This window comes from Lipotes vexillifer, unplaced genomic scaffold (genome assembly GCF_000442215.2).
Source record: "Lipotes vexillifer unplaced genomic scaffold, Lipotes_vexillifer_v1.1 scaffold281, whole genome shotgun sequence".
NCBI classification, from domain to species: Eukaryota; Metazoa; Chordata; class Mammalia; order Artiodactyla; family Lipotidae; genus Lipotes; species Lipotes vexillifer.
In genome coordinates this window covers 53,524-197,702 of record NW_006779624.1, presented here as the reverse complement: position 1 = coordinate 197,702, position 144,179 = coordinate 53,524, and positions in this window count along the sequence as shown.

Sequence of the window (144,179 nt, the reverse complement as noted above, 5' to 3'; positions counted from 1 at the left end):
TTGATTTTCACTCATGCTTTTAGCTTCTGACGTTCTACTTCTATATCATTGAACACTCGCTAACTTTCTTGATCTACATATCTTTTATTGCTTAGGGATTCATATGTTGCCTTCTGATATCTCTTCCTTCTTCAAACTTACTTTGGACTTTAGATTTAATACATTTGCCTTTTCTTTTCTTAGCTGAACGCTAAACTCTTTAAGTTAATCCTCCTTTTATCCATGGAAAGCTTAATAGAGGTAGTACCATAAAAAAATGCTTATTTTAATTGGTGTAAGACCTTACCAAAGCTTATATGGGTGTAAAGTGAAAAATCATGAGTTCACTTTATATATTTGTGCCTTATTTCAACTCTATGTTGAAAGAACTCTATGTTCTTTAAAATCTGGAGACAGTTACTAAAAAAGAGGAAAAGATATAGAAAGCTGTTTAAAAAAGAATCATTAATTTTTTTTTATTCTGCTCTTAAGCAGTATTGCTGCTTCTCAAATAGAACTTCAGTGAACATATATTTTGGATATTGCACATACAATATGTTAAAATCCACATTGTAAGAATTGGGCAAACATGCTAAAATTAATGTAATGTACATTTTAATTCAAATATCTTGATATTTGTAATATTTCCCTTACATGTTATTTTAAAAGACAGTCAATAAATGATTAAACTAGATGGGATGATCCTCTAGAAAATTCACTTTTTAACTATAATCATTTGGAATTCTCCTAGTGATTCAGGAAGCACATTATACACTCAGAGCTGATATTACACTGGTAGAATTCGTACTGTCATGCCATTTCTTAAAATATTAAACTGTTTCTATACTGGCTGGTAAATAGCTTTTACCATGATCTACCTACCTACCCATTCTGACCCTGCCACCTGGCTATTGAGATTAGGAGCCCATCAATGCTCTTAAAACCTCTGAATCACTGGTGCTTGTATGTACTAAAAATTAATTTTGGTGTGTTGTTGACAATTCAGTCTATTACATAAGCTATTTTTAAAAGCATTTATTATTCCCCTTTAATAGTCAATTCAACTTCTCCAATTTTGTAACCTTAAAAAAAATCCTCAGGTTAAAGCATCTATTGCCTCATTAAACACTAAACCTTGCTCTTACATGACACTTTCTTTGGTATGAGGAAGCATGCAAATAAAAAGAGATGGCCTTACATTGTCTCTGTCAGAAAAGTAGCTTCACGTCTAGTGGTGCAAACAGTCTATAAATAATTCAGGAGAGAAGGAAAGGAAAGAAGTGGCATGGTGGGTGGTGTGAGATATGGACACTATAAGGATTACTGTAATTGCAATACTTTTTGGTGATATGGCAGATACCAAAAGATCAAGGTGGTAGATAGGAAAATGCAAATTCTGTTGCAGAGTTGTAACTAAGGGGAGAGATTTTTTTTCTTTGCTGATCTTTCATTATGTTGTACTATATATTTTCCTTCAAATGAACATTTCCTGTAACATTTTACTAAATATTAAAAGATGTATCTAATATTTATTTGCCTTGTATTTACAAATATTGAAATCTTCTTTTAAATACTTGTATACCACTATAGCTCATTATTATACTGTGAATTTCCTCCCAAAATATAATTTTTTTCATTTTTCTTTAACATTTTTATTGGAGCATAATTGCTTTACAATGTTGTGTTAGTTTCTGCTGTATAACAAAGTGAATCGGCTATATTTATACATACATCCCCATATCCCTTCCCTCTTGCATCTCCCTCCCATCCTCCCTATCTTTAACTTTAATTCAGACAAAAATTTTGAGATAATACTTGGGTTAACGTGTGTGTGTGTGTGTGTGGTGTGTGTGTGTGTGTGTGTGTGTGTGTGTGTGTGTGTAATATGCAAGCAAAAATGCAAATAAACTTTTCATTCAGAATTTTAATTTTTATATGACAATAAACTGCTTTTCAGGTTTTGTAGGATTTACATATATATGGTATAATAATTAAAATAGAGTCAGATATCAAATTTTAATAAAAACTAGGCTAGTCACTTAGAATTACTTTGGTTGTAATTTTGCAGTATAATTTAAAAGATGGTAAAACTCACTATAAATTACTGTAATTTAGATTTTTGCAAATGCATATGTTGGACAGTAACTACTCCTATAATTATTGATTTGTTTAAAAACCAAACACTTAGAATCTGGCATATAAGTAGTTGACTCTCAGCTCAACCTTCCAAGTTACACAAAGTTTTTAATTTCTCTGAGCCTTATTTCCCCTATCTGTAAAATCAAGAAAATATAATATCTCCGTCCTAGGGTTTCAGTGATGATTGAATAGGATGATGCGTGTAAAATGCTTCAAACTGCCCCTGACACATAAATGTTACGTACTATTATCATCACTGTAATAAATTAAAAGATTATTTCTCTTGTAGTCCTAATTACCAAAAAGAATTCCACAGACTACGCTTTAATGTTCCTAATGTCATTTAATCCCCAGTAAAATTACTTAACCAAGACAAAGAAAATAAAATTTTGTCTTAGTCAATGTTTATAAAGTATGACTTAATTTTGGAGCTGTGCATGTGTTGTTCCCCCATTCTATATGCTTTATTTTGACTTAAGTAGGAAGCATGTGTAGTCATAGCTTGTTTATTTTGCAAGATAATTTGTAAGAAGTGGTAACTGACTTTAATCTCTGGAATACTAATCTAACTAGGGTCTCCTTTCAAGTATGTGTAGAAATGGTCGTTGATGAAACGACATCTAAAATAAGGAATAAAGAAAGGAAGAATCATCTCCCGTGTATATGCAGGCAGAGCCTGGTTGCTACCGAAAGTGGGTGTCTCGCTGCTCAGTGCAAGGCTAGTGGAAAGGAATATTTGTTTTACTTAAGATGCCAGCAATCTGGGAGGGGGAGGGCAGACTTCCCCCACTGACAACCAGTGGGCAAGAAATTTTACAAGTGGAGGGAGTGGGCTACATGTAGAAAAACAGCACAGTCAGCTCTGACAGTCATCTTGAAATTGGTCATGCAGTGGTCTGATCAGTGTCATCTTGATTGTTTTAAGTACAGTTAGTCTTTAGTTCCAGGGTTGGTTTGTTCGCATTTCTTTGAGGCCAGTTCTTGAAATTGTGGCAGGTTATGTCATGGCTACCATCTGGTCACCATGTAGTTAACTTCTTCCACCTGGTGGGGGTTTCAGTATCTATAAGACAGATCACAGGATATGGCTCAGAATATTATCTGTAGCCCTTGAAGAGGAACTAAAAGTCCTTGAATATGCTTAATGACTAAATTGTTATTATTTAGTATTGTTGGACAGTTTTTCTTTGTTTCTGCATTTCCTTACTTCTCTAATTAAAATTATTATTTGGCTAAAGGTTTTCCACAGACAAAAGGCAGACTGAGGACATGGGGGCAAAGACCATAGGGTCCTATCCATTTCATGGTGGAGGTGGTTAAGTTTTTGTAATATTATGTTACTCCCTAAACATACTTCGGTGGTTCTATATTTATGCTACCTACTTTTTAACACAATCCCCTCCACCCTGGCCCTTTCCCTTTAGTCATTCACTAAGTTATTGTACAATGGAGAATAGGGAAAATAATGGCATCTTTTTGGTACCCAATACTGCTTAAGTTCTGAAAGAAATGATCTGTTGAAATATTGATGGACTTTTATTTGCATTCTGATTCTTGAGGAAAAAAAGGAAGATATATTCAGAATATTAAAAAGTAAAAGGATGAGAAGGAATGAAAAAGAGGAGGAAAAAGAAGAGGAGGAGGTGGGGAAGGGGGAAACAGAGGGGAAGAGGGAAAAGGAGAGGGAGGGGGAAAAATTGTTGCCATTTCTAAGAACTGTTTTGCAGAAAAGAAGAAAGAGATTAACGCTCACCAATCTGGAAGTGGGGACTAAGTTTCTCTTACATCCAAACTTATACAAGACCTCCTCCAAAATTTGCCCTGTGCTCATTGGATGTAGAAGGACCTAGTCGTATTCAAGTAGGAAATATTAGATATTGTGATAAACAGCAGGAGAGAGGAATCAGATATTGTAATTATAATTCAACCTACTTCAAGAGATTATTTGAAAGGAATACAAATAACATACATTTGAAAGAACTCATAGTATTTTTCCAGGGAAATAGTTGTGACTTATTAAGGGGTCATGGGTTTTGCCAGGGAAAGAAAGCATTACAGACCTCTTTGTTAGTTGGAATATTTAACTCTTAGAATGTGACATAAATTTCCACTAATTATGGAGGGACTGATTAACTTATCACAATATAAAATATGAAAATATGCGTGCCTTCAGTTGTTGAAAGCCTTAAAATTTCAAAAATATGGATCAAGAGTCTTTCTTATTCCAACCAAAACAAAACGGTATAATTTCTCAAATTAATTGTTATTGACACAAATTCAAAACAATATTATCTGTTTGCATTATCAGTTAAAGAGCTCATCACATTTCAAACAAGATATATCCTAGCTAGCTTTCCAAACATCCATTGGGAATGATGTGCTAGACTCAGTGTTTAAAATGTGTTTCCAATAATGGAATTCCTGCTATCTACCTTTACAAACATCTTTGTTGTGGCTGTTTTATATTTTTCAGAATGGTCCACATATATTATCTCAGTTAACCCTCAAATGGGAAAAATCCTAAATGAGTTAAATATGTTGTATTACTCCATAGATGAGAAAAATTATCTAAAACCAAAATAAGAAGAGGCTACATGGCTGCCTCACTGTCATACAACTAATTAGTAACAACGAAATGTTTTTCCCCTTTTTCTTTCTTTTCGATTTTTTCTTTTTCTGTCATCTTTTAAGGACTTGAATTGTTATTATTTTTATTATTATTATTTATTATTATTATTATTTATTATTATTTTTTGCAGTACGCAGGCCTCTAACTGTTGTGGCCTCTCCCGTTGTGGAGCACAGGCTCCGGACGTGAAGGCTCAGCAGCCATGGTTCACGGGCCCAGCCACTCTGCAGCATGAGGGATCTTCCCGGACTGGGGCACAAACCTGTGTCCCCTGCATCGGCAGGTGGACTCTCAACCACTGCGTCACCAGGGAAGCCCTGTTTTTATTATTTTTATTCTAGACTCTTTTCAAGCAATGATGTGCATTTGTGAGATAGGCCACTTGTATTAGAATTTATGGCATTAGTAATTGCACGGGTTATCTAATGTTGTATAACCACTCTCAAATTCAGAGGATTAAACAAGAAAGATATATTTTTTATTGACTTTGTGGGTTGGAGGAAAGTTTCTTTTGCTGATTTCACTTGGGTTTACCCATGCAGCTACATTTAGCTGGAAGTTTGGTAAAAGGCTGGACTTAATTGGGATGGCTGGGAAACTTGGGGATCTCTCTCCATGCGATGTTTAGTGTAAAAAGTGTGATCTTTTTTTCACATAGTGACAGCTGGAAAGCTCAGCAATGTAATCATTTATCATGTCTTTTCTTGTGTCATGTGTGTTGATATTCCTTTGGCCATGATATTTCAGAAGGGGAAGCCCTGAGTAATATAAAACAATTTATCCTGTTCTGCTCTCTGAGTCCAATGATTAATGCCCCAGTCCATCTGTAAAAATATATTCACACTTTGCCAAAACTCCAATGTCTTATTCAATCAAAGTATTAGTCTTAAAGTCCATGTTCCTTATCTGTATCAGTTCTGGATATTGATAATACTTTTTATTTTCAGTACCTTTATGTGTTCCTGTTATTCCAGGAATCCATAAACTAAAAAGATAAATTACACATCTTTATACTGCCAACATACAGTGATGAAACAAGTACAGGAAAACTGTGATAAACACTCCTGTTCAAAAAGTTAAGAAATTAGAGGCAGTCACTAGTCCACAACAATTCCGAAAATAGCTGGGTGTATCTGTTCTCAGGATTCCCCACTCCAAAGACAGGGAATGCTCCTTGATTAGAGTCTGTTTCTGAACATTGGGAGTCTGATTCTCAAATTCTTTGTCCTTGGTGACTCCTGGCTCTACCCCGTGAGATACTCCTCTGTAAGAAATGACCAGTGTTTGAGGCTGAGTATCTTCTCAGGTTGTTTTTTGATCAAAGAAATATCTATGTGGGCCTAGAGATATCTTTTCATTTCGAACTACTTCTGACCCTTTTAGTTCAAAATGATACTACTCCCTTAAAAATGTGAGCTTCATATGCATGTAACTGTTCACATCATGTTTCACAAACTGTATCTACAATTATTTCTGAAACACACCTCTCTATTTTGCATAGAGTGTTGAGGCAGAGCCTTTAAGATTATAAGAAAACATTTTATGAAGCTGATGGGGTCTATTTGGTAATTCTATGTTTCTAAATTATTAACAGAGGATCTTAAAATTATAAGACTTAATCCTTACTGCGAGGCCATTTCTTTTCTTTTATTTTCTTTTTTAACATCTTTATTGAGGTATAATTGCTTTACAAAGGTGTGTTAGTTTCTGCTTTATAACAAAGTGAATCAGTTATACATATACATATGTTCCCATACCTCTTCCCTCTTGCGTCTCCCTCCCTCCCATCCTCCCTTATCGCACCCCTCCAGGCAGTCACAAAGCACCGAGCTGATATCCCTGTGTTATGCGGCTGCTTCCCACTAGCTATCTACCTTACGTTTGGTAGTGTATATATGTCCATGCCTCTCTCCTGCTTTGTCACAGCTCACCATTCCCCCTCCCCATATCCTCAAGTCCATTCTCTAGTAGGTCTGTGACTTTATTCCTATCTTACTCGTAGGTTCTTCGTGACATTTTATTTTCCTTAAATTCCACATATATGTGTTAGCATACGGTATTTGTCTTTCTCTTTCTTACTTACTTCACTCTGTATGACAGACTCTAGGTCTATCCACCTCATTACAAATAGCTCAATTTCATTTCTTTTTATGGCTGAGTAATATTCCATTGTATATATGTGCCACATCTTCTTTATCCATTCATCCAATGATGGACACTTAGGTTGTTTCCATCTCTGGGCAATTGTAAATAGAGCTGCAATGAACATTTGGTACATGGCTCTTTTTGAATTATGGTTTTCTCAGGGTATGTGCCCAGTAGTGGGATTGCTGGGTCATATGGTAGTTCTATTTGTAGTTTTTTAAGGAAACTCCATACAGTTCTCCATAGTGGCTGTACCAATTCACATTCCCACCAACAGTGCAACAGTGTTCCCTTTTGTTCACACCCTCTCCAGCATTTATTGTTTCTAGATTTTTTGATGATGGCCATTCTGCCTGGTGTGAGATGATATCTCATTGCAGTTTTGCTTTGCATTTCTCTAATGATTAAAGATGTTGAGCATTACTTCATGTGTTTGTTGACAATCTGTATATCTTCTTTGGAGAAATGTCTATTTAGGTCTTCTGCGCATTTTTGGATTGGGTTGTTTGTTTTTTTGTTATTGATCTGCATGAGCTACTTGTAAATTTTAGAGATTAATCCTTTGTCAGTTGCCTCATTTGTAAATAGTTTCCCCCATTCTGAGGGTTGTCTTTTGGTCTTGTTTATGGTTTCCTTTGCTGTGCAAAAGCTTTGAAGTTTCATTAGGTCCCATTTGTTAATTTTTGTTCTTATTTACATTTCTTTAGGAGGTGGGTCAAAAAGGATCTTGCTGTGATGTATGCCATAGAGTGTTCTGCCTATGTTTTCCTCTAAGAGTTTGATAGTTTCTGGCCTTACATTTAGGTCTTTAATCTATTTTGAGCTTATTTTTGTGTATGGTGTTAGTTCGTGATCTAATCTCATACTTTTACATGTACCTGTCCAGTTTTCCCAGCACCACTTATTGAAGAGGCTGTCCTTTCTCCACTGTACATTCCTGCCTCCTTTATCAAAGATAAGGTGACCATATGTGCGTGGGTTTATCTCTGGGCTTTCTATCCTGTTCCATTGATCTATATTTCTGTTTTTGTGCCAGTACCATACTGTCTTGATTACTGTAGTTTTGTAGTACAGTCTGAAGTCAGAGAGCCTGATTCCTCCAGCTCTGTTTTTTGTCTCAAGATTGCTTTGGCTATTCGGGGTCTTTTGTGTTTCCATACAAATTGTGAATTTTTTTTTCTGGTTCTGTGAAAAATGCCAGTGGTAGTTTGATAGGGATTGCATTGAATCTATAGATTGCTTTGGGTAGTATAGTCATTTTCACAATGTTGATTTTTCCAATCTAAGAATATGGTATATCTCTCCATCTATTTGTATCATCTTTAATTTCTTTCATCACTGTCGTATAATTTTCTGCATACAGGTCTCCTTAGGTAGGTTTATTCCTAGATATTTTATTCTTTTTGTTGCAATGGTAAATGGGATTGTTTTCTTGATTTCACTTTCAGATTTTTCATCATTGGTGTATAGTGTATAGGAATGCCAGAGATTTCTGTGCATTAATTTTGTATCCTGCTACTTTACCAAATTCATTGATTAGCTCTAGTAGTTTTCTGGTAGCATCTTTAGGATTCTCTATGTATAGTATCATGTCATCTGCAAACAGTGACAGCTTTACTTCTTCTTTTCCGATTTGGATTCCTTTTATTTCCTTTTCTTCTCTGATTGCTGTGGCTAAAACTTCCAAAACTATGTTGAATAAGAATGGTGAGAGTGGACAACCTTGTCTTGTTCCTGATCTTAGTGGAAATGCTTTCAGTTTTTCACCATTGAGGACGATGTTGGCTGTGGGTTTGTCATATATAGCCTTTATTATGTTGAGGAAAGTTCCCTCTATGCCTACTTTCTGTAGGGTTTTTATCATAAATGGGTGTTGAATTTTGTCGAAAGCTTTCTCTGCATCTATCGAGACAATCATATGGTTTTTCTCCTTCAATTTGTTAATATGGTTTATCACATTGATTGATTTGTGTATATTGATATTGAAGAATCCTTGCATTCCTGGAATAAACCCCACTTGATCATGGTGTATGATCCTTTTAATGTGCTGTTGGATTCCGTTTGCCAGTATTTTGTTGAGGATTTTTGCATCTATGTTCATCAGTGATATTAGCCTGCACTTTTCTTTGTGTCATCCTTTTCTGGTTTTGGTAGCATGGTGATGGTGGCCTCGTAGAATGAGTTTGGGAGTGTTCCTCCCTCTGCTATATTTTGGAAGAGTTTGAGAAGGAGAGTTGTTAGCTCTTCTCTAAATATTTGATAGAATTTGCCTGTGAAGCCATCTGGTCCTGGGCTCTTGTTTGTTCAAAGATTTTTAATCACAGTTTCAATTTCAGTGCTTGTGATTTGTCTGTTCATATTTTCTATTTCTTTCTGATTCAGTCTTTGTAGGTTGTGCATTTCTAAGAATTTGTCCATTTCTCCCAGGTTGTCCATCTTATTGGCATAGAGTTGCTTGTAGTAATCTCTCATGATCTTTTGTATTTCTGCAGTGTCAGTTGTTACTTCTCCTTTTTCATTTCTAATTCTATTGATTTGAGTCTTCTCCCTTTTTTTTCTTGATGAGTCTGGCTAATGGTTTATCTATTTTGTTTATCTTCTCAAAGTACCAGCTTTTAGTTTTATTGATCTTTGCTATCATTTCCTTCATTTCTTTTTCATTTATTTCTGACTTGATTTTTATGATTTCTTTCCTTCTGCTAACTTTGGGGTTTTTTGTTCTTCTTTCTCTAATTGCTTTAGGAGCAAGGTTAGATTGTTTATTCGAAATGTTTCCTGTTTCTTAAGGTGAGCTTGTATTGCTATAAACTTCCCTCTTAGAACTGCTTTTGCTGCATTCCATAGGTTTTGGGTCGTCGTGTCTCCATTGTCATTTGTTTCTAGGTACTTTTTTATTTCCTCTTTGATTTCTTCAGTGATCACTTCGTTATTAAGTAGTGTATTGTGTAGCCTCCATGTGTTTGTATTTTTTACAGATCTTTTCCTGTAATTGATATCTAATCTCATAGCATTGTGGTTGGAAAAGATATTTCATGCAATTTCAATTGTCTTAAATTTAGCAAGGCTTGAGTTGTGACCCAAGATATGATCTATCCTGGAGAATGTTCCATGAGCAATTGAGAAAAATGTGCATTCTGTTGTTTTGGGATGGAATGTCCTATAAATATCACTTAAGTCCATCTTGTTTAATGTATCATGTAATGCTTGTGTTTCCTTTTCTATTTTAATTTTTGTTGATCTGTCTATTGGTGAAAGTGGGGTGTTCAAGTCCCCTGCTATGATTGTGTTCCTGTCAATTTCCCCTTTTATTGCTGCTAGTATTTGCCTTATGTATTGAGGTGCTCCTACGTTGGGTGAATAAATATTTACAATTGTTATACCTTCTTCTTGGATCGATCCCTTGATCATTATGTAGTGTCCTTCTTTGTCTCTTCTAATAGTCTTTATTTTAAAGTCTATTTTGTCTGATATGAGAATTGCTACTCCAGCTTTCTTTTGGTTTCCATTCACATGGAATATCTTTTTCCATCCCCTTACTTTCAGTCTGTATGTGTCTCTAGGTCTGAAGTTTGTCTCTTGTAGACAGCATATATATGGGTCTTGTTTTTGTATCCATTCAGCCAATCTGTGTCTTTTGATGGGAGCATTTAGTCCATTTACATTTAAGGTAATTATCGATATGTATGTTCCTATTCCAACTTTCTAAATTGTTTTGGGTTCATTATTGTAGGTCTTTTCCTTCTCTTGTGTTTCTTGCCTAGAAAAGTTCCTTTAGTATTTGTTGTAAAGCTGGTTTGGTGGTGCTGAACTCTCTCAGTTTTTGCTTGTCTGTAAAGGTTTTAATTTCTCCATCAAATCTGATTGAGATCCTTGTTGGGTAGAGTAATCTTGGTTGCAGGATTTTCTTCATCACCTTAAATATGTCCTGCCACTCCCTTCTGGCTTGCAGAGTTTCTGCTGAAAGATCAGCTGTTAACCTTATGAAGATTCCCTTGTGTGTTATTTGTTGTTTTTCCCTTGCTGCTTTTAATATGGTTTCTTTGTATTTAATTTTTGACAGTTTGATTAATGTGGGTCTTGGCATATTTCTCCTTGGATTTATCCTGTATGGGACTCTCTGTGTTTCCTGGACTTGATTAACTATTTCCTTTCCAATATTAGGGAAGTTTTCAACTATAATCTCTTCAAATATTTTCTCGGTCCCTATCTTTTTCTCTTCTTCTTCTGGAACCCTTATAATTTGAATGTTGGTGTGTTTAATCCTATCTCAGAAGTCTCTGAGACTGTCCTCAGTTCTTTTCATTCTTTTTTCTTTATTCTGCTCAGCACTAGTTATTTCCACTATTTTATCTTCCAGGTCAGTTATTCGTTCTTCTGCCTCAGTTATTCTACTACTGCTCCCTTCTAGAGTATTTTTAATTTAATTTACTGTGTTGTTCATCATTGCTTGTTTCATCTTTAGTTCTTCTAGTTCCTTGTTAAATGTTTCTTGCATTTTCTCTATTCTATTTCCAAGATTTTGGATCATCTTTATTATCATTATTCTGGATTCTTTTTCAGGTAGACTGCCTATTTCCTTTTCATTTGTTGGGTCTGGTGGGTTTTTATCTTGCTCTTTCACCTGTGGTGTGCTTTTCTGTCTTCTCATTTTGCTTATCTTACTGTGTTTGGGGTCTCCTTTTTGCAGGCTGCAGGTTCATAGTTCCCATTGTTTTTGGTGTCTGTCCCCAGTGGCTAAGGTTGGTTCAGTGGTTTATGTAGGCTTCCTGGTTGAGGGGACTAGTACCTGTGTTCTGGTGTATGAGGCTGCATCTTGTCTTTCTTGTGGGCAGGTCCATGTCTGGTGGTGTGTTTTGAGGTGTCTGTGGCCTTATTATGATTTTAGGCAGCCTCTCTGCTAAATGGGTAGGGTTGTGTTCCTGTCTTGCTAGTTGTTTGGCATAGGATGTCCAGCACTGTAACTTGCTGGTCGTTGAGTGAAGCTGGGTGCTGGCGTTGAGATGGAGATCTCCGGGAGATTTTCACCATTTGATATTATGTGGAGCTGGGAGGTCTCTTGTTGACCAGTGTCTTGAAGTTGGCTCTCCCCCCTCAGAGGCACTGCACTAACTCCTGACTGCAGCATCAAGAGCCTTTCATCCACACGGCTCAGAATAAAAGGGAGAAAAAGTAGAGAGAAAACATTAGTAGAAATAGGAAGTAAGAAAGAAAGAAAAAAAGAAAGGAAGGATGGAAGAAAGAAAGAAAGAAAGAAAGAAAGAACAAATGAAGAAAAGAAGGAAAAAAGGATAGAAAGAAAGAAAGGAGCCAGGGAGGGAGGGATGGAGGGAGGAAGGAAGGAAGGAGGAAAGGAAGGAAAAAAGAGAAAGAAAGAAGATAAAGTAAAATAAAATATAATAAAATTCTTAAATTAAAAAAATAATTTTTAAGAAAAAAAATTAAAAAAAAAAAGGACGGATAGAACCTTAGCACAAATGGTGGAATCAAAGCTATACAGACAAAATCTCATACAGAAGCATACACACTAACAAAAAGAGGAAGAGGGGAAAAAATCATAAGTGTTGCTCTCAAAGTCCACCTCCTTAATTTGGGATGATTCATTGTCTAAAGAAGGGAAGGAAGGAAAGAAAGAAAGAATGAAAGAAGATAAAGTAAAGTGAAATAAAATTATTACAATAAAAAATAATTATTAAGAAAAATAACAAAAAACAAAAAACAAAACCCGACAGGTACAGCCCTAGGACAAATGGTGGAAGCAAAGCTATACAGACAAAATCTCACACAGAAGCATATACATACACACTCACAAAAAGGGGAAAAGGGAAAAAACAAAATCATAAATCTTGCTCTCAAAGTCCACCTCCTCAATTTGGGATGATTCGTTGTTTATTCATGTATTTCACAGATGCAGGGTACATCAAGTTGATTGTGTAGCTTTAATCTGCTGCTTCTGAGGCTGCTGGGGGAGATTTCCCTTTCTATTCTTTGTTCTCACAGCTCCTGGGGTTCAGCTTTAGATTTGGCCCCGCCTCTGCATGTAGGTTGCTGGAGGGCCTCTGTTTTTCACTCAGACAGGACGGGGTTAAAGGAGCCGCTGACTCGGGGGCTCTGGCTCACTCAGGCCGGGGGGAGCGAAGGGCATGGAGTGCGGGGGGAGCCTGCGGCAGCAGAGCTGACATGACATTGCACCAGCCTGAGGCTCGCCATGCGTTCTCCCTGGGAAGTTGTCCCTGGATCCCGGGAACCTGGCAGTGCTGGGCTGCACAGGCTCCCTGGAAGGGAGGTGTGGATAGTGACCTGTGCTCGCACACAGGCTTCTTGGTGGCGGCAGCAGCAGCCTTAGCGTCTCCTGCCTGTCTCTGGAGTCCACACTTTTAGCCATGGTTTGTGCCCGTCTCTGTAGCTCCTTTAAGCAGCGCTCTTAATCCCCTCTCCTCACGCACCAGGAAACAAAAGAGGGAAGAAAAAGTCTCTTGCCTCTTCAGCAGCTCCAGACCTTTTCCCAGACTTCCTCCCGGCTAGCCGTGGTGCACTAACCCCGCCACCAACCCCAGTCCTCTCCCTGCGCTCCGACCAAAGCCCGAACCTCAGCTCACAGCCTCGCCCGCCCCAGCGGGTGAGCAGACAAGCCTCTCGGGCTGGTGAGTGCCGGTCGGCACCGATCCTCTATGCGGGAATCTCTCTGCTTTGCCCTCTGCACCCCTGTTGCTGCACTCTCCTCCGTGGCTCCAAAGCTCCCCGCCTCCATCCCCTGCAGTCTCCGCCCATGAAGGGGCTTCCTAGTGTGTGGAAACCTTTCCTCCTTCACAGCTCCCTCCCACTGGTGCAGGTCCCGTCCTTATTCTTTTGTCTCTGTTTTTTCTTTTTTTCTTTTGCCCTACCTAGATATGTGGGGAGTTTCTTGCCTTTTGGGAGGTCTGAGGTCTTCTGCCAGTGTTCAGTAGGTGTTCTGTAGGAGTTGTTCCATGTGTAGATGTATTTCTGGTGTATCTGTGGGGAGGAAGGTGATCTCTGCATCTTACACTTCCTCCATCTTCCCCTCGTCCCCCTATATCACAGATCGCCATTTCTTATTTTGAGAACATTTTACTAATGGGAAGGACTGGAGATAATACAATTTTCAAACAAAGCAAGTCTTACACTCTCTATATTTACTATTAACATCACTGGTGAACTGAAAATTTCTCTTTCAGTTGAGCTTTTTAAAAAAATTTTCTGGTCAGTTATCTATTACTGCATAATGAGTACTATTAAAGTAATAATCTATAAATGTAAGCAAGTTTTTCTCTCTTAAAATTGGTTTGCATGTTTTATAAATAAGAATTGGCTTTATCTGCAAGTGATTTAATTTTTATCCCTGAGTTAGCAGCATGAATATAAATAAATGCTAAGCCTTTTAAGCAGTTACTGTCTGCCAATCATTGTGCAAAGGATTTAAATTCATTTTCTCCTTATATCTTCACAACAGTTCCTTCAAATGAGATTCATAGTAACATTTCACTGATATGGGTAACTGAGGCTTAGAAAAGGCTTGTAACCTTCTCAAGGTCACATAGAAAGTTACAAATTTTGGATTTAAACCTTAATATTCTGACTGCAGAAATGATACCCTTAAACACTGTATAATATTGCCCATAATGTTGCATATTTTACATTAAGGTCTTTGGGGTCTTAATAATGACAAGGGATATCAATAATCAGGGTCAATGCACTATGTTGTCTTTATTTGCAAAACAGGGACAAGCTTAGCATCCAGTTGTATGTTCTTGAATAAATCTTATTTAGTAAAACTCAATACCATTATTTGTTAGTGGAGTTATATTCTGTCTCTCTGTAACAAGTCTAAAATTTGAGTATCCATATTTAATTCAAGAAGTTTTTCACATAGCACTCTGAAATGAACAGCAGATTGGGGCCTTCCAAGGCGTGAGATTCAAGATTGAAGCTGCAAATTCACTACATTTCTGTGACAAGGTATTCCCTCTTTTTACTTTAGAGACTGAGATTGGGGGTGGGGAGGAATGGAGCACTACATGAGAGAGAATTAAATTTCAGAATAAAAAATATTTAAAGAAAGCATGTTTTACCACATTTAAACAAAAAACAGTGTTAAAATTAGACTGAAATATTGCTACTCCTTATAAATCCTTAATTTGCTTTTTTGGAAGGAAAAATAATTACAATTATCATACCAATTGTTTATATGCAAATTATACTTTTCACACTGCATCAGAAGACTTAAACCTTTAAAAAGGCTTTAATCTTTGTCCTAAATTTTTTTGTTTTTTTTTCCCTATTTGGTTTAAAATCTTTCTGAGTTAATGTAAACCTTCAGCCTAACTTCTGAACTAGTAGCAATTCAGAATTTAACTTCAAAAAAGAAAAATGTATGTATTTCTTCTTAAAATAAAAATATAATGATTCTAGAAATTGGCCTGGGTGTTGTTGTTATGATAAGGAATGGAAGATGCTGGTTTCTGCCTTCTGCTCAGAAAAAATGCTGTAGGATATCTGAATCAATAATCATCCTGAGTTAATCCATACACAGCAGTCTAGTGCAAAAGGTTATCCAGACACAGATACGATATGGCAGCTACATTATTTGTTCTCAGAAAGGATGTAAATGAGAAAATTCCAGCCATCAACAAATAAAAGAGCCCTTAGGAATACTTCAGGTATCAAAGAGGGCTTTACACCCCTCCTGTTTTTTTGTCATCTGCTCACAATCAGAAAAAGAGCAAAAACAAAAAACAAAAACAATTGAGAACTCAGAACTCTATGGCTAAGTGAAATGAATTTTTTTTTTTTTTTCGGTATGCGGGCCTCTCACTGTTGTGGCCTCTCCCGTTGTGGAGCACAGGCTCCGGATGTGCAGGCTCAGCGGCCATGGCTCACGGGCTCAGCCGCTCCACGGCATGTGGTTCTTCCCGGACTGGGGCACAAACCTGTGTCCCCTGCATCGGCAGGCGGACTCTCAACCGCTGCACCACCAGGGAAGCCCGAAATGCATTTTTGAACAAAGAAAACAAAAGCATTTTTCTTTAGGGGAGCTATTTTTCATCACATAACAGAAATGAAATGTTTTAAGTGGAAACTAGATTTCAAAACCATCAAAATGCAAAATAGTTCTTTCAATTGTTTATTACACTAAACAATCTGTATATCACATCTATAAATAAGTCAAGTACATATTGATTTAACATACATGCAGATGAGCCAGATATTTAGACTTACATTAATTATATACAAAACATATTTACATATCAACATTTCATTATGATTATTTGTTCATATCTTTGTTGAGCCAACACTTCCTATTTTAAATAAAGATATTTCTTAATATATAGTCTTTTGATTATTATCCAACTTGCTAAATACAAGTGGATGGGATTCTCCTATTCTGTAAACCTATAAAAAGCCAAATTAATGAGATTAGAAGATTTCACACAATCACACCCCAAATTTTCTTTTATACCCACTATTTATTTTTCTATTCAGATATTTTGGTGATTAATATGGGTCATGGGAAGAGGGACAGGAAAAGAGGGCTTATTTACATAGATAATGTATTTGGTATATGTAGTCCAGGACCATGTCATAGGTCTAATCAAACATCCTTACTCATAGGAAATTGCTTCTCTGTAGATGCTACAAAAGCACATGAGAGCTCTGACCACTACTTTCATTTAGCTTCAATAAATGGTCTCTTTACCTGTATTTATCAAATCCTAGAATGTACAGTTAATGGAGTAGGTATGTTAGGAAAAAAATATTCTTTTATATCTTTCTCAAAATTAAAAGAGAAAATAAATGGAAAAGGGTGTAAGGCCAATAAGGATGGTGTTTGTTCTACAAAAGGAGTTTATATCAAATGATTATTTTTAGTAGATAGTTCACAATTATGTTTACTAAAACGGGATTTATTTCAAATATGACTTTTATAGAGTATGTGAGTAACTTTCAATGGCAGCATGACAAAGCAAAAAGAGAGCAGGCCTTAGTTAAAATCCTGTTTCTGCCTTGGATATGACATTTAATTTCTGCAGCACCAGTGCCCTCATCTATGACACCTGTCTTGGAGAATTCTTTTTGATATCATTTAAGGGATATCTAACAAAGGACAAAGTTCCTACTGCCTAGTGTTGTTCTCTGCCCTTATGCCTTTAAAATAAATAACACCCAATATTTTTAGCTGAGTGTAATTGAGAAGGAAGCATGGAGTATTCATGATTTGCTACTATGAAATAGAGGAAACAAGATATGACCCTAACTACAATTAAATAAAGAATGCTACTACACATTTCTCTGCTGGCTATGTCTTCCGTATTAAAAAAAAAAAAAATTCAATACAGTATCATTTCAAATCCCCAAATGGCCTTACTTCCTAATCAGTTTCTGCAGCCAGAGGCAGCAAATGTTGAACAAGGCAATAGGTGAGAATGTGAAGTTCCCAGAAATAGAAAGTGTAATTCTAATATGTAATTCACTAGAGGAAATGTTTCAAGGCCTCCGTTTATCATTTGTGGGCACCTCTGTAAGGGTAAGTTTATTTGCATTTTCAGGGGCAAGATATTTTATGTTCTTTCATCAGAAATAGGAACATAGCATGAGAGGAGAGGCAATCCATGTGGTCCAGTTGCAAATAATGTGGAAACCTTTCCATTTGAGTTAGTACATCAGCATGACCACAATACTTACAGGCTTCATGGTGCCAGGAGGAAAATCCTGGTTACCCTGAAACTCTAAGTTTGAAAAACTAATTTATGTTCATCAATTAGGAGTTGTTTCCTTTTCCTCTTCTTTCTCACTGTTCCCTCCTCATCCACAAAACAAGACTCGTTAGCACGTTAGCAATCACCTTGGCATTTCCTTTTCTTTGACGTTTCAGATCTAGTACTTAGTCTTGAGAGATTTCAAATTTCCAGGTTTTTTTTTTTTTTTTTTTTCCTTATGCATTTCATGCATTCACTAGGCTGATGAGCTTTTCTTGGTCATTTATTTCCTACTTCAAATTATGTTCCATGGTGATATTATTTATGAAAAGCAAAATTTCCTCCCTGTACCAGTGCAATACAAAAAGACAAGTAGAACCAGTAGGAGATATATATTAAGAGATATTGCAAAGAATTGGCTTACACAATTGAAATAGTAGGGGCTGATTAAGCAAGTCTGAAATTTCTATTGTAGGGCAGACTGTCAGGAAGGGCAGAGTGGAGTTCTGGGTAGAGGCAAAGCTACTGTCCACAGGGTGATGCCTCACCTTTATTTTAAAGACCTTTTAACTGATTAAATCAGTGCCGTCCTGTTTATCCAGGATATTCTCCTTGACTGTCAACTGATTATGGACTTTAATCACATCTACAAAGTATCTTCACAGCAGCATCTAGGTTAACCTGTAGTGAATAACTGGAAATAGTAGCCTCGCCAGTTGACAAATCACAAAACCATCCCGGTCCCTATATAATGAAGTTCTTTGGAAGAAAGAAAAGTCAATCATAGTATAACTATCTTTTGGGATATTGTATAGTCATTAAAAGTAATGTTTATAAAAAGTTTTATTAGATGGCATAAATTCTTGTTCTGTAATGCTATTGAGAAAAAGGGTAGTCAATCATATAAACAGTTTTTATTAACTACGTAAAAATTCTTACATGGAAAAAGGACAGAAAATTCTTCATATTATAGGATGGGATTGCTTTGTTTGTGTTCTACAAATTTGAAATGTTTCAGTTGGAAGATATTCTTTTTATAATAAATTAATATTTAATTTATAAGTAGAATATATATACGCACATAGTCCTGCATTCTAAGCATACTTGTGCTTACAGTTTGCCTATACCTTGACTTTTGTCTAGTTCTTTTTGTTTCTTCCAAATTTGGCCTTCTCCATGTTATTTGCCTTCATACACTTCTCTCTATTCATTCTCTCCATCAAGTTCTCCAAATCCATAGGATATAGGAGGAACAAACAAACAAAATGATCAAGTTCGTACTCACCATGCAAACTTGATCATATTCATCATATTTCCTCATCATACTCATGGCACAGTGTTGAGAATTTACTCACTTTGATTCCTACATGGCGGGATGAAAAAAAAAAGTAAGTTTACTAACCTAAGTAACCTAAACTAAACTTAATCTTACCTTCAAAATCCCTTCAAATTGGGTACAACGATCCCCATTTTACCCATAGAATACTGAAGCACTAAGAAGTAACCCACCCAGTTGAAGGCAACAGACACTTCCAGCTTATAACAGTCTCTTTATAGTTATCATGATCTCATTGGGGTAAATATGTAACTATTTCAAAATTCAAATTCCTTACTTGAGTTATTCCTCCCATCCCACAGAGTTTTACTACCTCTTCCTTGGTCCAAGAGAGTATGTGAATGTGTTGGGAAGATTGTTATCACCACTGGCTTTGGGTGGCATTGACCTCTGCCCTTGTTGTCACCACTGACTAGAAGCCAGAGGCTATAGTAACTCACATTCAGTCCTCTCAGCACTGGTTGTTGAGGCAATTGTTTTGGAAGGGCTGGTCTGTGTCATCACTGATGTTCATATTCTTTCTCACCTCAATTTCTAATAGTGCAGATCGTCTTAGGCTTGGCTTTGATTTCCATTGGACTTTTAGTTTGCCTGCAATGTTCCTTACAAGGCCACTTTTCCCTCAGAGTGGTGAACTCACAGGCAATCTTAATCAAACAGGAAGACCCTCTCTCTACTTCCTGGGAGCTGAAGGAGAATGGCAGGTACGTTCCTCAGACTCTGTCTTTGCCGAAACATGTCACAAGAGCACATCCGCTCTATGCAGCCAACTCATAGGAGCACAAAAAACAAACTAGAATCAAATTGCACACCTTCTCCTGCTCCCTGCTTCCATCTCAAGTGCTCTGAATAGTTCCACCACTTCCACTGAGATTCAACCCAAAGTTGGGTAAGTGAAAACCTTTCTGTAATGACCTCTCTCAGTGGGAAAGCTGAGAGAAAAAAGAAGGTAAAAAGAAAAGAAAATGAGAATAATGGAAAGTGGGGAGAAGGTTATCTAACCTTAATCATTTTTATAAAATCTATTTGTTGTGATTAAAATATACCTCTTGAACATTTATCTTTTCCCTGGGGGCATGTGCCTTAAGATTACTAGTCACAATGTACTGCACTCATTATATAGGTAAGTCTTTAACAGTGTTGTGGATAATACTTACAAATAGGTATTATGTATGTGTGGTGAGATAGACTTAACCAGGAAAGTAATCCTCGTTTGACTGAATATCCTTATTTGCTTTTCTCATTTTATTTCTGTTATAGTATATTAGATCTCTGGAAAACACAGTCCTAGTTTTTGCTGAATTGCTGCATAATCAGATTTAAGGTTACGCACTTCATGTTTCTGGGTCTCAGTTCCTTATCTGGAAATTCAATCTGATATTTTGAAAAACTACTTCTAGTCTGAAAGCCTGTGATATTTTTACTTTAAAAAATGCATTAGAACTTTGACTTCAAGTGCAGTTAGCACTCATCAAATCCTGCCTGGGCTTTATAGGTGAATCTTTATATTCTCCAGGATCTCTGCAGTTAAATGATTTTGTGTCTGTGTCCATAGTTTTGGATTAAGAGAAAAGAAGCAGTAGAGGATGGGAGAGATATACCAACACAAACTCTGTAACTGTTCATTTCTCAGTGTAAAAACTGTTTCTGCTCTACAGGAGTTTTCATTAGGACATCTCTTTCAAACCCCTTTGTTGTAATGTCATTGAGGTGATATTTCCAAAGAATAATTTCAATTTTAATAGGACTTGGAAACACTTGAGTAAGCTTCCCTACCTGCCTGTGGTGCATTTATACTGTTATGAATTTAAGCTGGAACTTCATTTCCCAGAATTCATTCCCTGTATGTCATAGGGTTTACACTGGCCACAAAAGACATTTTACATGAGATTTGGAAGGCAGAAGTAAAGCTATAGCCATATTTATATGCTTTAAAGTTTGATGCAATGCTTCAAACACTGTGGCAGCTGGCACGTGTTGTAGCTGATTTGTTATCTCACCTTGTAGGTGTGAGGCAGCATCTGAACCTTCAGATTTCCCACCTCCCACCAGCTTGCTTCCTTCAGCAGCTCTGAGTTTTGGACCACATGAGTATGTAGGTCCATCTGTGGCATCTAGGTTGGAGGTGGTAAGAAACATAGGTGTGTTGCACTTTTTCCCCTTGTGTTCCACTCTTTCTTCATTCTTGTCCACAAAAAACTTTCTTGTCCACAAAAAAACTTTCTTCTCCAGTTGTCAATCAGGCTGATCTTTAGAAACATCAGGCTCAATGTTAAACACAGAGGTTAAACCTTGCATAGATTCCTCCATTAGTTCTCATAATTATGTAGTGTCTAACCCCAATAATAAGTCCCTATCCTAGCTCTGTTCTGTCCCATATGATAGCCACTAGTACTTATGACTATGGAGCACTTAAAAGTAACTAGTCTAAATTGAGATCTGCTATGAGTATTAAATACACACTGGATTTTGAAGGCTTAGTGTAAAAAAAATGGAAGTAAATTCATCGATAATTTTTTTATGTGATTATATGTTGTAATCACATCTTGAAAATTTTGTATTAGATAAAATATATTAAAATTAATTGTGTCATTTCTGTCTTAGTTCTGGCTTCTATAGCAAAACAACATAGACTAAATGGCTTAAACAACAATAATTTATTTATCACAGTTCTGGAGGCTGAGAAACACAAGATCAAGGTGTTTACAGATTTGCTGTCTGGTAAGGGCCTTCTGTCTGGCTTGCAGATGCACCACCTTCTTGCTGTGTCCTCACATGGAGGACAGAAAGCTCTAGTCTCTGCCTCTTCTTAAAAGGATGCGAATACCATCTGGGAGCTTCACCCTCATGACCACTTCAAAACCTAATTATCTCCCAAAGACCCCTCCTCCCAATACCTCGCAATACCTCCCAATACCAGGGAGCACAATCTTTCAGTCCACACCTTTCTTTTCATTTCTTAGTGTGGCTATGAAAACATTTTGAATTACATGGGCAGCTCACATTGTATTCATATTAGATAGTACTATTCTAGATTACTCATACACTTCCAATGTTCTCAGAAAACTGACTAATCCAGTAATTTTAATATCTTCAGTCCCCTATGTGGATGAGTAATATCAGAAGAAAGCCCTCAAATGTTATTTGATGTCCAGCTGATCAATTATTTTTGAATGTTGCTTTTACATGGTGAGAATGGTAAAGTAATATTCTCTTCCAGGACCCCAAAACAGAATCAATCTCAGCTTAGAAAATTACCTGTGGAATAGGACATTAGTTGACTAACCTTACTGTGAACATAGATTTATTCATTTATTTGTTTATTTATGTATTCATTCATTCAAGAGATGTTCTCTGTTACCACCTAAATATCAGCTACTCTTCTAGGGCCTAGGGGGAGGGGATACAACTTTGAACATGTAAAAGAAAGGGCCTTGTCCTGAGGGAACATAGAGTTTAATGAGGGAAGACAGATGATAAGATAAGCAAAAGAGTGATTAGAGAGCTTGAGACATATCCTGGGCAAAATAAAAGAATAATATGATAGAAAGTAACTGGAAGTGGTTTTCTTTAAATGGTTTGAACAATGATCATTTCTTTCTCAAATTATTAGGAGATGGAAGCTTACATTGTGTTAAAGGAAATAAACATTGATAAAAGATGTGTACAACATATAAGAAATAATTTCAATTTTATTTTTTTAAAGTAAACAAAGTGGGAAATTATAGAAGCCATGAATATGGAAGTGGAGTTGATTTTCATTAATTCATAAAATGGGGCTTCTGGGATATTAGAGCTGGTGTGTTCAAGTTTAATATTAAAAATGTAAGGCTTACCATCATTTCAGTTTTATTTTTCATTGTAGACATAAAGTAGAGGCTCAGTTACAGTTTTATCAGTGACCATGAAGGAATCGTACCTCTTGGTGCTTTTAAGTGTGTTTAATATTTAATGTGGCTGTAGGATGCTTTGAATGATGTAGTTTATACAGTTAGAACATTTAAGAGGGATGAGTCATAGTACATGAATCATGTTTGTTATCTCTTTTGAAATTCAAAATCAATAGCAGGCTTCCAAAATGCATATTCAAGTTGTAAAGGAAATATGAAAGGACAAACCTCTCATGATAAAGAAAATAATACCACAGAACACATTTCAGAGGAAAACAGTATTTCTTATAGACTTCAATGTTGAAGTACTACAGTAATTGAAAGGAAAGAAATTCACTGGAGCTGATATCTTTTCTTTGGGTTGGCCCATGAGCTGTGTATGAATGGTGTCAGCTTTCCACTTGTGCTGGAAACATTCAGTGGTTTCAGTGCCAAAGCAGTTTTGACAAACTTTTTTATTGGTGCCAGTTCTCATGATGGTATGCTCTCAACATTTGCCTTTGATTTTCAAATGGTTGTAAACCTCCAGGGGTTCACACTCTGTGAACGAAATGAGACAAGAAGATGTCAGCAAAACTGTTTAGCTGCATTTCATCATGTTTTTTCCTTCTTGGCTCCAGTGTGGCTTGAGAGCTGGCATACTGTATAACACAGAGAAGTGTTAAGATATTGTGCTAACCCAGTCAGAAACAGTGGATTCTACAAGGAGAAAGCAATAAGCTACCAGAAAGGCATTGCCAACACCTTGCCATGCCTTCAGGCCTAGAAAACAATTATAAAAATGGTACATTTGGAAATCCCTATGTCCCAGGCAGAAACAATAAATTGACTGAGCTGATGTACATGATTTGACTACTGATATAAGCCTGAGCTACATGGCAAACATGCCTCTGCAAGAAGGACAAGAGTTTAGTCTTGTACTCAGATGTTATTCATATATATAGCTGTTAGGCACTGTATTGCCAACATTTAGTGAATTTAATCACCTCAGCCCCTATCTTGTTTGTCTTATGGTGACAACAGTGGCAACCTTATTTAAAAAGTTGAACTGATATCACATCAGTGGTGAGGTCAAACTTCCCACAGTTACGCTAGCTTCTGAGTGAAGATACATTATTGTGAACACATTGAAGAATCTGACACATATATTCTATGATACTTCTGCGATTCTGCTTTCAGGAATGATTGAGTTTAAGAAAAAAATGTAATACAGATTACATTTGATTATAAGGTAAAATAATATTAGAGGTTTTATGTATCAATTTTCACTTAGGGTGCTGGGATAAACATAAATGTGGGTACCACCAATTCAAGTAGCTTTTTTTTTGTCATTTTATAAAGAATGCCATTTGTAAGGAATGCCATCCAGGATGACTTTAATTTACATTATAACATCAAACCACATTTGAGGTTTTTATTTATTCTCTTTTTTCATTGTCTTCTCTATCAATGCATCTGGTCAAATATAATAAGTGATTGGTTAAACAACAAGATTCTACAATTATTGCTGTGGTTTACATTTTTCTTCTCTATTTCAATTTGGTGCAATGGAGATTAATACCTTATATAATATATCTGAGGCACAGTAAAAGTGTGTATTTTCAGTGAATGGCTCAATTCATCGAAGGAACAGTAAAACTATATGAGCTGTCTTGGATGTAGAGCAAAATCACTTAACCTCTGCCATGTCTTTTCTAGGATATGTAGGTTATGGAGCTGCACACATGGAGTTGCACACAGCAGCTCATTCCCAGAAGAGTCATTAGGAAAAGAGCCAATTTTCTATTCATGGAACTCTCTCTAAAGAAGAACAAAAGATGTGCAACCTTTCTTTTCCACTGACCCATTGCAAGAACACTGTAAATACCTTCCTTTAGTCTGTCCCCTTAAGAGAGACCTGAATGGTGAGAGTTAGTTGTAAAAATATTCACTAATATGCCAGCCAGAGGTACAAGTTATGAACACATTTATGTTGCCACTTTATTAAACAGGGGAAGGACTGTGACAGACCAATGCTTTCTCAAAGCCTGGAACCAATTTTTCCTTGGCCCTCCTATGGATGGAAATGCCTATCTCTATTTATAGACTTTCATTGCTTTCCAAATATGTTCTTTCACATGGGAATATAATTTAATCATATAACAAATATACCTCAACAGATTTTACATGCATGACTGCCATCTTCATATTGATCTTTTCAAATTGCTTCAATATTTTGCACTGTGTCTAAAGGCTCCCAATGTTTATTTTAATATAATACACAAGGGAGTCTTGATGTTTACCTCCTCTTTTTACTCACATCTCCTCTGTGAATTCTTAGTTCTCTTAGATAACAGAATTGTGAATGTGCATATGCTATATCCTGTATGAGCAAAAAAATCCTTTCTCTTTATTTTTTATAAGAAAAAGCTCTAATTCTCTTGAGTTTCTATTTTTCTCTCAAGGTTTCCCAAGTTAAAACTGGGCCTTTCAGTTTAACTCAGACTCTTGTTAATAAAATGTCATTGGAATTAAAAACAATCATCTTGGGTTATTCTTCTCTCTATAGAGCCTACACTTTGCCCTCCTTGAATCTGGGCATAAGAGGATGTTTGTATGAATGTGTTTGGCTAGAGACATATTTGGTCCAACTGCTGTCCCTGGGACCTCTATCAATCTTCCCAATGTCTAGGTTTGCTCTGGTCTCTTCTCTTTGTGTCAGGGTCTGGTATCCACCGAAGGTTGCCTGGCCTTGCCTGCTTTTTGTGGGTGGCTTGTTGTCACATGCCAGAGACGTCTGTCAAGAGGTCCATGTTTGCAGCCACTATATTCCAATCCCAGACCTTTCTAATCCACCAGTTCTCTTCAAGTATTCCACAGCTCCAAAGTCCAGGATATCTCGGCTTATTTTTCTGCAACATGTTGGTACCTGCAAACTATAAGGGGTTGCTCTCCAGCCCAACAACATAGACACCTCCTGTAGCCCTTAACCTCTCTGTACCTCAGAATGCCATGTAGATATAGACTTTGCTAAGGACAATAGACCTCTATCCCAGTGTTAAGATTTTCATCTCTTTCCTCTCCTCCCATCCACTAAAATTAAATTTTGTGGAGGCTTTACTTTTGGAGGGGGACAACATTCAGTAATAATCCTCAAATATATTTTACTATTGTCTGCTGAACATATCTTTGATATCTGATCTGAGTAAAAATGGATTTTGAGAATTTAGAAAAAAATCTTTTTCTCAACTTGGCTTAGATTTAAAATTATTGTCATTACTAGGATTCCAAAAATGTTAGATTCTTGATTGAAAAATTATCAGTAACCGGGCTTCCCTGGTGGCACACTGGTTGAGAGTTCGCCTGCCGATGTAGGGGACACGGGTTCATGCCCTGGTCCAGGAAGATCCCACATGCTGCGGAGCGGCTGGGCCTGTGAGCCATGGCCCCTGAGCCTGCATGTCTGGAGCCTGTGCTCTGTAACGGGAGAGGTCACAACAGTGAGAGGCCTGCGTACTGCAAAAAATAAAAAAAAAACAAAAAAAAACAGTAACCATTTTATTCTAGGCCATATTTTTCTATCCCTGAAGAAATGGAGGCCCTTTGTTTAAGAGTTAGAAATTCTCAGAAGCGCATGATTGAAAAGAAATGAATATATGAGAAAATATTTTAAATATACACCACTTTGGGGTTTTGACCTATTTATTCATTTGAGAAGTTGGACTCTGGAGATAGACTACCTAAATTTGGGTTTAAATTCTGGTTCTTCTATTTACTACCTGTGTGATCAGGAGCATTACTTATCTTCTTTGTGCTTCCTTTTCTCTCTGTGTGTGATAAGGATAATAATTATCTGTGTGATTACAGAAGGATATTAGTAAATGAGCTAATGTTTGTAAATTTCTTAGAATAATTCCTAAAATAATATAAGCTCTATGTAGGTGTTTAATAATAATGATAATGCCAACAAGCAAATAAAATAAACTGGAATCTGTAATTATCATGAATAGAAAATTTAGTTATTAAAAAAATGCACGGAGAACATTTCATTGACAGGAAGAAAATAACCGAAATAACACATAAAAAGCTGAAGTTTCAGCCTAAGGGAGTTTAAGAGAAATTTGATATGTTCTCTTTGCAAAAGTAAAGACTTGAACATTAAAAAAAAAAAAAAAAAAACTTAAAATAACAATTCAACTGACTAACAACTATACGTCACTTCTGTTCTAGGCATTGCATTACCACTGTAGACAAGTTTTAGCTCTATACAGCACAAATTCTTAATAAGACTGTGATTAAACAAGTAAAAGTTAAAATAATAAATTAAAATGATACATACTTAAGAAAATAAATTACAGTGGCTGAAGGGAGAGGTAAGAATTTAGATTCAGTCTTCTAGGGGCCACCTCTGATGAGAGGCCTCTTAAGTAGAGACCTGAATAGTGGGAAGAAATCAGTTTAAAGAGGATGTGAGAACAAGGATGACAAGAGTGCATCAAGGGCAGAGAAAAAATGAGCTCTTTGTTTCCAGGAAACACAAAGGGTACTGTGGTGTGAAGCCTTGGGGGTTTAAGCAGAAGAGTGACACATTCTGTTGTATGTTTTTAAGAAGAATAATCTGATTGCTATGAAATGAATAGATTGCAGGGGCCTAGTATGAGAGCAGGGATGCCACTTAGAAGGCAATAGTTATAGTTCAGATGAGTGATGGTTTCAGATGGGACAAAATCCACAGTGGTAGTTATGGGGAAAAAAATGCCCACACACTAGGAATTCTGAAATATGGCTTGTAATATTTGGTGAGGATCTGAACACAGGAAAAAATGAGTCTTGCCAGCCAGGAATTGGGCATCTACTACACATCTCTCAATAATGCATCATTTTTACAGCTTCCTTTCATACATGGGCAGAACCCCAACTTTCAGTCTTTCCCAGGGTTGCTCTGGGGTTCACAGAAAATAGACTTTAAAAGCTTATTTGAGGGCTTCCCTGGTGGCGCAGTGGTTGGTAGTCTGCCTGCCGATGCAGGAGACGCGGGTTCCTTCCTCGGTCCGGGAGGATGTCGCATGTCGTGGAGCAGCTGGGCCGGTGAGATGTGGCCACTGGGCCTGCGCGTCCGGAGCCTGTGCTCCGCGGCGGGAGAGGCCACAGCAGTAAGGGGCCCGAGTGTTGCAGGAAAAAAAAAAAAAAAAAAGCTTATTTGAAAAGCAAACTAAGATATGTATTTGAAAAGATGTCAAATATACATTTGAAAATAAGGAAAATCACAATATTACCTCAAAATAACACAGTAATACTGAAGATCTGCAAAAGCATAGTGATCAATTCTAAGGGGGTAAAATATTAAGCATGTGTTTTATACACTGGGTGGAAGAAAATCAATCAATTATCATTAACATAAACCTTTATTTGAAAATACCAAACATGAGAAGGCTCCAAAGGAACATTCTAACTTGGGGCAGGAGGGTTTAATGGTATCAGGAGGGTTAGCAGGCAGGGTGAGTGGCAGTTTGGCTGGTTTCAGGAATAGTTGGTCAAGGGTGATTCTTGAGAAGGAATTATATGTGTAGGTCACCAACCATTGTTTATGCAGTATGAATTTTGTCAAGAGGAGTAGGAGGTAGCAGTTAAGAGCTAAAAGAGGTGGTGGGAGAAACAGTTGCCAGGACAAAGGCACATGAAGCACTGTGGAAAATTTTCAATCCTTCAGTGTCTCTCAAATTGAGTCTTAATTTTTCATGGCATCTATTGTACAGGAGGGGCTGATTTTTAAGACAGTGGAGATGGAGAGAAGTGGCTATGAGGGTAAAGGAAAGAGAGAGTTCAGGGATGATGCCATGTTTTCTGGCTATTCATTGATTCTAATCTTTCATTTTGTTCTCGAAGAAGTATTAATGATAATTGATTCTATCATGCAGAGAAAGGGAATGTTTGATCCACAGCGATACTCCCCACCCACTGACCCCCCCATTACTTACACACACTTGGTTTAGGAATGTTGTACTGCATTCTGATAAGGTTGTCTTATTGAGGCAACACATTCATGGGAGTAAGGACCCTGGTTCTCCAGTTACACTAATCATTTTGGATCCCCTGACAATTATTCAAGGGAAAAGTGTGATCCAAAAATGGAAAAATATTGAAATTCATAGGGTAATCTGAAGACAGGATGGTAAAGAACTGTCTTCTATCTCTAACCTCAAGTCTTTGGATGTAAATTTCAAGGAGGGCAGGTATAGGCTTCTCTGAAGCTGCTGCTAAGGTGACACCTGCCACAGCCCAGCTGGTCAGTACTTTGATTGGTCTGGGCTTATAGCCTCTGAGAGCAAGGGAGGATAGCATTTATTAGTTATCTTGAATATACTATGCATATATTATTTTTGTTAACCCTTGGGCTAAGGAAGAGTATTTTGTTTCTGTGGCTTAATTTTTGTTGTTGTTGTTTAAATGTCTTTAAACTGTTCCCTTCTGAGGTTATGAGGAAGTAGATGACCTCTCTTAGAACAAAGTATTAAAAAAGGGGATAGTGACTGCATTCTCAAGGACAAAGGGATTCCAGGGAATTAGAGTCAGGGGGTTCCCATGTAAAACTTCCCTCCACTGCCACCATGGAGGGGCACAGGTTAACTTGAGGAATAAAAGAAATGGAAGTTTCCTGAGACAGAGAACAGAGCCCAAATAATGGCTTGGAAAAAAATGAGAAGATGAAAAAATGGCCATAGTAATCTGTTATTCTATTACTCTTAAAATCTGCAAGTTTCCAGGACAACTCAAGATATGCACCTCTCTTTTGCTCTGTGTCCCACAAAATACACAATTATGGGACAGTAAAGTGATGCCTCCCATCTCCTTTCATTTAGAGCAATCCAATACTGCAACTTTGTGGTCTGCTGTCCCTGAGGACAATTAACAATATTGAGTTATATGTTGCTTCAGTGATCCTTCACCCCTTATATGTCATAGATACCACCACCAAGATCGAGAGCACAGCCATGCTCGACCCTCCTACCAGCAGGTCTGCAAACCAAACCTGTCACATTCTCTCCCAAGCTATCAGTTATTATAGCTCTTGGAATTTGAAACGTCAGCATCCTGTGATGGAAAAGACCATAAAATTACTAACACTTTACTTCTCCCAGAAATCCTTTAAAGCTAAGAAGACAGACTGTATGCTGAGTCCAAAGGACTCTCTTGTGCCTCAGCTGCCCCGCAGGCTCATTCACAGTTTGATTTAGGGTCATGCTTTCCATCTATGGACAGTCTCCATCTCAGGTACTGTCTGAGACTTTTGTCAACTCATCAAGTTAAATGAGGCTCAGAATCCAAAAAAAAAAAAAAAAAAATCACACAGCCTATATTTTTCAGTCTACCTTCAGTTATGTGTAAAGAATGATCTACTGTACAGTTTTCTGGCCAAAAGAAGCTATTATCATCTTCCATTTAGTTTTTTCCACAGTATATAGAACTGTCACACTGCCTTTATACACTTTTAAACTGTAACAACTTAATTTTAAGGTATAATAGAAACCATCTGAAAATGGCATTTTGAAGCAGTTTTATAAAAGTTTGAAATCTATATTATATAATTGTTCAAAATACTTTCTATTTGAGATCCTGAGACAAATGAAGAATGGATAGAGCTACGGGAACTCTAAATGGTGTGTTGTGAAAGACAAAATTAAATTCATTATAAGCTGGTGGAGAAAATTCACTGTACCAGATATATGCAAATTATTTGTACTGTATTAACAGCTTAAGTAATTCAAGTTTTAAAGTGGAGGAAAATAGAGAAACTTCAAATGCCCTTATGTTGCTCTCATGATCCAAAACAGGGTAGTTCTGTTTTAGCCCAGATAGGCTAAAAACATGCTGCTTTTATAAAATTGAGAGAAACTTCATGTATCTCACATTATTATTTGCAGACTCCTCACCAGTTATTTTGTTTCATTTTGTGTTTTCTTTCTTGGAGTTAAGCACTTTTTATGGTCCTAAGATTGACCCCCAGAGCGCCTTAAGTCACAGTCATCATTACAGTGTACCAGTGCTCAAGTACATCTTGAGATTTTATCGAGATATTTTCTGAAACTGTTCACTTGAGAATTGTATCTACTCGCAGGATAAGAAATGAAAAGAAACACATGTTAGAGCAAGTGTTACAGTTCTTATACTGTTAAGTAATATTCTTTATGATTGTGATTTAATTACATTGATTTATTGATTCTGCTGCAGTTCTGTTTGAAAGTGTTTTGGATGAGTCATAAACACAAAGGAACTATACTTCAGGACTGACTAAAAGAAATTTTAAATTATGCCTAATGTTAAGAAGAAAGGGGAAAAAGAAGAAAAAACTAAGGAAAGTGTAATGGAGAATAGCACCAATGACTCTTGTTTCACACTGGTTCTTTCTCCAAAGGGATGGCTCATTAGATCAGTGGTTGCCAGACTTCAATTTGTACAAAAATCACCTGGGGTTACTTTTTGGTCATGTGGATTCAACTCTCAGCCTGGAAATTAAAACTTCATGGTTTTGTTTTTATTGCTGTTGTTGTTCTTGTTGTTGTTTTGTGTGTGGTGGCAAGGGAAGTCATGGAACTGTATGTTTAATCAGCACTCAAGTTGATTCTGATACAGCTAGCAGAGGGACCACACATCAATATTAACCCCATGCATAGATGCCCTGGGAAGACACTGTATGCCAGCTTACGTATGCAGGTCCCTCAATTCTCCAGTGGGACTGATGATATAACCCTTTAAATATACGTAGGAAATAGTAAGGAATAAACAGAAGGATCTGCATAAGATGTTGGGGGCACGGTGTGTGGAATGTAGTATATACTTCACAAAATGTTAGTTCCACTTCTTCTAGCTATGTTACCAACCACGTATCCTTAAATGCAACTTCATGGGTTTTCCTTCATAAAACAGGAATTGTATAAATTAATAGAGTGAGTTAGGAAGTGGGAGCAGTGTAATCTGGATGAAGACTGGTTTGAGCTCTGCTGGATCACATGACATAGCACCTCAATTTGGTAACATCGTTCTAGGGTCCCAAAACTTATTTTATCAGTGTTCATGCGCGATGAGGGCTGAGCCAGAGGACTGAGTCATGCTAAGTAAAATATTGAAAACACTAAAGTAAACAAGAGACGGCTAAATCGCCAAACTTACAGTGAAAAATAAAACATTTGCAATGACATGTACTCCGACATATTTACATATTTACAAAAACAAGCTCTGTCACTATTTTCAAACTGCATGGGAATCAAAAAAAAAAGTCAGGAACTGAGAATGAGAGTACTAATTCACTTCTAGAAATCACAGTCAGACAGATCATAAATACTTAAAGTCCATTTGATTGAGCTTCATAAGTTGATGATTGCTTGGGGAGCATGGGATCAGAATGAGGGAAATTAGGTTAATTAAAATTTTACTGGTTTTGGAATAAGACATTAAGAGAAATCCATCAGAAAAGTCTGGTTCTGAATAAATACACAAAATAACCCAACAATACCTTATCCTATGGTACTGGCTCCTTCTCCCTTGACCAGGACCAACATTTCCCCTTTGGACTGTACATTTACCAGACTTGATATGTGCTCTTGATTGCTTTCTGGATATATTAAAATATTGACAAGTTCCTGCAAAGCACCTACAAGAGTGAGTCTGTAAAAAAAAGATTGTTTTACGTGTGACTCTTAGGTCAATAACTCACTTATGCAAAAAAAAATATTTTTTTTCTATAAATACACTTAGTTTTATTTTTACATTTCATCTCAGCAGATTTTCAGGAAAGTTTGTCAATCATTAACATCATTGTACCTTTTCTCCTAAAGAATATTACCAGAGGTTTATTCTCCTCAAACCTCAACCCCACTTATTAGTACTTATAAGTTTTACACTTTGCTGAGTTTTACACTTCTCTTTCAGGCAAGAGATCATTTGTATTAGGATTGTGCTTAGGAATTAATACAGGTTTATAGTCATCCTTGTTTTTCCTCTATTAATTTTTAGTGATATATGTTATTAAGCAAAACTTTATTATCATTAAGAGTTGGCTTCTCCCCACAGTTCTTCAAAGAAGTAACTTCATATTTTTTTACTCTGAAATATTCTTCCTCTGTTTTGGTAAGCTGCAAAAAGGACATTTTATAGGACAGTAGGCAAAGTTATAGAAGCTGGTACAGCTTTCATTAGCAGGACACTAGGAATCTCATGATTACTGTTATTTCTTTTTTTAATTTTAATTTTATTAATTTTAAAATTTCATCTTTATTGACATATAACTGACAAATATAAGTATAAAATATTTAAAGTGGTGATTTCATTTATGTATACATTGTAAAAGGGTTCCCACTATCTACTTACTTAACACATCTGTCATCTGACATATCTATCTATCTATCTATCTATCTATCTATCTATCTATCTATATATATATATATTTTTTTGTCTGATTGTGTGGGGGATAAGATAGAATTCTTATACTGAGAAAAGCTCAGCTCTTGAGCTGCATTCTGTTGAGAACAATGAGGAATGCATTGAAGGGCATATAATATGCAATTGATCAGAAGACATTAAGTCAACTTCTAGTAAAGTAGCAATGTTCACATATGATCTCTCTCACATACTCTCACCTAATTGTGAAATTCGCATGCCCAAGCATATGGCTTTTTCTCTACCTCACACTTCCTTAAGACTATTTATAGTGAACTAAATATGATCTGAGTTTGGCAGCATATTGTTAGTTATATAACTCATTAGTCAGTTCAATTTCATATGAGAATAGTTCAAAACTACATGTATACAATACAATCTATATACTATTAATGGAGCTTTGTATGGTGATGCCAGTCAAGATGGCTCTTCTCTTGCTCTCTGTATATCCCCTTCTCCACCAGGGCCTGCTTCACCTATACCCTATGCATGTGACACACGGTGACCTTCCTGTGTACTTGCCCCAGGCTCCAGCTAGTGATTGCTCTTATCAAAGAGACAGTGAGGGGCATGCCACTCTTCTTGTTTCCCTGGTAACTAATAAGCCCACCTGATGTCAATTCCCCTATAACTGGAATTGACTGGTTAAAAATTCCAGTTATAGGAATTATGTAATTTCCCCTCCCTCCACACCCCTGGGAGTGAGGACTGACACCGTGTCCTTCCACCATGCACTGCACACAGTGGGGTGTCTCTCCAGTACCTTGCTTCAGATGTGTAAACTCCCCCATGCATTAAACCACTGATGTGTCTGTTGCTGAGTCTGGGCTCTTTCTTCAATCTTGAAGCTGGGCAAGTGCAGGGCTTGTACGCCTGGGGGGTGCAGCCCAACAGAGTTCTTCTTGGAAATGAAAACAAAGTACAATAATCTTACAAATGAGCATAATTATAGCCTAGAAGATAAATAAGATTAATGGTTTCTAGTGCCTTCCTTTCAGTCCCATAGCATTTTTTTCTCTTTATGGAGCTAGGAAACTATGGTTCTGCCAAGAAATGTCCCATCTTCTTCTTAGGTCTGCTGCACCACAGTTCCTCCAAGTTCTTTTAGTACTCCCCAAATCTTTATAGAAATTTCTACACCAGCACCAGTTACCAGTCTCCATGTTCAAATACAGCCCAAACCTTAGAACATAGCAAGCATTTCCTTATTTTTTTCCTTTATAGGACTCAGAATTCTCTCACAATAACCCTCACAGGTTTTAGCCTTGACAGCTGGTACTGTCCTTCTCCAGCTAGTGACTATCTAAGAATATTTATTTGACACTTCATGATTTTTCCTCAGCTAAGGGTATAGGCTGAAGTTCCTCCACACTTAAGACCCTAGCCAGCACATATTAAGCCCTAAATAGATATGTACTGAATAAGTGAATGAATCTTACTCAATGTCTTTGTTTTATTGAGGTATAGTTAATGTACAACATTTTATAAGCTTCAGCTGTTTAAGACAGCGATTCACAATTTTAAAGGTTATATTCCACTTATTAAATTTTGGCTATATTCCCTGTGTTGTACAGTATATCTTTATAGTTTATTTATTTAATACATAGTAGTTTGTACCTCTTAATCTCTTATCCTTCTCTTGTGCCTCCTCTAACTGGTAACCACTAGTCTGTTATCTGTATCTATGAGTCTGTTTCTTTTTTGTTGTATTCACTAGTTTGTTTTATTTTTCAGATTCCACATATAAGTGATATCATACAGTACTTATCTTTCTGTCTGACTTATTCCCCTAAGTATAATACCCTCCAAATACATTCATATTTTTGCAAATGGCAATTTTTTCTTTCTTTTTTGTGGTTGAGTAGTATTCTATTGATATATGTATATATATCACATCTTGTTTATTCATCTCTTGATGGACATTTAGATTGCTTCCATATCTTGGCAATTATAAATGATGCTGCTGTGAACATTGGGGTGAAAGTATCTGTTTGAATTATTGTTTTCTTTTTTCTGTATATATACCCAAGAGTAGAATTGCTGGGTCATACAGGAGTTCTATTTTTATTTTTTTTAAGGAACCTACTGTTTTCCATAGTGGCTTCACAAATTTACATTCCCACCGACAGTGAGCAAAGGTTCCCTTTTCTCCACATCCTCTCCAACATTTGTTGTTTGTGGTCATATGATGATAGCCATTCTGACAGGTGTGAGGTGATAGTTCAATGTGGTTTTAATTGGCATTTTTCTGATGATTAATGATGGTGAGCATCTTTCCATGTGTCTGTTGGCCATCTGTATGTCTTCTTTGGAAAATGGCTATTTAGGTCTTCTATCTATTTTTAATTGGGCTTTTTTTTTTTTTTTTGAAGTTGAGTTGTATGAGCTGCTTTTATATTTTTCATATTAACCCCTTATCAGTCAAATTATTTGCAAATACTTTCTCCCATTTGGTAAGCTCTCCTTTTGTTTTGTCAAAAGTTTCCTTTACTGTGCAAAAGCTTTTAATTAGGTCCCATTTGTTTATTTTTGCTTTTATTTCATTTGCCTAAGGAAACAGATCCAAACAACTATTGCTATGATTTAAGTCAAAGAGTGTTCTGCCTATGTTTTCTCCTAGGAGTTTTATGGTTTCCAGTGTTACATTTAGGTCTTTAATCCATTTTATGTTTATTTTTGTATATGGTGTTAGAGAATATTCTAATCACATTCCTTTATATGTAGTTGTCCAGTTATCTCAGCACCACTTATTGAAGAGACTGTCTTTTCTCCATTGTATATTCTTGCCCCTTTATCATAGATTAATTTACCGTAAGTGCCTGGGTTTATTTCTGGGCTCTCTATTCTGTTTCATTGTTCTGTCTGTTTTGATGCCAGTACCATACTACTTTGATTACTGTATCTTTGTAGGATAATCTGAAGTCAGGAAAGGTGATTTCTCCAGCTCTGTTTGTCTTTCTCAAGTTTGTTTTGTCTTTTCTGGGTCTTTTGTGTTTCTGTACAAATTTTAAAATTATTTGTTTTAGTTCTGTGAAAATACCCTTGGTACTTTGATAGGGATTGTATTGAATCTGTAGACTGCCTTGAGTAGTATAGTCATTTTACCACTGTCTTTTTATACACACTAAACTATCAAAATCTAAGGTTACTTACAACATCTGTCTTCCTCCTGAACTAGACAGTGGCCTCTTTACACTTTACTCTCTAGGTTTCCTCATCCACATTCTGTTACTGTTCTTTATATATATATATATATATATATATATATATATATATGTTATTTTTTTATTGTTGTAAGTCTCTTTTTTTTCTAATATCATAGTCCTCCTTCTGGGTTTAAATGAGCATTTGTTTATGAAAATGATTTTAGTATTTACAATCTGATGTTTTGCTTTAAAGCACACTTTTAAGTGATATTTAAGTGTTGATAGTTGAGTGTAGAATTAAAAATTGGTGTGATTTTCTCTCAGACCTTTGAAAATAATACTCCGTGGTCTTTTGGCAGTTTTGGTTACTATTGAAAGAATTGTATCAGTAATTTTGGTTCCTGTGTAAACATTCTGGTTTTTCTTTCTAATAGTTTATAAGAATTATTTTTAATCCTTTTTGTTTGGTAATTTCACAATGTGTTTAAGTGTGTGATTATTTTTATTTATTCTGATCAATATTCTTTGGCTGTATATCTGATGATTCATCTCTTTCATTGATTCAGAAAATGACTCTGTTATTATTTCTTTAAACATTACCTTACCATTTTCTCTTTTTTCATCTTTTGAAACTTCTCTTACTTATATGTTGACAAATCTAGAACTACATTCCATTTTTCTTAATTTTTTTCTACATTCCACTTTGGCCATTTTCTCACTATTGTGTTACAGTCTGATAATTATTTCTACTGTAATTGTAATTATTTCCCATCCAAAATGTATTACATCTATTTCCTTTATTGATAATATTTTTAATTTCTAGGATTTCTATTTGATATTTCTAAATCTCAATTCATTCCTGATTCATATCCACCTATTTATTTTCATAATTTTCTATGATGACTTCTGAATGCTATTCCTTCCTTTATCCCTCCAAATAGATTAAGGAAATTCATTTTATAGTCCTTTTCCAAAGATTGCTACATTATCTGCATGCTCTCACAAGTTAATTCTCCCATTTGTTGAGCTATCTGGCTATTTTTAAAGTTTTTAGTTTTTTTGTGTGTTTTAGACCTTGGTATGTCAACTCATCTTGAATAAATATTTGTGTAAATGTGTGCACAAGATTTATTTTTTTAATCCCTATGCTCATATATCTATGACTAGTGGTTTCCACCCTGAAAAATCAGATCCTACATTTAAAATCACTTCTTAAATTGGGGTTTTAGAGCTCTCATCCTGCAGGGATATCATGGTTCTAACTCCCGAATCTAGATGGCTTAGCTTTCCTAGAACAGCCCCAGGCAGTAAATTGTGGCCTTTCTACATTTACTTTTGTGAATGTTTTAAGATTTCAACATGGCTCTTGCCCACTGCCACATACAAAATAGAAATTGGGGAAGGGCAAGTTCAAAAGCCCAGGAAGTATCCACCAAGTCATTTTCCCAAGCCATGCAAGCCATGGCCACAGCTCAGCAGACTCTCCTCAGTGGTCTGATTTCTGAAACAAGACTTCAGTGCAAATTTATACACACACACAAAACATAGCCCCCAGCCTTGGGTCAAATTAGCTCTCTGCTGTCCAGAAATGCTTAAGGGGAGGGGGAGCTATTTTCTTCCAGTGTTGTATCCATAAGACCATATTCACTTGGCTGTTGGAAAGGGGTGGATGATGCATTCACACTGACATTCACAGTGCACTGCTTGGAAGAGATAGGAGCCACAGGGAACACAGCAGGTCCATACTGGAATGTGTTGCGGAAGCCCAGAATCCCTGTGTAGTATGGCCGGCTGGTGTAACTGTAGCTAGGAGGTAGCACCAGGTTCAGGAATGTCTGCTGTGTGGTGTAGTGAGTCTGTGTCTGGCTCTGTTGGAGTTGGGCCATGGCTGTGGCTGGAGCCAGGTAGGAGGCATCCCCATGTCCAGACTTTGTGAGGTCACCAGAATAAGTGTTGCTGGCCAGGTTACCATCCCTCCCAGTCAGTAGAGTGCTGGGTGTGGGAAATGGGATGCTGTAGTAATCCAATGGAAATCTTGCCTGAAGCATCCGCAAGTCATCATGACCATATACTTGTGGTCCGTAGGCATGTAACAACAGCCTTGGAGCCATAATATATGGATTAAGCAACAATGGTGTGACACCAGGAGGGAGGTTGGGAGGAGCTCTAGTATTCTGATAGGGTGAATCCCCCAACTGGCTCCAACAGCTTTTGATCTAGGAACTTCATAGAACTGCAGGCCAGGTTTCATTTATTGTTGTGGGTTTTAGTTACTCAGTTGTTTCATAGGGATGTCTGTGTGGTGTAAAAATACTTTAACAATCATTGTTTGAATAAGGGTGGGCAGGATTCCAGTTCAAGTCACAGCAATATCTTGACCAGAATTCACAGATAAACATCCTGTATTCACATTACTTTTGAACATAAATTCAATGACCAAAAAAAAAAGATAAATATATTGCTTTTGAATATGCTGTCTTTCAAAGTTGTGTCAACTTAACTCACAAGAAACATTTAAAAAAGGAATTAACTAGATAGCTCTTGCAATTCAAAACATTCTTTACCTGTTTTCTGTCTCTTTTATGCATTTTCTGAACTTTACTTCCATAAGTTCAGTTTTTCAGGTCATATTTCTCCTTACAATGCTAAGTCTTACAATAAGGGTATTAGATGACTTGTCAGTTATCAGATTCAACTCTGAAGTCCACCCTTGCACTTTTCTCTTCATTTAGATCAAAATGTCAACAGAGGGTTTACGCAAAAAATTCATTTTCCTAGTTAGGTAGGATAATCATTTAAGTTGGGTGGAATGCAATATATTAGAGTTTCTGAACTTTTTGTGAATAGAATTTCTTGTGTATTGCTATTGACGATATGGGTAAATCAATTTTACATATTCAACAACTAGTAGCAGATTATGTAATGTTTTTGGTCAATTTCCCTTTACTCTAAGTATTGTGCTCATATAATAATGAATTATATTTTTAGTTGTATCAATTATAAATTATTTAAATATTTTTAAACTTTGATGTTCCTTGGGAAATTGATGTTTCATAATATCTTTTGGAGTTAACCTGTGTCAAGAATTGTGCAGCATCTGAAATTTTACCTTATTCATGCACAAATATGTTAAACTCCACAATTTCAAGAATGTTGACACAAGTGATGAAGCTCCTTGGTCAGAAACATAGGACTTTATTACTCATGGTAACAGCATTAGCCAGAGCTTCATATAGGTTTTCATCAGTTCCCAATGCCACCCAGATCCTGTTGAGAAAATGCAAAGGGCCTATTATGGATGCTTTCACATGAAACTGGTTATGTTAAAAGATAGGAACACTGAATTTGGGGGATTCACCATTTTTATAGAAAGCAGAAACATGCCAGTTCTTTGTCTGGGCAGGGACAAAAGGGGAAGGGAGAGTATTAGAAAGTGGGGAAGAGGTGTCACCTAATCCATGGAGGTTGCCCTGCAAACATAACCCTGAGAAATGACCCTGATAAGGAGTGATTAGGGCAAAACATTCTTGGTCTACCCAGTAAGAACTCGCTGGGAAGTTCAGGGTTCCTAGAGTATTGCCCCTCTTCAAACCAAATAAGGAAGTGCTATTGTATAGCCCTTGTTAATTATTTAAAGACTAATACTACTAACAATAAGAAAGAATAGCTAATAGTTACTAACTATTGTGCTAGTTTCTTTAGCTACCATCATCTCAATTAGCTTGTATCATTTCCCCTCTTGTACTTTTAATCACTTCATATTTGAAATAAGAAAACCAAGTCTTAGATATTTTAAGTTACTTGCCAAAGGCCAGTATATACAGAAAACAAAAAGGAAGGTTAGAGATATCTTATGAATGATTTTTACAAAGTAATGATTATACAACTATATTAATAATAAATAATAATAACTTTTTATATGCCTGATACAGATTTTAAAATCTAATCTCCACAATAACAAGCTGAGGTTTATTATTCTCACTTTCTAGCTCAGGATTCTGAGACTTAGTTAAGTAAGTTGGCCTGGCAAAGAGTAATTGCAAGGACAAGAAGAAGGATAGCTCCAGAATGTGTATTCTTAACCCATTTATTATATTGTATCTCAAAATGACTATAGCTTCTTATTAATGAATGTGTCATTTTTTCTTACTACACCCAACCCATGCAGCCTTTGCTTATTCCTTGAATACTAATTGGGGAAGCACTGAAATTGTTGGAAAAAAAAAGGTTTTGATAATATGCATAAAGTGGGAGTTAAGAACAAAAGATACCACCCATTTGCTTTCATAACAATTGATAATGGTTAAACTACTTTCTAATTAGGTATGCCTGGGAGATCATTTGTTTTGCTAAATAATATGTCAGGATATATTTTATCAATTTAAGACTAGTAGCTGATTTAAAAAAAAAAATTTTAAGAGCAGTTTCAGATTCACAGCAAAATTAAGAGGAGGTACAGAGATGTTTCGTGTAACCTATGCCCTCACACATACATAGCTTATCCCATTTACCAACATTTCCAACCAGAGTGGTTCATTTCTTACAACTGATGAGCCTATATTGACATATCATAATCACTTCAAGTTCATAGTTTACATTAGGATTCACTCAGTGTTGTATATTCTGTGGATTTGAACAAATATATAATGACTTGTATTTAACATTGCAGTATACAGAGTATTATCACTGTCCTAAAAATTCTCTGTGCTTTTCCTATTCCTCACTCCCTACCCCAAACCCTGGCAACCACTGATCTTATTACTATCTTCCTAGCTTTGCCTTTACTAGAATGTCTTATTGTTGGAATAATATAGAATATTACCTCATAAGTTGGCTTCTTTCACTTAGTAATATGCATTTAAATTTCCTCCATGTCTTTTCATGGTTTTATAGCTCATTTCTTTTTAGCACTGAATAATATTCCATTGGCTGGGTGTACCACCAAATGGTACACCCAGACAATGGAATGTATTCTATACATTCATTTACTGAAGGACATCTTGGTTGTTTCCAAGTGTTGGCAATTTTGAATTAAGTTGCTACAAACGTTCATGTGCAGGTTTTGGTGTGGACATAAGTTTTCAACTCCTTTGAGTAAATACCAGAAAGCATGATTGATAGATAATGTAGTAAGAATATGTTTAGTTTTTTTAAGAAACTGTCAAAGTGTCTTCCTAAGTGGCTATGCCAATTTGTTTCTGCACCAGCAGTATATGAGAGTTCTTGTTGCTCAACATCTTCACCAGCATTTGGTCTGTGTGGTCAGTGTTCTGGATTTTTGCCATTCTAATAGGTTTATAGTGGAGTCTAATTGTTGTTTTATTTTACCTTTCCCTGATAATATATGATGTGGAACATATTTTCATATGTTTATTTTCCAGCTATATAACTTCTTTGGTAAGATGTTTGTTGAGGTCTTTGACCAATTTTGAAACTAGATGGTTTATTTTCTTATTGCTGAGCTTTAAGTGTTCTTTGTATATTTTGAATAAGAGTTCTTTATCAAATGTGTTTTTTTGAAAATATTTTGTTATATTCTGTGGCCTTCTCATTCTTTTGACAAGCTGAATTGGTTTTCATTTTGCTTTTTTCCCAGAAAGAAATTTGAAATTTTCTGGTGGTAATTTTGGTAGGCAAATGATAGTTGCTGACAAGATTTGATACTTTGGAGGGGGGAATGATGAAGAAAGGACTGGGAGAAAATACCAGCTGTGGAACTAAGGAGAGGGCTTGGAGAATAGAAATAGCTAATGAGGATTTTTAACATTATATCACTACAGCATGAGCAATGTAATCATTAAATTTATGTCTTCTTCAAAACACTTAGCAGAAAAATTTTTTTTGATGAATTTGAAGAGGTGGCTGTTGAAACACATGATTTCATTTGTCACAAGATAGAGTCAGTTGATATCTGAGGCACAATAAAAACATCAAACTCTCATGTGGACTGGATCATTCCATCAGCATAAGTTAATAGATAATAAACTTCTCTGAATTTACAATTGTGTCAAGGACACTATTTTCATCAACCACCTTGATGCCTTCTGATAGTTTTACCATGTTTTAGTAAAAAAATTAGATTTTAGTGATAGCTTTACCATGTTTTGTTAGATTGTCAACAAAGCTTGGATATGTGAAACATTCATTTTACTGCATTCTTGCCTTGTACTTATAAAAGTTGCTACATAATTATTGGATTCATGTGTTTAAGTTATTTATATAAAAATGGTAGAAGCTGAGAAGAAGTATTAGGAGAAACAAGTTTTAAAGTTTGATTGTAGACTAGAAAACATAAGAAAACTACTAATTGTAGGAATCATAGAGGCAAATGAAAGTTGGCAAAAGAAAAAAGGAACAAAATGTAGAGTACTAAGAAAAAATCTAACTAAGAGTGGCTTAATGATCTCAAAATACATTTTATCACACACAATACTAGCAAAATTTTTGAGCATTTATATTTCAAAAATTATATTCATGTATTATTCTACAATATACTGTGTATATAATAAATATATTTTGTAGCAAGCATTACCAGTGCTCACCAATATTCAACTCCCTTTATTTTTGGAGGAGGTGGTGAGTGTATGTTTTGGCTCTCTTATAGTTAGTGAAGCAGTAACAAGCCCAGGTCACCACAGTAAAGGAAGCCATGTGCTCCCATTGGTTCATCTACAAGATAAGAGAGACTCTGGGGCTTCCCTGGTGGTGCAGTGGTTGAGACTCCGTTTGCAAATGCAGGCGACGCAGGTTGGTGCCCCAGTCTGGGAAGATCCCACATGCCGTGGAGCAGCTGGGCCCATGAGCCATGGCCACTGAGCCTGTGCGTCTGGAGCCTGTGCTCCGCAAGAGACTCTGGCTGAGTAATATTCCATTAGGTTGCTTCCATGTCCTGGCTATCATGAATAGTGCTGCAATGAACACTGGGGTTCATGTATTGAATGAAGTAAGTCAGGCAGAGAAAGACAAATATCATATGATACCACTTATATGTGGAGTCTAAAAAAAATGGTGCAAATGAACTTATTTACAAAACAGAAATAGAGTCACAGATGTAAAAACAAACTTATGGATACCAAGGAGGGGAAGGAGGGAGGGATAAATTGGGACATTGGGATTGACATACACACACTACTATATATAAAATAGATAACTAATAAGAACCTACTGTAAAGCATACGGAACTCTACTCAATACTCTGTAATGACCTATATGTGAAAAAAATCTAAAAAAGAGTGGATATATGTATATGTATAACTGATTCACTTTGCTGTACAGCAAAAACTAACACAACATTGTACATCACCTATACTCCAATAAAATTAATTTACAAAAAGGAATAACAAGGGATCACATAAAAAATAGAGGCTCTGTCATCCTGGGTCTCCTAGTAACTGTGTAACAAAGACTTCAGCAAGCCTATTCTGAACATTGTGAGAGATAAATATATTTTGTGGTGTTAAGCTGTTGAGATTTGGAGTTATTACCATACCGTGACTTAGAAAACCTAAAAACTATGAATACAAAAATAATTTATAGAGACTCATATTTTCTTTCAGGACCCCATTGCATAATTCTAAACATTCTCTGAGATGTATTGGCTCTCCTTTGAAAACCATTGCTTTAGAAATCACCTGATGAAACCAAGAGACTAAACTGACATGCAGGTCAATAGTGAAACTTCTTTAGAGTTCAAACTGTTAAAGAGTAAATGTATATCACATTACTTAGTACTGAAGAGTTTCTGTGCTGTTACCAGGTGAAGTGTGGGTACCTGCTTCACATGTAATAAGCTCTAGCATTCTGACTTCAACCAAATGTTACTCATCCTTTGGTAATAAAAATAAACATCACTTCTTAATAGCAGGAAAATGTAATGATTAATAATGAATAATATATTTAAATATTCTTACATAGAATATTCTTATGTAGAATATTCTTACATAATATTCTTACATATAATTTATAGGGATGTAAGAATATTATGTAGGGATGACCACATAAATAAAATCTGATTCATTGTTACTAACCCATATCACTCTTCCCAAATATAGATTAGATATTTTTCTATTGCTTTGTGCAGAACCAACAAAGGAAAACTTTATTGGAGTAGTTTCTTTCCACCAGTGGATATTGACTTTCAGATAAATATGACATCAAGATAGTTCATACAATCTAGTTTTTAAAATTTTCTCTTGTGATTACCTTAAAAATTGGGGATGAGGCAGTGTATTTTTCATGTTTTTTATGGTAGCATATGATAAAAACCAAATCAAATTAGCGAAAGCAAAAGAAGAAATACATTGGCCTATGTAACTGCAAAGTCCAAGGACTAAAACTTGCACCAGACATGGCTCAATCCAGGAGAGCAAAAAGTATGGTTTTTTTTCCCTCCACCTCTTAGCTCAGATTTTGTCTATTGATTTCATTCTCAAACAAATTATTATATGTGCTAGAATAACTGTGTCGGGTTATTCTGGGCTTCCATTGTCTTCAACTCCTGAGATTTTAGTAGCAAGAGATAACCTACATATTACTACTTACCAAAAATATTCAGATTGGCCACACTGGACTCTCAGGAACTAGGAACTAGAAGCACAAATGAATGATTGTGGTTTTGTTTTTGTTTTGCAGAAAGGGGGAAACTTTCAAAAGGAAAACACACATGAGTAACCCAGAAATGGGTAGAATCTTCCATATGTAGGGAAGACCTCGATCTAGGTTTTGCAGTCTATGTGCTCATCAAAGCTTCAAAAGGAGTCTATCTACTAAATTTCTGGTTAAAGTCTATGAGAATCTCCTGTAATACTAAATCTCCTGTAGCCCAATCCATTTATTAATTGATACCAGAAGAGAGCATATTTGTGCTTAGCTTTCCAAAGAGCAGATTTTTAGATGTACACTCTTTACAAGTTCAAGTAAAACAATGAAAATTCAAATCAATATGCAGAACAGACATCTTAGAACATGTGGCACTGTTAAAATGCAAAGGACCAGAGTCCAATGAAAATCTAAGGTTAACATCATTTCAAATATAACTAGTTTAATCAGTCATATTTCTGGATGATAAAGCAGTTGATAAAATTTAAAGTTACAATGTGAATAGAGGGTCAAAGGATTTCACTCCCTATTAGATCCAGCCAAGTGAAAGATTATGATTTGAGACCTTAGAGGCGCAGAGGGTGAATTATTTGTTTTCCCTTGTTGAAACCTCTCAGAAAGTATGTGAGTGGGGTGAAGTGGGACAGATTAATTCTTTCCTAGGTATTCATTAATGTTTTATATTCTCTTTCAGTAATCTCTTTTACCATTAAAAGTGATGAGCATATGGTATATTAATAAAGCCACCATAATGTACAAAGACTATGCCGTTTTAAAAAGCCAGCTTTTAGCTGAAAACAAAAAAACAAGGCATTTGATTTCATCTTCTTTATTTATTTTTTTTTTTTCAGACATAATTGAATCTTTTTATTCCTTGATGGATAATACATTTTCTAGTTTAATGAAAATTTACAAAGTCCACAGACAGTGGCGTCACTAAATTATCAGTGTTTTTGATTTAATGGCATGACCCTTTTTCTCAGTTTTATCTACTAGTAGGAAAGTTGCCCAGGGAAAAAACGCTGTTTTATACATTACTCCCAAATAGCACCAAATTGAGTATGGGGCAAAAAAATAAAAAGGTATTAGCAATAGTGTTATTAGATTTAATTAAATTGATTTGCAAGTCTTTTTTTTCTTAACACCTTTATTGGAGTATAACTGCTTTAAAATTTTGTGTTAGTTTCTGCTGTATAACAAAGTGAATCAGCTATATATATACACATATATCCCCATGTCCCCTCCCTCTTGTGTCTCCCTCCCACCCTCACCATCCTACCCCTCTAGGTGGTCCCAAAGCACTGAGCTGATCTCCCTGTGCTTTGCAGCTCCTTCCCACTAGCTATCTATTCTACATTTGGTAGTGTATATATGCCAATGCTACTCTCTCACTTTGTCCCAGCTTACCCTTCCCCCTCCCCATGTCCTCAGGTCCATTCTCTACTGCTGCGTCTTTATTCCTGCCCTGCCACTAGGTTTGTCAGAACCTCTATTTTTTTTTTTTAGATTCCATATATATGTGTTAGCACACGGTATTTGTTTTGCTCTTTCTGCTTTACTTCACTCTGTATGACAGACTCTAGGTCCATCCATCTCACTACAAATAACTCAATTTGATTTCCTTTCATGGCTGAGTAATATCCCATTGAATATATGTGCCACACCTTCTTTATCCATTCATGTGTCGATGGACACTTAGGTTGCTTCCATGTCCTGGCTATTGTAAAGAGTGCTGCAACTAACATTGTGGTACACAGTTCATTTGAATTATGGTTTTCTCAAGGTATATGTCCAGTAGTGGGATTGCTGGGTCACATGGTAGTTCTATTTTTAGTTTTTTAAGGAACCTCCATACTGTTCTCCAGAGTGGCTGTGTCAATTCACATTCCCACCAACAGTGCAAGAGGGATCCCTTTTCTCCACACCCTCTCCAGCATTTATTGTTTGTAGGTTTTTTGATGATGGCCATTTTGAATGGTGTGAGGTGATACCTCATTGTAGTTTTGATTTGCATTTCTATAATGATTAGTGATGTTGAGCATCCTTTCCTGTGTTTATTGGCAATCTGTATATCTTCTTTGGAGAAATGTCTACTTAGATCTTCTGCCCATTTTTGGATTCGATTGTTTGGTTTTTTTTTATATTGAGCTGCATGAGCTGCTTCTATATTTTGGAGATTAATCCTTTGTCTGTTGCTTCATTTGCAAATATTTTCTCCCATTCTGAAGGTTGTCTTTTTGTCTTGTTTATGGGTTCCTTTGCTATGCAAAAGCTTTTAAGTTTCATTAGATCCTATTAGCTTATTTTTGTTTTTATTTCCATTACTCTAGAAGATGGGTCAAAAAGGATCTTGCTGTAATTTATGTCATAGAGTGTTCTGCCTATTTGCCTCTAAGCATTTTATAGTGTCTGGCCTTACCTTTAGGTATTTAATCCATGTGGAGTTTATTTTTGTGTATGGTGCTAGGAAATGTTCTAATTTCATTCTTTTACATGTAGCTGTCCAGTTTTCCCAGCACCAATTATTGAAGAGGCTGTCTTTTCTCCATTATATATTATTACCTCATTTATCAAAGATAAGGTGACCATATGTGCATGAGTTTATCTCTGGACTTTCTCTCCAGTTCCATTGATCTATATTTCTGTTTTTGTGCCAGTACCATACTGTCTTGATTACTGTAGCTTTGTAGTATAGTCAGGAGTCAGGGATCCTGATTCTCTCAGCTCCGTTTTTCTTTCTCAAGATTGCTTTAGCTATTTGGGGTCTTTTCCATACATTTGTGAAATTTTTTGTTCTAGTTCTCTGAAAAATGCCAGTGGTAGTTTGATAGGGAGTGCATTGAATCTGTAGATTGCTTTGCGTAGTATAGTCATTTTTACAATGTTGATTCCTCCAATCCAAGAACATAGTATATCTCTCCATCTGTTTGCATCATCTTTAATTTCCATTCTCAGTGTCTTATAGTTTTCTGCATGCACGTCTTTTGTCTCCTTAGGTAGGTTTATTCCTAGGTATTTTATTTTTTTCTCTGCAATGGTAAATGGGAGTGTTTTCTTAATTTCTCTTTCAGGTTTTTCATCATTAGTGTATAGCAATGCAAGAAACTTCTATGCATTAATTTTATATCCTGCTACTTTACCAAGTTCATTGATTAGCTCTAGTAATTTTCTGGTAGCATCTTTAGGATTCTCTATGTATAATATCATGTCTTTTTTTTAAGTTTTATTTATTTTTTTTTATACAGCAGGTTCTTATTAGTTATCCATTTTATACATATTAGTGTATATATGTCAATCCCAATCTCCCAATTCATCACACCACCACCCTGCCCCCATGCCACATTCTCCCCTTGGTGTCCATAGGTTTGTTCTCTACATCTGTGTCACAATTGCTGCCCTGCAAATTGATTCATTTGTACCATTTTTCTACGTTCCATGTATATGTGTTAATATTCGATATTAGTTTTTCTCTTTCTGACTTACTTCACTCTGTATGATAGTCTCTAGATCCATCCACATCTCTACAAATGACCCAATTTCATTCTTTTTTATAGCTGACTAATATTCCATTGTATATATGTACCACATCTTCTTTATCCATTTGTCTGTCAATGAGCATTTATGTTCCTTCCATGCCTGGCTATTATAAATAGTGCTGCAATGAATCATTTGCAAACAGTGACAGTTTTACTTCTTTTCTAATTTGGATTCCTTTTATTTATTTTTCTTCTCTGATTGCTTGGCTAAAACTGCCAAAACTATGTTGAATAATAGTGATGAGATTGGTCAACCATGTCTTGTTCCTGATGTTAGTGGAAATGCCTTCAGTTTTTCAACATTGAGAACGATGTTGGCTGTGAGTTTGTCATATATGGCCTTTATTATGTTGAGGAAAGTTACCTCTTTGCTTACTTTCTGGAGGGTTTTTATCATAGGTAGGTATTGAATTTGGTCAAAAGCTTGCATACATTGAAGAATCCTTGCATTCCTGGGATAAGCCCCACTTGATCATGGTTTATGATCCTTTTAATATGCTGTTGGAACCTGTTTGCTAGTATTTTGTTGAGGATATTTGCATCAGAGGATATTTGCATCTATGTTCATCAGTGATGTTGTCCTGTAGTTTTCTTTTATTGTGACCTCTTGTTTCATCTTTGGTATCAGGGTGATAGTGGCCAAGTAGAATGAGTTTGGGAGTTTTCCTCCCTCTGCTATATTTTGGGAGAGTTTGAGAAAGATAGGTGTTAGCTCTTCTCTAAATGTTTGATAGAATTCACCTGTGAAGCCATCTGGTCCAAAGCTTTTGTTTGTTGGAAGATTTTTAATCAGAGTTTCAATTTCATTACTTGTGATTGGTCTGTTTATATTTTGTATTTCTTCCTGGTTCAGTCTCAGAAGTTTGTGCTTTTCTAAGAATTTGTCCATTTCTTCCAGGTTGTCCATTTTATTGGCATATAGTTCCTTGTAGCAATCTCTCATGATCCTATGTATCTCTGCAGTATCATTTGTTACTTCTCTTTTTCATTTCTAATTCTGTTGATTTGAGTCTTTTCCCCTTTTTTCTTGATGAGTCTGGCTAATGGTTTATCAATTTTGTTTTTCTTCTCAAAGAAGCAGATTTTAGTTTTATTGACCTTTGCTACTGTTTCCTTCATTTCTATTTTCATTTATTTCTGATCTGATCTTTATGATTTCTTCTGCTAATGTTGGGTTGTTTTGGTTTACTTTCTCTAATTGCTTTAGGTTTAAGGTTAGGTTGTTTATTTGAGATGATTTTTGCTTTTTGAGGTAAGACTGTATTACTATAAACTTGGCTCTTAGAACTGCTTTTGCTGCATCCCATAGGTTTTGGGTGTCGTGTTTTCATGGTCATTTGTTTCTAGGTATTTTTCGATTTCCTCTTTGATTTCTTCAGTGATCTATTGGTTATTTATTAGCATGTTGTTTAGCCTCCATGTCTTTGTATTTTCTTTACATTTTTTTCTTGTAATTGATATATAGTCTCATAATGTTGTGGTCAGAAAATCTATTTGATATGATTTCATATTTTTTAATTTACCAAGGCTTGATTTGTGACCCAAGATATGGTCTATCCTGGAGAATGCTCCATGAGCACTTGAGAAGAAAGTGTATTTGTTGTTTTCAGATGGAATGTCCTATAAATATCGATTAAGTCCATCTGGTCTAATATGTCATATAAAGCTTGTGTTTCCTTATTTATTTTCATTTTGGATGATGTGTCCTTTGGTGAAAGTTGGGTGTTAAAATCTCCTACTATGATTGTGTTATTGTCAGTTTCCCCTTTTATGGCTGTTAGCATTTGCCTTATGTATTGAGGTGCTCCTATGTTGGGTGCATAAATATTTACAATTGTTATATCTTCTTCTTGGGTTGATCCCTTGATCATTATGTAGTGTTCTTCCTTGTCTGTTGTAATAGTCTTTGTTTTAAGTCTATTTTGTCTGACATGAGACTTGCTTCTCCAGCTTTCATTTAATTTCCATTTGCATGGTATTTCTTTTTCCCATCCTCTCACTTTCAGTCTGTATGTGCCCCTAGATCTGAAGTGTGTCTTGTACGCAGCATATATCGTGGTCTTGTTTTTGTATCCATTCAGCCACTCTATGTCTTTTGGTTAGAGCATTTAATCCATTTACACTTAAGGTAATTATTGATATTTATGTTCCTATTACCATTTTCTTAATTGTTTTGGGTTTGTTTTTGTAGGTCTTTTTCCTTTTCTTGTGTTTGCTGCCTAGAGAAGTCCCTTTAGCATTTGTTGTAAAGCTGGTTTGGTGGTGCTGAATTCTCTTAAACTTTGCTTGTCTCTAAAGGTTTTAATTTCTCCATCGAATCTGAATGAGATCCTTGCTCAGTAGAGTAATCTTGGTTGTAGATTTTTCCCTTTCATCACTTTAAATATGTCCTGCCTCTCCCTTCAGGCTTGCAGAGTTTCTGCTGAAAGATCAGCTGTTAACCTTATGGGGATTCCCTTATATATTATTTGTTACTTTTCCCTTGCTGTTTTTAATATTTTGTTTGTATTTATTTTTGTTAGTTTGATAAATATGTCTTGATGTGTTTCTCCTTGGATTTATCCTTTACGCAGCAGCGTTAGCATTTCATACCCATCTCTGGGGTCTGAGCTGATAGCCATGGCTCATGCCCATCTCTGGAGATTGTTTAGGTGGTGTTCTACCTTCCATGGGCAGACAGAGAAGGAACACTGTCTCTTCAGGCACCCCAAAACAATGGTCTCTTGCCTTTTAGGCAGGTCTAGACATTTTCCTGGACTCCTTCCTGGCTAGCTGTGGCACACTAGCCCCCTTCAGGCTGTGTTCATGCAGCCACTCCCAGTCCTCTCCCTGGGATCTGACTTCTGAAGCTGGACTCTCAGCTCCCAGCCTGCACCACTCCTGGTGGGTGAGCAGACAAGCCTTTCAGGCTGGTGAGTGCTGGTTAGCTCCAATCCTCTGTGCAGGAATCTCTCTGCTTTGCCCCCTGCACCCCTGTTGCTTCACTCTCCTCCATGGCTCCAAAACTTCCCTCCGTTTCCACCAGTGAAGGGGCTTCCTAGTGTGTGGAAAATATTCCTCCTTCACAGCTCCCTCCAAGAGGTACAAGTCGTGTCCCTATTCTTTTGTTTTTGTTTTTTTTCCTTTTGCCCTACCCAGTTATGTGGGGATTTTCTTGTCTTTTGGGAAGTCTGAGGTCTTCTGCCAGCATTCAGTAGGTGTTCTGTAGGAGTTGTTCCACATGTAGATGTATTTTTGATGCATTTGTGGGGAGGAAGGTGATTTCCATGTATTACTCCTCCACCATCTTGAAGGTTCTCCCCTCTCTCCTTTTTGATTGCCTCTCACACATTACTCAGAAGTCTCTCACTTCCTGAACTCCTTAATAAAAACTTCAATCATGTGGCAAGACTATTGACATAACAGAATTTTCACCAACATCCTTTTAGCAGTTGACTTTTGTCTCAGGATGGGCTCTCTCACCCTGAGTGATGACTCTTGCTTTACTGTCACTTAAGGTCTCTGGAAGGGACATCCTATTTCTTCTTATTCTTCTCTTCCTTTTCTGTGGTATTGGCAGAATAAAGCAAGGGAATGCTATCCTATTGTGTCTCTAAGCTGAAAACCATTCTCTTTGGGAATCCTTTCTAATACAGAGGAGACAATTTCTCAATTTACTCTTAAGGAAACATTATCCTCCCTATTAATTCAGAGCTGGGGACTTTTTAGATAAACATAACTTTTATGTATTTCTAATACAAACCCTTTCACCAAGTTTTCTAATTATGAATTCATTTTTTTTTATGCAATAGTTTTAAACAAAAGTTTAAAGAGTTTCCTGAAGAGTATCCACAATTTGATGAAAGATCAAAAAAATATTTTTGGAGGAAAAGTATGAGAGGATCTGTTTGAAGTTATGGGAATTTGAAAAACCAAATGCATATAATTCATTCTAAATTTAAAATACTTTACTTTGAATGTCTACAATGTTATAGCACTGAAACTTTACCCTCTGATTTCCCCAAAATTCATAAAAAATATCCTTATATTATTTTTAATAATAATTCTTATTGTGTCAAACCTCCATTTTACTATCTACTTATGCAAATCTAAATATATTATGCATATTTCAGTTTTTTAATCATATTAACTTGAAAGTGAGCAGTATACTTAAGAATGCTTTGGCCTGCATGTGACAGCAAATCCAATTAACATGAACTCAAAGAAGTAGGAGTTTGCTTTCCTATTTAAGAATTTTGAGAGCAGCTTAGTGCCAATTCAGTGGCTTCACAATATCCTTAATGTGTAAGACTTCTGCTGCTTCTTGATCTATCAACCTAACTGTGTTGGTCCTTGGCCTCAGGTTGTAAGAACACTTCCTTTACTCCAGGATCACATCTCAGTTTAAGGCAGGAAGAAGAAGGTTGCACAGAGAGCCTTCTGTCTGACTATATCAAATCCAGAAGACTCCCCCTTAAGTTTCATAGGTCAAAATGTTATCACATGACCACCATACATATAAGTCATCTCAGAAAAAGGGGACTGAGGTGTAGAACAGCTAAAACTATGTAACAGTGTCTGCTAAAAATCTCTGTTGCTTTTTTTCTTAGAGATAAACATGTAAAAACCACCAGATACTAAATTATTCCTTAATTCTACAAAAAAATAGAATCTACATATTTTAAAATATTGAAAGATTTCTGAATCTGAGAAATAAATTTCAGTCAATGTGTGTTAATATTAAATATAATTTACACTCAAAAGCAGCTGTTATAAATTAATAATGCATCTCGGAGCTGAGAAGACATGTCTCAAAGAACCACAGTGTTTCAATTCTTAGTCAGAGGATCATTTTGTATTGTATGTTTCTACTTTCCTAACATGAGCTTAGTAACATTTTAACATGGTAAATTTCATTAAAATTGTAAATAACTCATAATTGTTTAGGTAACCATGGAGTGAATCTTAATTCAGATAATGATCACAAGCAGCAGGTGTCAGGTAGTTGCACTGGGAATCATCCTGCTGTTTTCAAATGTGTGTTTGTACAATGTTTGATACTTCCCATCTTAAAACATATATACAGAGATAGGTGTGTTCTATTTAAGAGCACAAGTTCCTTGTGGACCCAATATCACTGTTTTATTGGATTTTTGTCTATATACTAGGACATTATGAAGACAGACAAATTTAAAAATTTTTTATGGCCTAATCTTCTTTCATCTCACAGAAATTATTTGCAGAGTTGGATTACATGAAGATGGTTGGAAACAACCCCTGAGTCTTTTCCTTCCTAATTTCATGTATGATTTTTTTTTTTTTTTTTTTTGCGGTACGCAAGCCTCTCACTGTTGTGCCCTCTCCAGTTGCGGAATACAGCCTCTGGACGCACAGGCTCAGCAGCCATGGCTCACGGGCCTAGCAGCTCCGTGGCATGTGGGATCTTCCCAGACCAGGGCACGAACCTGTGTCCCCTGCATCGACAGGCAGACTCTCAACCACTGCGCCACCAGGGAAACACTCATGTATGATTTTTAAGAATATGATATAAACACAAAAATACAAAGTAAATAAAATGCAAATATAAACTAAGAAACATTACTGTTCAATGATGTACTTCTAAGAGTCTAGAAAAAGAGCTGGGAACTTAAGGCCAATTTGGACTCCTCTGCTCCATTCTATCTATACCATTTTCTTGCATATTTAGGTTTATTAAAACATTTCTGAATTGTACAGCAACCTTCCTATGCTGGCAAAAATGAGTAGTCTTTATTATTTTAATGTTATGCTGGAATTAAAAGGACTACTTAAAATCTTTTGAGTGTAATGGTACTATCCTATAAAGAAAACAATATTTATAGTTAAAGTACTTAAATAGAGCCTTTATTTAATTTGATGTGTGACCTTGAGTAAGTTATTTAACTGCCAGAGCCGCAATTTACTTATCTGCATTTGGAGCATAAGAAAAATTGTCTAGAAAATACTTTTCTACTTGTTGTAGAAGGGCCACAGTTGTAGGTATAAGTTTTAAAAATAAATAAAACTTGCAACTTTTCACCCCTCATTTCACTTTCTTTGCAAGTGTTTCCTACTTTTGCAAGTCTATTTAAACACTGGCTTTCATAATTTATCCTGTTGTTTGGTTTACACCTGAATCCATTTCATATCAAACCTTCAAACACTCCTTGTGTAACTCTGGATTTCACCCATGCTCCTTCTGTCTCTCTGGATACGCTCTTGATCCACATATGCTGCAGCAACTGGAATAGGTCATGTTCCATCACTCAATTAAGTTTCCCCCAGCTGGTCACAAACTCCTCTACCACCCCAACTCTCCTATAAAAGGTCAAGAATTATGCAAATTTACCTCTTTATTATCAACCTTGACATGAGTGTAATAGATTTCAAATGATTCTTTCCTTTACATTTAATTTAAACTCCTCAAAAGAGACTGATGGTTTAAAAATAAAATCTTTATGCGGTTAAAAATATTTCTCATTTTGCATCATTGGAATTTTCAGAGTGAAATTATATAAATATTATTAATATTCTAAGAATTCATATTATTTTGATGATTTTCATACTCAGTAGGGTTTCTTACTTTTTTGTATTCAAGTGTAACAAGACTTTGAGTGAATTAATGGAGACTGATAGCAGACTTTCTTTTCAAGATCAAATAACTAGATAGGTAAAGGAAATATGGCAAATGTCAGATCATAACTATACTCACAAATGTATAATGCAGTACGACCTAGGATTGATGACATAAGAAAATATAAACTCACTGAGCACAATCCTTTTGTTAGCAAATATACTTCTAAGTTGTTTTTTAAGAAGCGATCTTCTACCAAAAGGCCAGTATACCTCCTCCAAGGCAGTTTAATTTCAGTTTCCCAAAGATTTATGAAGTAAAGGAAATTGAGACTCCTTAAAGTACCCAATTTTTAGTATTACCTTCTGTCCAATGTTTGTGACAAAACTCACATTATACATTCTATTACTCTATGTAGAAGCTTGGACTCCTTTTTAATTGATTTCTTTAAAATGTTGCTTGTGTATTTCCAAATCAAGCTAATATTAAATTGCTATAATTAAAACAGGCTTTGATTTGCAAGGCCCAAGTAGCTCCACCTTGACATAATTTATGCAATAGGAGTAAATGCCCTTAGGTGAATGGAGATTTCTCTTGATGGTACCTAGTAGTTTTTCCCAGTTGTGAATTTTTGAGTGAGGCATAGCTGATAGAGAATTTTTTTTTCTGTTTTGCTACCATATGAGTTTCTCTTTTAGGGCAGAGACTATGATTTTCATAGTCACATCTCTGTATTTCCCACACATAACCAGTATGTTTTACCCAAAACAAGGTTAATGCATGTTGAGTAGAGAATTAATGAACACTATTACCTTTCAAATGTAACAAGATAAATAATGATTATATTTATTCATTGAATATGAATATTTTATAGCACTCACTATGGTGGCAAGCACTTGTGATTGAGTGAAACAGTGTCTGATAACTACATTAATCATTTCATTATGATTGTCCCCCAAAGAAATTGAAGGCCAGTGAAGGACAAGCCTACTGTGTTAACTGGGTAGATAAGGGAGCTTAAATATCAGTGTGCAACCATAGGAGGCAATTCTCCGATTTCCATGAACAATTTAAAAAATTATAAGAAATAAAGTGGAATACAAAAATATGATGTAATTTTTCCTCGACTCCCCTTAATTCTTTAATAGTAATTTTGACCCAATCATTATGGCATTTGTTGAGATCTAAGTTTAAGCACTAGAATACTTTCTTATGGCCATAAAATGTTGACTGTGCTCACTTCAGGAGTCATTGCTCTGAAACTTGAAGCAATGGGGTCAAAGTCCTTATCCCACTTCAGTCAGTTACTGGCTTCAAAATGCCTCCAGGTTTTCACTAGCTTGCTAGCATACCAAGTTAGAGTTTACTGTCTTAATAATCTGGTACCAAGAACTTGTCTTTTAGGAGAGTGGCTTCTCTCCATAGCTATCGGTCTTCTCTTTTCTTGAATCTTTCTGCAAGACAGACATAGAGCTGTAGAGACATTCCATCCATTTATCCTGCCACCGTTTTTTTTTACAAAAATAATCATATACTTGAAAAATTTTAAACAACCTAGATTTATTATTCAGAGCCAATTCCACCCCACCCCCCAACCTTTTGACAAATACATGAAGCTAAACACAAGCTACTTTGAACAAATATATAACTTGTTTCCTATAACAAAATACCACAGAAGGTGTAGCTTATAAACGACAGAAATTTATTCCTCACGGTTAGGAGGGCTGGAAATAGAAATCAGAGTGCCAGCATGCTCTGGTGAGGCTCTCTTCTGGGTTTCAGACTTCTCATGGCAGAAAGGGCTAGTGTGTCCTGTGGGATCTCTTTTATAAGAGCATTAATCCCATGCATTAGGGTTCCATCTTTATGACCCAATCACCTCCCAAAAGTCCCAGCTCCTAACACCATTACATTGGGCATTAAGATTACAACATGTGATGGGGTGGGAGAGTGATACAAGCATTTAGACCATAGCACTTAAAATATTCCAGGGATGCACATGGAAACTGAGGATAGAGGTGCCCAGACATTAGCAACAGCTCCACCCAGGGACTCAGTTGTCATCAGTACATTTTCTCATTTCTCTCATTGTTGCTTCTCTCTGAGAATTAGTGGTATTCTTTTTTCTTGCTGAAGACTAGCTCTCTATGCTCCTCAGTCCACACAGCAGCAAATGGTTACCGATACTGAGTTTACATATTATTATTATAGCTACCCAAAGAAAGGCTAATCTCATTCTCCATCACCTAAAATCCAGAGAAGGGAATGATTGTCTGAGCGTGTGTCCAGCCTCTGAAAGTAAACAAGCGGATACAGTGTGGGATGAGTGGGATCAGAGGAGTTAATCCCAGAAGAAGGGGTGATAGGGAAGAGTGTTACCATAATAAGAGGAATAACAAGCAAACAGTCAGATAAAAATCTGAAGTCTGTTATACTGGCTTGGTGCTTTGTGACCGCCTGGAGGGGTGGGATAGGGAGGGTGGGAGGAGGGAGACACAAGAGGGAAGAGATATGGGAACATATGTGTATGTACAGCTGATTCACTTTGTTGTGAAGCAGAAACTAACACACCATTGTAAAGCAATTATACCCCAATAAAAATGTTAAAAAAAAAAAAAAAAAGCAAATCTATAGAACCAGACCTGAAGGAACTCGCCACATTAAAAAAAATAAAATAAAATAAAAATAATGGTATACAATTTTTAACTGTATCAATTTATAACTTTATCAGTTGACTGTATTAAATTTAAATAAATATACAATATTACCATTAAAAAAAAATCTAAAGTCTGCTCCAATCAGTCCACTACTTTCACATATTGTCGTGTTGGTGTGAGTTTAAGTATCTTCAAAGAGTAACATCTTCAAGAACTTTCCACCCTTCTTCTATGTCTACAAGTCTCAAATACATTTTGAATATATAAATACAGTTTAATTTTTTTAATGTCTTAAAATGTAACATGATTCAATAGAACAATTGGTGAGGCGGGAAATGGAAACATTCTAGACGGATCTAATTGACTGTAAGGAAAATTACAATAATATCAAGAGCTTTGTACTGAGGGAGTTTATCAAGAGTGTTTTCTATTAGTTTAATCTTCATAAGTATTATAATTCCCATTTTATGGATGATGATACTGATGCAAGAAAATTTAACTTTCCAATGAGCACATGTTTAGTGAAAAATAGAGTTTTATTCAGACCCAAGAAATTTGTTTCCATAGACTTGCCTTTAAACTTCATGATATTCATAAATACAATGGAAGTAAGATGTAGTAGGGACATAACCTAGAAATAGCCTAGAAATTTGCTTCATATAGCCTGCACAGGGTCTTCTTCACATTCTTTTTAGTTCACACTAGTATTTCATCTTATTTTAACTTCTGCCTGGACTTTTCTTTACTCATAAATATATTTTTTAATCTTATATGTTCAATTTGTGCTTGGTCCATCACAGAACCAGTGATACTTTACAACTCTTCTTAAGAAATCTTTTGAGCATCTGTTCCCAAACCTAATTTGCCCTTTTCTAACAGTAGTCCTGGCTTATAAGAGATGAGATTTAGAATATACTCATAATTTGGGGCCAGATAATAAGTCAAGGGTTGCTGAGTGGACTTTGGATGGTTTCTCTTGAGTTCAGTGCCTGCTTCTCAGTCAATTGGCTGGGGACGGTTTCATGTAGAACAAAACATGGCCACCTTGACTTACCCTTTCACACAAACGTACAATAAGACATGTCTCAATGTCTTATAATATCATTATCATTAATTTTACACATTTACTCTACTAAAAAATGAAAAGAGATAAAAAGAAAGAAGAATAAGAAGAGAAGGAAAGCCCCCTGACAGAGAATATTATTAGACCTGAAACAGACCTTAAACATCATTACTACAACACAGTTCTTCCTTTATTAAGGAATTGGAAACAAAAATGGGTACATGTCCAAAGTAGTGAAGCAGACTAGATGCAACAGTGCTTAAGTAAAGTTACAATCCCCTTTTTTGAAGAGCTTAAAGTTAACATGGGGAGGTGAAATTAACACTCATGTACAATGTCAAGGGAGATATTTCTTTATACTATTTGAACTCCAATTGTCTTATACAAACCTACACAAAATAAGTTCTGAATAAACGCTTATCCTGCTTCTTATGTGTGTTCCCTATACAATGATCCACTTCCTTTTCATTTACTTCTTTATGAATAAAACTGGTGGAAGATAAATAATACCCCCAGATAATTTCCGGCACTGATCCTATTTCTAGCTTTAGCCAAGATATTCAGTGCTTTCTCCCCATCCATAAACTGGATTCTGATCAGGTTAGTCTCCCAACTTTTTTTCTTTTTTTTCCTCTTCCTGAACTTCTGAGAAGACTATTTCAGCTTTTCCATAGAGAAAATAGAGGACATAAGGAAAGTTCACTCTCAGCCTCCTGTGTTCCCCCAATCTCTTCTCTCTAGTCATATGATCAACCTCCATGCTCACCATCATCTTTTTCTTTTCCCTCTCAAGTGGAGGAGGTATCCTCTTGTCTGTCCAAAGAAAATTCCTCCACCCATGATTTGGAACCTATTTCTTCACTCTTCTTAGGCAATTATTCCAACAATTGTCTCCTGTCTTGAATATTCATCCTCTCTCTCCTTATTGGCTTTTTCTCTCCAGCATACAAATATGCTCAACTCTATCACCTAAAAAAGAAAGCTTTAACTGCTATTCTATGTGTCAATATTTTCTTCCCATCACAAGATTCTTCTCTGCCTGCTATTGTGCAGTGATTTATACTGGGTATAAGATAAACTTGGATCACTTTACTATGCATTTATCTATTCAGGCAACAACAATTTATTGAATTTCTGCTGCTTACCAGTTACTGTGCTGCTGTTTGAAGTATAGCAGCGAATAGGACAGATGTGGTTCTTAGCCGTGTAAAACCTGACACTATGAAAAAACACAAGATAGTTTATGACGTGAATCTTATTTGTCTTCTAAACTCATATCTGTCTATCTCTCTACCTTACTATCTCTGTCCTATCTATCTATCTATATCTATCTATCTGTCTATCTACCTATCTACTTATCTATCTATTGCTTATGCCCTAATTAGAACCTTTGCTTCAAACACAAGCAAACTTTTTCAAGTCCATGAATCTACCTTAGAATGTCTTGCTAATCATTTTGCTGTAGTGTTTTTTATGATTTCCCTCTTTTTTTACTCTATACATTTCCAAACTCAGTCTCACAAGTCTGGATTACACATTCATCCTTTGCTCACACATCACTCTCCTGAATTTTTACAGCATCTACCAATAAGTTGTAACTATTTCTTAATGAGGTTAAATTAACAGTAGTAACAGAAACTCCATTTGTCCTTGCCTGCCTCTGCTCATTCAGTACCTCAATGATGTGAAAGTATCCTCCAGGCTTTTCTGGGAGTCTCCAAGGATTTTCTGGTATGGGGTCACATGTATGTCTGATAATAGTGGAATTTGCTATTACTTAGGTGAGCAACTGCTGAGTACATAGTGGGGGCCAGGCATCCTCACTGACCACTGAACATTCTGGTTTCTGTGACTCTTTTCTGATCACTAGTAGTCATGGTGAAATTACACATGGTACAATAGTCTTAATACTGCATTATGTGTGTGGAACAGAGAGAAAAATCCTTCTCTCCCTCTCTGTGCCATTTTATATCGTCTGAAGACATGAGGACTTTAGACTGTCTCTCAGTGTCATATATGAGGATACATGAAAATATGTTATGTAGCTTCCTCTTCATCTCTGTCTCCTCAGACCTCAAACCCAATTCATGCTGCAAGGAAAGGGAGAACGCTGCATTGTTCTGCACCACCCCCTTCCTAGGCTCAGTCACAAGGTGCCAGCATCCAAAAAATCTCCCCTTTCACCTTCTTCAAAACAAATACATTTTCATGCAAACCAACTACATGAAGATCTGTTTACCAGTTCACCAGGCACTGCCAAACATATTTAAGCTTCCCTTTCTGCTGAAAGTAGTATGTGTGTTGATTGAATAAATGACAGAGTTAATGATGGAATAATTAAGTGCTCTGTGGTATCTCATCAGTTTTATTTTTTTTCTCACCCATTGTTTAGAATGCAAGAGTCCTAAGCTAGAGGCCATATGACTGAGTGAGCATTTGGACTGAAGAAAATAAATGTGAAATCAGAACACTAAAAAATATATTTTTATGTTATATAAGAAAAATGACTACAACTATTATCATTCATCATCACCAACATAACTAAGCAGTAAAATCCTCTAGCTTAAGCCAAACGTGTGCCTTGATTCTTTTTTTCCTATATCTAAATTTTATACAGCGGAATGTTTCTGAAGGAAATGCCTTAACAAAGAATTACTTTTCTGTAGTAAAAAAAGAAAGGACCTTGCCTTCAGAGTCTATAATGCTGAGCCAGCCTAGCAGAGGAAGAAATCTGTTTGTAGGCCAAGAGGGAGAAAATTTTGGGAAGGCTCATAAAAGAAAGAAAACTATGAGAGGGCTAATGGTTGCCATTAGAATATAATTTGTGTGAGAAGAATTAGGTAATGTATTAACCTTCCCCACAGACTCATAAGCCATGTGTTTGACCATATGGAAGCTCACAGTCACAATGACTGAATGTAAATAAAGGTTTTCAATTCCAGTGCTATCAAAGCCATTTATGTTTCTGGCTCAGGAAGCCTTTCAATTTTTTCCTAGACATAGTTAGCATAAAAGGGCATCCCACTGTTTTCACTACATTTGGATGAAGAAAAAGTTTAGGCCCAATCCTTATTTGTTTTTATATAATAGGTTTTTGAAAGAGAAAACACTTTTCCTATGCTTTAGATTGCTCTTTCATGACTGAAATATAATAAAGAATTACCAATTGACAACCATTATACCAAGAAGAATGAAATGTCATATTTCTCTGGTCTCAACATTATTAATATTCCAAAAGAAATAAACCTGTACATTAGTTATGTCTGCGAGGACCTAGGAATCCAATAACAGTTTGGGATGGTTATTGCATTTATGCCTTGGGCAGCCTTGGATATGTTGGAAATCAACAGGCTGCTGATTCAAGTGTGGATGACTGCAGTTGGTTAATGCTCTACCTGCCTTCTGAAATTTTAGTTTTTATTGAAAATAAGCCAATACTTGCAATCTTTCAGAATTAGTTTGCAAAAAAATGTGTTCATGCTATGTGAACTCTATGCAGGAAATTGTGATTGCCACCAGGTGGGTAAGTTCATGGGTGTTTGTACTTAACTTGATCAAAAATTAAGGATCACACATTACTCCAAAGAGAAGATGAGCAAAATATTTCAAATATGGACAAAAAATTGGAGGATAGGTACAGAGAATCAGTATGACATCTAGATATTTTATTTAAAAAAAGGATATTTGCTGGTGCCATTAAGAATGCCAAGGAATGTGGGATCAAGAGTGCCATTTTGAACTTATTAATATTTATGTGGGATTAATTAACTCCCAAAGGGAATGACCAAGTTGCTAGCTCAAAGAGAAAGTTTCCACTGGGAGGACTATCTACACATGTACCCACATTCACACTTGTACACACACACAAACACATACAATACAATCAGCATATTGATGACGTTTAATGCCATAGAGATGTATGAGAAAAGATAACGGTATGTGTGGGTAGAGAAGAAATTTTGTCTGAGCCTGGGCCACACTGACATTCAGAGAACTATGGAGAAGGCAGAGACAGCAACAAGACCTAAAGGGAGAGACTAGTTATATAAGAACAGAGACAGTAGCTAACTACTGATATATAATAATGATTTGTCTCTTAATGAATGACTAGCTTATCCAACATTATTATTCATGTTTTAGATTGTTTTGGTTTCTTTTTCTTAGTTAAATGGTTCCATTAAATAAAGAAGTCATTATTTAAGCATGGATTTCTTTAAATCGAGCCCAATATGTTTTTCTTTCCACAGATACTGGGTCTAATTAGGTCATAATTTTATTGTATTCTCTTGATTTTATTATTTAAAATGCATTTTGATATAAACATAGTCTGCTATTATTAAAAGACTCTTTGCATGGTTAATTGTGTGATAAGCAAGCAAAGGAAAAAAATATGGAAGAACATCTTTTATGTATTTAAAGCCAAAAATATTGCAGACTATGCCTGTAAGTAGATTGGAGATTGCATAAAAGTTTGAAACCCTTTAATATAAAATGCACACAAACCAATTTTCAATAAAATGACCATATTTTTTGTAAGAAGAATTAAAATCCAATAAAAGAAACATTATTTCCCCAAACAATTAGAGGTAATAAAAAAAGAAAATCCATACACATGGCATGAATGACCAAGAATACAAATCTATTTATTTCATTAGGAAAAGACAAAACAAAAAAACAAAACAAAACAAACAAAAATAAGTTATCTCTTCTCAAAATGTTCTATGACTTATTTTATCTCTAGAATTTATGTTTGTTTCTAAATCACTTAATAGCTATTTGATTAGCTACAAAGTAAACAAATGAGAGAGAAAAAGATACTGATTTGATTCACTGCTTCCTATAAACTTATCAGTTATTGTGGCATCATAAGGACACTTCAGGGCCTTTTACAAAGGACTCTGCCAAAAATGGTCCAATGAAACATCTTATTCATGTCTGTTTAACATTTTCTGCTTAGTAGAGTACTTCCACAAGTAACTCCTAACATTCGCCTCAGAATCATCTTTTGACTATTAGTGTGGGTATAATTATCTTCTTTGATTTTTGAGACATGAAAATTAAAATGTAGTGAAATGAAATAAAATGCTCAGAATACAGAATAGTAGGGGAAGAAATAATATGTCAGGTATTGGTCTCTTCCACACTACTGCTAGCCCTTTCTGAAAACAACCTCCCTCTAATTCCAGACTTTCCCTAGAAAATCACAGAGGATTGGCCAGAAAATGTCCTTTGATTTTGTTCCTGTTAGATTTTGTCCTCAGATCCCTAGTGAGCAAGTGAGGATGCATGCTCCTTGCCTAAACTAAGCATTAAGAGCAAAGGGGCCTGTTTCTCACCACATGCATGGCAAAGAGGGGTGCTACTTAAGAAATCACTATGAGGAGAAGAAACTTGGTTTGTACAAAAAAAAGATGAGCTCCCCGAGCCTATGATATGCTATTTTTTTTTAAATGGGTCCAGTGGTGTGCTCAAAGATAAGACCAACTGTACTTATCCCTTTCCCTCTCCGGCATCATGATGTCAGGCTGGTAGCTAGAAACCCACCATAGTGGGAGAATTTACGTCACAGAAATCAGCCAGTGTTACTAATCAGGGCTTTTTGTTTATTCATTTGTTTTTTTCCTTTGTTAAATATTTATCAGCATACATCTGTACACAGTTCATGTGATATTTATAAATAAGGATCCACTGTTTAAAGTGCCACTCAATTTACCAATTTATCAATTTTGAATGCTAAGAAATATATAAAATACATATAAAAGAAAATAGTTTAAAAGCACATGCCAAGATGATTATTTCTGTGCATAATTATTTCTGCATGCCCCTCATGATTTCCTTAGATTAAAAAAAATTATAAATGGTTTTAAAAGATAAGTGTGTAAATTTTTAGAACTTTTAAAATATATTGTTGAATATACTCCAGAAATATTTTTGGAAAGTTAAATTTCTTCTTTTTTAAAATAAATTTATTTTTGGCTGCATTGAGTTTTCGTTGATGCACACAGGCTTTCTCTAGTTGCGGAGAGCGGGGGTTACTCTTTGTTGCGGTGAGTGGGCTTCTCATTGTGGTGACTTCTCTTGTGGAGCGTGGGCTCTAGGGTGCACAGGCTTCAGTAGTTGTGGCACACTGGCTCAGTAGTTGTGGCTCACAGGGTCTAGAGTGCAGACTCAGTAGTTGTGGCACACGGGCTCAGTTGCTTCACAGCATGTGGGATCTTCCTGGACCAGGGATCAAACCCATGTCCCCTGCATTGGCAGGTAGATTCTCAACCACTGTGTCACCAGGGGAGCCTGGAAAATTAAATTTCTAACCTTTGTATATCAGAGTATTCATTTTACTTTAAAATGTAATCAAATTTCCTTCCATATCCTAGCACAATTTACTGAAAAATATTATTTGTACTCATTTGAAATTCCACTTTTATTAGAAACTAAAGTGTAGATATATATTACCTGGATAATTCTCTGGGCTTTCTCTTCATTTTCATTATGTGTGTAACATTGGTAATCCCACCCTCATATTTATTAAAATTTTTAGGCATAGTGAGGGTTTGGTTAATATTATAAAATACACCACAATAATAATACAATCATTTGGTATTTTCAAACTGTCTAGTGTTCTCAAAATAAATGTTTCTAACTTAAAAAAATTCTAACTTTCAGGAATAATAATGTCAAAATATGTTTAAAAATCTGTTAAATCATTTTTCATGCTCTGGTATGTCAGAATAAAAAAATACAGATATACTAGAGCAAATGTATTAATAATCATATAATTCAGCATTAGAAAATGTGCATTTATCTGAACAGATGACAACACATTCTTCTAAGGAACTGGAAATTATTCTCTGTATGTACCGTGTTCTTAACAGGTGCTACTTTGAGAGTACATTTTCCTCCACCCTGAAATTGTGAACAAGTAATACCAGTTGCATTTTTTTTCTCAATGCATGTTTCATTGATCCTTTATTTAAGAAAAGCTGAAAAGTAACTTTCTATCACATTTATTCCATGACATATAATTTCAAATGTGAGAATTATTAGCAGAATGAATGACAAATGATGGGGAAAGACTGACAGATGTTAGTAATTGTATGTGCTACCCTGGTTATTCTGTTCTGTCCAGACTTCTATATTTCATTTTGTCATCTTTTGTACATTAAGCTTACTCATCCATCTTGTAGAAAGGTAGAAAATTGCATAAATGGGTTATCTGGTTGTATTAGCACTGATAGAATAGAAATAAGCATTACCTTTGAAAGTATATATTAGAGCTCATCAGGAGCAATATGGTCTACAATCCCCCTTGTCTCACAGGAAAGGCAATATTTTCTTGGGCAGAGTGTTCCAAATACCAGTGAAGACTTCTTTCCATATGAAGACTTTAGACAATGGAAAAAGTAAACAGCATGTCTATCTTCAGGAGGGTGTGCATGTCAAATGTTACATATATTTTCTGTAATATGCACTGGAGAACTAAAACTTCTGAGAAAATATTTCTTCCACTTAAGAATATTTTAAAAATCAGTAAAGCTTATCAATTTAATGTAATTGGAAGTAGGGACAAATAGCACTCTCCATAATAAAGCAAAGAAAATTGTAGTGTGACATGGGACACTGTAATTAGTACTTTCAAGACATTTAATCATTTATCCTATGATTATAATTTCATAGAAATCATATGCTAATTCATTGCCACTGATCTTCTAACCCTTTCTTTGTCAGCTGTCAGTTTCCTTCCAACTGCCATTAGTTACACCATTTTTTATGCAATAAAATTAGCTTATATATCACCAAATATGTTTGTCATCCACCTCAGAGAGTCAAAACCTGATTTTGTTATTTTGTTATCACAGAAAGCATTCTCATTTTGATCTGGTCCAAATGGTATATACTTGTCAAATTTTGGTAAAAAAAAATCCTTGCTGATTTTTCTTGCTTACCTTTTAAAGAGAAAGCAGGAAGAACCACAAAATTAACTCTAGCAAAGCTTTTCTTCATACTAATTTCATGATTTCATGTGGCAAATATTTTTCATTGGAGGTGGCATGATAATTCAGACACAAACCTTGCCATCCAGTGTTCCAAATGCCATGAAGGTAGACACATCAACAGTCTTATTTATGGGTGTGCCTAAACTACCACATGGCACACAGAAGGAGCTTAAAAATGTTTTGAATGAATGAATGAATTACACACAATATTTACGATGCAGAGAATGATTTGTGACTTCAGAGATATATTAATTAGGAGCTTGCCTATAGTAGGAGGAAAAAACTTTCTCTCTCCTGAGAGGCTCACCGTGGGTGCTAGCCACACTTACATTCCCTGTTACTTTCTCTCATATTCTCATCCTCCCCAGACCTCTCATCTAATTGGATGAGCAGATCTGACCAGGATTTTCTGGGAAATACTATTGGGTCCCTCCTTTTTACTGACAAATTCTTCTGGAGAAAAATCCATTGAGAATGGTTGAGATTTTCCTGGAATGGCTGACTTCTGGGAATGTGCTAGAATAACAACCAGGTCCTGTGCTGCATTTTAAATGAAGGCCATAAAAGAAAAATGATGGTGACCCCCAAAATAAAGACATCTGTTCCCTTGCAGATCAATGAAACAGCATGATAGGTGGGATGAAATATAACACTATCACTATAATCATCAGTCTTCATTTTATAGAAAAGTAAATAACCATAAAATTTTTCATTACAATTTAAATCTTATTGATTTTTTGCTCTCTGTTTTATCCATGTATTTCTGGAGAAGGGTGTGTTATTTTCTGTTCTTTTCTGCTATGTCCATTTGAAAACTTTGTAAAACAAATCCACAATTGAATGATTGAATATATACGTTTAAAAACAGTTAATATAGTTAAACTCTGGCCCTATGCTCTCCATTCCAAGCTGACTCCTTATTCCTTGTTTACTATCCAGGTTTGTACCAATATTTCTCAAACAAGGGGCTACACTGAAAACTATTTCTTCTTTGAGATCAGAACTCTACCCAAACCTGAGACTAGAGCCCGTTCCTATTCTACCTGACAGACACCTCTGATGCCAATCACCTATCTGAATCTTCCCAAGTTCTCCTGATGCAGTGACTGGCCTTCCTAATGAAATTCAACTGATGCCCCATATGGGATTTAGCACCTGTTAATCATCTGCTTTTCTCTCATCAATTGTCTGCCACCAAATTCTAGGGATCAGTGGTTGTCAAACTTCAGTGTGCATTCAGAATTGACTGGGGAGCTTATCAGAGGTGCATATTCCAGAACTCCAACTCAAGACATTCTGAATGGGTTGGTTAGGTGACAATGTGTGCTTTCAACAAACACACAGGTCCGTGCATATATAGGTGATACTCACTATAGACTTTGAGAAAGTGCTATTGGGAGTCTGTTTCATTGGTCTCAGAAGACTGCTCTTCCATATTCAGCTGCTCTCCCCTCTAGCATCAGTCCCATCACAGGGAGTTTGCTCTTGTTTCCAGCTCAAGAAACTTGGATCATCAAATTACCTAGCTGCCTTCACATACTGCTTTGTACTGTCATCAGGTTTTCTGTTCTGCAAGCCTTGGAGAGAGTTTGAAAAAAGGGGTTGGTTCTAAAGAGCAAATAAATCAGTGATCCTGAGACTTAAGTGGGCCTCATTTACATCTCAATGGGAACTTCATACTGCTCTTGTCTCAGTTATTCCCCAAAATAGTGCATGTAATTGTAACTCAACTTATCAACCTCTGAATGTGATATTTGGGCGTAAAAAGCAAAATATGTGATTAAACACCTTCCAATGAAATCAGCATATTCAGTCATAAAATGAAATCTAATTACATCGTTACAGCTTTAGGCTGAGAGTTTTGGCTTTATGTAACTGTTGGCAGAACATATGTGAAGGTGGTGTGAAATTACTTCAGGGTATTTTCCTTTTGTGAGAAACTACAGGTTTCATAACGCAAACCAATTATTTTTCAGAAGTTATTGAGCTAAGGATAATAGTTATTCTATAATATTTATGACATCTGTATAATATGCCATGAATATTGCTGAATTTATTCAACTTCTCATAAATCAATAGTGTACTTGTAAAGTAAGAACCCAGACCAATGCTTATCATTTTAATAGGAAAGAAACCAACAAGGAACATTTGGGATTTGCAACATAATAAAAATTGTTTCCTCACTATTTACAATAGTATTAGTTTCATGAGTGCCAGGAGAAGAAAAAGCTTTCAGAATTGAATACTGTGAAATATATTGCTTTTGTCTAAGAACTAAATAGGCAGCATGGTGTATGTCTTGAATGTACTCATTGGCTTCTCAGAGATTTAAAATATTCTATCACTTTTATCCTGTACACTTATTCACAATTATCAAATTATGAATCCTAATTTTTGGAGCCATTGTAGATATCATGAAAGGAAGACTGTGTTGTGTACTGCTTTTAACTCCCTGACCATGGGTCCATCACTTAACTCTGTGAGTTTCGATTTCCTTTCCCTAAAAGGAGTGAGTGGGACTGAGTGATCTCTAAAATGGTTTCTGATTTGAAGTTACATGAAAGTTATCAGAAGTTCCAGCAGAATAGAGATATTTTGAAGAAGACACAGACCAGGAGAGATGCATTTGAGAATTTGGGTCAACTATTAATTTTTCTAAACCTCAATTTCTTATCTTTTTTAAAAATACAGAGATAACAATTTCAACTCTTGTGGTTGTTGTGAGAAATGAAGACAATGTATCTAAAAACAAGTGGTCTATAATATAGTTTGAGAATGCATTACGTGCTCAGAACAATTACCAATAGCATCATCATTTTCATCATCATAATTATATTATTATTGGTGCTATTTTTATTATTACATTGTTATGGCATTTTATTACTAATTACAAAATTTTGTTACTATATGGAAAATGCAAAGATTTATTCAGCATGCAATCAGTATTTAGCTATCTGTATGCCTACCTGAATGGCTTAAATTTTCTCTATATTCAGACCTGCACTGACAACTTTTCTAGGGTTGTGTTTCTTGGAGGAATTCTAGGACATCTGCTTCTGGATTGAGGCGAATTCTAAAATCATCATTTTTCTTGCATTTTTGCATCTGTGTATTTGGCACCAGCTGGAAACGGGGAAGGCAGAAACAAACAAACAAACAAAAAAGACAGAAAATATACCAGAACTTCTTCAAAATAAAATAAGACTTAATTTGTGGAATGACTAGGTAAGAAGCAAGGTCTATGGTACTACTCCTTTGGCACCCAACCTATCCTCACAGGAGGCTTATTAGCTGTTTAATGGACTGCTAACATAAAGAAGTATATTTTTAAAGAGGACCCAAAGCTCTTCCTTAAACATATTTCTAAGATCTAAAAAAATCAGATTCCTTCGATATTAAAAATTGAAATAGATACTAGAAAATCCTTGGATGTACTATATGAGAGGAAAGCCCTTTGGGGAGATGATAAGGGCAGTGTTCTCTTTATTTTGCAATTAGCAAAGGCTAAATGACTGCAAGGTAATTGACAGCTCCCTAGGCACTGACAGGAGGAGCTCAGTTTTGATTTAATAAATTGACAACAAAACTCTGGGATTGTGAGATCTTTAAAAAGAAGCCACGAATCAATGAGTAGGGGAGTCTACTTTAAGTACTTTACTGAGCAGAAGCCTTTGAACTCTGAATGCTGGGCAGGAGCCTAAAGTGTGAGAAGGGTAGTTTCACAGGGTGAGGATTCTTACCTGATTGTGTGGATTATCAAGAATTGTGTGCACATCATTTATCTTTTCCTCTTTACCTGTTCCTTTTCCCTTCACCATAAATACTTATTACTCTCCTCCTCTGGCCAACCCAAGCGAGTTAAAGCCCAAATGAGCTAAAGATTAAAGGAGAGCTATTGAGGAAGAATAGGCTTGTTGTGCAAGAGTATTTACTTCTGAAAGTTTATACACACACGCACACACACACACACATATACATATACACATATGTATGTATATATGCACATATATATACATATACACACATACATAGAGAGAAGATAGATGATAGAAGATAGAGAGATAGAATGATAGCTAGCTAGCTAGATAGGTAGGTAGATAGATAGATAGATAGATAGATAGATAGATAGATAGATAGATGATAGATCCATATAGAGCAGAGGAGAGGAGAGAGCATGCAAAAGGGAAAGATTAATTTCTTTTTGTATACTTTACATACGTTTATATTTCCATTTGACCAATACTCTGTTATTAGATTTTAGATTCATTGACAAATCTTATTTTACTTTTAGAGTTCCCAGTGCTGTTTTAATTTATATATTTTTAATTATCATTAGTGAATTAAACAGTTTTTACATATGTCTTGTAAGCTACATTTTTAATGTAAGTTTTCCATAAACAAATGCCTGAATATGTGCCAAAATGTTGATGACAGATAGATGAATGGTGTAATTGACATTGAGTTTCTTTGCTTACTTACATCTTTAATCTTTTAATCATCTCTTATTACCTTTTTAATCAAATAAATAGTTGAAAATGACATGCCAGTCCTCAGTCAACCTTCATTTGTCTTCATATTGTTAAACCACTATACTGCATCAGGCACTGAGCTAGTTGATGGGAAAAGAAGTACAAATAGGACATAGGGTCTATTCATATAGTCCAAAATACAGGGGGAGAATGTAATGTGTTATAACATCAGTATTTGCAAAGTGTTATTTAAAAAGAAAAAGACAAACATGCTTCTCAAAGGAAATGATATATAATGTAAGACTTAAAGAAATAGTGGGAATTTGACAAAACTACATATGTGGCTGAGGAGAAAGGATATCCCAAGAATTGTCATGAGCAAAAGAGCAAGTTTTATAACTATGGCCAGTTTGATGAATTAAAAATTATTTTGCATGATGGAACATATGTTAAGTGATGGAAAAGTTATTTGAGAAGATTAAAAAAGGAGGTAGGCAGGAGTTCCAAAAGAGCCCATGCCCATATTCCAACAATATTAGAGATTATAATTTGTTGAGGAGAAGCTGAATGACATTATGTTGTAAGTGACATGATGAAAATTGCCACATTAAAATATGAAACAAGTTGAGTTTTGTAGAATAGATGGGTAGGTGGAACTCTATATGATGTTTTTGGAATCTGAATTGATAGAGATCCTGCAAATGGAGAAGAATAGATCAGAGACATATTTAGGAGCTAAAATACGGAAAACTTTCTGACTAACTGAATTTGGAACATGAGAGGAAGGAGATGTCTGAAATAAGTCAAACAAGTCTGAAATACATCAAACAATTTAAATATATGACAGGTGTTACAGATATCTGTTTGATTCAGGCAGAGGAAAAATTGTTAAGATTCAATGCTCTTTTTTTTTTTAACATCTTTATTGGAGTATAATTGCTTTACAGTGGTGTGTTACTTTCTGCTTTATAACAAAGTGAATCAGCTATACATATACATATATCACCATATCTCCTCCCTCTTGTGCCTCCCTCCCACCCTCTCTATCCCACCCCTCCAGGTGGTCACAAAGCACCAAGTTGATCTCCCCGTGCTATTTGGCTGCTTCCCACTAGCTATCTATTTTACATTTGGTAGCGTATATATGTCCATGCCACTCTCTCACTTCATCCCAGCTTACCATTTCCCCTCCCCGTGTCTTCAAGTCCATTCTCTACATCTGTGTCTTTATTTTTGTCCTGCACCTAGGTTCTTCAGAACTTTTTTTTTTTAGATTCCATATATATGTATTAGCATATGGTATTTGTTTTTCTCTTTCTGACTTACTTCACTCTGTATGACAGTCTCTAGATCCACCCACCTCACTGCAAATAACGCAATTTCGTTTCCTTTTATGGCTGAGTAATATTCCATTGTATATATGTGCCACAACTTCTTTATCCATTCATCTGTCAAAGGACACTTCGGTTGATTCCATGTCTTGGCTATTGTAAATAGAGCTGCAATGAACATTGTGGTACACGACTTTTTTGAATTATGGTTTTCTTGGGGTATATGCCCAGTAGTGGGATTGCTGGGTCATACAGTAGTTCTATTTTTAGTTTTTTAAGGAAACTTCATACTGTTTTCCAAAGTGGCTGTATTAATTTACATTCCCACCAACAGTGCAAGAGGGTTCCCTTTTCTCCACACCGTCTCCAGCATTTATTGTTTGTAGATTTTTTGATGCTGGCCATTCTGACTGGTGTGAGGTGATATCTCAGATTCAACACTCTTGTTTGAGGATGATAAGAAGGATCAGAGGGAAATTTTAGATATTCTGACTTTGGATATTTTAGAAATACTGTAAGATAGACCTGGAATTTATCATAAATTTATTTCCTTCAGATATCTTATATTGTATATAGTCAAGGAAACACATTAGAGAGCAACTAATAAATCATAAATCATTGCTGATGGGCACAAAGAAAATAAGATTTTACATTCTTTCTAATTATTCACAAGTGTTGATTCCAAAATCACACTGGAAAAATAAATCATCTTGTATTATTTTCATTTCTCCCACAGTCTTAGCACAGTATATAATGAATAGTCATTACTCAATATAATTTGTGAGCATTTATTTTTTATAACATGCTGAACATTCTATTAAGCATTTTAAATATATTTCTCAATTTAAACCTCATAAGAATGGTATAAGTTCAGATTTTTAACAGATTGGATTATAACTATACAGAGATTTTGTTTTTAAAGGAAAAATAATTTGCAAAAGTTCGTACAATAGAAAATGCAGTCAAGTTTAAAACTTACACCATGTGATTCTAGAGTCCTCTTAACCTGTATAATATCTTGACCCTCAGAAAATTGTTGTTAATATACTGTGGTCCTGAAAAGGATATGTGGTATTCCTGTGTGTGTATGTCTGTGCAAGCTAATATGAGCATTTGTGATAAAGATACCACGTATTGCTGACTGTGCAGCAATTTTATGATGCGATTTTTGAGACGAGTAAAGAGGTCATGCAAGGCTGTATTGCTTTCATGTTCTTTTGGATGGAACAGTTTATACTTTATTTTGACTCTCTTGTCTTTTCAATAATAATACTGATTATTTTATAAATTTGAAAAATAGAAAATCATAAAACAAAAATAAAATCTCATGTAATTCTCTCAGGTTTTCTATACAAACCTATATACTATATATATTGTACATAACATTTTATACATATGTATATAATGGAGAATTTACAGTGTGATGAACTAATTGCATTTTTTTATTGAATGTAATTGATTTATAATAATACCTGTGTTAGTTTCAGGTATACAGCATAGTGATTCAGGTTCTTTTTTTTGTAGATTATAATTTGTTACAAGATATTGTGTATAATTCTCAGTGCTATACAGTAAATCCTTGTTGCTCATAGAAATCATATGCGCAGCTTATATAACTCAATAATAAAATAGATATTTTATGTATAAGCATTTGTGTCTATAAATCCCATACCCTTAATTTGTCCCTCCCTCCCTCTTTCTCCCCTTTGGTAACCATAAGTCTGTTTTTATGTCTGTGAGTGTGTTTCAGTTTTGTATATAAAGTTATTGGTATTATATTTTAGATTCCACAAGTGAATGATATCATATAGTAATGTTTTTTTTTCTGAATTATTTCACTAAGCATAATAATCTCTAGTTCCATCCACGTTGCTGCAAATGGCAGAACTTAATTCATTTTTATGGATGAGTAATATTCCACTGTGTGTGTGTGTGCATGTGGCATGTGTGTGTGCGCATATGGTGTGTGTGTGTTTTTACCACACCTTCTTAATCCAGTTGTCTGTTGATAGGCAATTGGTTTGCTTCCAAATCTTGGCTATTGTGAATAGGTCTCCTGTGAACAATGGGGTACATATATCTTTTCAAATTACTGTTTTCATTTTTTCTGGTTATATACACAAGAGTGGAGTTGCTGGATCATATGGTAGTTCTATTTTTAGTTATTTAAGCAATTTCCATACTATTTTCCATAGTGGCTGCACGAATTTACATTCCCACAAACTGTCAATGAGGATTTCCTTTTTTCCACATCCTCTCCAGCATTTGATATTTAGTAGACTTTTTGATGATAGTCATTCTGACAGGTGTGAGGTGATATCTCATTATGGTATTGATTTGCATTCTCTAATAATCAGCAGTGCAGAGTAGCTTTTCATATGCCTGTTAGCCATCTTTATGTCTTCTTTGGAAAACTGTCTATTCAAGTCTTCTGATCATTTTTTCATTGGATTTTTTATGCCTTTGGCATTGCGTTGTATGAGCTGCTTGTATATTACAGATATTAACCCTTTGTTGGTCACATTATTTTCAAATATTTTCTCCCATCTCTGTGTTTTTGTTTTGTTTATGGCTTCCTTTGTCGTGCAAAAGCCTTTCAGTTTGATTAGATCCAATTTGTTTATTTTTTCTTTTATTTCTTTTGCCTTAGGAGACTGATCTAAGAAAATATGGCTACAATTTATGTCAAACAGTGTTCTGCCTGTGTTCTCTTCTAGGAGTTTTATGATGCCATGTCTTACATTTAGGTCTTTAAACCATTATGAGTTTATTTTTGTGTATGGTTTCAGAGGATATTCTAATTTCATTGTTTTACATGTAGCTGTCCAATTCTCTCAGCACCACTTATTGAAGATTGTCTTTTCTTTACTGTATATTCTTGCCTCCTTTGTCATAGATTAGTTGACCATTGGTGTGTGGGTTTGTTTCTGGGCTCTCTATTCTGTTCCTTTGATCTATGTGTCTGTTTTTGTGTCAAAACCATGCTGTTTTGATTACTGTAGATTTGTAGTATAGTCTGAAGTCTGGGAGGGTTATATTTCCAGCTTTTTTCTTTTTTCTCAGGATTGCATTGGCAACTTGGGGGTTTTGTGGTTCCATATAAATTTTATGATTATCTATTCTAGTTCTGTGAAAAATGTCCTTGGTATTTTGGTGGGAATTTCATTAAATCTGTAGAGTCCTTTGAGTATTATGGCCATTTTAATAATACTGATTCTCCCAATTCAAGAGAATGGCTATCTTTCCATTTCTTTGAATCATCTTCAATTTCCTTTATCGATGTTTTATAGTTTTCAGTGTATAACTTTTTCACCTCTTTGAATAAGTTTATTCCCAGATATTTTTTGGTACAATTTTAAATGGGATTTAAAAAATAAATTCTCTTTCTGATATATCATTATTATTGTATAGAAATTCAACCAATTTCTATATAGTAATCTTGCATCCTGCTATGTTTTAGAGCTCATTTAATAGTTCTAACAGTTTTGGGGTGCAGACTTTAGGATTCTCTGTACAGAGTATCATGTCATTTGCAAGCAGAGATGGTTTTACCTCTCTGTTTTTAATTTGTATAATTTTTATTTCTTTTTCTAATCTGATTGATGTGGCTAGGAGTTCCAATACTACGTTAAATAGAAGTGGTATGAGTGGACATCCTTGCCTTGTTACTGAATTTAGCAGAAAGGATTTCAGAATTTCACTGTTGAGTATTATGTTGGTTGTGGGTTTGTCATAAATGGCCTTTGTTGTATTGAGACATGTTCTCTCCATACCCACTTTCATAAGAGTTTTTCTTCTTTATTTTGAATGGATATGGAATTTTTTCAGATGCTTTTACTGTGTCTGTTGAGATGATCATGTGATTTTTGTCTTTCCTATTGCTAATGTGGTGTATCACATTGATTGATTTGAGTATGTTGAACTATCTTTTTGACCCTGGAATAAATCCAAGTTAAGCATGATATATGATCCTTTTCATGTATTGTTGGATTCAGTTTGCTAATATTTTGTTGAGGCTTTTTGCATCTATATTTATCAAAGATATTAACCTGTATTATTATTATTATTTTTAATTGGAGTGTCTTGTATGGTTTTCCTATCTGGGTAATGGTGGCCTTGTAGAATGAATTTGGAAAAGTTCCCTCATCTTCAATTTTTTGGAATAGCTTGAGAAAAGTAGGTAGAAGTTCTTTATATGAAGCCATCCAATCCTGGGTTTTATTTGCAGGGACTTTTTTCTTCTTTTTTAGAGATTCCATTTCACTTCTAGTGGTCAGTCTTTGCAAATTATCTATTTCTTCTTGACTCAGTCTTGGCTGACTGTGTGTTTCTAGAAATTTGTTCATTTCTTCCAGGTTGTCCAATTTGTTGGCATATAACTGTTCATACTATTTTCATGATTTTTTGTATCTACGTGGTATTAGTTGTTATATCTCCTCTTTCATTTCTTATTTTGTGTATTTGGGATTTTGCTCTTCTTGGTGACTCTCACTAAATGTTTCTCAATTTTTTTTATCTTAAAAAAAAAAAGAGCTCTTGGTTTCATTGATCTTTTCTATTTTTTTTTTTTTTTGAAGTCTACTTTATTTCCTCTCTGATCTTTCTGATTTCCTTTCTTCTGCTGACTTTGGGCTGTGTTTGTTTTTCTTTATATAAATATTTTAAGTAATAGCTAGTTTTTTTTATTTGAGATATTTCCTTTTTCTTGAGGAAGGCCTGTTTCACTATGAACTACCCTCTTAGACCTGCTTTTGCTGCATCCCATATATTTTGTAAAGTTGTGTTTTCATTTTTTTTGTCTTGAGGTATTTTCTGGTTTCTGATTTGATCTCATCCTTGAACCATTGCTTTGTTATCAGTGTGTTGTTTATTCTCTATGTGTTTGTTCTTTTTCCATTTTTCTTTCTGTAGTTGATTCCTAGTTTCATACTGTTGTGGTCAGAAAAGATACTTGATAAAATTTCTATCCTCTTAAATTTGTTGAGCCTTGTTTTATGACTTAGTATGTGATCTGTCCTGTAGAGTGTTCCGTATGCATTTGAAAAGAATGTGTATCTTGTTTTTGTGAACGTAGTGTCTTTTATATATCAATTAAGTGCAACTGGTCTATTGTGTCATCTAGGACCTTTGTTGCCTTATTGATTTTCTTTCTGGATGATCTGTCTGTTGATGTCAGTGGGATGTTAACTGCTCTTACTATTATTGTATTATTGTCAATTTCTTCCTTTATGTCTGTTAGTATTTGCTTTATATACTTAGATGCTCCTGTATTGGGTGTATATATTTTAAGGAGTGTAAAAGTCCATTCCTGTATTGAACCCTTTAATCACTATGTAATGCCCTGCTTTGTCTTTTGTTATAGCCTTTGTTTTAAAGTCTATTTTGTGTGATATGATTGCTACCCTCATTTCCTTTGGCATGAAATATCTTTTCTATATCCTCACCTTTAGTCTGTGTGTGTCTTTTGCCCTGAAATTAGTCTCTTTTAGACAGCATATTGAAGATTCTTGTTTCTTTTTGATCCAGTCAGCCACTCCATGTCTTGATCAGAGCATTTAGTTCATTGGCATTTAAAGAAATTATTGATAGGTGTAACTTATTGCCATTATATTCCTTGTTTTCCAGTTGTTTTTTTGGCTTCTTCTCTGTTCATTTCTTCTTTTTGTTTTTCCTGTTTCTTTTCTGATGATTTACTTCTGTAGTATGCATATGTTCCTTTCTTTTAGTTTTTTTGTGAATCTATTTTAGGTTTTTGATTTGTGGTTACCATGGGGTTCATGTATGTTGACTCATAACTATGTCTATTTGCTCTAAACTGATAATCATTTAAGTCCAAACACATTCTAAAATATCTACATTTTTACTCCCCTCCTGACATCTTGAGCTTTCAATGACCTATTTTACATATTCTTGCTTATCCTTTTATTGTTTATTGTAGTAATAGTTGCTTTTGTAAATTTTTTTGGTTTTTATTCTATGTATTGTCTTATTTAAATGGTCTTCAATCCTTACTATATACTTGCCTTCTTATTGGGGTTTGTCTCTTCCTATAGATTCTTTTCAATTTAGAGAAGACCTTTCAACATTTCTTTTATGCTAGGTTTAGTACTGCTGAATTCTTTTATGTTTTGCTTGTCTAAGATTCCTTATCTCTCCTTCTACTAGAGATGATAATCTTGCTGCGTAGAGTATATTAGGTTGCAGATTTTTCCCCTTCAGGACTTTGAATATATCATGCCACTCCCTTCTGTCCTGCAAAGTTTCTGCAGGGAAATCAGCTGCTGGCCTTGTAGGGGTTCCCTTTTAAATGACTGTTTTTTTCTTGATGCCTTTAGAATTCTGTCTTTAACTTTTTCTATTTTAATTATGATATGTCTTGGTGTGGGTCTATTTGTGTTCATTTTGCTTGGGACCTTTTGTGCTTCCTGTACCTGGATATCTGTTTACTTCTTTAGGTTTGGGAAGTTTTCAGGCATAATTTTTTTAATTGCATTTTTGATCCCCTTCTCTCTTCTCCTTCTGCAACCTCTTTTATGTGTAAGTTGGCATGTTTTATATTAACCCATAGATCTTGTATATTGCTTTCTTTTCTTTTCTTTTCTTTTCTTTTTTTTTTGTTCTATCTTCCAGATCACTAACTCATTCTTCTTTGTCACTTTTTTGCTATTCTTTGCTTCTAGATTTCTTTTTATCTCAGAAATTAAATTGTCTATTTTTGATTGGATCATCTTTTAAGTTTCTAGTTCCTTGTTACAATGACCCACATTTATATCAATAATCTTTTTACATTCAGTTAGCATTTTTATTACCATCTTTCTGAACTCAGTGTCTGGTTGACTGATGTCTCTGTTTCATTGTTTGTCCTTTCAGGGGTTTTCTATTGCTCATTTTGTTGAGAGTAGTTCCTCTGACTTTTCATTTTACTTAACTTTTTCTGTCTATAAATTTAAGACAAATAGTTATGTATTGTGGTCTTGACAGGGTGTTTTCATGTGAAAACATCCCTAAGTAGACTGTGTGTGTCCAATATTTTTGGGGTGAGAGCTGGTTTTGATTTGGATGCAAGGCACATATTTCCTCAGGGTGTGCTGGCCACTGTCACCTTGATAGGGGGTGTTGTTGCTGTTAGAGGATCTAAAGGCTGCACTTCCGTTCTGGTCTGTGGCTATCACAGCCCTGTCAGGGATGCAGTCTTCTCCTCAGTTACTGGAAATAAAGCCCTGAAGGTTGAGCTCAATCAGGCTCTGTTCCCTTTGAAAGTGCATTTGTGCCAAAGGAGGGAGTGCTGAAGTAAATGAAGCTTATGAGCCCATAGACGTCTGATTCATTGCCTGTGTAGGCTTCCAGGGCTCAGTTCAGATGCAGCCCAAGTTGTGTCCCTTACCATTTTGTGGTCATCCTAGATCTAGTCTAAGGCTGTGTTGTGGAGTGGGTGCGGCTGGAGCTGTTCCTGTGGCACTGCTTGAGTAAGCACAGAAAATAGCTGCTGCTCCCCCCTCCACACCTGGACCACACCCCAGGTTCCCATGCTGTCACTCTGTAGCTAGACCAAGTGTTTTCTTAGGGCCAGCCCAGATCCCATTCCAAGCTATGGGATGGAATAATCTGGGCTGGGGTGTTCACCTGCTTGGATTGGTGACAGTGGCAAGGTAGCTACTGCCAGTGCAGAACTCTTGACACCCTTTTGTTGGCAAGCCAGCACCTGTACACACTTTGCAAGTGGAGGTTAGATTTCTCCATCTTTTCTATCTGTCCAAGTAGTTCTTCCAGCAGGCAAGGGCATTTGTCTCTTTCACATAGCACACTAGGACTGGGACACCTAGGCTTTGGCTCAACCCACTCATGCCCCAGGGCAAGTATCTGCCTATGTGGATCTTCTCTTCCTTTCAGATCCTTCACAGGGATGGAAGCCCTGACCCTATGCCTTTTTTCCATTCTACCCAGTTATGTGGAAATCTTTCTTGAAGCTTTGGTTATGTAGGAGTTCTTCTGCCAGTTTTCAGTTAGTTTTCCATGAGAAATTTTCCATATGTAGGTGTATTTTTTATGTGTTTGTGGGGGGAGGGGAGCTCCTTGTCATTCTACTTTGCCATCTTGATCTGAACTTGCATATGTATTTTTTAACAAATTGATGATCATACTGTGAATTCTCTATTGTAACATTGTTTTACCTAACCAATATATTTGGAAAATTTATCCATAATATGAAATAATATCCTATAAAAAGTTTTCAAAATGATATATTATTCTCTCTTTTAATATGTAAGAATTTGATTAGCTTTTTTTACTGTTTACTAACTAAGAGAATAGAGAAGAAGATGTGATATGTGCAGTCCTCCTGATTTAACTCACTTTTTATGTTCTTTCTGATTGTAGTCTTGGGAAGTCACTGTCACATCAGACAATTTCTAAGAACTAGTTTTCTGCTTGGCCATATTTTCATTTCTAATACACAATAAACCAGTGGTTATGAAGGTAGTAACAATGGAATTGGTCTTCCCCAAGTACAGGTAATAATGGGATGCAATATTTGTAGAGAATTTTAACATAATAATAAAACAAAATGAGTTAGACTCTTTAAAAAAAAAAACAAAAAACAAACAAAACAACACCATGTACTGGCATTTAAAACAATTTGTGATATAGTACTCTTCCTTACCTGGATGTGGACTCCCACAGACATAGCCCTTAATATACCACTGATCCCTACCATTATAATTGTACCCTCCAGTCTACCAAGATAAATGAACAGTAGTTGTATCACATACTATATTTAAATTCTGTGTATCCAACATCAAATACTTAGAACAGCTTATTTTGCATGTTGTTTACATACATTGCTGAAACTTTTCCTAGTACATGTGTGCCTTGTCTGTTCCAGATACTACTTTCCCTTCGATCCCTTCCCTATTTAATCTGAGTGTTTGTTTTTTGTAATGCTCTCATGTGCACTTCTGATGTGACTCATTTTTAAGATGGGAATAATTTTTCTTATATCTTTTATCTTGTCTTCTCTTTTTCCAGGAATGCTTTGATGTTTGTGATATTAGCTATTAGATAGCAGCCTATGCCCCATCTCTAACATTGATGTGGGGTTTTCTTTTCCTATATTTAGGATGTTTTCTTTATTTTAGTATTTTTCTAGGAAGGAGCTGCTAGATCCTTATATTCAAATTGTACTTATCTCTATCATATTTATTTTTAATTAATACTATGAACAACACTTGATACAATTTTAAAATTTGAGAACTTACCAAGAGTATCTAAAAGAGTATTTTAATTGAGTATTTACTCAATTTAAATAGTTAAAATAACAATAAAGCATCATTTGATGCTGATTTTGCAAGTTCCATATATAGAGAGTTGAGGATCTTTTTTAATGCTTATTTCCACTTGACTAAAATGGAAAAAGGAATGAATCAGTTTATTTTGATTTATGGAATGTCATGACCTATTTGGATAAACATTATGAGATTATTGCCTTGAATTTATAAAAACCTCTTACAGCCTAGGCACATTTTTCTTTTTTCTCTCTTGAGTTCCCCATCAATCTCTTTTGCATTTCATTTAGGTAGTAAAAGTAGTTGAGCTGCATCATTTAGTAACTCTTATTTCACCCTCCATAAACTTTACTTTTTGCCTTAAAGGGTACAATAGCATTAGCTTTTTTATTTTGAGACTAAAATGTCTTAGGTTTGAGAACTAAGCAAGTTGTCTGTAAATGTATTTTCTAGTCCATTTGTTAAATCTGCAGTAATAAATAGCCACATTTGGTAAACAAACAAACAAACAAACAAACAAAAACAAGAGTATTTTAATAAACTACTTTGGGTGAAGATTAGGGGAAATTTTGAAATTTCAGCATCAAGTAACAGAAATCATAATTACCCAAGGGGACACTCTAGACTTAGAGGTCAGATACTCATGGTTTGTTGACATCATCAACTAACAGTTCAATATTCTCTAGAAAAGGCACTCAGGGAAACACTAATAATGTGACCATTATCTCTGAATTCTCCTTTCACCACCGAGGACAGCCCACCTTGGGCTCCTCACCTTCTACAGGATCATTTTCTAAGCAACAAGCCTGGAAAACTATTCCAACAAGATACTTGTTGCAACAGAGTGTAGATGAGGAGATTTCAAGATTTAAAAGTTTGAGAAATACTACATATTCTACCTTCCCACCTAAGCATGTAATTCTTCTTTCATTTAATGCCTATTAATATTCCATAGGACTACAGTTCCTTAGAACATTCCTTCAAAAATTCTCTTCAGCACCTGGAAGCCATGGGTTGTGTGTTCAGCTCTGGATCAGGCTCTCATTAGGCTCACCAGTAGGTGGCATACTGATACGTTCCCTCAAGTATTCATAAAAGGGAGGATAAAGGAAAAGATTATATAGGGTGCACCCTCCAAATCAGTTACTATTATTTTCTAGGCTTTCTGAGGGAGCCTATGAACTCCTTCCCTGAGACACGGATAACCTGTCATTAGGCCTTACAGATGGAAATATCTGTCTTTGTTTCTCATGACAGGATCATCCTTAATAACTAGAATCTTCGTAAGGTTCCAAAGCATGTGACATAATTTCTGACAGGTTTTGTACGTATTCAGTCAGTTTTGGTGACTAGGTGTTAATTCCCAAAGTGTAATCAGTGGATCATTTATATTGAAATTGCCTGGGTGGCTTGATAAAAATTCAGGTTTCTTTACATATTGAACTGTAATATCTGGGGAGTGGGTTCATTTTGACTGCAGTTTTAGAAACGAGAATCTCAGGTAATTCTTGTACTTGCTAAGGTTTTTAGAAACACTGATTTAAATTACAAAATAGTGCTTATTTTTTAACTGGATCGTCATATGTGCCTTGAGGTTCTCCACCTGAGTGGAATCTTCTCACACTGCCATGTCCTCCTACTTCACGGATATGAACTGTCTGAGCCAGAAGTTTGGTTAAGTTGAAAAACTGACTGATATAGAGGCTTCGTAGGGAGAAGATTCTGGGACGCTTGTAGACTCAAGTTTTGAGTTCTAGAACCCAGAGATAAAAAGAAGAAGGGGACTGTAACAGCTGATATGAATGGTAAGATTTCCTCAGACTCCATTAGCTGATCAAGAAAGTAACAGCAGACCTTTGAGGTTTCAGTTAGGTCTGAGTCAGACTTTACGTTATGTAGGCCAAATCCAGCCTACAGCCTGTTTTTATAAATACATATATGTTTATTAGAATACAACCATGCCCTTTCATTTCCTTATTGTTTATGGCTGCTTCCATGCTACAATGGCAGAGTTAAGCAGCTTCAATAGAGACCATCTGACCAGTAAAACATAAAATATTTACTATCTGGACCTTCACAGAATAATGTTACCAATTCCTGGTTGAGGATAATTTTATTCTAGGTGTAGTATCAGTTTACAGGAATAGTTTTGTCTTATATTCATTAAAACATGAAAGCAATCCAAGATCTATTTGCTTGGTTCAAATAAAACAAAGAACATAGGTGAGATTCAAGTGTTACTTCAGGGTCTCATTGTAAACCAGAAGGATGTTCCATGAAAATGGATGCTAAATTTAATTTTTCATGGTATTTAATATTTAAACAACTATGAATGCAGATGAACTAGGAGTTTAAAAGTGTTCTAATTGGAGCCTTCAATTTTTTCAGTATGTTTCCCTCCTTTGGATGGAGGTGGGTACATTACAAGGTTTGCTCATTCCAATGATTATGGGGCTCAGTTGCTCATCTTTGAGTTGGAAAATTTATCAACACATCATGCCAGAGAGCTACAAAGTCAGCCTTGAAATTTTCATCAATCAAGAGATTTTGTCAAAATTATTCCTAGTTTGCATTCTGCATTCCCGGGAAGAGATTTTCACAAGAAATTTAACACTATGATTATAGCACAGGCCCTCTGCTTAGCCACTGGGTGCAAAGGTCTCAAAGGTACCCAAGGTTTACAGCTGAAAAGAGCTGGAATTGTAACGATGACAATAGAAGACTTAAGCCTGAATAAAATAAAAGTGTATATCTCTTGAGGGAAATCTACTTTATTTAGCAAAGTCACATCATAAGGGTCTATATTTTGAGAAGTGGTCATTCCAAAATTATATGACTATGTGCCATCGTGAGAAACTTGGATTATTACTTCTCATATTCAAGACTTTTCATCCTGCTAAAGTGGGTTGAATTTAGTCATTTTATCAAAAAGTTCATTTTCCAATAGTGTACACTAAAATACTGCCAAATCAATTTAAATCAATCAGGAAGGGCATATGGTAACCCTAGTTTGACCTAGATTAAAGGGTAAATTATGGAAATGAAAATAAAGAATCCTCTTGAAATTGTGAAAGTCAGATTTAAATTTTGAATAGTTAGTACATTTTCTTGTTATTTTAGAAAGTAAAACAATATTCCTTACCTTGAAATTCTTAAATTATGTTTCCCCTACTGTGAGAAAAATAGATCCAGAAAATACTATTTGGAGTAGAAAGAAGATGTGGTCCAGTGACCTCTTTTCCTATAATTAACCAAAGACATATTTTCTCACTATGAAGAGTCCAGTTGAAAAAAACATGTTTGTGGATAAAATGGGCATCTTAAAAACTAAGTGGAAAAGAGGCTACACTTAAGACTAGAAGAAGAAAAAAACTCAAATCAACTTCTCTCCTAATCATTATACTTACACATTTGCCATTCATATTGTCCACAAACTGATCAGCAGGATCACAGAACAGACACTTCTAGCCTGTTAATCACTCAAATTTATTTATATATTTTTAATTGATGTATAATTGACATATAACTTTATATTAGTTTCATATGCACTACATAATGATTCAATATTTATATATATTACAAAATGATCAAAAACATAAGTCTAGTTAACTTACATCACTCCACTCCAGTTTTATTATTACTTAGTGCTGGTAAGATTACTTTTAAATTTTGGAACAAGTGAAAAGAATTTATTTATGTGTATTTTCACTTAATTTTTTCCAGCTATTATTTAAAAAACAGCCGATCTATCAATTGACTTTTCTATAAATCCTCTAGACTAAAATCATCATAAATAACATGTGGCATACTTATTATATTTTATTTCTTCCTTAACATAGAAAAATATTAATATGTAGATCTATTGTTAAGTCAAGTTGATGTATTCCTCTTCCAAAGTGTTGAAATGAGGTAAAATAGGCTGTATGTGAATGCATCTCTATGGTATATCTGGAGACACATTTCAGGAAAGCAATGAGGTTTTTCTGACATCTGGGAAACTTGAGTTCACTTTAGCTTCATTAATGATGCATGTTTAGATATTGGACAAAACAGCTCCTGAATAACTCAATTTTGCTACATATTAATGGTGATAACGAAACTCTTTCCAGGAAGGCAAAAGAATATGCCACTAAGTAGGCAAACCCTAGTAATTGTTTGAGTCAGAATTGCTTCCATTCAAATAGAAAAATGTGCTTCTAGATAGCATTTCATTAATTCCCAATCAGTAAACCATTAACAGTGTGGGAGACATTTTTATTAAATAATCCAAATCTTATAGTTTCAGGATAAGTTTTATAATTATCCAGAAATAGAAAAGCTGAATATATTCTGAATACATTAGTAAAGATACAAACTTATAACTCAACCAGTTAGGGAATGTTTGCCATTTTTCATTCAAATGTAAACATAAACTCTGGAAGCAATAAATTAATGCTCTTTAGCTTTCAGTGGTGTGGAATGAAACATATTGTTTTATCACTGAAGGTTTATTTTATGAAGGACTGGCATTGGCACATTTAAAATTATCAACTTGTCTTATATTTGCTTCAACTCAAGGACAACTGATTCTCAGGCACCAATTGTCATCTAACTTAAAAATACTGGAACAGAAAGAGTATTTTTAGCATTTTGAAAGGACAAATAATGTTCAGAATTTATTTATTTGAAATAGTTGCAGTCTTACTTGAAGGTTACTTTTTCCTTTATAATTAGTCTTATAATATTTTATCTACCCTTCCATTTGTTCAACCAACACACATTTATTGGCAATGAAGAAAAGAATAGCAAAACAAAATTCCTAATTTCATGTGCTTTAAAATCTAACTATGACAAAGCTCCTTCTTGAAAACACTTTCATCTACAACTGATCTTTAAACAAAATTATTTAACTTTTTAAAAGAATTGGGTCAGGTCTCAATATTTCTCTTTTTTCTACATTAAAAATACTCTTATAGGGGCACAAATATGACTATGTACAGAATGTAGTCTTTTTAAACTATTTGTAAAAATAATTATTGAAGGTTTGGATAGAAATATCTTTTGACTCAAAGAATATTATTTCAAACAAATTAATCAGTATTGTCTAGATCCAGCAAAGGATTCAGTTTTTTTCTAACCTTTTAAATTCAAATACAATATTCATGTTCACAGTCTAGAAGGTTAATAGAATTTTCTTAACTAACACCATTTACATTGCATTAGATGGAGTTTGGATAATTTTTCTGCCATATGTTAGGTTAAATTAAGCTGCTTAAGTATGAGGTTATGTTGTATTTGTGACCAGTTTCATAACAATACCTGAAGTGCCTTGATGGGTATGCCTTCAGGTGTGCATGATCTAAAATGCCATGGTACCATAGAGGCCTCTGAGGTGACCTTTTATGATATACTTCTAGGCTATTCTTCAGAACTATGGATTGCCCTTACTTTTTTCTTGGGAAACCTCCTTAAGAATTTCTGAGCTCTCATAAAAATGCTCAGGAATCTGGAAGGGCTTGCTTGATCCTTTTCCCAAGAATTGCCACTCTTACTACACTTCCTATCCCTTGAGAATCCACTTTTCTTTGCTTGCACCAAGGCCTCTATTCATTCATTCTTGTCAAACTTATACCTCTTACTGCTGACTTCTTACTCTTTACTAATTTTACATATTTTCTATCTTATCCCTTATTTTTCCTACTTATTTCTTTCTCCATGGCTCTTAATTTTGGCTATAATGGGACATAGTCTATGATCTTGACCAGTCAATGATTATGCAGCTTACCACTTTTCTGTTGAAACAGTTATTGCATTGTCTATATTTTTCTAATATTATCACCATAAGTATTTTATACCAAAATAATGTGTTTACAATATCACAAAGTGATTTCAACCATCTCAATGTGTTCATTGATGATAATTCTGTTAGATATGAGCAAATTTTCACAGTAACAGGGAAGTAACATATTTTACAGATAAGTCAACTGAAACACAAAGAGACTGAATATACAAAAAGAATCTGAGATCTTTCCAAATCCTGTGGTCACTGAGCATTACCATGTCTCTACTAATATTTTTGGCACGTTTTTCCATGTCTCCCCCAACAGCTGAAATTCCTTTCATCCATCAAGTCTGGCTGAAAATGTTATCTCATCTATGAAGTGTTCTGTGAACTATTCAATCAGAAAGAATTGTTGTTTCTTTGGGGTATTTTCCAGCTTCTAGGAAAGAAGGTTTTATATTGTATTATATTTAGTTGTATATGGCTCTGCATCTACTTTACTGGGAATTCTATGAGAATGAGCAGCCTGACTTCTTTATACTTATATCCCAAGTCTTTAACACAGAGCTAGAAACTTAATAATTATTCAATTACTTGAACTCATTTAAAAAATACATCTAGATTTAAGGTTGACTCCAAGGGCCAGGGATGCCTAAGAAACAGGGAAGTGGCTGTAAATGTATTTTTATTAGCTAAAACATTGCTCATTTTTTTCTAAAGCACTCTATTTCTCTTAATTGTATGAAATAGTTGAATTTGAGTATAAATATGGAATATTCACTAGACAGAATTAAACCTATCAATCACTTAAAAAAAATATGGCCTTTGTGAAGACTTAATCACCACAGGCTTCAAATCTCACACAGATAGCTTAATTTAAAATCAGTAAAACATTTTAAATCAAATCCTCCAGATATCATGTAGTCTTTGCCATAAAATCTACAAAACCTAGTTATGATTAATGGCATTATTATGAACCCCAAATCTCATTACTGAATATTGCTGAATTTACTTTCAGTTCAATGTTTAAGTATAGTCAGATTAAAACTATTCAATGATTCCTTACAACTTGTGGCAAATCATTATTACTTACTTCTATTGTTATTGTAATATTATTAATCATAATGAATTCCTTTGAAATTCAGTGGAGCAGCAACATATTATTCCTTATGCATTTCCGCTATAAATTATCTCTAGTGAAATAACTGCCTACGAACTATTATTAAGTTACTATATACCACCTGCAGAATCATAATCAGACCAAGGAATTTATTCCAGATGAAGTTACTATGACCAGTTCTACTGGAAATGGAAATCAGATAAATGAAAAAAGATAAGAAATCCTAAAAATAAAGTATTTCTAAATAGTGAAAGATTATTAAATTTCCTCTGCAAATATGTCCAGTAGACTTTAATGAAAAAAGATTAAAATGCAAAGAATTAGGCTTGTCACATGACAAACCCAAGAGAGTTCAGTCATGTAGATTATACATATCTCTAATCTAATTAAATGGTGAAAAAGATTTATGGGTACAATAGGAACATAGCCTCAAGGTATATTTGTCATCTCCTCTCTCTGTAAAACTTTCTGCTCACAATAACAGGAAGTAATGAGGGCAGGAAGAAACAAAGGACAGCTCTATCCCTATTGCTATAGAATAGATTTGTGCTGGTGTTTACTTGCTGTTGCTGTGCAACTTGCAGCTCTTACAGCATTTGGGGATCTCTAACTTAAGTCAAAGTTTCCTTCCTCTCTATCTTGTGAATAAAATAGGTTGAGGATCTGCAAAAAGATAAAACTGCAGAAATCAACTGATAGTACATAATTTTAATACATTCCCCAGTCCAAGGCATGAGGGAGGAAGATCAGGGTATCTGGGCAGCTCATATATTTTTTTTTTTTTAAATCTGAGGAGTCACATTGAAATTCCTTTCTTTTGTTTGGTCATTGCTAAGAAGCTAGCATAAGCATACTTATTCTCTCAGACCTAAGAATAAAAAGGAAGGCATAAATGACATTGTGATTAGCGGTTGCATTGTATTCATTACAACTTATACTCCTCTCTAATGGGCAGCTGCCCTCTAAAGTAAGTTGTCAAAATTAGAATGCTGTTTTTATGTGTGCATGCATGAGTGTGTACAAATGTCTATCAATTTGTCCATGTGTCTGTCTGTGTGAAGATGTCTCATTTCTCAATTTTATCTGTAAATTGATTGCTTGAACATGCAAGCAATCATGTGAGGCATGATTAGTGAGGCACTAAGTTAGGCATGAATATGACTTTATAAAACAAATCATAATTCCTACATTATTATACTTAATTTATAATGACCCTTCCTTGGAAGAATCTGACTCAAATCCAGGCATGTCCACTTTACTGGATCTGTTCTTCTAGGCAAGTTGTGTATCCTATCTAACTTGTTAATGTCTTTTTCATTTCTACAATGAGGAGGCTACTAATAACAGTACTATTATGAGGCTTGAAAGAGATAAGGCATAAAGTACCCCCATTGTAGCCTCAGGATCATTGAATGAATTCAATAACTATTAGTTCTACTTCTGCTGCTACTTATAATTATCAGCTTACTCTCTTATTCCTCCTGATTGATTTTCAGTTGACAAGTGCATTAACATGTTAAGAATTTCATTTTTTCTATCTTAAATGTCAATATTTCCTTGAAATTCCCAGATCAAGAACTGAGAATTCAAAACCCCATCCCTTAATACAAAACTGGTGATTCCATCACACTTATGAATTAAGTTGTATTTATCATTCCAACCATTTTATCATTATCTAACCATGTCATCTTTCAGGCCTTCCTGGTGATATTATAATCTTCTTAAAAGATTATAATAAAAGAAAGGAGCTTAACATTTATTCTCTTCCTCACCTATATATGCCAGCTATACCTTATTTGGCAGAAAAGAGATACTTTGAATAATGGCTCATAAATAAATCCATATATATTGAATGATGATTCAAATGATAGTTAAAAATTTCAATGAAACTTTACAGGAAAAATTAACTTCTTTTTATATTGTATAATTTTGAAGATTATAGACAAAATTCTTACTGTAGTATGCATTAGCAAAGCATTTAACATTTGTTACATGCCTACTGGGCTGCTGAAATTGGCCAGGCTTTATGTATTCTGTTGCATTTATTTCTTTGATGAAGCCAGCAATGCATACATTATTATCTCAATTTTAAAGAAAAAACTTGAGGTTCAGAAATAATAACTTGTAAGTTCACTAAGTATTAGGAAGTGATAAAGGTATCCAATGTGCATGATTTTTAGTGTATGTTTTTAGAACTTTACTGCTAAGATTTTTTTCAAATACTGAAGTCTTACCTGTGCTTTTATATACAGCCTTATTTCTAAACACATAAGAACACTGGACATCTTTCCATGCAAGTGAGAATAGTTTTTCTATTTTTCATATATTTAATGTGATTTGAATTTGCCTTTATAGTTATGTCTTAGTCTGTTAGTCTGTAGATTTGTGCCTTAGAAACAACAGAAGTTTATTTCTCACAGTTCTGGAAGAAGTCCAAGATAGGAAGTCCAAGATAAAGTCACCAGACTTGATGTCTGGTGAGAACCTGCTTTCTGGTTCATAGACCACACTCTTCTCACTGTGCCCTCACATGGCAGAACAGAGGTAGCTCTCTGACATCTCTTTTATAAGGGCACTAATCACATTCATGAAGGTTCCCTCCTCATGACCTAATCACTTCCAAAAGGTCCCACCTCCAAATATCATCACATTGGGAGTTAAGTTTCAACATACCAATTTTGGAAGACACAAATATTTAGTTATAAGTTATAAGGATATATAGATAAGTTATAAAGTTATAAAGATAATCCAAACTAAAAAATAGGTGTATTAATTTATGAATATATGCTTATATCGATCCCACTGAACATAATTAGTAGTGTGATTTCCTTGTAATATTTACTCCCCAGAAGGCTTTCAACCATCTTTTAGGAAAATATTTAGGTGTAAGGAAATAACTGGCTTCTAAGTTGCTACCCATGGAGTCAAGATGCAATGGGCCTACATTTAGAAAACGTGGCAAAATGCTGTACTTTAAAGATATTGCACTGAGATTTCAAGTATAAGTTGTTTAAAAAGTTTAATTACTATTATTATTATTAAGAGAAACCTTAAATTTTTTAAGAGAAATTGAGTGGAAAACAAGCATGAGAAAGGATATATGAATTTCTTACCACAATTTCTCAATTGTGGATACAATTATGGTTGCATATTTGAATAAAATAAAAGTAAAAAGAAAAACAGTTTTGCTGTTATGATTTTTAAAAAATCCACCTTCCATAATGCTTCTTTGAAAAAAACTACACATTTTTCACTCAAAATATGATTGCCTGACATGTTTAATTTTTTTATCCCAAATGTTTCCCACATATATTAATCAATATTTTACTGTTTTTCTGTTCTCTTTGTTCTTGAAGTTCATTATAAGGCTTTAAAAAAAGATTGCATTAAAGATATGCAGATTTTTTTTTCAGTGCCCAATAGGTTAAAGAATCTTTGTAATCAAATGCTGCTTCTAATTCTATGAAGAGTTATTTAATAATTTGTATTACACCTTGGATCTTCTTTCTGCCACCAACTGCACTGTACATTTGCCATAGCAGTTGACTTTTCATTTTCACCAATATTGCCCTATGCCTTAATGGGCCATTTTCAATCTGCTAAAATAAAACATCATACATTTTATTACTGTGACATTTTCACAACAAATTTTTCTGCACTGAAGAAGTTGTTACTCTGAGACCAATCAGTATACATTAAAGTGAATCTACTTTCCTCAGAAAAATATAAAAATTGTCATTTAGATATCCTAGTTGCTTTATCTTATAAAATTCCTTGGAGTTGAAGTTACTTGCATATTTTATCTTTTTTTTTTTTTTTTTTACAAAGATAAAAGGGAGACTATTAGGTAATTATTTTGGTTAAGATTCTCCTTTAGGTAATTACATTTCATTTGTATAGATGTCATAATGTCTTGCTATTTACTCTACCCATGACCTTAGACAAAACACAACTGTCCTAAACCTGAATTAGGATTTTCAAATCCTTAAATCTGGGTCCTGACTCCACAGGTGATTTCTAAATTCCACAAACTATGTGCCCTTTTATAGCAGTCCTGAAATCCTGCAACAACCTTCCAAGTAAGCTCTGTAGAAACCCCATAATTTGCCATCTCCTTTCTTATATCTGAAGAGCTGAAGAACACTCATTAATGTCCCCAGTGAATACAGACTTACACCTTTAAAAATACATAACTTTATCTCTTCATTCACTGTGAAGATCTTTTTACTTGCCTTTGGTGAAATTCCTGTCTGGTGTTCTAAAATATAGTAAACTTCTCAGTTTACTAACTGAATATCCTATAACCATAATCAAATTTTCAGTAGATAAGTATGACTATACTTTTAGAACAAAATTGAAAACAATAGCATTGAGCTCTTTTATCTTCATTTGTCTCCCACTAATTCCTATCTGTAGGTGAATATATGTGTACATCCTTCATAATAAGATGTGTTATTTCATTGTCATAAACAATGCATTCTCTTCTTTTCCTTCATTCATTATTTATTGGGTGATTACTACTTCTCAGGCATTGGGAAAATCACTGGAGATGTAGCTGGGAACAAAGCAGTTATGTCCCATCCGAGAGCTTTCAGTGTTTTTGAACAAATAAACAAGTAGATAGAGAGAGAATTCAATACAATGTGTGAGTACTGTGAGAAGGGAGGTATAGTACCATAAGAGTCCCTAAGAAGAAATTTCATCTGGATTTAAGTTTCAGGGAAGGCTGCCTTGAGGAGGTGGCATGAAAGTATGAGTCAGGAGTAGGAAAGAGAGGAATTAGGAACTCTGACTCACAAAGTGGTGATAGCATGTTCAAAGAGTAAGACCATGCATGAAACAGAATGAAGCCTTGTGTGACTGGAACTTATAGGGGAGAAGAGAAATGAGACCTAAGAGACAGGTAGCCAATCTTAAAGGGCATCAGAGACCACATTAGCATTTAGGTTAAAGAGTGATGAGATCATATGTTCTTTTGATGACTCAGTATAGAACTTGGATTGATGTGAAATAAGACTGAAATCAGGGAGAGCAATGATGAAGCTATAGGAATAATCCAGGAAAGATAGATGGTGGTATTAGGGTAGTGGACCTGAGTATGAAAAGATACAGGAGATGTATAAGAGGGGAAGCTATCAGACTTTTGGTGTATGGGATTGTGTGTGAAAGAAGAAGACAAGCAAGACATTAAAGTTGATGCTTATGCTTTTGGCTTAAAAGCACAAATGTGTGTCCGTGCCATTTATTGAAATACATAATAGAGGAGAAGAAGTAGATCTGAGACAAAAGTAATATGTTCATTTTGTGGTGTTTTGAAGATTAGATTCCTGCAGGGTATACAATTGAAGCCAACCAGAAGGCAGTGGGATATAGAAGTCTGGAGCTCACAAGAGCAGTAGAGTAGAATCCAACTGTTATGGGTAGAAGAATAAATTGTAATGAGGAAGTATAGACCATAAATGTAAACACCTCTTCATGTCATGATTACTGTTTCCAATGAATCTTTTAAGTGATACATAAAACTAGCTGCATATTAATCTCCTAAGGAGCTTTGAAAAATATTGATATTTTGTCCTGGTCACAGAAAAATCAAATCAGAATCTGGGGATTTGAGGGTTTCAGAATCCAGAGATTGGTGTGTTATAACAGCTTTACAGGAATTCTAACATGAAGACAGAACTAAAATCTACTGATTATAACTTTATGATATATTTGCAATTCTCAAAATTTTATTGGCTATCAAAGGGAAAGGACCAGTAGACATATAGTTTATGACAAATTATATGTGCTTTAGAACTACTTATTGCAACATGTAGTTTTAATCATTGGCAAAATTAATTACCTACATTTACAAAATACTATGTTATTTCATGGATACATTCATCTTGGAACTAGAAAACCCTAAGACAGAAATTAATATATATTTAGTACCTAGAACTCCCCACATTCTTATTAAGAGTTTTATATAAATTATGTCATGCAGTAAAAAAATTAAAAACGTATAACTACCCTGTACTATTGAAATAAAAATCTCTTGATCCTGGGGTTGCTTACTTGCCCAAGGTCCCATTATAAATATATTAACAGGTAGACCCAGTGTTCATAAAAGCTGGGTTTAAATCTATTGGGCATATTATTTTTATAATGCAAATTTATACATTTCATTCTTTTTCTGGCTGAAACTCTGAGAGAGTTTTTTTTTTTTTTAATTTATTTATTTTTGGCTGTGTTGGGTCTTCATTTCTGTGCGAGGGCTTTCTCTAGTTGTGGCGAGCGGGGTCCACTCTTCATCGCGGTGTGTGGGCCTCTCACTATCTCGGCCTTTGTTGTTGCAGAGCACAAGCTCCAGATGTGCAGGCTCAGTAGTTGTGGCTCACGGGCCCAGTTGCTCCACGGCATGTGGGATCTTCCCAGACCAGGGCTCGAACCCGTGTCCCCTGCATTGACAGGCAGATTCTCAACCACTGTGCCACCAGGGAAGCCCTGAGAGTGTTTTTATAACAAAGAAGAGTTAGCACAGAGATTTAAGCATTAGAAATATGTATTCTTTTGTCTGTTCTCCTCGGGGGCAAAACACCAATTATCTCTAAATCGTAATACTCTTTCACCTGACTCTTAGTTGAATGTATCTGGAATGTTTAATATAAACAACCATTTTTGCCTGAAAATTAATCAAATATGATTCAATGTACAAAACGTATAGTATATGTACATCCTGCTAGTGAATGCAGCCCATGAAACAACCTTTTCTTCTTTTTTAAATTTTTCTTTCTTTTTTTGATCTTATTTCTGAAATAATATTTTGCATACATTTTTATTTATCTTCTCCTGCATTGTGCTTTACCTTATTTTTCATTCCTTCCTTATATTCCATGAAAAAACCAATAAAACTCCAGCCATAAAGTTAAGAAAAAAAAATGAATTGCTAAACACAGCTATGAGAATCAACCTCAGCTCTAGGGAAAACTAAGTGGTAAGAAGTCAGTCGGTAGTGAAATGCTGTATGAAGCTTGACTTGCTAGACTTGTATAAGAAGAGAGAAAGAAAAAGGACTCTAATTGAAAGGATGATTTTTGCTAGAGCTGGGGTATTAGATTTAAATTCTGGGCATAAATGAGAAGGGGATCCAGGTTAGCACAGTGTAAGGAGGGTTAGTGGAGACTTACACTGCATACCCTCTTCAGGAACTCTCTTCCTGAGGTCTAGAAAACAAATATATCTGGGCTCTGTACATCTAAACAAGAAACAGAGTAGTCGAAGAACCAACCCCATCTTGGCATTGAAATAATGAATAATTGTCAGTAACATGTTCATTTGAATATAACAATCAATGGTATCAATCAATTATATATGGGAAAATGACCCATTATATTTTTTTCCTAAATCTGCTGCAAAATGCTAAGAATTATTGATAATTTGTGGCCAGTTAGAAGCCACTGAATACAGATTTATTAAAATGATATCACTTAAAAATCAAACCATCTGCAACTATCTGAAATACCTGTAATTACTTTGGATAAAATTTGTTCCACAGTTTTATGGTCAGAAGAAAACTTGTCATTTAACATAGGAGAGAAGCACAGCATCTGTCCGAACAGTGGTAAAATATTATTTTTAGTCTTTGAATACCAAGACAAGACCAGTAGATATTTACCAAAAATGTATTTTGTTTTCCATAACATGACTATACCACTGGGAGGGAGCTATCTTTCACCAGTGGAATATGAGCAGAAGTGAAACATGAAATTTTCCAATTTTTAAGGTGCAGGTATGTCTTCACTACTTCTCCCTCATTTGATGTTGAATGTGGATTACAAGACCATAGAGCATTTGATGAAAGCAATCTGGATTCATGAATCTTCATGCAGAGGAAAGTACCCAGGAAAAACTGCACTGAAACGTTGTCTGAGTTAGAGATTTCTACTGTGTTAAGTCATCTAAAATTTAAAGTTTGTTAATGCACTCTAAAAGTAAGATCACCAGAATTTTTCCAGTAACAAGTGACCAGTTAAAAAATTTCTAGAAGGTATTATCCTCTGTTCTAGTAAATATAGAAGTTTTTGAAGTATGAATATTCATCTAGAAAGTGGGATATGTGGGGAGTTTCTAGATTCTCCAGAATGTTTATGTTGTTCTGGCACAAATCTCAGAAACAACTCTTCATAAATCAAATAACTTACTCTGATTTAGCTTTTCCTGCTGTTTTGTTAGTGGCATGTCACTCCTATATTGTCACTTACCATGTCTTATATCTGGGTTTTTATTGTTTGTTTTTTGTTCTGAGTTTCCTTTTCATTAGCTATCAAAAAGCTTCCTCATTAGTGGGTTGGAATAAGTAAAGAAATATAAGTTATCTATGAGGTTCTATATTCTGTGGGCCTGATGGAAAATTTTTCAAAGAAAACAACATACGTACCATTCCTGAAATTTATCCTAACACAACTATTGCAACACAAGTCTCTTTGTGGAGGTGTAGATTCAGAGGACAGCAAGATAGGAACATTTTATTCTTTGTTTCCATGTTGGCCTAAATCTCAGACCTGAGTGAACTGAGTTGAACTCCATAGAAATGCAAAAACTCTTGTGTTGAGAAGGTAGGCCTGAGATTTTAACTCCAATAGATTTAATGGATTCCTTAGTTCTTTTTTCCTCTAAATTTTATCTATAAAACTATCTTACTATTTGATGGCAAGAAAAAGTCTAAGGCAAAAGAAGAAGAAAGTGCATATTTCCCCTAATGTTTACTGCAGGGTTGATCTAAATTATCTGTCGAAGGCCTTAAGAAAGAATCATACCCCAGAAAGCAGGGAGACTCAAGGCCTTTGATTAACCCATATTCCAGCTAGGACAGAGATAATGACAATGAAACAAAGAGCTTGAATATGTTAGATATTTACTTGATCTTAAAAGTTCTCCATCTACAAATGGAATATAATCAATGTTCTTGACAATGATCCTATGTTATTAATATTTCTACTTTTGAGTGGAGAGGCTTCAGGGAATTAAGTGACCAGGATTCAAGAGCCTTGAGTTTTTCATAGAAATCAGCAGGTATCAGGTAATAATCATAAAAGAATAGAATAATTATCATTATTATTGTCATTATTATTATTATCATAAAGATCAATAGCATTATACATACCATTTTTGTTCTCTTTATGCAGTAGACACTATGCTTAAGGTTACAAATAAATTATTTCCAGTGAACCACATGTGCAAATTGAGGCCAGATGTATTCTATGCCCAATTGCTAAAATATATGAACTCTATTATTTAGAAGGTATATCACATCTTACATTTCTTCTGGGTTCATGCCTAAATGAGTAGGATGCCAGAAGTTTTAACACAAAATATGTAAGAATATCACCTTATCTGTATAAGTACTTAATTTTCCATATATAAACTTAAGAATAAATAAACACATTCACATATATATTTAAAATTTAAACAAGTTTATTTTAATAGTTTATCCTATAGAAATCAAGAGAAAATATATGAAATATTAATTATGATTGAATAATGATTTACTTGAATTCAATGTTAATGCAAAGTAAAATAAATTCATAAGTGAACCTCTGGGGGATCCAAAAAGTCATAAAATTCATATATGGAAATGACTTAACATATTGTATAGCTCATGATTTGTAGATAAACTGAAGATAAGAAGTTAAATGTTTTCACAATGTCACAAATATATGAAAAGACACCAGATTTCCATATTCCCTGTCAAATATTCCTTTGACCACACACACATAAATAAAAAATGGATATGTTACATAACCCCACAATTCAATGAAGACAAGTAGGAGGTGAGTCCTTCATTACTTGAGTGGTCTATTGCAATTAAATTTCATTTTTATAATACCAAGAGGATAGTTTTAAGAATATTTGTTTTTTATAAAGCAAATAATACTTCTTCATTAATACTATACTTAAGTAAATTTAATTTGTATTTTTTTCTGTTTTTTAACTTTCAGAATGCTTGGAATTTCTTCACAGAATGTTCACGTCATCACTGATAGAAGGCAGCTATTATATTAATATCCCTAAAATGCTTGAATAAACCAAATGACAATCTGTATCAGAAATAACCAAATGATACCACTAGACTATTAATATACTTGGAGTCCAGGGAATAATACAAAGATTCATACACTTGTCCTCTGTGGTTGCTTTTTATTCTTAGCTGAGTTAGTTTAACATGGGCACTAAAATTTCCCTCACCCTTGTCTTTGGTCAGCATGTCTTATTCACTCCAACACCTGGCTTCATCTTTTCATCCCACTATCAATTTCATTATATTTCATACTGTCACTCCTTCAGTCTCGTTCTGGCTCAAACCCTTGGCTCATCCAAATTGCAAACCTTACATCTAGGACAAAATGATATCTCTCTTAACATGGTTCATGTGACTGAATTTTAATGCATTATTTTGCTCACAGACAGAATTCCTACAAAGAGTGAGGATGGAAAAGGGGCAATGGGAAAGAATAGAGTACAGAAATGTTATTCATCACCTCCCTTGTTAAAGGATATTTAGGTTGATTCCAAGTTTTCTTGAATAGAATTTCTTAGATGATAATATGTTCTCTCTACTATTAGCATAATAGAAATGTGTCATCATCATAGGGTCTGTGTCACAAATAATTTTACAGAGCAAGAATGCCAAAGGTGTGCTTAACCAACAGTTGATGCCAACAGATCCTCCAAACATTCTTCATAGACACAGAAGTTTCTATAGAGAATAATTTTGCTACAAAGAATAACAAACAATTGAATGCTAAATCTTCTTTGCTCCTTTGCCTTCCCCAGGCATTTCTTTGCTGGAATCCTCTGTGATACATAAAATTAGAAGATAGGACTGTATATACACACTTTAAAAAATAAAAAGAACACAGGATGAAAATAAGATCATTTATGATATAGATAAATAAAATGTGAATAATTTAAAACATTTTATTTGTTTTCCCTATTAATTTTTTCAGATATAATATTACAAAAACACTAATGTCTTTCAAAAATAACTTTCCATAATAGCCTTCCTGCTTGTGTATAACTACAATCAACAGAACAGCATTATAAGTACTCTTCCTAAAAAACAAAAGAAAACAAAACCCATTGGGCTTTTAAATCTAAAGTTGTTTGAACAATTGTTTAAAAATGAAGGAAAATGTTAGATACAAATTCTACGTCACTCAAAATGTAGTATCTCATTTCACTCAGTGAGGCTTATCAAAATCTAGTTCATTAATTCTCATATGCAAACATACCATGTGTCAAATCACATCTCCCAAAACATAACTACAAACAATAAAAAGCAGTTACAAAGAAACTCTTTCTAATGAAACTATGTGATCCATAATCAGGAAAATTGTTCTAAAACTGTCATTACAATTTGAAATATACTTTTTTGCAATAATTTATATTCTTTTGTCTCTGAAATTAAGAAGTGTCACAATAGTTTCATCTCAATTTCTAAAATATGATCAGCACGATTCTTTGCCAAATACTTAAGTTTACCAGGCAGTTAGGGCCAAATGAAGCTTTATTTTTTATTTTTTTGAATTTTTGAATTTATTTATATTTTTTAAACAGCAGGTTCTTATTAGTTATCCATTTTATACATATCAGTGTATATATGTTAATCCCAACCTCCCAATTCATCACACACACACACCCAGCCACTTTCCCCCCTTGGTGTCCATACGTTTATTCTCTACATCTGTGTCAGGACTAATCTTTGTACTCTCTCTGGACTTGCCAATCAGATGGAATTAGAATTAAGGAATGTCAGAGAAAAAAATCAAAGCTGTTGAAATGAACTGATGAAATGAAGTCATCAGCCAACAGAAATTTTCTTTACCAGAAATTATTTTTAAAAAACACAAATTGGGATGAAAATCTTATTATTGGATATTTCAAGAATTCTGGGGATGGAAAACACTCAGGAGAATCTTAATGAAGCAGAGCCAAAGCTCCCAAATGTTAAACACAATCAGCATTGCTTATAAGCAATACTTTGATTCAGTGATTTACTCAAGTAGTATTAGAGCTTATGCATTTTTTTATAATATGCAGTGATTGATAAAATCCACCTATCATGTTACATAATGCCTTAATTAAAATAAAAGGATTATTTGATGCATAAACAAAATCAAGTTAAAACAAATGAAAGTTCCATCCAAAGATCAGAATGACCACCACACTGGTTCTTTGTGACTTTTTCCATCATACCCATATAGGGAAAGCTGTTATCAAAATGTTATGTTAAGTGTCTTTCACTAGAACTTCCTAGATACTCCATTCCCCCCCTTGTCTTATAGCTAGATTAATGAGATTTTGATTTGCATCATTTGATCACCTGCATGAATATTTTTATGCACATGTTGACTCAACACAGATTTAGTGAGCATCTGCTTTTTGTGATTCACACTACAGCTCACCTGTTTTCCAAAGGAAGCAGTGTGTACTGGAACTAGCTTTCACCAGCTTACAAAACCTGATTATTTGCATCCCTTTCCACCTCCATGCTCAGTGGTATCATGTTGATACCTTGAAATTGGCTATGGTGGGAATATTTACTCTCAAAAAAATGGCAACTGCTACAGACTGAGGCTCTTTTTGGCCTGGACAACTGGTTGTTAAATGTTTATCAGCATATCACTAAATGTATGTCCTGTAACTGTTTGAAAAATGTACACTAATTTGAATTTTACCAATAAGGCATCCAAGATTCCAATATGTTAGCTGGCTTACACCTCATCACACGACTGTCATGTGTGTAATTGGATAGAAATGCAGGTTTTTTCACTTAAACTCAATTATTTTTTCACACTTCTCCAGGGTTGTTACTCTGTATCACTAAATAATTGTTTTCCAATATTGTTTATCTCTGTGATAAAGTTATACAGGTGCATATGCGTGCACACACACACACACACACACATATATACACACACACACACACACACACATATATATACACACACACACATACATATATATATATATATATATATATATATATATATACATGCTCTAGTTGATTAATTATCATGGTTAACATAATTAAATGCTAGTGACATTTTTGAAGGAACTCTGAGTGACAAGGACAAAGATCCAAGTTTGTTGAAATCCTCATGAGATTTTTCTGCATAGTGCTCTATTTTCATTTAATGTAGAATCTTGCTTTGAGAACTGGAGTCCTGATGCAAGGTGAACACTGGTAAATCAATTGATGAATGTTGTTGGCATCTTGGCCACTGACCTAAAGGTGTTATTTCTCAACATAGAAGTACCTGTGTAGGACAGACTATTACCAATATATTTTAAAATTCTACCTTTAATATCCAAGTAGAGTAGGAAAGGGAAAAATGTAAATTTAGAGTGAAGGGTTAAACTTTTCATCAACTTTCCCAGGAATGTCATGGCTGCCTCTAAAGTTAGTATTTCTAAGTGTACTAACAAATACCCAGCAGGAACAATTCATTGATTCTGACACTAGTGCTGTGTTCAGAAATTTCTCCCTCTCTATTTATTTAAATCATCAGTCTCTGATCCAGTCAACACCTTGTAAATGAAGAGAGACTTATCTGGCAGCTTTCAATCAGTATACTAGCTACTGCTAGTACACCAATGGGTCAAACCCTGCATACTTTTATTTCAAAGCATGATATCCTAAAATTATGCAATCATTAATAGCAGAGACTAATTGTAGTAACAAATTCTTAAAAATTAATAAGCACTTTTTTATATACCTCAATTCTATTTATCATCCTCTAATTACTCTAGGTAGTTAAATATGCAAAATTTGATTCTTACTCTAGTACTAGAAATATGATCAAATTTTGGAAAAGCAGCTATTTATAGAACACTGTGAGCATAAAAAGAATGCCATTTTGGGATACAGAAAAAAAAATTTTTAATATGTAGTAATTGGCAGGTTTACAATAGTAGAATGGGATAACGTACAATTCTATTGCTTAAGAAAACATATCTGTCTAAGTGACTACTTACAGTGATTACTTTGATATGAAATTCAGATGAAAGGAATTGATGTTATTTCACAGGTTTTCAAAATGTGCTATTTAGATGTATTTATTGTCATTTACCATAAGTTGACTTACTGTTGCATTCAATGTTATCTGTCTTATTGTCTAAGACCTGTGTTAACAAAATTAGGATTTGAGGAATTGAAGAAAATGCAGGTATTTCAAATTATTTTCCTATATGCACTTCAACTGAATGTGTAAAATTCTATCATTTGAAATTAATTTCTTTAAGGCAAACATTTTGCTGTCTTACGTATGTATATACACATATGCATATATGTATGTGTATATAGAGAGAATGCACATGTGGTGTGTGTATATCCCCCTGCTCTTCTAAAGTAAGGGTACCTATGAAAACTTTTGTTAAGCCAAAATGATTTAAAATGAAGAAGCAATTTTCTTTCTCACAGAGGTGAAAATCTTTTTTCAGATTTCTTTTGGTTAGCAAAAACAGGTACTAATGTAGGTCTTTTGTAAAAGCAAAATTGCATAACACAAGCTTTCTAAAAGAGGGTAATACCTGTATAGTATGTGTATGTGTGTAATGGGTGTGTATGTATTTATTTTCCTCAAAAGGCAAACACTCCAGGGGATTAATACAGTGAGTCATCAGCACATTAGTATGAATTTGTTTACTTCCTCCACCATCACTACTCTCAGAAATAACTTACAGTTTTCCTTTATGATAGTGAATATGGCATTTTACAAAAATAATAAAGCTAAAAGAAGTTGTTGGAAAAAAGTTTCATCTACTTTAAAATTTACTAGTGGAAAATTCTGGCTATATCTGCCTGAGGCAGATTTTAAAAGGTTATCAGAAAGTGATAGGCTTTACAGATCTGGTAGTGAATTTTGATATTATTCTGGAAAATGGCTTTGCATTTACAAATGAGACAATTGAGGTCCACCGTACATACTGAATACAAAAGAAGGATGTGCCCTCCTTCCTTTAAGGATAATTCCTTGCACCCACTACTTCTATTCACATTCCTTTGTCACAGTTTAATACAGTGGTCACACCTAGCTATGATGAAGACAGGGGAGTATCTTTATTATGGGTAGCCTAGTGTCAGATATAAGTTGGAGATTTTAATTCTAAGAGAAAGAGTGGATAAGGGTTATCAGTGGGGGCAACAATTCTCTCTCATCAGTTTATACTTTGATCACCGAGATAATGTTCAGAGCCCTTCTCATATATGAACATATTTTCTCCCTCCCTAAAGGCAATATCATCAAGGTTTCAGTTAATTCATGTTTTCAGCTCAAAGCCCAACCACTTGGGATGTGGTCACATTTGGATGTAATGCCCATGGCTCAAGGTACGTGTTTCTGTCTCAGTCAATATACAATATGAAAGATGAGCAGGATAAACAGAATAAAATTCACTTTAAATAAGGGGAAAAGGGGGATAACACAGTAGCCACTGTGATTGCTGTGATCAATTCCCAGGTTAGAGTAATTGGAGTCAAATATCTTATGGAGACGTACTTGGACATCTTAAGACTATTCTTTCACTTACTAGCCTCTCTGCTCTGCTATCTTTCTTTCTTTCAACCTGATGAAAACTACCTTGATATTGAAAATATTTGTTGGATTTTTGAAGGTACTAATTAGTTATAAGTCCCCCACTCAATGATTCTGGATCATTTGAAAACTAAAATAAGAGTAAGATATGTATCAAAAGGGCTTCCCTAGTGGCTCAGTGGTTGAGAGTCCACCTGCCGATGAAGAGGACGTGGGTTTGTGCCCCGGTCTGGGAAGATCCCACATGCCACGGAGTGGCTAGGTCCGTGAGCCATGGCTGCTGAGTCTGAGCATCTGGAGCCTGTGCTCTGCGTTGGACCTGCGGTGTAAATAGGGTTTTTTGTTTTGTTTTGTTTTTTTTGTTTTTACTTTTTTTTTTTACTTCACTCCTTTAAATCAAGCCCTATAGAGAGCATACGTACTTAGCCAGCCAATTGGATTTTGTCCATTCAACCCTGAGGGTAAGAAGGGACTGTCCTGATCAATAAGACAGCTGGGAGGCATCCGGAAATGGGGGAAGTAAAGAGAGCAAGAGGGAGAGAGTAAGAGTGAGACCGAGAAAGAACGTTGAGAATACACACAGGCAAGCTATGCACACATCAGCGAAGCTTTCACCATACTACTCATGAATCAAAAAAGAAACTGTCAAAGGAAAAATCAAGGAGAACAGTACAACAAAAGGCCAAAGCACAGAATTATGGGGAGAATAAGGAAATGGTTTCCACTATGCTATATTTCTTCATTTCATTAGAGAAGATGAGTTTAACATAATGTTGAGCCATGAGGAGTATTGCTAATATTTATTAATGTACACTTGTATTTCTCCTAAAACATGCACAGAATGCAAATAATCACCTCTATTTAATAGCTTTCTTATTTATTTGATGGATATAGGAGATATCACAATAACATGGGTTTCATAATTGATAAAGAAGTTTGATATGTTTTCTACTTAATTTTTATTTCCAAAGGATCTTTTTTCTCTCAATTTTTTCTCTTTTTTCCTCATTGATTTTGTACCATAATCTTATAGGCTTTTTCTTACATAGTTAAGATACTGCTATAAAACAAATGTGTGCAAATTCTTCAAACAAAAGGTTAATACCACAAAAATCAAACAGGGTCTATGAGTTTTTAAGCAATGCTGACAGAAGTGGTATAAATATCACTAGGGCTGGAGTGAGAACTTTCCTTTTTGATGTTAGAGATGATTTGACTTCCACTGAGAAAATTGTAAGAAAAATACAATTATAATTTATTTTTAATAGCACTTTATAACTTATCAAGCATTTTCAATGTTTTATCAGTTATTCATCATAGCACCTCTTAGGCATCTCTATGACATTGGTCATTATTTTAGAGATTAGAATACTAAGGACAGGAAGGACACATGACTATATCCAGTGAGGAAACCAACTCAGACTTCTAAATCTATCTATCCATCTGATTCCGTATCCCTTGATTTCTCAACTCTAGCACACTGGAGTCACTAGTGAAAAAGCACTCCATATGTCACACAACATGCCATAAGATGGTCCAACTATTTTGAAGAAAATCTCTCAGAGAAATCAATGACCAAGAGAGAACTGCAGAAAGTAGATGGTGTCATCAGCATACTTCTGGTGCAGCATCTGCGTTTACTTCTGTCTCTAGATTGGATTATACTTACATCAAAAGAGCCAATATGTGCAAAAAGGAAGAAATAATAGTAAAACAAGAACAAAACTTTCAGCACAGACACATTTAATAATTACAGAACTGTTGATGGATATTAACCGTACTGTGGGGTGTGTGTGTGTGTGTGTGTGTGTGTGTGTGTGTGTGTGTGTGTGTGTGTGTGTGTGTGTGTGTGTGTGTGTGTGTGTGTGTGTGTGTGTGTGTGTGTGTGTGTGTGTGTGTGTGTGTGTGTGCAGGTGCGCCTCAGCATCAGAAGAAGCTTACCTAATGTTCAGTGAATGCTGTGAAGCTTGGAAACCCAGAGGCCAAAGGAGCCCCAAGAAACTCATCTAAAAATCACAGTAATGGAGTTGCAGTGGTAACCCCCTAGTTGTGATTGGCTGTTAGAAATTACACTATTATTACACAGAGTCTGAAGTCAAAATAGTACTGATCTTCAATCTCTCTTCAGAGAGATAATAAATGAAAGAAAAGAAAAACATCACCAACAAAAAAATCCCACAGTTAGAGGTAGTTTTCCAACTTAAACTGGTTTCATCCTATAAAAAATGCTATAAGTCAAATTAAAAAAAAAAGCAATTACAATTGATTTATTTTTAGAGCTCTATTACAAAACAGATTCACCTATATTTTTTCTATTCTTTATGAATGAACAAGCTCAAAAGATAGGATATGTGAGGTTCCTTTAACATTCATCTTGAAGCAGTATGCTTTTTCAGTCAGATCACTGATGCTAGGGTATGTGGCTGGGCTCTGAGACCTGTTCTACAGTAGATCCATGAGAGATTTAAATGGAGGGAATGCTGGGCAAATGTTCACTTTATTGCTATGTTAAGATGAGCTTGGCTTTAAACTCCCACAGTCTGTGCCTTGTTGAATTATGCTGGACTACGTGTGTAGTTTAAGACCTTACTTGGCACATTTAACTTAAAGTCAAGACTAGAAACATGTCTGCTCTTCTCACTTTTCCTGAAGTCTGTACTAGGATATTTAGATTTTCTCACACTACTGGCAAAGGAATTCTCAAAGGAAAAACCAAGATAGAAAAAACTAAGAACTAGAGCAGAGTCAGCTTAAAATTCTCAGTTTATACTTCTTCCACCTGAACCCAACTCTGGTGGATCAACAAATATTTTCTGTAAATGTCCAGATAATGAATGCAAATCCAGATTTGTGGGCTATAAGAACATTGTTGCAATCACTCATCTTTGCCATGGCAGCATGAAAGCAGCCAAAGATGATTCATAACAAATGAGCATAGTCAGGTTTGATGTGGAACAGGATGGATGTGGCCTATGGGCCCTAATTTGCTGATCATTTTAGGTCTTTAGCAGATGTAGACTGCTCCTCCTAGTATGAGGGTTCTCCAGGCCATCTCTGTGATGGAATTGAAAGAGAGGAAAAGGAGAGATGATTTAACAAATAAGAACAATTCACAAAGGGAAAAAAAAAAAAAGAAAAAGAAAAAACCCACAACCTCTTTCTTCTTCTTACTAATATTCCTGACCCTAAACTCTTTGGTGGCCTAATTTGTTTTTATTTCTTTGAAGCATTCAGAGCTTGAGCTTGTAGAAGAAGCTGAGCTGGTGAGCTTCAGCTTTTGGTTAAAATGTACAGTCAGTACTATCCTAAGGAGGTTTTTTTCTTCAGTAGAACCCTAAACCTATAATTTGATCATCTGCCCACTTTTGCAGTGTAATCCTCACAAGAACCATATTCAACTCCCTCTAAAAGTAAGAGCATACTGCATTACATAAAACTTTCTAAAGTTCATGTGAAATTAAATACAGTAACATAGAACCAATCACAGAAAATAGATTTAATATGATTTTATATTAAAGATGATTACACCACAGTCTTGTTTTTTGATAGTCCCTAAATAATTTTTTTCATGGTGTTAAGTCAAAAGGTGGAATTATCAGGAAAATTATCAGTAATTAAGCAGAAACCTTGACAAGCATTTTTATTCCTTGAACTGATTAAAGGTCTTTCAGCTAGCTTAAAAAACTTGAGAAACAATGTTTTGGACTATAGTTTTCTTTTCCTGTTTATCTAAAGAGAAGGTAAATTGGCTTCCTTAAATGCTCATTTCACCAGCCCCAGCAGCTTAATTCTATGCACTGAAATTATTTCAGGCATGACTGCCTTTAAAATGCATGAACCCATGTTTGCCCTCAATGTTCCAGTCTTTGGTCTTTCACCACTGATTGTTCTACATCATCAAAAATCCTCAAAACTTCTGCATGAGTAGTGGTCAGACCCACAGGCACACTGTAGAATTTGATCTTGAAACCACAAAATTAAAAGTCTTTACATCTCAGCCTCTCGTCCTGCACTTGTTTAAACAAATTCATAACACTTTGCGATGGCTTTTGCTGTTACTCAGTAAATTATACATTATACCACTTTTAATGTTTTAAATGAGAGAACTGACAGTCAAAATACAGAATGCCAATTAACACTGAATTTTTATTTTATCAATATTTTAAAGGATTTAAAGCATTAGAGATGAAGTGTGATTCTAAAGTGTGACTTTTGTCACAAACCCGAATTCCCACATCCACATGGCTCCTGTCCTTCTATTCAGTTCAACAAATGTTTATTATGTGACTACCATATATCTGATGTAAAGCCATATAAAAATTGGAAAGACACATTCTCTGCCTTCCAGGAGCATGAAATTTAGGAAGGTAGTTAGAGTACATGTTTTATAAAATTAGTCAGTTTATTTGTATCACTTTAGTGTAACTGATTTTTGAAAACAAGACCTTCAAAGTAATAAATCTTATGAGAAAATAAATCTTATTGCTTAGATTAGAGGAGAGTTACCTCCTTTTACCTGCTTAGCCTCACTGTCTCCTGTCCCAACTGTTGAATACCTTATAGACAGATATCAGTGCTATAAAACTGAAGAACTCTAGAAAAAGAGACCAAAACATTAAACTGAACTTGTAAACTGAGAAAGCATAAGGCACAAGCTGGGAAGCTAAATTACATATGTTCATTTTTTACCTCTGTAAGAGTTTATTAATTAGGATTCCATTGCAAATGGCAGAAACCAAAGTAAATTAGTGGAGGAGAACTAATTTATTCTTGAAATACATAACTGTTGGAAAACCAGATCATGGGAAAGATGGTAGTTTCAAGAATCAAGATTTACCATCAAGTCTTTTCCATTTCACCTTTGTCTCTGTTTGTCTCTGGCTTATCTCCATTTTCCCTCACACTTGACTTGCGTTAATCACAGCTATCAAGAAGAACAAAGTTTTATATCGTGAACATTTTATATTGGAGAGGCCTTTACAGATATCTTAATCCCCTCACTTTCTAAAATTCCAAAGAAGAAATTTGATTGGTTCAATTTGGGACAGATTCACATTCCAAAACAAATAAACCATGTATATAAATATACATAGCGGTACATCATGTGGTCATGTAAGTATAACAAAGGGAGGGCTCCCAGGAAAAATGTAAGATGACCACTGATAGAGACCTCTATAGTAATCAACTACAAGCATACAAAACCTAACTACTGCAAACAGCTTAAGTATTAATAAACATAAGTGAAAACATCATAAGTAAAATCACCATAAATAGTTGTTGATTTGCAATTCAAATGCAGAAATAAATTAAACAGATGTAATATATTATGTCTCCATTCATCATCTTGACACATGTTCATATGCCTTTGCTGTGTTCCTACTGAAACTAGGAAGACGTTTCATATTTATATGAGCTTATCTGAAGTAGTTTGAGGAAATTTTAAGATACAGAACAGTATGTGGATGCAGTTGAGAGGAAATTTCTTTTTTCTTGATGAAAGCACCATTATCATCATACTTATAACAATTCATGAAAATGTCAACTGTAATTCAGTTTTCTCTTACTCCATTAATTTACTCTTCAGTAGTAGACAATGGTGGGCTTTCATTAGAGGGAGTAAACCAGAGAATGCATGTGTTATGTATAAAATGTATTGGACCTAATATAGAGTGAATCAGTACTATTGTTGACTGGAAATGGCATAGCCTTGCCTAAAGAGTTTTTATTTGTAAGACTATTTATAATAATAATAGTTTTATTTTATCTGTATTTGAAAAATGAATGTTTTTAAGATCTTGGTTAATCCTTCATGAAAGTATTCTTAAATACATTTGATATTTAACTGAGTCCTCTAAATAGTCCCTGAATGGAGAACTTTATAACCTCAGAAGAGAAAACAAATCAGGTTCCTCAATTTATAAAAAGTAGAACTTAGACAAAATTCACTTACTATAGTAATTCCTAAATAAAGTCTCAGACTCACCTCTCGTTTATGAGGGTAGAGATTGAAAAGAGCAGCCTTGTAATAACTTGGTCTTATTTCTGAAGGCCTCACAAACTGTTCATTACTTTAAAAAGATATTTTGAGGGTAAATATGGCAACTACATTGAATACTATTAGAAAAAGTTTTTACTCTTTGTAAGATGTTTACATTATAAATATTTGTGAAAGGGTTTGTCCCCAAATAGATTGTGAATACAGCCAGTTCTAATATAAGACGGCATATGTATTCCTAAAAATCACTATGCTGTGTAAAATTGCACACTATAAAACACAGAGCCTATTGGAAAAATGGGGTTGGGTCACAACACTTAAGAACTTTATTAACGACACATTTAAGAAAAGACAGGAACCTAATAAAAACAGCAGCATAATTTCACACATGGTAAATGATTAAGAAATACATGAATATTGCTCCCAAAATGGTACTTTACATTGTAAATGGCCTGAAGTTTGTTTGTAGATGTGGGCATCAGAAACTACACTTGTTTTCTATTGTGTGCATGGTAATCACCACAAACTTCATGGCTTGAAACAGCACCTGTTTATTAATCTTGCGGTTCTATAGACCAGACATCCAGGCACAGCTTAGCTGAATTTTCTGCCCAGAGTCTCACAGGCTGAAATCAAGGTGTCACCTGAGGTAGTGATATCTACTAAAGCTCTTATCCTCCTCCACTTAATACGTAAGCAGGCCAGATTTTGGGGTTGCAGGATTGAGGTCTCAGCTCCTGGAGGCCACCCTTCCCCACAGGCAGCACACAACGCAGCAGGAGAGGAGGAGGAGCATCTAACTTCCTTCATCTCTGACCTTGAGACCCTCAAAAGAGGGTCTCTTTAAAAATAAAGCCTCACATGATTAGGTAAGGCTCACCCAGAATAATCTACTTTAAATCAGTTTAAGTTAACTGATTAACAAACTTAATTATATTGGAAAATTTCCTTCACCTTTACCATACGATGTATCATGATCATGGGAGAGATAACGCATCACCTCTCACATGTTTTATTGAGCAAATTACAAGTCCCTCTCACTCAAGAGAAGAGATTAATACAAACACATGAGTCATTGGAGGCCATCTTTGAATTCTATTAGAACAGTTGTAGCTTGTGAGTTATTGTGAAGTGGTGATAGGAGAGCTACATGAAATTGGATGAAAAATTTTAACACAAGATGTGGATCAACGGGGATTATAACACATGTAGTGAATAGAGGTAGATGGTAGATGTTTGAGGTGCATGTGTGTGTTTTGTGAATTCCTACCCAGTAGCTCAGTTCAGCTGTGTGCAGTTTTCTGCATTCAGCTATTGTTTCTCACAGATGAAATCATGCCTAAGCAAATGCAAAATTCGTATTATGCTCAGATTGTTCCTTAATATATCAGTCGTGTTAGGACTAATGTGCTTTTTTTTTTTTTTTTTTTTTTTTTTTGTGTTACGGGCCCCGGTTTTAGAGATTCCGAATTTAAGAAGAATCCAGTGTAAAGGATTATCCAATGAGCCTTAGAAATATTTGAGGAAATACTGCGTTTTGGAATGTTCACTTCAAGTCTGAATAAAGAGCTGTCAAAAATCAGTGTAAGAAGCATAATGTTAAATTGCTCCGATGATAAAACACGGCTCTTTTGTGTCACAGGACACCATTTCTGACGCGGGCCTCTCACTGTTGTGGCCTCTCCCATTGTGGAGCACAGGCTCCGGATGTGCAGGCTCAGGGGCCATGGCTCACGAGCCCAGCTGCTCCGTGGCAAGTGGGATCCTCCCGGACCGGGGCACGAACCCGTGTCTCCTGCATCGGAAGGCAGACTCTCAACCACTGCACCACAAGGGAAGCCCTAATGTGCATTTTTAAAACAAACATTATAGCAGAATGAACTATACATATTTATCTTTCTATTGCCTTCAATACCTAAAAGAACGTTGGTGTAAAATGGAAATTTTGTAGTACCTTTTAAATTGAATAGAATTGGAATAGTCTTTGAATTTGGGATAGATACACAAATGGGCTTTATTTCAATCCATCAAGTCCTTGCTGAATTGTGATCATGGCTCCAATGAGCCAAAGAAGAAGGGAAATGGGATGGATATGTGGTTTATCTACATAATGATGTAGAATTTATAGAGAACAAATGAGAAGAGTTCAGGAAAATATATTGTAAAGGCAGTGTGGTACAGTTTGGATACCTGAGTTCTAATTTAAAGCTAACCACTATAATATTTATTATGTGTATTTTGCCTTGGTTTTAAAATGTGTTTGGTATAAGAGAGTTTCTGAAAGTAAATGAGTTTCTGTAACAGAAAATTTCAGAAACACATAAATAGGTTTGTCTCTGTTTCTCACTTGATCTCTTATAAAATGCTGCCCAGCTATCAAGGCTCCACTCTAGTTAAGAAATTTCAGTGTATTCCCCCAATAGCAGATGCCTCATTTGTGGATCATCCTACGTGACTATTTCAGGAGTGTGAAAAAGAATAAGAAGACATTCCTCTTTGAAGATGACTGGTGACCACATACTTAATCCAAATTAGCACCAAATTACCACTGACATAACTAAAATAAGATTATTTCAATTAGCCTTTGTGAAATACAGTAAGGAAATAGCATCAAAACAACACACATTTGAGAATTGTGTGCATTATACTAGTGTGGTGGGATTTGGCTAAATTAAGTGCCAAACTATAATTTAATAAATGCAAAGAAAAAGCTTTCCTAGAATATATGGGGTATGTGTGGGGTTGAGAATAAAAACTATTCGATAGAAAAAGTATAAGGAAAAATATGCAGTGACTAAGAAATGTAAGAATAAACATGAAAATAAGAATATGTTTGTGAGCTTCCCTGGTGGCACAGTGGTTGAGAGTCCGCCTGCCTATGCAGGCGACACGGGTTCGTGCCCCAGTCTGGGAAGATCCCACATGTGGAGGAGCAGCTGGGCCCATGAGCCATGGCCGCTGACCCTGCGCATCGGGAGCCCGTGCAACGGGAGAGGCCACAACAGTGAGAGGCCTGCGTACCACAAAAAAAAAGAAAAAAGAAAGAAAGAAAAGAAGAATATTTGTGTAAATTATTGAAATAAAAGTTAATTCTGTAAAATTTTTAATGAGAGTCAGTGACTCCCAAACAAGTTCAAAAACAAATAACAACTAAATGCTGTTTGCATCTAAAAGAAAATGTCCTTTAAAAATAATAATAGAGGGATGAATAACTGCCCATATAGGTAATACAAACAGAAAAAAAAAATAATGCCAGTGACAAATACTAGTAATGTTAGACAAAGCATAATTCTGGTAAAAAACATTTATATTTCCTTCAACAAATAGTTACATAGTGCCTATTATAGCCAGTAGTAGAGAGGAGCTGAACATCTAACCTATTGGGTCCAGACAAAACACTCTGTGGTCTTACCTTACGCTCAGCCATCTCTTATATAGCAATCTGGTGGCCAGGCTTTATCACCTCTGTCCTTTCCTAAATAGTCGTAGGCATCCAACATTTCTGTCATAGTGGTCATGGAGCTACACCATAAGCATCTGCCTGCTCTCCACAAAAAGCAACTATAATCAGGAATACACATAATCTCTGCAAATGTGTTGTTCTAGAAATTACGAGTATTGTTTGACAGCCACTGAAAAAGTTAACTCCTGGTTGTATAGGATAAGCAGCTGTTTAGCAATATAATCTTCCACCCACTTATGAATAAAGCTATTATAAAATTCCTGGATTTTAAAACATTTTATATAAGCTTAGGAAGAAAACAATACACTTTAAAAATATGAGACAATCAAGTAAACTTAAATGCTAATTGGAGTTTGGATGATATTACAGAATGATTTTTTTTAAGTTTAATAATAGCATTGTGGCTACATTAAAACCTGTATTTATCTTTTAGAAACTCTGTAGACACAAGGACAGTAGAAAATGGAGAGTATATGAGAGAAGCTAGTAAAGGAGTAGATGAAACAAGATTTGCCTGTATTGATTTTTTTTTTAACATCTTTATTAGAGTATAAATGCTTTACAATGGTGTGTTAGTTTTTTCTTTATAACAAAGTGAATCAGTTATACATATACATATGTCCCCATATCTCTTCCCTCTTGCATCTCCCTCCCTCCCACACTCCCTATCCCACCACTCTAGGTGGTCACAAAGCACTGAGATGATCTCCTTGGGCTATGAGGCAGCTTCCCACTAGCTATCTATTTTACATTTGGTAGTGTATATATGTCCATGCCACTCTCTCACTTTGTGCTAGCTTACGCTTCCCCCTCCCCATATCCTCAAGTCCATTCTCTATTAGGTCTGCATCTTTATATCTTTATTCCCATCTTGCCCCTAGGTTCTTCTTACCATTTTCTTTCTTTTTTTCTATTTTTTTAGATTCCATATATGTGTGTTAGCATGTGGTATTTGTTTTTCTTTTTCTGACTTACTTCACTCTGTATGACAGTCTCTACGTCCATCCACCTCATTACAAATAACTCAGTTTTGTTCCATTTTATGGTTCAGTAATATTCCATTGTGCCTATGTACCACATCTTTTTTATCCATTCATCTGTTGATGGGCACTTAGGTTGCTTCCATGTCCTGGCTATTGTAAATAGAGCTGCAATGAACATTTTGGTACATGACTCTTTTTGAATTATGGTTTTCTCAGGGTATATGCCCAGTAGTGGGATTGCTGGGTCGTATGGGAGTTCTATTTTTCATTTTTTAAGGAACTTCCATACTGTTCTCCATAGTAGCTGCATCAATTTACATTCCCACCAACAGTGCAAGAGGGTTCCCTTTTCTCCACACCCTCTTCAGCATTTATTGTTTGTAGATTTTTTGATGATGGCCACTCTGACTGGTGTGAGATGATATCTCATTGAGATGATATCTCATTTGCTTTGCATTTCTCTAATGATTAATGATGCTGAGCATTCTTTCATGTGTTTGTTGGCAATCTGTATATCATCTTTGGATAAATGTCTATTTAGGTCTTCTGCTCTTTTTTGGATTGGGTTGTTTGTTTTTTGATATTGAGCTGCATGATTTGCTTTTATGTTTTGGAGATTAATCATTTGTCCATTGCTTCATCTGCAAATATTTTTGATCACTCTGAGGGTTGTCTTTTGGTCTTGTTTATGGGTTCCTTGCTGTGGAAAAGCTTTTAAGTTTCACTAGGTCCCATTTGTTTATTTTTGTTTTTATTTCCATTTCTCTAGGAGCTGGATCAAAAAGGATCTTGCTGTGATTTTTGTCATAGAGTGTTCTGCCTATGATTTCCTCTAAGAGTTTGATGGTGTCTGGACTTACATTTAGGTCTTTAATCCATTTTGAGTGTATTTTTGTGTGTGGTGACAGGGAATGTTCTAATTTCATTCTTTTACATGTAGCTGTTCTCTTTTTCCAGCACCACTTATTGAAGAGGCTGTCCTTTCTCCACTGTATATTCTTGCCTCCTTTATCAAAGATAAGGTGATCATATGTCTGTGGGTTTATCTCTGGGCTTTCTATCATGTTTCATTGAGTTATATTTCTGTTTCTGTGCCACTACCATACTGTCTCAATTATTGTAGCTTTGTAGTATAGTATGAAGTCAGAGAGCCTGATTCCTCCAGCTCCATTTTTCTTTCTCAAGATTGCTTTGGCTATTCGGGGGTCTTTGTGTTTCCATACAAGTTGTGAATTTTTTTTGTTCTAGTTCTCTGAAAAATACCAGTGGTAGTTTGATAGGGATTGCACTGAATCTGTAGATTGCTTTGGGTAGTAGCATCATTTTCACAATGTTGATTCTTCCAATCCAAGAACATGGTATATCTCTCCATCTATTTGTATCATCTTTAATTTCTTTCAACAGTGTCTTATAATTTTCTGCATACAGGTCTTTTGTCTCCTTAGGTAGGTTTAATCCTAGATATTTTATTCTTTTTGTTGCAATGGTAAATGGGAGTGTTTTCTTGATTTCACTTTCAGATTTTTCATCTGTATAGGAATGTTAGAGATTTCTGTGCATTAATTTTGTATCCTGCCACTTTACCAAATTCATTGATTAACTCTAGTAGTTTTCTGGTAGCATCTTTAGGATTCTCTATGTATAGTATCATGTCATCTGCAAACAGTGAAAGCTTTACTTCTTCTTTTCTGATTTAGATTCCTTTTATTTCCTTTTGTTCTCTGATTGCTGTGGCTAAAACTTCCAAAACTATGTTGAATAAGAGTGGTGAGAGTGGGCAACCTTGTCTTGTTCCTGTTCTTAGTGGAAATGCTTTCAATTTTTCACCATTGAGGATGATGTTTGCTGTGGGTTTGTCATATATGGCCTTTATTATGTTGAGGAAATTTCCCTCTATGCCTACTTTCTGGAGGGTTTTTATCATAAATGGGCCATGAATTTTGTTGAAAGCTTTCTCTGCATCTATTGAGATGATCATCTGGCTTTTCTCCTACAATTTGTTAATATGGTGTATCATGTTCGTTGATTTGCATATGTTGAAGAATCCTTGGATTCCTGGAATAAAACCCACTTGATCATAGTGTATGATCCTTTTTAATTTTCTGTTGGGTTCTTTTTGCTAATATTTTGTTGAGGATTTTTTCATCTATGTTCATCAGTGATATTGGCCTATAGTTTTCTTTCTTTGTGACATTGTTGTCTGGTTTTGGTGTCAGAGTGATGTGGCCTCGTAGAATGAGTTTGGGAGTGTTCCTCCCTCTGCTATATTTTGGAAGAGTTTGAGAAGGATAGGTGTTAGCTCTTCTCTAAATGTTTGATAGAATTCACCTGTGAAGCCATCTGGTCCAAAGCTTTTTTTTGTTGGAAGAGTTTTAATCACAGTTTCCATTTCAGTGCTTGTGATTAGTCTGTTCATATTTTCCGTTTCTTCCTGGTTCAGTCTCAGAAGATTGTGCATTTCTGAGATCCTTCATTTCTTTTTCATTTATTTCTGATCTGATCTTTTTGATTTCTTTCCTTCTGCTAACTATGTTTTTTTTTGGTTCTTCTTTCTCTAATTGCTTTAGGTGTAAGGTTAAGTTGTTTATTTGAGATGTTTCTTGTTTCTTAAGGTAGGATTGTATAGCTATAAATTTACCTCGTAGGACTGCATTTGCTGTATCCCATAGGTTTTAAGTTATTGTGCTTTCATTGTCATTTGTTTCTAGCTATTTTTTTGATTTATTCACTGATCTATTGGGTATTAAGTAGTGTGTTGTGTACCCTACATGTGTTTGTATTTCTTACAGATTTTTTCCTCTAATTGATATCTAGTCTCATAGTGTTGTGGTCAGAAAAGATACCTGATACAATTTCAATTTCCTTAAATTTACCAAGGCTTGATTTGTGACCCAAGATATGATCTTGGGAGATCTCATGGAGAATGTATCATGAGCACTTGAAAAGAATGTGTATTCTGTTTTTTTTGATGGAATGTATTATAACTATCAGTTAAGTCCATCTTGCTTAATGTATCATTTAAAGCTTGTGTTTCCTTATTTATTTTCATTTTGGATGATCTGTCCACTGGTGAAAGTGAGGTGTTAAAATCCCCTACTATCATTGTGTTACAGTCAATTTCCCTTCTTATGGCTGTTAGTATTTTCCTTATGTATTGAGGTGCTCCTATGTTGGGTGCATAAATATTTACAATTGTTATATCTTCTTCTTGGATTGATCCCTTGATCATTATGTAGTGGCCTTCTTTGTCTCCTGTAATAGTCTTTATTTTAAAGTCTATTTTGACTGATATGAGAATTGCTACTCCAGCTTTCTTTTGATTTCCATTTGCATGGAATATCTTTTTCCATCCCCTCACTTTCAGTCTGTGTGTGTCCCTAGGTCTGAAGTGCATCTCTTTTAGACAGCATATATATGGGTCTTGCTTTTGTATGCATTCAGCCAGTCTATGTCTTTTAGTAGGAGCATTTAATCCATTTACATTTAAGGTAATTATCGAAATGTATGTTCCTATTACCATTTTCTTAACTGTTGTGGGTTTGTTATTGTAGGTCTTTTACTTCTCTTGTGTTTCCTGCCTAGAGACGTTCCTTCAGCATTTGTTGTAAAGCTGGTTTGGTGGTGTTGAATTCTCTTAGTTTTCCGTGTCTGTAAAGCTTTTAATTTCTGGGTGAAATCTGAATGAGATACTTTCTGAGTAGAGTAATCTTCATTGTAGGTTTTTCTCTTTCATGACTTTAAATATGTCCTGCCACTCCCTTCTGGCTTGCAGAGTTTCTGCTGAAAGATCAGCTGTTAACCTTATGGGGATTCCCTTATGTGTTACTTGCTGTTTTTTCCTTGCTGCTTTTATTATTTGTTATGTGTATTTAATTTTAATTTTTTATAGTTTGATTAATATGTGTCTTGGCATGTTTTCCTTTGGATTTATCCTGTATGGGACTCTCTGTGCTTTCTGAGCTTGATTAACTATTTCCTTTACTATATTAAGGAAGTTTTCAACTATAATCTCCTAAAATATTTTCTCAGTCCCTTTCTTTTTCTCTTCTTCTTCTGAGACCCCTATAATTTGAATGTTGATGCATGTAATGTTGTCCCAGATGTCTCTGAGACTGTCCTCAATTCTTTTCATTCTATTTTCTTTATTCTGCTCTGCAGTAGTTATTTCCAATCTTTTATCTTCCAGGTGAGTTATCCATTCTTGTGCCTCAGTTATTCTGCTATTGGCCCCTTCTAGAGAATTTTTAATTTCATTTATTGTGTGTTCATCACTGTTTGTTGATTCTTTAGCTCTTCTTGGTCCTTGTTAGACGTTTCTTGTATTTTCCCTATCCTGTTTCCAAGATTTTGGATATCTTTACTATCAATATTCTGAAATCATTTTTAGGTAGATTTTCTATTTCCTCTTCATTTGTTAGGTCTGGTGGGTTTTTGCCTTGCTCATTCATCTGCTGTGTGTTTCCCTGTCTTCTCACTTTGCTTAAATTTCAGTCTTTGGGGTCACTTTTTCACAGGCTGCAGGTTTGTAGTTTCTGTTGTTTTTGGTGTTTGTCCCCAGTGGTTAAGGCTGGTTCAGTGAGTTGTGTAGGCTTCCTTGTGGAGGGGACTAGTGCTTGTGTTCTGGTGGATGAGGTTGGTTATTGTCTTTCTGGTGGGCAGGTCCACACCTGGTGGTGTGTTTTCTGTTGTCTGTGGCCTTATGATTTTAGGCAGCCTCTGTGCTAATGGATGGGGTTGTGTTCTTGTCTTGCTAGTTTTTTGGCATAGGGTGTCCTGCACTGTAGCTTGCTGGTCGTTGAGTGGAGCTGGGTCTTAGTGTTGAAATGGAGATCTCTGGGAGATTTTCACCATTTGATATTATGTGGAGCTGGGAGGTCTCTTGTGGACCAGTGTCCTGAACTCGTCTCTCCCACCTCAGTGGCACAGCCCTGACACCTAGCTGGGGCACCAAGAAATTGTCCTCCACATGGCTCAGAATAAAAGGGAGGAAAAATAAGAAAGAAAGAAGAAGATAAAATAAAATAAAATAAAGTAAAATAAAATAAATTTATTAAAATAAAACATAATTATTAAGAAAAAAATTATTGAAACCATAAAAAAAAATGGACAGAAGAATCCTAGGATAAATAGTAAAAGCAAAGCTATGCAGACAAAATCACATAGAGAAGCATACATATACACACTCACAAAAAGAGAAAAAGGGAAAAATATATACATATCATTGTTTCCAAAGTCCACCTCCTCAATTTGGGATGATTTGTTGTCCTTCCAGCTAATCCACACATGCAGGGTACATCAAGTTGATTGTGTAGATTTAATCTGCTGCTCCTAAAGCTGCCTGGAGAAATTTCCCTTTCTCTTTTTTCTTCACACAGCTGCCGGGGTACAGCTTTGGATTTGGACCCGCCTCTGCATATAGGTCGCCTGAGGGTGTCTGTTTTTTCTCAGACAGGATAGGGTTAAAGGAGCAGATGATTCAGGAGCTCTGGCTCACTCAGGCCGTGGGGAGAGATGGGTGCTGATGTGGGGCGAGCCTATAGCGGCAGAGGCCGGTGTGACATTGCACCAGCCTGAGGCATGCCATGCGTTCTCCCAGGGAAGTTGTCCCTGGATCATGGGACCCTAGCAGTGGTGGGCTTCACAGGCTCCCGGGAGGGGAGGTGTGGATAGTGACCTGTGGTTGCACACAGGCTTCTTGGTGACTGCAGCAGCAGCCTTAGCATCCCAGGCCCGTCTCTGTGGTCCGCGCTGATAGCCGTGCCTCGCTTCCATCTCTGGAGCTCCTTTAAGCAGTGCTCTTAATCCCCTCTCCTCACGCACCAGGAAACAAAGAGGTAAGACAAAGTCTCTTGTCTCTTGGGAAGCTCCAGATTTTTTACTGGACTCTCTCCTGGCTATCTGTGGTGCACTAGCCCCCTTCAGGCTGTGTTCATGCAGCCAGCCGCAGTCCTCTCCCTGGGATCCCACCGAAGCCCGAGCCTCAACTCCCAGCCCCCGCCCATCCCGGCGAGGGAGCAGACAAGCCACTCGGGCTGGTGGATGCGGGTTGGCACTAATTCTCTGAGCGGGAATCTCTCCACTTTGCCCTCCGCACCCCTGTTGCTGCGCTCTCCTCCGTGGCTCTGAATTTTTCCCCCTCCGCCACCTGCAGTCTCTGCCCGTGAAGGGGCTTCCTAGTGTGTGGAAACCTTTCCTCCTTCACAGCTCCCTCCCACTGGTACAGGTTCCATCCCTATTCTTTTGTCTCTGTTTTTTCTTTTGTTCTTTTTTTTCCCTACCCAGGTACGTGGGGGAGTTTCTTGCCTTTTGGGAAGTCTGAGGTCTTCTGCCAGCGTTCAGTAAGTGTTCTGTAAGAGTTGTTCCACATGTAGATGTATTTCTGATCTATTTGTGGAGAGGAAGGTGATCTCCTCATCTTATTCTTCCACCATCTTGAGACTCCCCTGCCTGTATTGATTATTGAGTGAGGGAAAGACTGAGGCATTCAATAATTTTTCAACTTTTGTATATGCATGAAATTTTCTGTGACAAAAACAAAAATGAGCCTGGTATCAATGAGCACATCCACCACCCAGATCTTAGCTTCCAATGTCCTTTTCAATAAAAAGACCCAGGTCTCCTTTCGGAAGTAGCTGATTCTAAGGTTGGAGGAGGAATATACAAGATGAGCATGAATCATCTTGTCATGCCAGAAGGTAAGGAAGTGCTCAAAAATAAAAACAATTGGTACATGTCAAAGGTACCCAGAAACATGAAAGAAACACAGTTGCCAAACCTGGCAAAATTTGAGCAACCAACAAATAATATGACCTATAATATAAAAAAAAAAATGTCCATGAATCTATACTGACATAAATAAAAGGTTAGATAGATAAACCAATGGGAGACAGAGACAAATCTCCCAAACAGAAGAATTCCAATTCATTTATATAGATATTACCTGCTCCAGGAGATGTAGTTTAATTTGATGTGGGCTGTGCTTAATGACTTACTCTCAAAGGACAGGACATGAAAAAAGCAGGGGTTAGAGGAGTAACTACAGTGGAGAAATATGGCAAACATTACCTCTGCCAGGTGACCACAAATGACATCATCAGTGATGAGTCATCTTAATAGAGTGTACACTTGATATGATATAAAGAGAAAGCACTTCACCTCTGTGGTCTTCCTACCAGAAACCCATGATACCAGCCTAACCATAAGGAAAAACATCAGACAAATTCAATTTGAACAACATTCTACCAAATACCTGACCAAGTCTTCTCAAAACGGTTGTCATCAAAAATAAACCAAGTCTGAGAAACTGTCTTAGCCAAGAAAAAGCTAAAGAGACATGATGACGAAATTTAACATTATATCCTGGGTGGGAGGCTGTCATAAAAAATAGGATAGTAGGTCAACGTTAGTGAAATCTGAATAAAATATAGAGTTCAGTTAATAATATACTGAAGCTGACTTAATTTTGACACATCCTTCATACTAAGGTAAGATGGTAAAAATGGGAGAAATAGGGTGAGTGGTATATGGGAGCTCTATACTTATCTCTATATAAATTTCCCATATGTAAAGTTTTTTAAAGTAAAAAAATTACTTAAATTGAAAACAATCAAAGAAAAATACTAGGAAAAAATGTTTCAAATATATGAATTAATTTAAATGTGGTAGAGATATGGCCTAGAATAATGGTGTTTTGGAAAATGAAGTGAAAAACAAAGACCATTTGTTTAGAATCTACCATGGGCTGAGCTAGGTGCTTCACTTTATATATCATATTTTATTTGTTGCTTTTCCATTATTCTATATTTAGACAAAAAAGAAAACACCTCTAAACCAACAAACCAGCTCTAAATAACTAACAGCTGAGTCTCCCAAATTACAAATATATCAAATTGACAACTTTTGAATGTTATTAGGGGCTACATGTCACCTAGTGTGACAGGTATGAAAATGAAGTCTTCTCCAGGTTCTGAAACCAATTGCTAAAACCTCAAGGTCCTTCTTTTGCACAAGTGCAAAGCCTTCAGAATTTTATGGGAAACTAAACTTTTATTTCAAAACCAGGCATTCAAGCCTGATTTTAAAGGAGTGTCTATAGTCTAAAACTGTGCTGAAGGATTAAAAGTATTGTGAAAGAAACTTCAGGTTAGCTAGGATTTAATGCAGCTAATCTGAAACTAACAGAGAATTACATCAAAGTTTATCCTTTTGAGGAAAAATATTTTTATTTTTATTGAAAATGAAGAGAAAAAACAAAAATGTGGAATGGCTACAAATTGACCATTTCTATCAAAACTAGGTCCTAAGTATCTGTTGCAAATTAATTTTTATTATCTGTAGATGGCAGAAAAGGACTTAGAATTGTTCTTTTGAGAGAGATAAGTGGCAAAATCTCATTGGAAGAACATATAATTGGAATTGAAATTCAATATTCAATATATTTATTGAGAGCTCTTTATAATAAACACTGGGCTAGGTTATTGGAAATAACATTTCAAGGAAATATAAAGGAGTAAAAGAGAATGCGAGTTTCTCAGATTTGTAGCAATATATTGTAGTTATTGAATATATTTAGCACTAGACAAGGACCAGAAGAAGACAGGACAAGAAGACAGACTTTCTGTCATATTGATTTTCAATCTAAGAGCCAATTGTATCAGAATATATATGTTTTAAATACATATACGTGTATGTCATAGTATACATGAGATACTGAATCAGTTAAGGTCCATTTAGCTGAACCAAAGAGAATAGCCAAATAAGATAGAGTCTAATAGTATATTTCACATTCAAGGTATTCACAGGAGGGTGGTTCAGAGGTGGTAAATCATATAAAAAATGTCAGGGCTCTTATCTTCTTCAACTCTCTCAACTTTCCCCGTAGAGTCATAGGATGGAGACTACAGCTCTAAACATCATATCCACACAAAGCCATGTTCAAAGTGTACCAGAAAGGATTAGTTCAGAAGGCTCAAATCCTGCACATTCCCAGGAAAGTTTTGCCTTCAGAACTGGCCCTTGACTAGTTCCTGGGAGATAAATTTTGAGCTCTTGGAATATTCCAGCTGTGTTTTAAAAATATTTTGTGTTCTGTTTTGTATGCTCGAGGCCTTGGGCCATGAAGTGCCAGTTTGATTAGACCATTTATGCTGGCAATGTGGTTTACGGTGAATGCCTGTTTTTGCTCTGCGGTTTTGGAGTCTGAATAGCTAAGGTCAGTCACAGAGGTGCTGCATGTCTATGTGACTGAACACCCCCCCCCACACCAAAAAGAATAAAAACCCTGGACATTAAGGCTTGGGTGAGCTTCCCCAGGTGGCAACATTTTCCATGTGTGCCACAAATTGTTGGTGGGAGAATTGAGCATGTTAATGTGCTTCCACTGAGAAAGGACACCTAGAAGCTTGTACATGGTTTCTCCTGAATTCCACACTTTGCATCTTTTCACTTTGCTATAATAAACCATAGCCTTGAGTATACCATCTTTTCTGAGTCCTGTTAGTCTTTCTAGCTAATGATTGATCCTGAGTGTGGTCTTGGGGAACCCCAGAAAAGGTCGTGTTAGAAGCGGGAAGCAATGAGGACAATATTCTCATTTATATCTCTTCTCATCACAGAGGGAAATCTTTCCCAGAATTAATTTGTACTAGTCAGAACCAGGTCACAGGGCCACTCCTAGCTTAACTGAGACTAAACTGAGAATGAGGCAGTTTTAGCCTCCATCATGGGAGCTAAGTTGTTATGAAGGAAAATAGAGCAAGGAAATGGCTGTTAATTAGGCCACCAAGAGTAATGATGCAGATGATTTCTGGTTCATCTACATTTTTTACATTACCTCCTTCCTCTTTTTTTGGTCAGTCTCATTTATTCCTTTCACCTTTTTTAAAAATCTTTTTGTTTGTTTGTTTGTTTGTTTTTTAACATCTTTATTAGAGTATAATTGCTTTACAATGGTGTGTCAGTTTCTGCTTTATAACAAAGTGAATCAGTTATACATATACATATATCCCTATATCTCTTCCCTCTTGCATCTCCCTCCCTCCCACTCTCCTTATCCAGCCCCACTAGGTGGTCATAAAGTACCAAGCTGATCTCCCTGTGTTATGAAGTTGTTTCTCACTAGCTGTCTATTTTATGTTTGGTAGTGCATATATGTCTATGCCACTCTCTCACTTTGTCCCAGCTTACCCTTCCCCTGCCCGGATCCTCAAGTCCATTCTCAAGTAGGTCTGCATCTTTATTCCCGTCTTGCTCCTAGGTTCTTCTGACCATTTGCATTTCTTTTTATTCCTGTTCATTTTTTTTTTTTTTAGATTCCATATATATGTGTTAGCATATGGTATTTGTTTTTCTCTTTCTCACTTACTCCACTCTGTATGACGTTCTCTAGGTCCATCCACCTCACTACAAATAACTCAGTTTTGTTCCTTTTTATGGCTGAGTAATATTCCATTGTATATATATACCACATCTACTTTATCCATTCATCTGTTGATGGACACTTAACTTGCTTCCATATCCTGGCTATTGCAAATACAGCTGCAATGAACATTTTGGTACATGACTCTTTTTGAATTATGGGTTTCTCAGGGTATATGCCCAGTAGTGGGATTGCTGGGTTGTATAGTAGTTCTATTTATAGTTTTTAAAGGAACTTCCATACTGTTATTCATAGTAGGCTGTGTCAATTTACATTCCCACCAACAGTGCAAGAGGTTTCCCTTTTCTCCACACCCTCTTCAGAATTTATTTTTTTTAGATTTTTTGATGATGGCCATTCTGACTGGTGTGAGATGATATCTCATTGTAGTTTTGCTTTGCATTTCTCTAATGATTAATGATGTTGAGCTTTCTTTCATGTGTTTGTTGGCAATCTGTATATCTTCTTTGGAGAAATGTGTATTTAAGTCTTCTGCCCATTTTTGGATTTGTTTGCTTTTTTTGATATTAAACTGCATGAGTTGCTTGTATATTTTGGAGATTAATCCTTTGTCAGTTGCTTCATTTGCAAATATTTTCTCCCATTCTGAGGGTTGTCTTTTGGTCTTTTTTATGGGTTCCTTTGCTGTGCAAAAGCTTTTAAGTTTCATTAGGTCCCATTTGTTTATTTTTGTTTTTATTTCCATTTCTCAAGGAGGTGGGTCAAAAATGATCTTGCTGTGATTTATGCCATAGAGTGTTCTGCCTATGTTTTCCTCTAAGAGTTTGATTGTGTTTGGACTTACATTTAGGCCTTTAATCCATTTTGAGTGTATTATTGGGTATGGTGTCAGGGAGTATTCTAATTTCATTCTTTTCCCTGTAGCTGTCCAGTTTTCCCAGCACTACTTATTGAAGATGCTGTCTTTTTTCCACTGTATATTCTTACCTCCTTTATCAAAGATAAGGTGATCATATGTCTGTGGGTTTATCTCTGGGCTTTCTATCATGTTTCATTGAGCTATATTTCTGTTTCTGTGCCACTACCATACTGTCTTGATTATTGCAGCTTTGTAGTATAGCTCGAAGACAGGGAGTCTGACTCCTCCAGACCGTTTTTCTTTCTCAAGATTGCTTTGGCTATTCGTAGTATTCTGTGTTTCCAAACAAATTGTGAAATTTTTTGTTGTAGTTCTCTGAAAAATGCCAGTGGTAGTTTGATAGGGACTGCATTGAATCTGTAGATTGCTTTGGGTAGTAGCATCATTTTTACAATGTTGATTCTTCCAATCCAAGAACATGGTATATCTCTCCAACTATTTGTATCATCTTTAATTTCTTTCATCAGTGTCTTATAATTTTCTGCATACAAGTCTTTTGTCTCCTTAGGTAGGTTTATTCCTAGATATTTTATTCTTTTTGTTGCAATGGTAAATGGGAGTGTTTTCTTGATTTCACTTTCAGATATTTCATCATTAGTGTATAAGTATGCTAGAGATTTCTGTGCATTAATTTTGTATCCTGCCACTTTACCAAATTCATTCATTAGTTCTAGTAGTTTTCTGGTAGCATCTTTAGGATTCTCTATGTATAGTATCATGTCATCTGCAAACAGTGACAGCTTTACTTCTTCTTTTCCAAACTGGATTCCTTTTATTTCTTTTTCTTCTCTGATTGCTGTGGCTAAAATTTCCAAAACTATTTTGAATAATAGTGATGAGAGAGGGCAACCTTGTCTTGTTCCTGATATTAGTGTAAATGGTTTCAGTTATTCATCATTGAGGATGATGTTGGCTGTGGGTTTGTCATATATGGCCTTAATTATGTTGAGGAAAGTTCCCTCTATGCCTACTTTCTGGAGGGTTTTTATCATAAATGGGTTTGGAATTTTGTCGAAAGCATTTGTTGAAAAGATACTTGATACAATTTCAATTTTCTTAAATTAACCAAGACTTCATTTGTGACCGAAGATATGATCTATCCTGGAGAATGTACCATGAGCACTTGAGAAGAATGTGTATTCTGTTGTTTTTGGATGGAATAACCTATAAATATCAGTTAAGTCCATCTTGTTTAATGTATCATTTAAAGCTTGTATTTCCTTATTTATTTTCACTTTGGATGATCTGTCCGTTGGTGAAAGTGGGGTGTTAAAGTCCCTTACTATGATTGTGTTACTATCGATTTCCCTTTTTATGCTGTTAGCATTTTCCTTATGTATTGAGGTGCTCCTATGTTGGGTGCATAAGTATTTACAATTGTTATATCTTCTTCTTGGATTGATCCCTTGATCATTATATAGTGTCCTTTTTGTCTTGTTATAGTCTTTGTTTTAAAGTCTATTTTGTCTGATATGAGAATTGCTACTCCAGCTTTCTTTTGATTTTTATTTGCATGGAATAACTATTTTCATCCCCTCACTTTCAGTCTGTATGTGTCCCTAGGTCTGAAGTGGGTCTCTTGTAGACACCATATATATGGGTCTTGTTTTTATATCCATTCAGCCAGTCTATGTCTTTTGGTTGGAGCATTTAATCCATTTACATTTAAGGTAATTATCAAAATGTGTGTTCCTATTACCATTTTTTAAATTGTTTTGGGTTTATTATTGTAGGTCTTTTCCTTCTCTTGTGATTCTTTCCCAGGGAAGTTCCTTTAGCATTTGTTGTAAAGTTGGTTTGGTGGTGCTGAGTTCTCTTAGCTTTTGCTTCTCTGTAAAGCTTTTTATTTCTCTGTCAAATCTGAATGAGATCCTTGCTGGGTAGAGTAACCTTGGTTGTAGGTTTTTCTCTTTCATCACTTTAAATATGTCCTGCCAGTCCCTTCTGGCTAGCAGAGTTTCTGCTGAAAGATCAGCTGTTAACCTTATGGGGATTCCCTTATGTGTTATTTGTTGTTTTTCCCTTGCTGCTTTTAATATTTGTTCTTTGTATTTAATTTTTGACAATTTGATTAATATGTGTTTTGGCGCGTTTCTCCTTGGATTTATCCTGTTTGGGACTCTCTGATTCCTGGACTTGATTAACTATTTCCTTTCCCATATTAGGGAAATTTTCAACTATAATCTCTTCAAATATTTTCTCGGTCCCTTTCTTTTTCTCTTCTTCTTCTGGAACCCCAATAATTTGAATGTTGGTGTGTTTAATATTGTCCCAGAGGTCTCTGAGACTGTCCTCTATCCTTTCATTCTTTTTTTTCTTTATTCTGCTCTGCAGTAGTTATTTCCACTATTTTATCTTCCAGGCCATTTATCCATTCTTCTGCCTTATTTATTCTGCTGTTGATCCCTTCAATGTTTAAGTTCATTTATTGTGTTGCTCATCTCTGTTTGTTTGTTCTTTAGTTCTTCTAGGTACTTGTTAAAGCTTTCTTGTATTTTCTCCATTCTATTTCCAACATTTTGGATCATCGTTACTATCATTATCCTGAATTTTTTTTCAGGTAGATTTCATATTTCCTCTTCATTTGTTAGGTCTGGTGGGTTTTTGCCTTGCTCCTTCATCTGCTGTGTGTTTCTCTGTTTTCTCATTTTGCTTAACTTACTGTGTTTGGGGTCTCTTTTTCGCAGGCTGCAGGTTTGTAGTCTCCATTGTTTTTGGTGTCTGTCCCCAGTGGCTAAGGTTGATTCAGTGAGTTTTGTAGGCTTCCTTGTGGAGGGGACTAGTGCCTGTGTTCTGGTGAATGAGGCTGGATCTTGTCTTTCTGTTGGGCAGGTTCACATCTGGTGATGTGTTTTCTGTTGTCTGTGGCCTTATTATGATTTTAGGCAGCCTCTGTGCTAATGGATGGTGTTGTGTTCTTGTCTTGCTAGTTTTTTGGCATAGGGTGTCCTGCACTGTAGCTTGCTCGTCGTTGAGTGGAGCTGGGTCTTGGCATTGAGATGGAGATCTCTGGGAGAGTTTCACCGTTTGATATTACATGGAGCTGGGAGGTCTTGTGGACCAGTGTCCTGAACTTGGCTCTCCCACCTCGGTGGCACAGCCCTGACACCTAGCTGGAGCACCAATAAACTGTACTCCACATGGCTCAGAATAAAAGGGAGCATAAAAATGTACGAAAAAAATGAAGAAGATAAAATAAAATAAAGTTATTAAAAGAAAAAAATAATTATTAAGAAAAAAAATTTTAGGTAATAAAAAACAACAAAAATGGACAGACACAATCCTGGGACAAATGGTAAAAGCAAAGCTATACAGACAAAATCACACACAAAAAGAGAAAACGGGAAAACATATACATATCGTTGCTCCCAAAGTCCACCTCCTCAATTTGGGATGATTCATTGTCTTTTCAGTTAATCCACAGATGCTGGGTACATCAAGTTGATTGTGGAGATTTAATCCGCTGCTCCTGAGGCTGCTCAGGGAAATTTCCCTTTTCTTCTTTGTTCGCACAGCTTCTGAGGTTCAGCTTTGGATTTGGACCCGCCTCTTCGTGTAGGTCACCTGAGGGCGTCTGTTGTTTGCTCAGACAGGACGGGATTAAAGGAGCAGGTAATTCAGGGGCTCTGACTCACTCAGGCCATGGTGAGAGAGGGGTACGGATGCGGGGCAAGCCTGTGATGGCAGAGGCCAGTGTGACGTTGCTCCATCCTGAGGCGCACCCTGAGTTCTCCTGGGGAAGTTGTCCTTGCATCACGGGATCCTGGCAGTGGTGGGCTGCACAGGCTCCCGGGAGTGGAGGTGTGGATAGTCACCTGTGGTTGCAAACAGGGTTCTTGGTGGCTGCAGCAGCAGCCTTAGCAACCCAGGCCCATCTCTGGGGTCCGTGCTGATAGCCACAGCTGGCATCCATCTCTGGAGATCCTTTGAGCAGTGCTCTTAAGCCCCTGTCCTTGCGCACCAGGAAACAAAGAAGCAAGAAAAAGTCTCTTGTCTCTTTGGCAGCTCCAGACTTTTTCCTGGACACCCTCCCAGCTACCTGTGGCATACTAGCCCCCTTCCGTCTGTATTCACGCAGCCAGCCCCAGTCCTCTCCCTGGGATCTAAGCTCCGAAGCCCGAGCCTCAGCTCCCAGCCCCCACCATCCCCGCGGGTGAGCAGACAAGCCTCTTGGGCTAGTGAGTGCTGGTCGGCACCAATCCTCTGCGTGGGAATCTCTCCGGTTTGCCCTCTGCACCCCTGTGGCTGCACTCTCCTTTGTGGCTCCGAAGCTCCCCCACTCCACCACCCGCAGTCTCCACCCGCCAAGGGGCTTCCTAGTGTGTGGAAACCTTTCCTCCTTCACAGCTCCCTCCCACTGGTGCACGTCCTGTCTCTATTCTTTGTCTCTGTTTTTTCTTTTACCCTACCCAGGTACGTGGGGAGTTTCTTGCTTTTTGGGAAGTCTGAGGTCTTCTGCCAGCATTCAGTAGGTGTGCTGTAGGAGTTTTTCCACACGTAGATGCATTTCTGATGTATTTGTGCGGAGGAAGGTGATCTCCGTATCTTACTCTTCCGCCATCTTGAAGCTCCTCCTTTTTACATTTTTGGATATGGCTAAGCCTTCATGTCCCACACTTCTATGACTTATGTGATAAGCCAAATATGTTCCCAACAAAAGACAAAAAAAAAATAAAAATGGGACCTAAAGGTGTAATTCTGAATTGTGTGAAAATATTTACCCCAAATTGGTCCACGACAGTTCTAAATATGAACAGACAGAAAGAAAATGCAATAGTGTCATTTGATTGCATCACAATTAAAAAAAAAAAAACCTTGAACATTAAATACTATTTTAAAACTTAATCTTTGTTTGCTGCAAGCCTGTTGCTGTTTTGTGATTTTAATGTTTAATTCAGCAAATGGTAGAACTTTAATAAATGGGTTAGAAGGGCAGGCAATCTTCAAGAAAGTGTATTTCTTTTATACTGGCGTGTTGTTACAATTTTTAGTATTCATTGCTTTATTTTTTAATTGTTTTTGGCTGAGTTGGGTCTTTGTTGCTGCCCAAGGGCTTTCTGTAGTTGCAGCCAGCGGGGCCTATTCTTCATTGCGGTGCACAGGGTTTTCATTGTGGTGGCTTCTCTTGTTGCAGAGCACAGGTTGTAAGCATGTGAGCTTCAGTAATTGCAGCATGTAGGCTCAGTAGTTGCATCACATGGTCCTGAAACACAAGGGCTTCAGTGGTTGTGGTGAATAGGCTCAGTAGTTGTGGCACACGTGCTTAGTTGCTCCATGGCATGTGAGATCCTCCCAGAGCAGGGATCAAACCCGTGTTCCCTGCATTGGCAGGTAGATTCTTAACCACTGCACCAGCAGGGAAACACCCTCATAGTTTTATTAACATAACATTGTTACAGTTTTGCAATAAAGGTGATATGTGAAGTATTAATCCCAGGAAATCAACTAATACCTTGAAGTATCGAATGGTGTGTTCATCCATATTCCCTGCCCCAATAGGAAAAAGATGGTACATTTTGCCTAGCTAAGTATCAGGCAGAAGGATTTGGAAGCACATTTTCCCTCAAAATAAAGCCTTACTAAAATGAAGGTAATGTCGGAGGTGGGGTTGTGGGCACTAGTTAAGGTAATGGGAGTAGAGAAGAGCAAAAGTAGAGGAAGAATAGGAAATGAGGATCAATTCTACCATCTCAGGGAAGACTCTCAGGGACATGACTGAGTATGACACGAACTTGAGAGGAAATTTGGAGTGTGGTTTTATTATCTTGATTCATGGTACTTAGCAGCATTACAGAGATGGGCATATAGTGATATATGCACAATAGTCTCCCTGAATTTTCTATGTAGGTAAATGTCCTGGAAACTTATCCAACAGTTTTGGGTAAAAATGAGGGGAAAACAGAGCTTAGTAGGAAAAGTTAAGACATCCAATGGAGATACATAATGCATGAACATCTGATTAGGAACACAGGTACTGTTTTCAAGGATGACAGTGCTATGAAATCCAATATAAAAATAATTAAATTAAAAGTCTTTGGAAAGCGTTCTGGGAACTTAGTATATCAAGGGTCAGCAAAGTATAGCCCTTGAGCCAAATCAAGTCTGCCTCCTGCTTTTGTAAACAAAAATTTAATGGAATATAACCATATTTATTCATTTAATTATTGTCTATGGCTACTTATATGTTACAATGGCAGAGTTAGGTTGTTGCAACAAAGACCCTATGGCCCACAAAGTCTAAGATATTTACTATCTGGCCTTGTACAGAAAAAATTGGCCAACCCCTGGTTTTCACCAAAAAGAATTTGTTAACAAAGGGGACCTGTGTATGACACACCCCAGGAAAAATACTGGCACGTCGTTCATATAGAATATGAATTTCTTTCTGTAGAGTTAGTGTCAACCTGAGGAAGAGAGCAGGGAAACTCAAATATGGGACTGTTATTTGGAGTGTCATAGGATTATGAATATTATTTTGGCTGCAATCAGCTGAAATTTCATTTACCTGGAAATACCTAGATGAGTGTCCTTGCTAAGAAACAAGCTGGGGTTTTAAACCAGGAATTAAAGTTAGTTCCAGAAATATGATTTTATTTTTGCACGTCTGAGTTTTTGTGGCTCTAATATTTTATGGTCATAATATTTCATCTCAAAACACCATGGATCTGAAATTAGTGAGAACCCAGTGATTTTTAACACTTTAATTTACCTCATTAAAATTTCCCCTTACACTAGTACCTTCCTAAGTATTTCCTGTATTTCAACTTAAGAAATTACATGTAGTTTCAAAGTCTTGGATACAGTGAGATGCTACTAAATTTTTATTAATTTTGATTGATCGTATGTATCTTTAAAACTCTACCACTTCTTTGGTTAAATTATCAGAATCCCTGTGTTTTATTCTTTCCTCTGGAATTTATATTTTAAATATATTTTATCCCCAGAATCTGTTCTACATTTCACTTCTCCCTCTCAACACTACCATCTCTTTATTTTTGAATTCTTATTGCTGAGAAAATGTCTATATCTTCAAATGCACTGGTTTGTTTTCTTCAGTTACTAATCTGAGGCTTACTACCAGATTAAAAATAAAAAGATTAACTTTTTATTTTCCAATAATTCTTTTCTCAGTAAAATGTATCATTCATTATATAATAATTATTCTAGTTTCATAGAAATAATGTGCTATTAAAACTTTTTTTAATTGAAGTATGGTAGTCTTACAATATTATGTTAGTTTCAGGTTTATAGCATAGTGATACAATATTTTTATAGATTACATACCATACAAAGTTATTCAAAAATATTAACTATATTCCCTGTGCTATATATGACTTCCCTGTGACTTATTTATTTTATAACTGGCAGTTTGTACCTCTTAATCCCCTTTACCTATTCCACCTCTCCCCCCACCCTTCTACCCCCTGGCAACTGCAGATTGTCTCTGTATTTGTGAGTGTGCTATATTTGTTACATTTCTTCATTTGCTTTTTTAGGTTCCACATATAAGTGAAAGCATACAGTATTTATCTTTCTCTGTCTGCCTTTCAATAAGCATAACACCATTTAGGCCTATTCATTCTGTCACAAATGGCAATATTTCATTCTTTTTATGGCTGAGTAACGTTTGCATGTGTTTATATATATGTGTGTGCCACATCTTCTTTATCCATTCATCTATGGATGGACACATAGGTTGTTTCCATATCCTGACTATTGTAAATAATGCTGCTATGAACATTGGGGTACATATATCTTAGTGTTTTCATTTTCTTCAGATAAATACCAGGAATGGAATTGCTGGATTTATGGTAGTTTTATTTTTAAATTTTTTGAGGAACTTCTATACTGTTTTCCATAATGACTGTACTAATTTACATTCTCACCAACTGTGTACTAGGGTTCCCTTTTTCCTACAACCTTATTTATTAACATTTGTTATTTCTCGTCTTTTTGATGATAGTCTTTTTGACAGATGTGAGGTGAGATCTAATTGCAGTTTTGAATCTTTATGAAAATATTAAATAGATATTTTATAGTTTTCTTCAGTTTTTTATAACTTTTATGTTGTATATTTTATTATATATATATTATATTATATTATATTTTATAATAACTTTTATTTACCCCAGAGTCTGTTCTTTAATTTGAACTTCTTTTTTCATATTTTAATATTTTTTTTTCCTTTCACTTAGTCCCTGAAAGAGAATTTTTTTAAATTTTATTATGTTCTAGATGAGTGGAGATGGTTGAGATGGTTTCCTTCAGGTATGACATGAGGTACCCCCATGACTCCTTTATGTTCTGAATATGGAAGAATAAAAAAATGAAAGTTCAGTTGAGTGAAAGAGGTAAACTTATCCAACTACCTGCATTTTAATCATTATCTTTAATCATTATCTTTAGTTAAATGTCAGAAGTCTGAGCTTTAGAGGCAAAAGAATTGTACAGCTTGTGGTAGATGGAGAAGATGATCTTTGCCTCTTTACTAAAAATAAACCATGCAAATTTATCTGGGACACTCTCTTATTAAAAAAGATGCAACTTTAAACAGACCAACCCTCAAGGCATAGGTCTGTTGTAACTGTTAGGACTGGATTCCATTTTCATATCACTTTCACTTACCTGAAGAACTTTCTGTGAAGTCTCAGAATAGATACTCTCTCTTACACTATAAACCATTAACTCATTTGTTCGTGCCTTTGGCCACTCCAATAAGGATGATATCCCCCAGCTTGCTCCCAGGATCCACCTCATTCCCAAGGCAAATATATTTTTGCATATGGTAAATCTCCAGTTGGTTGTTTCTTCTTCTTCTTTTTTTTTCCCCCCTTTGGTCTCATTTTAAATTTTTTGAGAAACTCCAAAAATGTTTTGACATTTGGATGGCACTTTCCCAGATCCAGCAACAGTTCTTATTTCTTGTTATATTTTATTGGGTATTCAGAAAGTAGAGTTCTCCAGCTTCCTTACTAAGCCCAGGTGCACAGAGTCTTTCAACATCACTGAAAAAGTGCAGTGTTTAACGTTTAGTTAATAAGCATAAGATACCAGAAATTTCCTAACTGCTCCTAGTAAACAATAGTTATTTTATGATTTATAATGTTTGCTGTTAATTAATATGTAACTATAGATAGAATATAATAAAGAAGTAATTATAATTATGTTCATGAACAAATTGAGTTAAACTTTGAAATTAATCTAAACTTTATTATTAAACATTAAAAGTTTAAGTTAAAAATCGTAGAAATGGAATTATATAAAATGAGACATATATTACCTTAAAATTTCAATTTAGGGTTTTCAAGAATGAATAGAAGTTTGTTGAGTCAGAGCAGAAAAAATGAATGATATTAAAGCATGCAATTCTCTAACTTTCACTCAAACATACTGCTCACTTTTTCAATTTGACACAAATGTGATATGAGGTTTAATAATATATTTAATAATCATAATTTAATAGACAGTCTAATTTTACCATATGAAATTTTCACTTGTTCAAAGGAACACAGAAGCTTTAAAAAAATATTACTCCAGATGATGAAGCAAAATGGAAAATATGTCCAAATATAAAGAAAAAGTAGAGGAAGTACAGTATACTATCTTTATTTACAATGCAAATTCAGATAAAAAGAATAATAGTCTAAAAAACCAAAAAGAAATCAAACCTCTTACAAATAAAATGATTTTAAAAATGGCACAGCCACAGATATAAAGAAAATTAAAGTGTCAATTGATGGAAGACTGGATAAAGAAGATGTGATATACATATACAATCAAATAGTACTCAGCAATAAAAAAGAATGAAATCTTGCCTTTTGCGACAACATGGATAGACCTAGAAGACATTATGTTAAGAGAAATAAGTCAGACAGAAAATATAAAATACCACATGATTTTACTTATATGTGAAATCTAAAAAAACAAAACAAATGTACAGACGTAATAAAACAGGTACAGAATCATAGATACAGAGAACAAACAGGTGGTTGCCAGAGGAGAGGGGGGTGAGGGAAGGAGAGAAATAGGTGACAGAGATTGAAGTACAAACTTCCAGTTGCAACATAAATGAGTCACAGAGATAAAATATACATGGGGAATATAGTCAATAAAAATATGTATGGTGACAGATGGTAACTAGACTTGTCGTGGTGATCATTTTGTACTGTATAGAAATATGGAATCACTATGTTTTGCACCAGGAACTAACATAGTGTTGTAGGTCAATTATACTTCAACAAACAAAAAACATAAAAACTTATAAAAAAAGATATCAGATTTGTATTAAACAAATGTAGGGGGTGGAAGGAGGGGGAACTGAGGAAGGTGGTGAAAAGGTACAAACTTCTTATTATAAGATAAATAAGTACTAGGGATATAATATACAACATGATTAATATAATTAACACTATTGTGTGTTATATATGAAAATTGTTAAAAGAATAAATTCTAAGAGCTCTTATAAGAAAGAAAAACTTTTTCTTTTATATATTTTGTATCTATATGAAATTATGGATGTTCACTAAATCTATTGTGGTAATAACTTCATGATTTATGTAAGTCAAATAATTATGCTGTATGACAAATTTACATAGTGCTCTTGTCAATTATATCTCTATAAAACTGTAAGGAAGGAAGAAAGGAAGGAAGCAAGGGAGAGAGGAAGGAAAGGAAAGAGGGAGGGAAGGAAAGGAAAGAGGGAAGGAAGGAAAGAGGGAAAGAAGGAAGGAAGAGAAGGAAGGAGAGAAGAAATAAAGAGAAAAAGAAAGAAAATCTTGTTCTGGAAAAAAATAAAATTTCTAAATGATTCTAAACAATATTCAAACACAGTGGCAAAAGTCTCAAATATGCTCTAAACTAAAAAAGAAACAAGTTTTCTATCACCACTACCATTTTACATATTTTCTAATACTTTTAGTGACTATATAGAGATACAATAATTGAAGTAGGAACTATGAATATTGGGAAGCAAACAAGAGAATTTATCCTTATTTGCAGATGTTAAAATTGTCTACTTGAACAAAAATTTCTAACTTAAAGATTTCAAATTAATAATAAGCTCAGTACTATACTTACTTAAATAAATGAACTTACATTAATTTTCCTTTATTAGCAATAATCTGAAATAATTGTGAAAAACACCATTTACATTAGAAAAAATATACCCAGTAATAAGCTTACAATGGAACATACCAAAAATTTTACAAATGCTAAATTCTAATGTTTCCAAAATACATAGATCTCTTACAGATCAATAAATATAACATATGCATCTAAGAAAAATGAATCAAAGTAGCATATAGCCTAAGTAGAAGAAACATAGATGTAAAGACAAGTTCAGTATGAATAGTAGTGATGCTACAAAATAAATAATATGTTTCATTTGCAAAAGTTAAACTATATGATAATAATAAGTGCTTTCTAATGGTAAGAAATTGGGTCCTGTGATATCAAAACTTTTTTTTTCTGGCAAAACCTAAGTCACCATGAGCATTCTGAATGGCATTTTTTCTAAATGTTACAACAGTCTTGGAATTACCAAATGTCTTTTGCATTACTTATTGCCTGTTTATTACTTGTAAGAATTTATCCTTAAAAAATAATTAAGGGTGGATTAAAGTTTAAAATAGCAAGAGAGGGGCTTCCCTGGTGGCGCAGTGGTTGAGATTCTGCCTGCCAATGCAGGGGACACGGGTTCGAGCCCTGGTCTGGGAAGATCCCACATGCCGCGGAGCAACTAGGCCCGTGAGCCACAACTACTGAGCCGGCGTGTCTGGAGCCTGTGCTCCGCAACAAGAGAGGCCGCGATAGTGAGAGGCCCGCGCACCGCGATGAAGAGTGGCCCCCACTTGCCACAACTAGAGAAGGCCCTCGCACAGAAATGAAGGCCCAACACAGCAAAAATAAATAAATTAAAATAGCAAGAGATTCATCATAGGCCTATTTACAATTGCCAAAAAAATGGAAGAAATCTAATTGAAAAATGTACTGAACCAAGACATATCCCTAAAATGCAATACTATATCATTTTTGCAGAAGTATCCTTATTGACATGGAATAACAATTTTGATAATGTAAATGAAAAACATTTGTAAAATAGTGTGTGTAATGCATCACTTATTATTATACACACACCTAGTGAAAAAGACACATCATAACTCATTGTTTCTAGTTCACTGTGGTGGGGTTATGGACAATTTCAAACTACACATATACACGTCTACACACACAAACACATACAAATAATGAATTTTTTTTTTAATTGGAAAATGTGACTTTTAACTGTTGCATATAATTCCATCAAAGTGATGTACAGTTAGTTTTCTTTTTTCCCCCAGCATCATATTGTAATATATAAATATATCAAATTAACATATTGTACACCTTAAACTTACACAAGTTTGTATATCAATGTTTTCATTTTTTCTGTTCTTCTTTGAGTGTGCATATTACATATTATTATAAGAAAATGATTAGCCCACTCTAGTTTATTGCCATGTCTTTATATATATCTATTAAATATAAATAAATATAAATAAAATATTAATTAAATACAAAGGGATATTTCTCTGTATCCCTTTCTTTCTTTCCTTTTCTATATATTCCTCTCTCCCTTCCCCATTACTCCTCTTTTCTCTGTTGTTTTGTTTTCTTCTTCTCCTGTATTCAATTTCTCCTCTTGAGAGTGCATAACAGAGCTCCATAATGATCCATTTAATGGCCCAGTGTCTCACCTCTCACTGCCAAGAAGCATAGGAAAAAGCCATAGCTCATTAACTGTGAACTGTAGGAAAAAGCTGTAACTCTCAAGCACTAGAATTTTTTTTTGAAACACTTGATAGAATTACTGCAGATGGAAAGATTTACACCATGGTTGGGTGTGTAACCATTTCTTGAGAAAGACTATGTTCTGTCACAGTATTTGTTCTTGGCTGTCAGGGACAAGATTTTCACTTTTATTTTCAATAAATCCTTAATGGACTTAAAGCAAATAATTATGAAAATCCTAATAATTATTATTGTATTAACAAATAGTATGATAAAATATTTGTTGTTTTTACTACTATGGATTTGCAACAAATCCATCTATTATCTTATTCACTGAAGGTTTCTTTTGCAAATTCAATACCTAATTGACCCTTATTCTCTGCATACAAGAAAAATGATTCTTCCTAAATGATTCATTGTTAACTAAAGAACACCTTTTTAGACATTTCTTTTTCATCTTATTCCCTAAGTAAAATGTGTAAATATTATGAATCAAATGTGAATTCCGTATTTTCTGCAAAGATTAGCAATATTATAGATTGTTTTACTGAGTGAAAACATTTTTTTGTAGATCAATTTATTACTCAATACCATCAAGGTCGTCAGTGTCTTTTCTTGTTATTTAGTCTAAGACACTTTGGAGAATGCATGAAAATAGTCAAAAACGACAGATAATATCTAGTAGAAGAATTGAGATATAGTTCTACTATATGTTGGGGGAAAAAGGAAATAAGCTGAAAAGAGAAATAATATGAGATCAGTTCACATTTCACACCACAGTTGTTTTCATATAACAAAGTATTTCTGTGAACTGGGTGGCCCACCAGCATCTTTGTGACTATTTTATTGCAGTCTTCTTTCAGAACTACAAAGTTATTATCTAGAGTGGTAAGTAAAGAATTTGACACAAGCTTTATCCCTGGGCTTGCACACTTTTTATAAGGTATTCTATTAATCTATGAATAAGGAGAAACTGAAAAATATTTATGCTTAATAATAGAGAATTAAGAAAAAAGCACTTTCAACAAGTGAGTGGCTCATGTTATTTTCACTATGATATTTCATGGTACATAGTTTTATACATTATATCCAATTTTCTTACACGTGTGACATTTGATATTGTCTCAGATCATAGAACTTGTTAATTGTAGATGCAGTTTCATTATGAGTTTTCTAACTTCCAAGCAGACGCTGTGTCTACAGGTCCAACAGCCTTCTAAGATATTGCTGTAGATTCCTCACTGCTCTGATATATGAAAATGTGTCCTTTACAGACACATAATCTTCTATACTCTCACAATGATTTACATTAACACTGCTGAGAGATACATGTTGTTTCAGCCAGTCATATTCTCAAGCTTGTATGCAAGGAACACAGCTTATTTTCCATCATGAAAATGTTGTAATGATATATGCAATTGTGAAACATAAGACTGACATCAAGGGTGTGACTAAATCCCATCAAATCGGGAGGATTCCATGTCTACTCTATCTGTGACTGTTTTCTTCCTTGAGCAACAATCTCTGAATCAAATCTGCTGTGATCAGTATGGTTGTATGTTTTACTCCTTAAAATGTACAGCTACTCAAGGAGTCAGGTTATATTCTTCTCAGAAGTTAGCTAGCTATGTAATGGAAAATTCATGACAGCTTTTTTCCATCTTGGCCTACACAAAGGGGTAAAAAAAATATTTGGCAAATGAAGCACTGATCTACATAATATAAATATTAAGTAAATAAGTATTTTCACATTGATGTTCCCTATAGTGAAATTAAAATCATAAGTAATGAAAGTTGGAAGAGACATAGACGTATCCTGTCAATTCTTTCTTTGCCTGCTTGAATCTTGCATACTACACCCCAAACAAATGCCAACCAAGCCCCACCATTAAAACTTCCAGCAATGATTAGCTCATTAACTTCATTAAGTATCTCATTCTTTTTTGTATAGCCTTTATTCCTGGTAGTTCCTGCCTACTGCTAAGCTGAAAAAAATACCTTCTTAAAATTCAAACCTGAAACTTAAGACATTTCATGCAGTAGGTCTTTAAATCTTTGAAAATAAGTTTTGGGTATCTTTTAAATCTCTGACTTTATTTTATTGTTACTGTTTGCATAGGCAGGCAGACTCTCAACCACTGTGCCACCAGGGAAGCCCCTAAAGTAGTTATTTTTAATAAGTCCTTCACTGCACATTTTCATTAATCTTGAAAAAAGATTTATTTATAGTAGATATATGAATTAATTCCATCATCAGATGTTTTCAATAACCACATTATTAATATCATTAAAACTCTGAGCCTTGGGCTTCCCTGGCGGTGCAGTTGTTGAGAGTCCGCCTGCTGATGCAGGGGACACAGGTTTGTGCCCTGGTCGGGGAAGATCCCACATGCCGCGGAGTGGCTGGGCCTGTGAGCCATGGTCCTGAGCCTGTGCGTCCAGAGCCTGTGCTCCATAACAGGAGAGGCCACAGCAGTGAGAGGCATGCGTACCACACACAAAAAAAAATAAATAAATAAAACAAAAAAATCTCTGAGCCTTAAGTGTATTTTTTATTTATAATCCCATAAAGTCATAAACACATTTATTAATGTTTCCACTACAGCATCAACATCATCACTATGATTCTGAAAAATGATAGTATTCTTTAAGCTTTTCAATTGATAACTCACACTGGATTATTGTTTGGCGTAATGTAAAATGTTAAGCAGTTGACAGTGTATGAACTTAGAGACATATAGAAGTGTGTTCATCTCAATTTTATTTGTTCTAATCGAATGAATTTAGCCTAGCATTTTAAACCATGGACCTTATGTTGTTCCCATATATAATATGAAGATTATAAAACAACTTTATATTATAATAATGAGGATAATAGATACATGAAAATGCTTGGAATTTGTTGGTATAAATTTAAGACTATCAGAGATCAAGATGACAAACTAAGAGGATGCAGAGCTCACCTCCCTCCATGAACACACCAAAAATACATCTACATGTGGAACAATTCTCAATGAAAACTAACTGGAAACTGGCAGAAGGACTCTTGTACAACCAAGGCTGTAGGAAATATACACATGTAATTAGTAGAAAAGGAAAAAAAGTGATCATATCAGGATATGTGACCTTGGGGTGAGTGGAAATCTGATGAAAAGGGAGATTGCATGAGTGGACATCCACCCTGGGGAGTTAGCAAGTTAAGTTACAGTCTGGGCATCCTAGTGCTGGTGTCCTACACTGAGGAAACAAGCTCCCTTGACCAGTTGGAGAACTGCTGGGACAGATAGAAAGGCTGGAGAAACCTGGACTTTACTTCTGAGGAGTACCTCCATGCTGTCTTATCCCTGGGAAGGGCAGAGAGAGGTCTGCATTAATGGCTGCTGTGTTTCCCATGACTGCCTCACCATGCACCTCAGCCAGAGCCAAACAAATGCTCCATTCCCACTCACTCCATGCCATGGGGTGGCAAAGACTGGGGAAATGGCTTAAACTTGGGACCCAGAGGTGACAAGATCCTGGGGCAGAGGATCTGGGTGGGGTGGCAGTGGCCATTCTTGACCCTTTCTCTGTCACAGCTGACCACCCAATACACACAGAAAAATCATCCAAGCCCTGCCTCCACTGCAAAGCAGTTCCATAAAAGGATAGGGGCTGTAGAATCTGGGGACAGTGATACACTGTGAGAACCAAAGTGTTTTTTTTTCCCCTGAAAGGTCAGAGAGAGGTCTGCTCTTGAGGCTGCCAAGTTTTTCATGACCACATCACCATGCATCCCAGCCCAAATCATATGAAACCTCCAGCCCTCTCAGTCCATGTCACAGACAAGACTGGATCTGGGGCAGCCAGAACAGGGATAAAACTCTGCCATGGGCTGCATATGAGTGGAGCCACAGATGACTACATAGGTAGCACATTGGATCTCTGTATACACAGAGGTCCCACTTACTTCAGCACAGCCTTCCTCTGGGGCAAAGGTCCCAGTGTAGGGAGATGGGGAAAACACACAGTTAAAAAGAACAGAGTAGGCTTGAGCTGGACTCCCAAGTCTTCTGCTCCAGCAACTTTGGAATCAGACCCTGCCTCTGACAGGGCAGTGATGGCTACTAGACAGAGAGAAAGTCCTGCCTCACATCCTGCACAGACTTTAGCCCTCAATCTTTAGCTCCACCCTTTACTTAGGTAATAGCTGCCCGAAAACCTTGAGGAAAGATGCAACTGGTTTCCACATCAAATCCAACCCTCTTACCAAAGGCACACACAATCTGCATAGAAACAGTACCACTTAAAAGCACCATTTCAAAACAGCAATAGGTAACTGTTTCACCTAAATTAACAGAGACATATAAAGTTAAGTAAAAGGAAAAGGCAGAGGAACTATTCTCAATTGAAAGAGCAAGAGAAAACTCCTAAAAAATTTAATAATTAAACAGAAATAAATAATTTACTGGATAAAGAATTCAAAACTTTGGTAATAAAAATGTTAACTAAATTAGGAAAAAGGATTTAGCTAAACAATTATCATTTTAACAAGGAACTAGAAAATATAAAAAAGGCCCAATCAATAATAAATAATTCAATATCTGAAATAACAAGCACACTAGAAGCAGGCTAAGTGATAAAGAAGAACACATAAGTGACCTGGAAGATAGAATGATGGAAATCACTCAATCAGAACAGCAGAAAAAATTAAGAAAAAAATAAAAACAATGTAAAAGATCTCTAGTATAACATTAAGGATTCCAACATTCACACTGTAGGGGTTCCAGAAGGAGAAGAGGAGAAGGTCAAAAATGTGCTTGAAGAAATTATGGCTGAAAACTTCCCAAACCTGAAGAAGAAAACAGATATCCAGATTCAGGAAGCACAAATGGTCCCAAATAAGATGAACACAAAGAGCCCCACACCAAAACATATTATAATTAAAATGACAAAAGTTAAAGATAAAGAGGAGATTTTAAAGGCAGTGAGAGAAAAACAAAGAGCTAATTACCAGGGAATTCCCATAAGGCTATCAGCTGATTTCTCTGTAGAAAATTTACAGGCTAGAAGAGAATGGCATATTTTCAAAGTGCTGAAAGGGAAGAAACTGCAACCTAGGGTACTCAACTAAGCAAAAGTATCATTTAGAATAGAAGGAGAGATAAAGAACTTCTCAGACAAGCAAAAACTAAAAGAATTAATCAATACTAAATGCACCCTAAAAGAAAGGTTAAAGAGTCTTCCCCAAAGGCAAAAGAAAGGTAAAAATCTATAGGAAAGGGAAGATCCCACAAGGAAAGGCAAATATACAGTAAGAATTGAAGATTACTCAAATAAATAAGTACATAG